Genomic DNA, 144,179 nt, shown 5'->3' with positions numbered 1-144,179 from the left:
TCTTCCAGCCTTCTGGTGATTAAGTGACACCTCCTGGCCAGGCCATCTTCCTCATGGATATTAGTGATCCCAGGTCTGTGTTCACCACTCCTGATATTAACTCATGTCTACAGAGGAGAATCTCTAATAAACATCTTAGTGATGCTAGTGTCCTTCCCAGCACTACATTGCTGATGGCCTTCATTGAATAGTGTTTTGTCTGGCCCTCTGGTGGAACATAACCCACTACAGTATCCTGGTCGCAAACAATATATTCATCCAAGCTCAGCAATCCCACCTGCTTTAGCCTCCTCAGTCCCTTCTCAGAGTCTACCAGTCACCTAGTTATTTCCATTTGACTTAGTCTTAGCCATCACATTTTCAGAGCATGCTAGCAGTGGGTAGACCTCTCCCCTTGGGGTCCTTCCTAGGATATTACATATTTTGTCCTAAGAAAGTGCCCTCAAGTCAAGAAATTCTTATTCAGTCTGAAATGTTTTGGCCACTCTGATCAAACACCTGCAAAATTTCAGACCAGATGAATTCACTTTGCTTCTGCCTGTAGGTGCTAATTCTTCCAATTCCTCTTTCCTCTCATATAAAGTGCAACATGTCCCCGGTGAGGTTACTGTGGGCTTTATTCCTTGATTAGGGCCTTATAGCTAAAAGAGTAGATAGGTGAAACTTCTGAGGAGGGTACATGTTCACTCATGGAGGAGAAACTCTGTAACATGTTCCAGCTCAGGGGATACGCACCTCTCTTTTATTTGGAAAGGGGTGGTGGTGGGCACCTTGGTAAAATCTGAGGGTACAATTGGCTTATAAAAGCTAGTATTCTTAGGAACAACCATCTACATATCAGTATTCCTGTTTCGGGGTCCCAAGTTTTTTTTACCCAACTAGCACCCTAACTTTTTGTAACAGACCTGTAGTGCTTAAGTTTTAAACATCACAAAGTTCTAGAACTATTTTTTTGTATTTGATTGCCCTGACTTGGGGCATATGAATATCTCTGAAATAATTCCTGTTAACAGGAAAACAAGATACTTCCATTGAAGAGGTCAGGGTCCTGTGCACTGGAGTCAGAGCAGGAATTAGCATCACCTGAAGCACATAAGCAGGCGTGAGGGTCAATTCCCTATTTGCAAGCAAAATCCAGGTAGTTTCCAGAAAAGGAGGTTAGGGCAAAGTGACAAACATACAAATATCAAAAGAAAACATTACCATAGGTTAATTTCTATTTATTAAATATTTATACCTTCTGAGTTATTTGGAATCAAAATGAAAATTAAAAAAAAGCTCTAATAAAACACAAATTTGGGCAGCAAAACCTCATGCCTTAGATCCAAAAATGTCCTTTCAGTTGCAGAACTTCAGCTTGTCTTCGAGAACCTGGAACATTTGACTTTTCAGGAAACTGGAGAATAGAGGAAAGCGCCTATTTTAGCGAGAGATCCCACCAGCAGTTCATCTATTCATTCAAAGAAACCATGGGCTTTGAGCATACCATGTGAGGGCGGTGCCCTGTGGAATCTATAGATCTACACTCATAATCTCAGTCTTATTCCTGGCAGAGCTCTCAGCTGGTGCAGCAGGTATGCATGAGGAAAGAAAAGGCCAGGAAGGCAGTGAAAGCAGTGGGTGGCAGTAATTAAGAACAAATTATGCCAAGGCCAAGTGACAGAGTCTCTATACTGTGTTAATAATTATCAGATGAAGCAGGGGAGTAACTGTGCCTCTTCCCACTCACTGTGCTAAGAAAATGGGAGTAGATGCCCACGTGTGACTCTAGCCAACTTTGGAAAAGCCGCCCTCCGTGGTCGCCTCGGAGACTCGCCGCCCTTTCCCTGGCGGCGAGACGCGCTCTTCCTGGGCGGTCGCCACCAACTTGCCAGCAACCTGCCTGGATCGGGCTGGCCAAAGTGGGACGCCCAGGGACCCCACGCCAAGGCCCCGGGAAGGCCAACGGGCAGGAAGGACCCGGGTGCGAGGCGGGCGGAAGGAGGCGCCTCCAATCCCCGGCTCCCTCTCCCTCCCCTTCCCCTGGGTGGGCGGGCTCGCACTGGCTGGAGCTGGAGCGGCGTGGAGGGGCGGGGCGGGGCGGCGCGGCGGGTTCCCCGGCGCGGAGCACGTCGGAGCGAACGCACGAGGCCCTGACGCCGCATGAGCTCGCTGACCAGCCGAGGCTCCCACCAACCGGGTCCGTAGGGACCCGGGGGCGGGAGGGGAAGGGCCGTCCCCTCCCGGCTTTGAGCATGGGTCGTTCCCGAGCGCCGCCCGCACGACGGCGGGGTGCCTCGAGGAGCTGCGGAGGCTGAGGACCCGGGAAGGAGTGTCCTGCGGGGGCCCGCAGCCCCAGGGAATCACCAGGGTCTTGGGACTCGTCGGATCCCGGAGACTCGAGATGCGGACTCCAAAGTGTGGCGCGCAAGGTCAGAACAAGTTTCTCGCGGTTTGAAAAGGAGTCTTGAAATTGATACTCCTTTAACCAGCTTTTCCTCCCGGTTTTAAATAAGTTTATTTAGACTAAGCGGAGATATTTCCCTGGAGTATTTTAGCTTTTGAAAACAATGTCTTAAAAGTTTTGTATGCTGAGGTTAGTCGTGTATATATATTTTTGATAACTTGATAATTAGAAACCCTTAAAATATTCTTAAAGGGACATTACAGGATCGCCGTGGCCTTAGGTATCATGTTAACAAGTTAGCGTTTCTCTTCCAGGTGTGGGATCAAAGCCGGTCCCTCGAAGATAGGGTTTTGCTTGTTACACTCCTGCCCTCTGAGCCTCACCACGTTCTTAGACTGTGCGCGGCTGATTTTAGTAACGGGTACCAACACTGCTGCTTCTTGGAAGCTTGTTTCCAAAGGGCCTAAGCAGACGTGCGTGGATAGTGCAGTTCTCTGCTCTGTCCTGAAGGGCTTAAAATTTTCTCCCAGTGCCAATAGCAACTCTTTGAAGTTTAACTTCAGGTCCAATAATAATGACTTGTGAACATTAATATTTAGGAGAAATAAAGCATCTTTGCTTCTCTTAAGCGTAGTTACTGAGACAGTTTCAGAGTGGACCAAGTGACTAAGTTAGTGCTTAGCTGAAATCATTTAAATCAAACAAATAAAACGTCACTTATCAGCGATTGGTTATTTGCAAGTTTCTCTTTTTGCAACATTGCAGCACTGAGAAGAGGGAGTATTCCCCTTTAATTATTTAATTAATTTAATTATTTAAGTTCTTCATCAAAAACTTGTAATTGTCTCTTCAATAGGTTTGTTAAACCAAATCCTCTGTTGCTTGAGGGACGAGGATTGTGTAACAGGTATCAGGGACTTCTTGAGCCATGCATTTACTATCTTTTTCAATTAGTTCCTCTTAATGGAATTCATTTGAGTATCAAATTTAGTTATAGTTTAGTTTTATAAATTTTCTATTTTTATAAACGATTGTAATATAGCAGCATATGCAATCTGGAAGGATTTCGAGAAAAGCACTTTTGGAAGATGGAAATATCTACATCAAAATGCTAATACTTAAATATTGTGACAAGTGAAACCTCTCAAACACTTAAGCATTCTTTCTTTGCCCTTAGCAAGTCATATTAGAGCAGACTACATTTTAAGAGAATGTCTCAAAAAAAAGAATTTCTACATAAAAAAATGAGTTTTTAACTTACCTGGACTTGAGATATAAAATAGAGATCCTTAAAACAGAACTGTACATACAAAGAGGCTTCTCTAACAGAGCTTGTCTCTTTTCCCCCTGTATTTACCTTCCCCATGGTAAGCTAATTATTTTTCTTTGAATTTATTTAATGGGAAAAATAGGAAGCTGTCTCCTCAAGCATGTAAAATTTTGACTTAAAACTGGTCTCATTATTTAAAATTTTTATTTGGTGCCTTTAAAAGGAAGGAATCTCAATAATGTCTTAGGATGCTTGCATCTTTGAGAAGAGATTTGTTATTAATTTTGGTTTACAGTATGACATTTTTAGCTATTTCTTGGGGAGGGAAATAATATTCTAAAAATTTTAGCAAATGTCTTAGTAATTATGATAACATTGGAAGTTATTTTTTAATGATAGTCGGGATAGGATTTTAATTTTTTTTTTCTGGGCCATGCAGTTGAAGTTTATTATAAGCTGGATTTGAAATATACAGTGGTTGATACGGGTTTAGGAAAGTTGTAATTTTAGTTTTTTTTTTTGTTTTTTTTTTTAATTAGGAGAATGTTTAACTTAATAACTTTTTGCAGCCAAGCTGGGCTTTAGCTGCCCTTTGGTTGAGGGCCACTTCACAATAACAGCTGCAACTCTTTGGACACCCACTCCACAAACTTCAGGTCTTTCTCAAGGTAAAGTACCATTTTTATTGAAATACTTCTGTTATTTGTCAACTGTTTAATGTATTTTAAATCATAATGCCACATTAATTTGGTTCCTAGCTTTATTTTTTATGTCATCAGCAAAGTTTCTGAATGATCTATGCTTAACTCCGTATTGCCCATAGGCCTTTTATTTTGCAAGATTTCTCAGTTTGGTGATTTTTATTATTTTTTTTAGCACTGCGTGTGTCACATTATAGTATTACTAACTGCACATATAGGTACTTTATCATGTATGATCTGAAATACATAACTTACAGAATAAAAATGTAATTATACTTACTGTAATGCTGAGATGTAGTATCTGTTTCAGTTATCACTGTGTATCAATCCTGGGACTTGGTAGCTCAAATTAAAAGCTCAAATGAAAAGCTCAGGAGCTTTTGATAATGCCCATGTGTCTGTGGCTTGACGAGGCTCAACTGGGCAATTCTCCTGCTGCCCTCACTTCGGGTCCCATGTGGCTATTATCAGATGGCAGCTGGGGCTAGAAGGGTCTGAGGTTAACTGGTGGTGTTAAGCACCAGGTTTCCTGGCCTTCCTTAATCAGTACAAATTGACAAGAGGCTAGACAAATTCAGGCAAGCCTTTCCTTAGGGCCCCTGCTGCAGCAGGAGAAAGCAACAAGTAACAGGTTTCCTTGCTCTGTCCCGAAGTGGGGCAAGCTAGTTCCTTATATGGGGTGAGGGTAGAGGTAGGTCCAGGGATCGGGCCAGAGGGGTATCTTCGGTGGTTTGCCCACTCTTTGGTGTATGGGCAATGCTCTGCTTTTGCTCCCTACTCTTCAGAAGTGGCAGTTGTTTTTGTGTTTTTTTTTTTTTTTAAATCTTTTTGTTTATTGTCCATAACTTGCCCCAACTGTGCATGCACGCTATTATTTTTAGTCCCATATAGTTTCTTTGTATTTTGTTGCTGGAAGAAATGTTTGTGCAGGTGCAAGCACTGCCCCAAAAGGGCCTGGGTCCCAGGTCCCAGCCTGTCTCAGTGGGTTATGATGGCAGTGCTTCCCTCTCTCTCCAAGTTGCTTAAGGGTCTCTTTTCTCCATCTGGTGTTTCCATGTGTTACCCCTAACAGACCAGCTGAATTTCTAACAAGGAAACTCAGGGCAACCAAGAAGCATAAAATTTGAAACTGCAAGGCATTCTTAAGCCTCAGACCTGGATTTGCATGGTATCACCTTTCCCACCTCCAGTAGGCTAAGCAGTTATAGGGCCAGCCCTAAATCCAGAGAGGAGAAATTTGGATAATAGCAAAGAATGGGGAAAATAGCAAAGAATCTGTGGCTGTCTTTAATCCACCACGGTATTCTTCATTAATAGTTTTGTAGATGAATATCATAAGATTATAGAGTCAGAAGAGTCTTAGCAATTGTTTAGTCTGACATCATCAATTTACATGAAAGGGTACAGGAATAAAATAATAAAAGCAGACCTGGAGCTACAACCATCTCTTCTTGTTTTAAATTTCTCATAACCCATGAAACTTCCCAGGATATAGTAGGTAATAAATATATACTTCTTGACATAGGAATTTATTAGTAAATAAAACCTAAGCTTCTAATAATATTCAATGTAAAGAAGCACCCATGTTTCTAAGTTTTAAAAAATATGCCTGCATTTTCCAAAAGGTGATAAGATTGAAAAATATTTTAAATGATAGCAGAACATGATATTTCAGTATCAAGGAAATTTTAACTGTTTGTTATTGTGTCTTCAAACACACACACACATAAACACAAAGAAATGGAATTTTGCAAGACAGTGAATTTAAGTAGATCTTTTATTTCTAAGGAATATGTGATACCCTCATGGTCTGATACCAAGTTCATTGTGCCTTAGGTGGTGTTTGAGCTCTCACATTCATTGTGAGTAAAGGAAGGCATGATTTGTAGTGTAGGGGAGGATGTGCATGAGTTATGTGCAAATACTGCACCATTGAACTAAATACACCATTGAGACTTGAGCATCTGTGGATTTTAATATACTAAGGAGGTCCTGGAAGAAGCTCCACATGGATACAGAGAGACCACTGCACTTCACCTAGCTAGTATAAGAAGGTAATGAGCCCATGGGTGGGAAAACATTTTACAAATTGGAGGTCATTATTCATCTTGTTTTCAATTCCTTTGTTTGTTTTTTTTAATGTTTTTATTGTAGTTGTTTCACAAAGTTCTGTCAGTTTTGCTGTACAGCAGAGTGACTCAGTCATACATATATAAACATTTTTTTCTCATATTCTGTCGTGTTCTGTCACAAGTGATTGGATATAGTTCCCTGTGCTATACAGCAGGACTTCATTGCTTATCCATTCTAAATGTAACAGTTTGCATCTCCTCACCCCAAACTCCCAGAACACCCCTATCCCCTTGGGAACACAAGTTTGTTCTCTTTATCTTTGAGTGTGTTTCTGTTCTGAAGATAGGTTCATTTGTGCTGTATTTTAGTTTCCACATATAAGTGATATCATATGGTATTTATCTATTTCGATTACTTCACTTTGTATGATAATCCCTGCTTGTGTCCATGTTGCTGCGAATGGCACTGTTTTGTTCTTTTTATGGCTGAGTAGTGTTTTATTGTATATATGTACCACATCTTAGTCCATTCCTCTGTAGATGAACGTTTGGAATGTTTCCATGTCTTGGCTGTTGTGACTAGTGCTGCAATGAGGATAGGGGTGCAGTGAACATAGGGGTTTTTCATACCTATTGTTCACATGAGCTATTGTTCATATGAGTTATTTGTTCATAGGGGTTAAACATAGCTATTGTGATTAGTGCTGCATATTGCTGCAGCATTGTTCATATTGTTCAATAGTGCTGCCATATTGTTCATATGAGATATTGTTCATAGCAGTTGAACATGGCTATGGTGAATAGTGCTGCAGTGAACATAAGGGTACAATGAACATAGAACATAGGTGTATCTTTTTGAACAAAAGTTTTGTCTGGATATGTGCCAGGAGTGGGACTGCTTAATCATATGATAGTTCCATATTTAGTTTTCTGAGGAACTTCCATGTTGTTTTCCATAGCAGTTTTACCAGGTTACACTGCCACCAACAGTGTAGGAGGGGTCCCTTTTCTCCATACTATCTCCAATATTTGTTATTTGTTGATTTGTCAATGATGGCCATTCTGACCAGTGTGAAGTGGTACCTCATTATAGTTTTGATTTGCATTTCTCTAATAATTAGTGATGTTGACATTTTTTCATATGCCTGCTGGCCCTCCATATGTCGTCCTTGGAAAAATTTCTCTTTAGGTCATCTGCCCAGTTTTTGTGATTGGGTTGTTTGTTTTTTTGCTGTTGAGTTGTATGAGTTGTTTGGTGTATTTTGGAGATCAAGCCCTTGTTGGTTGCATTGTTTGCATTGCATATTCTCCCATTCATTAGGTTGTCTTTTTTTTTTTTTTTTTTTTAATGGTTTCCTTTGCTGTTCAAAAGCTTATAAGTTTGATTAGGTTCTATCGGTATATGTTTGGTTTTATTTCTGGTTTTATTTCTATTACCTTGGGAGACTGGATCTAAGAAAATATTTGTATGGTTGATGTCAGAGAATGTTTTGCTTATGTTCTCTTCTAGAAGTTTTATGGTGTCTTGTTTTATGTTGAAGTCTTAGTTCTAGTTTCATTGCTTTGCGTGCAGCTGTCCAATTTTCCCAGCACCATTTGGTGAAGAGACTGTCTTTTTTTCCCATTTTGTATTCTTGCCTCCTTTGTCAAAGATTAGTTGACTATAAGAATCTGGGTTTATTTCTGGGCTGTCTCTTCAGTTCCATTGGTACATGTGTCTGTTTTTGTACCAGTACCATACTATCTTGATCATACTGTCTTGATCTCTATAGCTTTTTAATATTTTCTGAAGTCTGGGTGAATTGTATCTCCTGCTTTCCCCTCCTCCCCCCATGTTTGCTTTGGCCATTCTGGGTCTTTTATGGTTCCATATAAATTTTTGGATTGTTTGTTCATGGCTCAGTAGAAATGCATCTGACTAGCATCCGTGACACAGTTTCGATCCCTGTCCTTGCTTAGTGGGTTAAGGATCTGGCATTACCACGAGCTGTGGGGTAGGTCACAGACGTGGCTCAGATCTGGCATTTCTGTGGCTGTGGCCTAGGCCAGCAGCTGCAGCTCCGATTTAATGCCTAGCCTGGGAACCTCCACGTGCCTTGGGTGTGGCTCTAAAAAGACCAAAAAAAAAAAAAAAAAAAAAATTAATTCTTCTACTCCAGGAGCATGAGATATCTTTACATTTCTTTGAATCCCATTTAATTTCCTTATGTTTTGTAGTTCTTAGCATATTAATGTTTAACCTACTTGGTAAGGTTTTTCCTAGGCATTTAATTTTTGGGGGTGTGATTTTAAAAGTTACTGTTTTTTGTATTCCTTGTCTAATATTCCATTGCTAGTATACAGAAATACAGCCAGTTTCTGAATGTTAATCCAGTATCTTGCTACTTTGCTGAATTTGTTGATCAATTTGAGTAGTTTTTGTGTGGAGTCCTTGGTGTTTTCTACATACAGTAACGTGTCATCTGCATATAGTGACAGTTTTAGCTATTCTCTTCCAATTTGGATAACTTCCATTTCTTTTGTTTGCTCGATTGCTGTGGCTAGGACTTCCAAAATCATGTTGAATAAAAGTGGTGAGTGTGAGCATCCTTGTCCTGTTCCAGATTTTAGTAGGAAGGCTTTCAGCTTTTCTCCATTGAGGATTCTATTAACTGTGGGTTTGTCAAAAATTGCTTTGATTATGTTATGGTTTGTTCCCTATATACCCACTTTGGTAAGAGTTTTTATCATGAATGCATGTTGGATTTTGTCAGATGCTTTTTCTGCATCTGTTGAGATGATCATGTGATTTTTGACTTTTGTTAATGTGTATGATGTTGATTGATTTGCATATTTTGGACCATCCTTGTGACTTTGGGATCATTCCCACTTGGTTGTGGTGTATGATCTTTTTTATATGTTGGATTTAGTTGGCTAAATTTTTGTTGAGAATTTTTGCATCTATATTCATCAAAGATATGACCTATAATTTCCTGTTTTGATAGTATATTTGGTTTTGGTATTAGGGTGATGGTGGCTTCATAGAATGTCTCTGGGAGTACTCCTTCTTGAGTCTTTTGGAATGTTTAAGAAGAATGGGTATAAGTTCTTCTTGGTATGTTTGATAGAATTCGCCTGTGAAACCATCTGGTCCTGGACTTTTGTTTGTGGGGAGTGTTTTTATTACATGTTCAATTTCATTTCTAGTGATGAATATATTTAGATGATCTGTTTCTTGATTCAGTTTTGGTGGGCTATATGTCTCTAGAAAGTTGTCCATTTCTCCTAGGTTGTTAAATTTGTTGGCATATAATTGTTCTTAGTACTCATTAATGGTTTTTTTTTTGTTTTTCTGCAGTATCCATTGAGATTTCTCGTTTTTCCTTTCTTTTTTTGTTCACCTGAGTTTTCTCTCTTCTTCTTGGTGAGCCTGGCCAGAGGTTTGTTAATTTTGTTCACTCTTTCAAAAAGCTAGGTCCTGGTTTTATTGATTTTTTTCTATTGTTTTTTTGATCTCTGTTTTAGTGATTTCCTCTCTGATCTCTATGATTTCCTTCCTTCTGATAACTTTAGATTTTGTTTGTTCTTCCCTTTTCTAATTCTTTTAGGTGGTAGATTAGTTTTTTTATTTGAGGTTTTCTTTTTTGAGGAAGACCTGTGTTGTTATGAATGTTTTCTAGGAACTGCTTTTGCAAAAATCCAACAGGCATTCAGATTTTGGGTGGTTGTGTTTTCATTGTTGTTTTTCTTGAGGTATTTTTTAGTTTCCTTTTTGATTTCCTCATTGACCCATTGGCTTTTTAGCAGTATGTTGTTTAGTCTCCATGTAGTCGGGTTTTTTCCTCATTTCTTTTCCTGTGGTTGATTTCTAATCTCCTGTCATTGTGGTCAGAGAAGAGACTTGAAATAGTTTGTATACTCTTAAATTTGTTCAGGTTAGTTTTGGGCCCCAGTATGTGGTCAGTCCTAGAGAATGTTCCATGTGACTTGAATATATATTCTAGTTTTTTTTGATGTAATGTCCTGAAAATGTAAATTAGGTCTAACTGTTCCATAGTGTCATTTAGGATCTCTGTTGCCTTATTGATGTTCTGTCTAGAGGTTCTGTCCATTGATGTGAGTGGAATGTTGAAGTCTCCTACTATTATTATATTCCCATCAATTTCTCCTTTTATGTCTGTTAGTATTTATTGTATGTATTTGAGAGCTCTTGTATTGGGGGCATATATGTTGACAAATATGATACTCTCTTCTTGAATTGAACCTTTCATCATTAAATAGTGTACTCCTTTATCTTTCTTTATGGCCTTTGTTTTAAAGTTTATTTTGTCTGATATGAGTATTGTGACTCATGATTTCCTGTCATTTCCATTTGCATGAAATATGTTTTTCCATCTTCCCACTTTCAATTTATATGTGTCCTTTGCCCTAAGGTGAGTCTCTTGTAGGCAGCATATTGTAGGCTCTTGTCTTTTTATCCAGTCTTCCATTCTGGGTCTTTTGAGTGGAGCATTTAGTCCACTGACATTTAAGGTAATTATTGAAAAATATGTATATATTTCCATTTTAAAGCTCATCTTCTAGTTGATTCTATGTTTCTTCCTTGTTTCATTCTTTTTTTGGTTAGATGATTTATTTCATACTTGTGTCATCTTCTTTTTAGTTTTTGTGAATGTATTTTTTGATTTTGATTTGTAGTTGCCCTGTTTTTCAGTTATGTTAAAATGTGCTTCCTAAATGTGCTTGCTTTAGCCTGATAGTCATATAGGCGCAAACACATTCTAAAAAAAGAAAAAGAGTCTAGATTTTCAAAATCTCTCATTTTATGATTTTGTACATCTTCCTATTTATCCTTTTCTGCCCTTGTGTTTATTGTCATTTTTACAAATAGTTGGGTTTTTTCCCTCCCCTTTTAGATCTCTATACTGGCTTATTTAAGTGATTGCTTTCCAATTTTGATTTCCTTCATCCTGTGATTTACTTATTTCCTATTTAGAGGATATCTTTCAGTTATTTCTTTTAGAATGATTTTAGTTTGCTGTATTCTTTTAGTTTTTGTTTATTGTAGAAATTATTTATTTCTCCAACTATTTTAAATGAAAATCTTGTGAGTAGAGTATTCTAGGCTGCAATTTTTTCCCTTTTAGAACTTTGAATATATCTTTCTACTCTCTTCTGGCCTGTAGTGTTTCTGTAGAGAAATCAGCTGATAGCCTTTTAGGAGTTCTCTTATAATTAACTCATTGTTTTCCTCTTGCTGCCTTTAGAATCCTGTCCTTTTCTTTAACTTTTGCCATTTTTATTATAATGTCTTGGTGTGGGCCTATTTGGGTTCAACTTGTTTGGGGCCCTCTGTGCTTCCTGTATCTTGATATCTGTTTCCTTTGGATTTGGAAAGTGTTCAGCCATAATTTCTTCAAATATATTTTCAGTCCACTTTTCTTTTTCTTCACCTTCCGGAATCCTTATTATGTGTAGATTGTCTTGCTTTGTATTATCCCACAGATCTCTTATATTGCTTCCATTTTTTCTTTTCATTTTGGTTTTCTGTCTGCCTTTATGATTGGGTGATTTCCATTATTCTATCTTTCAAGTTACTTGTTTGTTCCTCTGTATTATTCATTCCGCTCTCCAATGCCTTTACCTGAGCTTACATCTCTTCAAATTAATTTTCTGAATTTTCCTTGGCTGCTTCTTATGGTTTCTAGTTGCTTTCTAAAGTAACCTGCATTACTGTTCATATCCACCCCTAATTCCTTCAGTGTTTTCAATACCTCCTTTTTGAACTCTGCCATCTTAATCTTGCTCAGTCCTTTGTTTACAAGATTGCGCACTATGTGAGATTCCCTAAAATATAACTTGAAGACCCAGCATAGTAATCATATGGTAATACTGAGTGAACACAACACCCTCTCTGAGAGTTAGAAGCCCCATCATCTGTCTACATGGTAAGCTTTGCCTAAATGAAGGGCGTTTTTTGATAAGGTGTTGTTGGCCTCCCTGACTTCAACCTCTTCAGGTGATGGACTTAATTCTAAGACACTCTGGTTTCCCTAAGTAACTTCTTATTTAACTGTAATATAATATTTAATATATTTCAAGATATTTATGTAATTACTCTCATATGTTGTAAGAAAGTCCGAAACTTCTGATGTGAAGTGAACTTACCAACTCCTCACCCTTAAGCTAATATGACATCATTCTGCTTGTATCCTTGTGGAACTCAATGATTTTCCTCTTGTCTTTTACATTTGAATACCACAGAACTTTTTTTTTTTTTTAATCCTTGCCTCTTTTTAAAATTATCTGTTTACCTTGTCAGATTCACAGATGGATAGATTTGAAAGGGCTTGAGGTTTTGAGTGAGAGAAACTCTTAACTGAACCGAACAGCTTCCAGTGCACGGCAAAGCCAGTCTACTGACATTGGGTTGTGGTGAAGGAAAAGAAAAGTACAGCATTTATTGCAGGGCATCAGGCAAAATAATGGACAGCTGATGTGCAAAGACCCGATCTCTCCAATGGATTTTGAGAAAGGGTTTTTTTTTTTTTTTTTTGGTCTTTTTGCCATTGGCCACTCCCACGGCATATGGAGGTTCCCAGGCTAGGGGTCGAATTGGCGCTGTAGCCACCGGCCTATGCCAGAGCCACAGCAACGCGGGATCCAAGCCGCGTCTGCAAACTACACCACAGCCCACGGCAACACCGGATCCTTAACCCGCTGAGCAAGGCCAGGGATCAGACCCGCAACCTCATAGTTCGTAGTCAGATTCGTTAACCACTGCGCCACAGTGGGAACTCCTGAGAAAGGGTTTTAAGGCAGCATCCTGGGTGACAGTTGCAGGGTGAGTGATCAGCTCACAGACAGAGGTGACACATCTTCATCATTTTTCTGGTTCCTTCTGGTCTGGGGTCTTTGTGCTGTGGTCAGCATGTAGTTGACATCCTCCACCAGTGGGTGTCTTAGTTTTTGCAGAATTCTAAGATTTTTTTTTTTTTTTTTGATATATCTCTATCAGGAGGAACCAGGAGTCTTGTACTTCTGTTGTTCAAGTTATTATTACTTGCTTGACTACTTTCCTTTGTTCCTGCATTTTCCATTTCTCTAGTCATTATGCTTTGAACTCTGGGAAGGCCTAAGAGACTGAAGATTTTTCTGCTAATAAGTGGGAACATGGAAGGGCCCCAAAGGGTCCTACTCAGTTTCAAAACTTTTATTTTTCAGCCTTTGCATTTTTTATCTGTGGTCCTGAGCAAGTTCTTTAATCTTTCCTTGTTGGCCTCAAGAGAACATGGATCATATAGGTTCTGTACATTATCTGTGAGAATTAAATGGCATATAAAATGCCTAGGACAGACCTCAATATATTTAAACTTAATCATGGTAATTAGATCATGAGTAAGGATAATTTAATTGAAAAATACTTTGGTGAAATTCCATAAGGAGTAAAATGAGTTTCCCTAAAAATACCAGAGGCACAAACTCAGAAGTGGGATCATTTTTGTCATTCATTTATTAAGAAAATATATGGATGTTTACAGTGAGCCAACTTCCAGAAGTTGACTATAGAATGATGGACAGCAGAAGCCAGTTCCTGGCCCCATGCTGATTTGCTTCTAGTGAGAAAGATAGAAAGTCATGTCATAGATAGATAGATATGGTGATTTCCCGTATGGTCAGAACTATGCAGAAAACAAAGCAAGTAATGAGATTAAGTGTGGCAAGGAATACCCGAGAGAGAGACTGCTTTGGTGCTGGTGACAAAGAGCTTCTTCTGTAACATTTGAGCTGTGACCTGTAAGATGGGGAGAGCCTGCAGTGTGAATATCCAGGCTAAGACACTCTGAAGTATTGTAAGCTTTGTATGGTCAAGGGAGAGAATGAAGGATGTAAGAAAGCCTCAAATGACATGGATTCCTGACAGGAACCCAGTTACCTGGATTCTGACCAGCCAGGGAGAGAAGTTCATATCTTATTTCAGCAGTCAGGGTCCTTGGAAATATAGTGGTATGTCCTTATTTAGGTTTTTCATTGATTACACTGTTTCACATAGGGAGAATGGGTTTTAGGAAGTGTGGAAGCGTGAGCCAGCTGTTGAGGTGAATCGGGAGCTTAAAAATGGTGGAATATAAGAGAAAAGTAGCAGTGATGATAGGGAGAAGCAGTCAGGTTTGATATGTATGGTGGAGGTAATGCTGAAAGGACCTGCTTAAACAGTGAATGTTGAGAAGAATTGAGGGAGCAAATCAAGGATAAGTCCCAGGGATAGAAGCACTAGGAAGGCCCAGAAAAGAGGGGTCATATAGTGCAGTGGGTGTGAGAGTGTGGGCACAGGAGGCAGAAAGAGTTTGTTTGCTTCCATCTTCATCACTTACTAGCCTTGGGCAAGTTTCTTAAATTCTCCTTAGTTTCCTCATGTATAAAATGAGATTATTAATACCTATCTCGTCACTTGCTTTAAAGACTGAAGGAGATGCTGCATTAAATTTTGTTTATAACAGTGCTTGATGTAGGGTGAGTTTTATCAGTAAAAGAGTAAAGAAGTTATTTTGGAGATAACCTACTGGATATCTGAACAGAGATTCGTATAGTCACAGGATAGTGGAGGTCAAGATGCAGATCCAGTTTGAGAGGTGTGATGGAGGTTGATCTGAAGAGGTGTGGCAGTAGAGGTCATGGTTGATGTGATGGGCTCTGAAGACAGACTGGATTTGCAACTTTAACACCGAATTCGTGATAGGCAGGTGCTGCAACCGGAGTGCCTCAGTTTCCTGTTACTTGAAATGAGAAGCCTAGGGGAAAGTATCTTATTGTTTTGTTCTAAGGATTAATATCTAAAATATCAAATATAGGGTTTATGCCAGTTATTAAGGGAGACTGATCAAGAGTCACATTCATACATGGTACGTATGAAAGGGGTTTTCAGCAAATACGTGAGTCCAGAGATCAGAAAGACTCAAACCTTAGGGTATAAATTGAGCATTTTTTAGCATACAGATGGTACTTAGAGCTCCAGGACTGGATGAAATCTCATATTTGCTCTAAGGATTAAAAAACTAATGCATGATATAAACTGATGATTATTAAAGAAAAAATGATCAAAGTTAAAAAAAAAAAAAGACAAGATCAGAAGCACTTCACAATGAAGATGTACTCAGGTGACTCAGAAGTAGCAGGGAATCAGAAATAATCATATCCCTACTCATTTTTAGGGAAAGTCTGAGTTTTCAAGTAACTCATGAGACAGTTTCAGGTTCTATACCAGAAACTGTCCTTCCTTATATTTTTCATGTAATGCCTCCAAAGTGTATCATTGGATTCCGTGGATCACATAATGTTGTGTATGTCTTTTAGTATGTTTTCGCCCCGGTATAATGCAATAGAAAGTGTTCATTTTAAATACTCTTATTAGTCAATCATTTAATGTGGCGACCAGTGTTATCTTTTCTTTAGTACCAGAACTAGCTCCTAGGGCCCTGAATCATTTTATCCTAAGGAGGGAATTAAAGTGAACAGCTCATTGACTTACATTGGAAAACTGATCAAAGCTCAATGGTTAAGGTTCAGAATATGCCTTAATTTATGCATGTAGAATCCAGAAATTGTCTTTTTCCTCCTACAGAAGTCTAGATGGAAAGTAAAAAGATAATGGGCTTGTGGCTTGAGTAAACCAATGCTGGAATTTCACATATACAGGAGAACATGACCTTTGCCAGTTTCTTACTTCTGAACCATAGTCTTCTCACATAGTAAGTGGAGATTATGATACCTATCATCATGCTTGAAGGTGCTGGTTGAGGTATGGTCCTCAAATGATTGTTTTATTGTCTGTCCTGCAAAATGTGCTTCATCTCAGGAAGTGTTCTGGCTATTTACAAATTCCCATTTAACTGTGTGTTCCAACCACAGGTACATTTTTCATCAATTCATTGGGTGCTTAAAAGATTCAACCTATTTTAAAGAGGATGTATGTAGCGTAAGTTGTGAGTATATGAGTGTGTATGTATGGCTATATAATTACCCAGACTTACAGAAAAGTACTGTTTACTTTTATAGATTAAGTTACTTTCCGTGTCATCTCTTAATGGTTCTTCAAATGTAACAGGGAAGATTTTTTTATAATTGTAATTTTTTTTTAACAGATTAGCAGCTTTCACAGTCAGGGGCTGTCACTGTCTCATTATTTTCTGCCCCCAGAGGAGAGCTGTGCTAATTAAGTATGTTTAATGAGGAAAATTAATGCTTCTTTGCCTAGGTTCTCCTTAAGCTACTGTTTCTCTACTTACCAGTGCTTGTTATAGCTTATTAACCATGAATTATACATCTCAGTAAGTGAAACCCTCCTTCTCTGGTCCTGCCCTCCAACACTGAAATTACCAGGTAGAAATTTGCATTAAGCTACAACGCAGTCAATTAGCTTCTTGAGACTAAAGTTGCCATTGAACCATTTGTTGTGGTGCTGGGTGTCAGAAAAACTCAACACCTTTTATAGAGCAAATGCTGATTTTTGTTTTCAAGCCAGAGGCTAGACATATAAATCATGTGCAACACGGTGTACCTGTCTTTGGAAAGCTGTTTATAGTCATGTATATTTATTAGTTTTCCCTGGTCAAGAGCTGCATGTTTTCTTTGCCTTGCCACAGATCTTTGTGTCTAGCAAATAACACACACACACACACACACACACACAGGTCCCTTTAGAAACACGGTACATTTTATGACATGATTATTTTTCCACCTTCATCTCCATACCGTTGCTTCATTGTTATTTTAAACTGAATTTTTTGCTGGATGTGACTGTTTACAAGTTGTCATTTTGTCAGTGTTTTTCTCTCTTCATACTTTGCAAAACAGATTTAATACTGTTGTCAATACATGTGAATTGACTTATTCTGTTTTTATGGATTTGTTAAAGCATTTTGTTTCTCTTTTAAGGGTTATCCCAAATTCCATGACTTTTTCTTTTTTTTTTTAATGATGAGTCATTTTTTTAAGTCTTGCCCAGTTTACTTAATCTCTGTGTGCCCTGGCTTTTTAATCTGCTAAATGGACTCTGAGTGAATTGAAAGGATAATTTGTGCATAATACTTAGCAAAAAGCCTAATTTATCTCTTGAACTGGCCATGGCAGTTACTCATGAAGAGAAGGGGTCCTTGTTATGATTTCTTGGGTCTTGATGGACTTCCCGTGATGGCTTTTACATTTTTTTTTTCTCATCTCTTTCTGCTATGTCTGTGAGCTCTGAGCTGACATGTAAATTTTCTGACTATATTTGAGACTGCAGTGCCAGAGAGGCTGTGTGTATGCTTTATGGTCCACTGATATTTTGGGGTTTTTTGGGACCACACTGGTGGCACATGAAGTTCCTGGGATGGGGCAGAATATGAACTGCAGCTGCTGGCCTACGACACAGCAACACAGGATCTGAGGCTTGTCTATGACCTATGTTGCAGCTTGGAGCAACGCCAGGTCCTTAACCCACTGAGCAAGCCAGGGATCAAACCTGCATCCTCATGGATACTAGTTGGGTTCTTAACCTTCTGAGCCACAGCAGGAACTCATCATGGTCCACTGTTTGAATTGAGCTAGGATTCCAGCCATTTCCATCAAGACAGCAGGCCTGTGACTAAATCAGTCTGGAATGTTGTAGATTAGTCCACCTACCAGCAGAATACCACAGAAATCTCTGTGTATGCTTCACACCACAGAAGAATTTCTCACCCAAGGTCTACCTGAATTCCTGACTCCCAAAATCTTGAGATTTAAGACAATGATTGTTATTGTATAAGCCATGAAGTTTTGGGACAGCATTCGATAACTGCAACACTGGTATGTAGAAGTGCAGTGGCTTTTGTATCCTGTGACTGAGTCCAAGGGATGAGGCTTAGGCAAAAAGAGCCTCAGAAGAGCCTACCTGACGTTTGCTCGTGGAGAGAATCCTTGTCACCAGTCAGAATGTGCCAGGTGCAACTTCAGGTCAGTGGAATGAGAGGCAAACCCAGACACTGGCTTTAATTAGCTTGGAGGCCCATCTGGCCTGTTGAACATGACTGGCATTGACGTTTACTCTCTGCGTCTCTTGAGTGGATGGAGCTGCTTTCAATAGACCACACACGGACCATGAGGGTATCAATAGGGCAAATATGTCTGCGGGAAGACCTCGACCTGCCAGCTGAGAGTAATTACTGGCCAAGGCAATAAAAGAGACCAGCCAGTCCCCCATGCAGGTCGCATATAGCATCCACCCTCCCTTGCTGTCCACTCACAGCTGCTGCTTAGCTTGTTGAAGTAAGTGGAAGGTCTTTCATGAACCCATTAACCCCTAGGCACCCCACCCATGAACCCATTCAAGGCAGAACCCCAGGTCCATGTTCTCTTTCTTTCTGTACCCAAGACCTTCCATGTCTGGTATACCCTCCAGGACTTTTGAGTGGTAGATGTTTTTTCAGAGTTCCCTGATGGCTGTTGCTGAGGTGTGTCTTAGAATCATGATGAGAGCCACGGGCTGATCCAGCCACAGCGACGGCTCCAAAAGAAGTGTCTGTGGGGAACTCACCACAAGTAGAAGAACCCACGTGAGAGCACAGAGGGGTACCCAGTGTTTTGTGGGTTCACTCTGCAGGCAAATATAAAATATAAGAATAGAATATAGGGTGCAGGAAAGGAAAAACGGGGTCTCTCAAGTGGTCAGTTAGCCAGGTGACCCAGAGCTTTCTAAAAGGGAACTTTGTGGGCTGGGCAGCCTGGTTCCTTATCTAGTTGTTTGAGTAGCTGTGTCTTTCCTACTCCTGGCAACATGTGGATTCCAGATGGAGGTCGTGGAAATGGATGCCTCGGTTGTCAGGCACTTGCATTACAGTCAGCAAAGCTTATTATCAGGCACTTAGACTACATTCTTCTCTGTAGTTATTTTAGATTTGCACTTATTCCTCTGAGGGCCTCTGAGGACCAATAAAATTATAGTTAATTTGAAAATGCAAACACATTTCTACACTTTGTGTCATATAGAGTTCAGACAAGATTTGAATATGAATGAGTTCTTTGTTTCTGAGACTCATTTGTCTCACCTATAAAATGGGAATAAGAGTGAATTACCATCTGGGTTATTTATGAGAATTAAATGAGATAACCTTATAAAGCACTGAGAACAGTGCTTGACACTGGTAAATTCACAATCAGGGATAGTTTTTTATATGATTGCAGCATAGGAAATACTTTAGCGATGTAAGTAAGTCATAGATATGTAATATTTGTAAGTCATAATTTACAATTCTGTGAAGAGCATAGTCTTTTAATAACTCAGGTAAAAGCATTTAAAATTGAGGGATTTGAATTCTAGCCTCTTTCTCTTCCTTCCCTTCTGATAAGTGTGGGGAAAATGGGAAAATGACCACAAGAGACCAGGATAATCCAGCCATGAACAAACACATTCCAACTGTTTTTAATCATCTATGTATAAAGCAATAAGAAACAGACATTTGTAGAGATTAAAATCAGTTCTGATGTAAATAAAAACAGCTACAAAGTCAGTTTTAAAGAGGTCGCATAAGACAGATCCATGGAGAATAAAGGAAGGCAGATATAATTAAATTATTGCATGATTCAGATGAATGGTTATTTTTGCCTCAAATTTAACTATAATATTCTAGAAAGGGAAAGAGATGCCTGAATCACTTTTTTTTCCCCCTAAAATCATCAAGACAAGATCTGTATCGTGATAAAGTTTGGGCAAAGGGCAACTGGAAAAATGAATGAAAGAGAGGTAGGAAAAATGATGGAAAAGATGGAAATTTAGTTGACAGGGAATAGAACATCAGGGAGGGTCTGTTTATAAATCTCATCGATCATACTCATAGCGAAGGGCAAACTCAGAAAAAAGTTAATGCAGTGCCTGCTTACTGTTGGACCTACACTCTGAGACTTCTGCCTGTTCACAGTTTGGGAAAGAAAAGTGGCAAGAGGTAACTGATTTTCATCTTAACTGTTCTGAGGAAATTTTTTTTTTTTTTAAAATTTCCAACAACAAGAGGATGGCATGGAAAAAGGAAAAGATAGTTAATTACCTGGAAACTAAACACCACTCTCTTGTTACCATGTTTCTAAACATCATAAACTACTTCTGGGAAACAGACACTTACCAGACCTGTCTTCCTGTATCCCCTAAAGGTGGCAAAACCTAAAGCTTTGTCTGGATCAGGCTTTACAAAGATACTGTAAATACTCTTTAGCAATTTCATTTCACTTGGCATTCCATATTGGGTAGCTTCCCTGAGCTATAAAATAAACGCAGGTCCCAGGATTGTGAGAATGGATGACTCATTAATCATGGCATTGGGGTCCTCAGAATGGTTTGGTCAGTCAGTAAACCCATTGTCCCCTTTTCCACATAACATTCAGATTACAGTGTCCTCTCTCTCTCTCTGAGGGGTAGAGGTAGTGACAAGAACCCAAGGAGATTTGGAAGAGACAGGAGGAAACAAGAATGGTGAAATTTACAAATGAGCTACCATTTTTCAATTCCCGTACTTAAACTTTTGCACTTACTGGTTAGTACTGAGAATGTCTGATGAAGAGGGAAAAGCAAGGGAGAGAATATTGTTTTGAAGATGCCCTTTTAATGTGTCTTTTTTTATAATTTTATTTTTTATTGAAATATAACTAACATCTAACGTTATATTAAAGTGTCCAATGTAATGATTCAATACTTGTATATATTGTGAAATTATCACCACAAAAAGTTTAGCTAACATGCATCACCGCAGGTACCTACAGTTTTTTTTCTTGTGATAAGAATTTTAAGATCTATCTCTTAGCAATGTTCAAATATACAATTACAGTATCATTAACTGCAGTTACTGTGCTGTACATTACATCCTGGTGACTTACTTATATAATTTTTTTAAGGAATTTTAATAAGTGCAAAATGGACAAATCATATTTTCCAGGCAAATCCTATTGAGTTAATCTAGGACTAAATGAATTAAAATATCTCTGTTGATTATTTTGGACATGACTTGGAAAAACTAAATATGAATATTTCCTTGAAAGACAGAAGACGGTGTACTTGAGATTTAAGTTCTCATACTATTCCCTTTTGCCATTTCTTTAGAAATTACTGATTGCTATCTGCTCAGCTTGATTATATGTAAAGGAAATTAGTCTCTTTTCTCTATGATATATACGCCTTTCCCCAAATATATGCTTTTACAAGTGAAGCACCCAGTTTTTTTTTTTTTGGTCTTTTTTGTCTTTTTAGGGCTGCACCCACGGCCTATAGAATTTCCCAGGCTAAGGGTCTAATCAGAGCTGTAGCCACCAGCCTGCACCAGAGTCACAGAAACGTGGGATCTGAGCCATGTCTGCGACCTACACCACAGCTCACAGCAACGCTGGATCCTTAACCCACTGAGCAAGGCCAGGGATTGAACCTGCAACCTCATGGATTCGCTAGCCCCTGAGCCATTACGGGAACTCCAGAGCACCCAAATTTTAAATGTACTGTTTCTTCATAAACCTGCAGTTAATACATTTTACTCTAAAAAATACTGAGTTTTGGCCCTGTTAACCCATGGAAATATCAGCAGTGCTTCCTTTTGCCTATGTCTGGCTACCTGGCTGTGCAGCCAATGTTTTGTGTTTTGTTGTTTTTGGCTGATCAGAACCTTGTAAAGAGCACTAATGCCCACTTAGGTGTGACGGCATTCTGTGGGAAACTGATAGAACTGAGATGTTAGAGTTTATAAGGTTTATTTTTTTCTTATATAAACAGAAATCTGATACTTTATGGGTAGCATCAGGAGCCCTACCTTCACTCTGTCCTTAAATATAGACATAGAGCTTTAAATACAACTTGGCTATGCATTGTCCATCCCTTTGAGACCAAGAAGACCTTTATTTCAAAAATAGTAGGCATGCTCTGTAAATGTCAGTTCTCTAGATAGTAAATCTGGGTAAATATTGCCAGAAATTATAATATGGAGCATTAAATTTCTACCTAGATCAGAAAAGGTCCGTACTCCACCTTCTGAGGTTTAAGATGGTTGCTATTGGTAGTGACAACCCACCTGAGAGTGTGGAAAAGAACATGAGTTTCTAGTTGATTTTCAAAACTGTGGGAAAGAAGAAAGAATTTCTGAGAAAACAAACTATTTAAATACATATACTAGAAATTGAAATGAGAAGTGAGGGATGGATTACTACCATTTGGGGAGTTTTTTGCTCCCTAGTATTTTAGTGGTTGCAATAAATGATATTCACTGCTATATCTTCACAGAGTAAAAGAAATCTTGCAGCATAGTAGGCTTTCAAATTATGTGTCAAATGAATTTACAAGTGAGTAAAATGTACCTTTTCATATTTAGAAGGATTATAAATGAAAACATGTATTGAAAAAATGTTGAGCTGGAGTTCCCGTGGTGGCGTAGTGGTTAACGAATCTGACTAGGAACCATCAGGTTGCGGGTTCAATCCCTGGCCTTGCTCAGTGGGTTGAAGATCCGGTGTTGCCATGAGCTGTGGTGTAGGTCACAGACGCAGCTTGGATCCCGTGTTGCTGTGGCTCTGGTGTGGGCTGGTGGCTACAGCTCTGATTCAACTCCTAGCCTGGAAACTTCCATATGCCGCGGGAGCAGCCCAAGAAATGGCGAAAAAGACAAAAAAAAAAAAAAAAAAAAATGTTGAGCTATAACAATTTGAGGAACTCTAACCTCTTTTATAATGTTTTTCTTCCAATTTTGAGATGTAACTGACATACAGCACTGTGCAAGATTCACGTGTACAGCCTGATGATTTATGTACATGACAAAATAATCACCATAATATGTTCAGTGAACATCCACCATCACATGTAAATATAAAATAAATTTTTCCTTGTGATGAGAACTTGAAGGGTTTACTCTCTAAACAATTTTCATATGTAACTTGGAACAATATTAATTATATTAATCATGGTGTACATTAGCTCACTTAGTACTTTTTAATCTTATAACTGATGTTTGTACCATTTGACCGCATTTATCCAATTCCCCCTTCCTTCAACCCTCGCCTCTGGTAACCACAGACCTGATCTATTTTAGTATGAGTTTGTTTGTTTTTGAGGTATAGTTGACCTGCAGTACTTTGTAACTTCTTGGTGCAGGACATAGTGATTCCATATTTCTGCACATTACAAAGTGACCACTGTTAACAAGGCTAGTTACCTTTCTGTCACCATACATAGATAGAACATTGTTACTGACTATATTTCCTGGGCTGTACATTTCATCCCCATGACTCATTTATTTTGTAACTACAAGTTTTTACTTCTTAATCTCCGTTACCCATTTCTCACCACACCCTCCACCACTAGCAACCACCTGTTCTCTGCATGTATATCTCTGTTTCTATTTTGTTATGATTGTCCTTTTTTTATTTCTTAGATTATACACATAATTGAAATCATAAATTATCTTTCTCCATATGACCTATTTCACGTAGCATAACACCCTTTGGGTCCATCCATGTCAAATGGCTAAATAGGATTCCATTTGTGTGTGCGTGTGTGTATGTTCGTGTGTATCACATCTTCTTTATCCATTCATGTGATGATGGACACTTAGGTTGTTTTTATATATTGACCAGTGTAAATGATGCCATGAAGATAGGAGTGCATGTGTCTTTTCTGATTAGTGTTTTTGTAATCTTTGGATAAATACTTAGAAGTGAGATAGCTGGAAAAGATGTTAGTTGTATTCTTTTAATATTTTTGAGGAATCTCCAGACTGTCTTCCATGATGGCCGCCCCAATTTACATTCCCACCAACACCAAGCATGAGGCTTATCTTTTCTCAAGATCCTTGTCAACACTTGTTATTGTCTTTTGATAATAGCAATTCTGACAGGTGTGAGGTGATAGCACATTGTGGTTTTGATTTGCAGTTCCCTAATGATTAGTAATACCTAATGCCCTTTCATGTGCTTTTTGGCCATCTGCCTTCTTTGGAAAATATCTATTCAGGTCCTCTGCCCATTTCTAGTCAGATTGTTTGGTTTTTCATTGTAGTTGAATTCTAGTTTCTTACTATTGTGATAAGAAAAGATGCTTGATATGCTTTCAGTCTCCTTTGATTTTTTGAAATTTATTTTGTGTCCCAACATTTGGTCTCTCCTTGAGAGGGTTCCATGTGTGCTTGAGAAGAATGCATATTGTTTCATTTGGATGGAATATTCTGTACAAATCTATCAAGTCCTCCTGGTCTGATATTTCAATTAAAGCCAGTGTTTTCTTGTTGAATTTCTGCGTGGGTGATGTGGGTGATCTATTTACTGATGCAAGTGAGGTGTTAAATCCTCTATTATTGTGTTCTTTTCAACTTGCCCTTTGAGGTCTATTAATAATTGTTTTATATATCTTGGTTTTCCTCTATATAAGGTGAATATGTATTAATCACATTTATGTCATCCTGATGAAGTCTCCCCTTTATTATAATGTCCATTTTTGTCTTTTATTACTTTTTTGTCTTGAAGTTTATTTTTGTGTAAATATGAACATGGTGACATTCCCAGCTGACATTTGCTTGGAGTATCATCTTCTGTCCCTTCACTACCTATGATTGTCTTTGGAGCTGAGTTGTAGTCAAATGCTTTACCCCTGAGCTATACCCCTGGAACTGAGTCGTTTCTCCATAGGAAGCATATAGTTGGATCTTGTTTTTCAATCCATCCGGCCCCTCATTGTCTTTTGTTTGGAGAATTCAATCCGTTTGTAGTTAGGGAGAATATTTGTAGATGAGGACTTAGTACTCTGCCATTTTTCTTTTGTTTTGTGTCTCCATTGTTTCTTTTTCCCTTTGTTTGTGTCTACCATTTTGGTTTGGTGGTTTTCTCTATTTTTCTCAGTTTTCTCTTTTTATATGTCTTGTGTCTCTGTGTGTGTTTAGTGGTTACCATGAAAGTTTGTATAGAACACTCATAGATAAAATTGTCATTTTTCTGCTGATAGTATCTTATCTTCATTTTCCTGTATTTTTTTCTTTTCCTCTTCCAATTTTATGTTTTTGTTGCCTCAAATTATTCATTTTTATGTTGTGACTTTGTTACCCAACTGAAATAACTTTATATTTTTTTATGCTTTCTTCTTTGCTCCTTTTAACCTTTATGCTTTAATAAAGTGTTTGAAAAGCTGTTCTTTTAATGAGTTTCAATTTTCTGGTTCTTTTTAGCACCTTGTTCAAAGTTTTATGTACTTTGCCTTTTATTTTTGGTAGAAGAGCTTCTTTCTTGTTAAGCAAGTCTCATGTTTATGAACTCTCCCAGCTTTTGTTTGTCTGGGAACATCTTTATTTCTCCTTCATATCTCAGTTATAACTTTCCTGGGTACAGTATTCTTAGGTGACAGTTTTTATTTTTTAGGATTTCAGGAATGTCATTTCATTCTCTCCTGCCCTGTAGGGAGAATTTCTGATAAGAAATCTGCTGATAGCCTAAGCCTTTACAATTCTTTCTTTGTCATGGACTTTTGACCTTGTTAATATAACATTTCTTGGAGAAGGTCTTTTCCATTGAGGTAATTAGATGTACTCTTATCTTCATGGATTTGTATGTTCAGTTCCTTCCACAGTTCACAGGTATTATTTCTTTAAATAAACTCTTTGTTTCCTTCTTCTCTTTGCCTTCTGTAACATCTGTTACCCTACCATTTTCTTTCATTAATGGGTTAGTTAGCGCTCATAGAATTTTCTTTTTTTCTATCTTATTTCTCTTTCCTCTTCTATTTGTATCAGTCCTAGATTTTTATCTTTAAGCTTGCTAATTCTCGTCCATATGATCTCAATTCCTACTGCTTTCTAAACTATTATTCATCTAGTTTATTGAGTTCTTCAGCTCCTAAATTTCTATTTGCTTCTCTTTTGGAGTTTCAGTCTCTTTAGTAAAGTATTACTGTGTTCATTAATTTTATTCATGAGCTCATTAAACTGTGTTTCTGAGTTTTCTTGTAGCTCCTTGAGTTTCTTAATGACAACTATTTTGAATTCTCTGTCAATTATGTTGATTTCTGGAGAATTGCCATTTTCTTTTTGTGGTGTAGTGTTACTGTGCTTCTTTGTGGTGCTTGAATTTTTCCTGTTTCTGCATTTGGAGGAAAATGACAAGTTAGGTATTAGAGTTCTTTCTTTTGTTTTCTGGTAGGTGGTGCTGTAAGACAAATTTTTGGTTTCTCTTCCCTGAGGTTTCCAGCCTCCACGGTGTCTAAGAAATATGGCCCTCTGACTTTGATATAGCATTTTTTTTTCTTTCTTTTTTTTTTTTTTTTTTTTTTTTTTGCTTGTGGGGTCTTTGCTGTCTTGTTTCTGCCAGAGTTACTGTCATCACCAGGGTGGTGGGCTCTTCCCATGTGTCCAGGATCCCCCGAGTCACACCCTAACAGGAGGAGGATGGTGGCAGGTACCCAAGTTTTTGCAGCTGCCTTTCTGTGTCTGGTGTTAAAAAGTTCACAGGATTTGTCACTGCAAATGGAGAGGGGGGTTGAGGGGTAGGGAGCGGGTGGGGGTGGGTATGGGCACTGCAGCATTGGAGGGACTGAGTCCGAGTCCCCATTTTCTCTGCTGCCCAGTTACCTGTGACTAACGGTGCCACTGTGATCCAGAGGCTGGAGTCATGTGTGCTACCTTCGCTGCTGCGATGTGTTCTCTGAGGCTGTGGACTCAGCTGCCATGGTCAGAGGGCTGGGATTACAGACACTGATCCTGCTGTTCCCTCTAATCTATCTCTAGTCCACCTACCTTTAGATGTGCATGTGTGTAGAATTCTGTAGCATCCTGTTGTATTAGGTAGAGGCACCTTTTTGAATTGTGGGTGTTTTACTAGTTGTAGATTGAAGGGGATGTGGAAGGGTAGTTTTTTACCCTGCTATGTTTCTGATGTCCCTGGAGAGAGTGGGCTTTAAGTTTTTAACTTTCATTGATTTGAAGGTATAATGCCACTCTCTTCTCATTTTGCAGTTTCTGCTGAAAAGTAAGCTGACAGTATTATAGGAGTTCCCTTATTTGTAACTTGCTGATTTTTTTCTTGCTGCCTTTAAGATTCTCTGTCATAAATTTTTGCTGTTTTAATTATAGTGTGTCTTGGTGTGGACCTCTTTAGGTTGATCTTGTTGGGACTCTCTGTGCTTCCTGAACCTGAATGTCTCTTTCTTTCTTTCTTTCTTTTTTTTTTCCCTTTCTTTTTTCCCCTCACCCTGGATTAGGGGAGTTTTCAGCTATTATTGCTTCTGATAAGTTCTCTGCCCTTCTCCCTCTCTTTTCTATTCCTAGGACCTCTATAATGTGAGTGTTAGTATGCTTCATGTTGTCCCAGAAGTCTCTTAAACTGTCCTCATTTTATTCTTTTTTTTCCCTTTTTTTCTGTTTAAACTGGGTGATATCCACTACTCTGTCTTCCAGTTTGCTGATCTGTTTCTTTGTATCTTCCAATCTGTTGTCAGTCCTTCGAGTATATTTTTTGCTTCAGTTATTATATTCTTTAGCTCTGTTTGGTTCTTCTTTGTATTTTCTAACTCTGTTAAACGTCTTACTCCATTGATTCTTTTCCCTAGTAGTTCATTGAGCATCTTTGTGTTTATTACCTTCAACTCCTTCACTTAGTTCTTCTAGAGTTTTATATAGTAGTTTCATTTGGAGCATTTCCTATTGCCTTATTTTGTGTGAGTCTCTGTTTTTATTTCTTTGTATTAGGTAGGGTGGTTATATTTTGTGATCTTGGAGATTGGGTCTTATATAGGAGATGTCCTATGGGGCCCAGCAGCACACTCCCCTCTGATCATCTAGTTATATGATCCCCCTATGTGGGGATACTGCTTGGCCTGCTGATGTCTGGGGCTGGGTCTTGGCTGAGGGTCCTAGCACACTGGTGAGTAAAACCAGGTCCTGGGCAGGTAGCTGTGGTTTCTATCCTAGTACTGGCCAACTAGTTAGTGGGGCCAGGTCCTGGGGTGGCTGGCTCTGGGACCTGGAACTGGTGGTGCCAGTCCACTGGTGCATGGAGTCATTCCAGCACAAGGGGAGTCTGGGCCAGTCCCTGATACTGGTAGGTAGTGCCAGGTCACCAAGTGTAGAGTTGGCCTCCTGGTAAGTGGGACTGGGTTCCCACTTTGCTGTCTTGTAAGGCCTACAATGTCCAGGCACTTGTGTCAACTGACTGGTGGGTGGTTAAGCCCCTGGTGCTAAACAGCTAGAAGGAGGACTCCAAAATGGTGCTAGCCAGCACCAGCATCCTTGTGGTAGAAAGAGCTCCTAAAAATGATTGCTGCCAGTGCCTGTGTCCCCAGAGAGGCTCCCAGTTGCCCTTTACGTTTCTGGAGGTTCTCTGTTTGGCACAAATTCCTTTCAGATTATTCCCTCTGTACCTCATCTTTGAGTGTGTGAAATTTTGTGTGTGCCTTTTAAGAACAGAGCCTCTATTTTCCCCAGCACTCAGGCTCTCTTGTATGTAATCCCTACTGGACTTCAAAGCCAGATTTTCAAGGAGCTCATCTTCCTGGTAGGACCCCCAGGCTGGAAAGCCCAGTGTGGGGCTTGAACCCCTCCCTTCTTGGGTTATGATTATCCTCCCATTTGGGCTCACCTTTCCTGGAAATGTGGATCTTGACTATACCATGTCCCCATGCCCCTTACTTGTCTCGTTGTGATTCCTGCTTTATATCTTTAGGTTGTGGGAAAAGTTTTCTGTTTGTATTCATGTTGTTCTCATTGATAGTTGTTTTATAAATAGTTGTAATTTTTGTGTGATTGGGGAGGAAGTGAGCTAAGGGTCTTCCAACTCCACTATCTTGGCCACTCCCCCTTAGTCCCTCAGAAGCCTAAAACCAAGGCCTTGGGACCATATTCCTGCTGGATGCTGTAGGGATGGATTCCTTTCTTATTTTGTTTTTTTTTTTTCCCCAAGAGTCTTGAGGCTGCCTACATTCCTTGGTTCATTGAAGGAATGTAAACCCTTTCTTTACATCATTTCAATCTCTTGCTTCCAGAATCCTATCTCCTACTATATTTTGTAACTTTAAATAAGAGGGAATACCATTGGGGAAATAAAATAACACTAGTTTTAGACAATAATTAATATCATCTGTAAAGTGTATTTACCATCCCCATATGTCCATGCCAGTCTTCAGATGTGCACCATTCCCAAGAGGATGACATCCAGTAATACCTGGAGAGGCAAACAGAGGTCCCATCTCTTTCCAAAGCACTAATCTAGGCAGCTGAGGCCACTTGGCTTCATTTTTAGTTTCTATCCCATCTCAATCTTTTGAGGCAGGCTGCACTGAAGGAATTTTAATTCCTTACATATAAAGCCCAGTAATGTGTCACTACTGCTTTGTGACCCATTTGGACCTTGTGCCCTGGGTCTGATAATTAAGTTTCAATGTTATCCCATTTTTCTTGAATTGTTTTGGTACCTTGTTAGAAACCTCTGCTTTGTTCTTTACATCTTTCCCTGTTTTACATCCTATGCCATGTTCCAGACCTGACTGGCATCCTGCTCTCTGCTGAAAGAATTGCATGATACTTTCTCCATTGTACACCCTCTAACATCTATTTAGTGCCAGATTTGTAACTAACCTTGTAGTTAGGTTTTGGATTTTTAAAGACTATGTCCAATAGAATTTCTCTCATTTTATTTAAGTAATTCAGCTGTTATCTTACAGTAGTAATTCTATTATTGCATTTACATACCTTATGCAAACCATTTTGTTATCAGATTTATATTATCTGTATAGATTATAAACACATTTTTCTGTTTTGTTCTGGATGAAGATTAGCATCCTTTTACATGACAGCACGTACATGTGACACCTCGCTGGGTGGTCACTGCCATTACTACACCTTCCCCAGTCATAGCCATTGCTTCAGGGCTCCTCCCTCACCCGTTACCAGAGTTAGCACATTCTCTCATAACCTGAAACGTGCATAACCAGTAGTTCTAAAACATGCTTTCATGAATTGATTTCCCTCATGTACTGTTTGCATTCACACCCACAGATGTATATATGTGTTTATGTACATCTTACAAGACTCTAATTAATTTGTCAAACATGCATTCTGCCCCTGTAGCCAACCTCTGGAAAAATGTATTTTCTTACATATGTAATTCTTAAATATGAACTATTGATTCAAGAAGAAGCCCCATGGAAATCAAAGCCCCATGGAAATCAAAGCAAAATTACATGTACCTAGATTTAACTCCAAAATATGTCACAGTATGCCAGCATTTAGAAAGTCAGTTTTTAGTTCACGTAATTGTAAATGAAAATTGACACTGTCATGAGCTTGTTAACCAAGGCATGAATTTCAGTTTCCTCTGTTCTTAGGAAATGGGGCAGTCTAACCAAAGTGACTGTTTTAGATTTGTTTTCATTTTATGTACTTCAGTGACTCTGCTAAGCTCTCTATCATTGTGGGAATTTTTAAATTGCTTTTGTTTGCAGACTTTCCTGTAGGCAAAATATTGAAATAGTCAAGAGGTGTTTTATTCATCAGGAAAAATTTAAAGGTTTTTCTTGTTCAAGAATTATGAAATAAAAAAAAATCATTAAAGTAAAATGCTAGCAGCATTACTAGCATGAATTCAAATAACCATCTCAAATTATTAAGGATGGTGACTAAATGACTTATTTAGTAATGAGGCTTAATGTGTTACTCATAAGAGATGGACATATAGGTTCTTTTTTGTTTTGTGGAATATAAATAAGCATATCAACAGAAAACAGTATCTTTTTTTTACTTCAGAAAATTATATTGGTATTATATCCTTTATTTAGAAAATATTTGATGCCTGATGAAAAGTTTTGCAGTGTTTAATTTTATACATTTAAATTTATGAATCCATAAAATTTAATTATGTGGTAAAACAAAATGGAAATTTTCAACTATATGGTCAAACATTTTCTCCACATAGTCATTATAAAAATATTAAAATTTCTCTGTGAGTTATCCAGTGTCCATTCTGCAAATTAATTGACAATTTAATTTTACTGACAACATAGAATAAAGAAGAACAGGGGATGGTGGCTATGGAATTATTTAATCCAAAAATATTACTTCTTACTTGCTCTTGACTAAGAAGTGGGGTTGTAACAACAAACAAAAGAAATGTACTGTAAGCTAACTGGTTAGTGAGAAAATCAAGTAATTATACATAGAGCCATTTACAGAGTCTACAATATACTGGAAAGGTAAGTGACAAATTACATGAGAAATTGTGAGGCATCAGGAGTTAATTTAGAATGGGGTTGGTTTTAGAGATATATGAACTTTAAAAAACTTATCACTACAGCTGCTTTCACAGAAATTTTTCAGGATTGAATCATTTAATAATAGACCTATAATTTATACTATCATAATATATTTTGTGTTCATTTTTTGTATATAATAATTTTTATATTATTCCTATTACAAAATAAACGTTCTCAAATTTGAGTCAGAAATATATTTATGCACGTACTGTATATGTGTGTGTGTGTGTGCGTGCATGTGTATGCGTCATAAAACGTAGAATGGTCAACCTTAATTGAGTTCAGGTTATCCAATAGGTGATATTTCAGGTAATTCTATTTTGTACTGTGTGCAAATTTAGACTCATTTATTCCATTATTAACAAAAATTCATGTCAAAGTGGCTGCCTCTTAACATTATATTTTGACAGGCTGGGTCCTCCTGTTACCAGTGGAGGGTTGGGGTCAGAGCGAAGAGGCCACAAACCTCAGGAAGGGCCAGAAAAATAGGAAAAGAAACACATCTTGTAAAGAGAGTGGATCAGTGATGTTGAAATAGTCTCCTCATAGTGGAATATTGACACTTTTGTGGAATATTAATGAAAAACAGGGATGGAGGATGGAAAGGACAATAATAGGCAATGGTTATTGATATTTATCATGTGAGGAGTTGCATTTAATGCTCTGTATTCTTTATGGGTCATCCTTGTAAGGTACTTTCATTTTTAGTACTTTAAAGAGAAAAACACTGAGATTTAGAAAGTTTGAGTAACTTTTCCAAAAGTAACTTAGATGGTTAGTGGATGTGGAAGCTGAAGAATGTCTCTCCAAAATATACCCCCCTCCCAATCTCTCAACTCCGTAAATGCTACTTTAAATGGCAAAAGGAGGGTCTTTGTAGATGTGTTATTAAGGACATGAATGCAAAGAGATTATTCTGGTTTATTCAGATGAAATCACATGCATCTTTATGAGAGAGAGGCAGAAGGGTATTTTGCACAGAAAGGAATGTGATGTGATGGCAGAAGCAGAGGCAGCGCCATGTGGCCACAAGTCAAGGGATGCTGGCAGCCCAGGAAGCTAGAGGATGCAAGAAGCACTTTACTCCCTAGACCCTCCGCAGGGAACACAGCCCTGTTGACACCTTGATTTTGGTCCAGTGATACTAATTGTGGGCTTTTGCTCTTCAGAGGCTTTTGAGAGAAAAAACATTCTGTTAAGTTTCTAAGGTTATGTTAATTTATTATCACAGGTATAGAAAACTAATAAGGTAGATTTATGAAATTAAGCAAATGTCTGTCTGTGGAAATAGAGCTTTCGACTGTGTTACAGATCATACATATAAAATATAAACATAAAAATTATCAGATTTTGGAGTTCTCTTCGTGGCTCAGCAGTCAACAAACCCGACTAGGAACAATGAGGATGCAGGTTCATCCCTGGCCTCGCTCAGTGGCTTAAGGATCCTGCGTTGCCATGTTACTGTGCGCATACTGTGGCATAGGTCTCAGACGTGGCTGGGATCCTGTGTGGCTGTGGCTGTGGCTGTGGCCAGCAGCTATAGGTCCGATTTGACGATTGGACCCCTAGCCTGGGAATTTCCAGATGCTGTGGGTGTGGCCCTAAAAAGAAATGGAAAAAAAAAAAAATCAGGGTTTTTTTTTTTTTTTTTTTTTTTTTTTTTTTTTTTAGCACTAAAACTAGAAGGAGAAAACTTAAGTAAATGGGATGTGTGTGTGTATATGTATATCATATGTGTATGATAGTTTAAAAACTCTCTTAAGTCTTTAAAAGTAATATCTTAATTTTATAGTTTGTATACACACACACGGTCTGTTCACAGTATTGTTTGGCTAATCCAAAGTAAGGAAAATGTTGGTACAGTTTTATTATACATTTATTTCATACTATATTCCTGAAGATAATTAACTTCTACTGATAATTAAATGAGCTTGCGTGTGCTTAGTTTATCACTACCCTAAGAGGCATACTTTCCTCCAAATTTGAACTGCTGAAATTTTGAAATATATTCTTCCCACTTTTCATTTCTCACAGACTTTTAAAAGGTTAATCTGATAACTAATGTTTTCATTAATTTTCTATGGCTTAAGTCTATTTTCTATCATTTCATTATCATTGTACCCCGGCCGTACTGTAATCATTTTAGGTGAATTCTGCACACATCTTTTTCTGAAACATATAATGTATTTGTGCAGTTCTGAACTCAGTTTATTTTTGTGTTTTTTTAGCACATCTTAGCCTAAGCTAATTCTAATAGATTTTCTCCTAGGTTTTTACCTTCCATGGTCATGTTTGCCCATGAGAGTAAAGATAATGTAAGATTTTTTTTTAAGCTAAAAATCTCCTTTTTATGTTGAGTTTTTTTCTGTTTTAGAAATTTTTAGGTAAGTGCAGGGCACTTTAAGGAGAATTTTTTTTAAGAAGTCACCTAGTGCCAATAATTCTAATCAAATATGGGAAGTTTTGCATGTTATTTTTCTTTAAGTATTGATTGTTCATGGTCTCATAATTGTAAGAAATACATATTTAAGTATAGTTCTCTTTGGCTATTGTGTTAGCCAAATAAGATGATGAGAACTATAAAGTGTAGAGAGATTGATACGACATAAAATTACTTTGCATAAATTGACATTGAAAATATGACCAATAAAACTGGAGGGATTGGTGCACATTATCTAGTTTGCCTATAATTTCTTTTCCCAGTATTTTTCTATAGTGCTGTCATATTTTCTTAAAGGTCTCTTTACAAGTAAACTCTAAAGAATATTTGTAAACCATTATGTCACTACTACAATGTTATGGAAGGCCTTTGTCCCTGGGGATTTATTTGGTGGTTTCTTTTTCTTACATTTATTGTGATTTAGATCTTTTAAGAAATGCTACCTGAATTTTCTTCCAAATTCATTTGTGGTCCTTAAATAGGTATGACAGTACATCTCACAAGATAATACACAAGTTTGTTCAATACCATTGTTTTCACTTTGATAAAAATGCTGATTTTCTTGAAATGAGCTACTTATTCCTAAAATATGGACATTTTTTAATTATCAAGTCCTATAAATATCTACATATTCCTTGTAGATAGATACCTGGTTTATTCTGTGGAAAATCTAGAAATTAATTGTTTGTGAATACCTAACAATGAAGGATGAGGCAACAAGTACATGAAGAATTTCCTCCTTCTCTGTTGTGAATGGTAAACTCACATCCATGTTTGTAGCACATTGCATTTTCCAGAGATGACTACACAACCCTTCTCTCATGCTGTGCTTAAAAAAAGAGTCTGACACTCTTCCCCCCTGGAAGATCTGTGTTCCCTCCTCTTGAATCTGGGTTGGAAGGGAATCTCCTTATCCCCAGAGAACATGGTAGAAGCAAATTCTATGTGATCTTCATGCAAAGATTGTAAAAATGTTATAGGTTCTGTCTGGCTTTCTCCCTGTCAGGGTATGGAACCTGGCTGTCACTGTCCTCTGGGGAAGCCTGGACCAGCCCATCTGAATGGACCACGTGGACAGGCACAGTGGATGGGAACTGAGGCTTTTAGATGACAGCCAGTGTCAACCAGCAGATTTGTAAGTAAATTATCCTCCAAAAGACTCTAGGCCCAAGTCTCTGGTGTTTCATGCCCAAGGCCACCAGTGTTGTGGAAAGGAGACAGTCTGTCACTGCTGTGCCCTCTCTGTAGTCCTAACCACAGAATCAGTGGCTATTTTGTGCCAGTAAGTTTTACAGTAATTTCTAGCATTGGATAACTGGAATAATATTTAGTAAAGAAGTGAGTATATCTTCAATTAATATACATAGTAGATCAGTTTTCTTTTTTTCTTTTTTAAATTCTTCGTGAGACATGGCCATACAATTAGTTTATGTCTATGTATTAATAGGCTTTGTCTCATTAAATAGAATAAAACATTTAATTCACTTTTATTAAGTTAACAGTTGTTCACAATTGGTCTTAACAGTAGAGTTACCAATGTGAAATAAATCCCACCTCTTGTAGAAATGAATTTAGGGATTGGAACCCCCAAGAATCTGCCTATACCTGATTGCAGGAGCTGATAAATGGGACCACCGACAGTTAAGGTCTTAGCCCTTGCCATAGGTTATAGTTGTTCTGGTTCTCATGTGCTTCCTATTTCAGTGTTTTACTGATACCACCAGTCCCCTTCTGCTTTGATTAGTAAGAATCAGTGGTAGTAAAATTGTAGTCTAGGAGCCTGAAATCATGACTGTCCTGGGAGAGAATGGCTGCTTTGTGAAAGCAGATCCTTGTAAGCAGAAAGCGGGACAAAAGGAATGGCAGTTTGATACTGCATTCTTATTTTGTGGGTAGACTTATTTTATCCTTAATGAACCTTGAGTGGGAAAGTGAAGATACACACAAACTAGTGTAAAAGCTATCTTGCACAAAGAGCATGGTGGAAAATGAATTTTCGAAGCCACAGAGAAACAGTCTTTTTCATGTTAAAGTTTTGTGATTCAGGGCCATTTATTGAGCACACCTGAAAGTGAATTTGCATGTTTCTTTAATGCAGTTAATAAACCATTTGTACAGAGATATTGAGTAATAAATAAATGAGATTGATACATATATAATTGAAATAGCTTCAGATGGTACCCACAGTGCAGTCATCTCTCCACTTTTTATCTTTCCCTTTCCCTGGGAGATCTCATCTGGTTCCATGTCTTCAAATATCATCTATGTGGTAAATTTATACCTGCATTTCAGAATTGCCAGGCAAAAATAAGAGAGTATGCTAGAAACAAGAGTGATATAGCTTAGCTGAATAGGAAAAGAGGTGAAGAGACAGAACCGTGGATGTAAAAATGATAGAGGACTGCATTGTCTTGCGAATGGTGCTTTGGAAAGACAGAATTGTGGACATGAAAGAGTTTAGTAAATTATGCAGCAGGAGTTTTAAAGTGCACACTCAGTGAGTTTGGGTTAGAAAAGGAAGCATTAAGCTAGGATAGGAAGGAGGAAGCAGTACACCCTAAATAGCAGAATGCAAGGGGGGAAATTCTTGGCTATGGGAAATGGTGCTAAACAGAGTAAAACCGGGAGGTGAAGCATTGAGAATTTAGTAGGGTGATCACCTGGAGATGGGTGAGCATTCATGACTCAGCAGTGCTTAGCTAAGACCTGTGCACCTCGAACGAATGTGGGCTGGTGTTCCTTTTCTCTGTGTTCATTCCGCTGGCTGCTGGAGTCTGGCCATGAGAACTTTGTGCCTTGGCACACATAAGTTTAGTGCTGGCATGCAGAAGCTGTTCTGTGTGTCACACACAGGTGAAGGGAGAATACAGTGGTCTTGCTTGAGAATCCATAGGTTGTGACAATTTAGCACAGTATTTAGCTTGAATGTATAGTGTGTTTTGCAGACAGAATAAATACAATTGTACTTTATGGTTTGATTCTTGGGCAGAACTGAAGGACAGCCATGGAAGATGGCAGAATTTGTCATCACACTCAATATAAGTGACTTCATCATCCACTGTAGAGAGTTAATGTAGAAGATGGGGCACATGATAGCTGCAATTTGAAAATGTAGTGGATGACATCACTGGTCACACTTGGTAGTGGTGATGAGGTGGAAGAAAAAGAGGTGGGTAGGGACATGAAGGTGACATTGAAATGCAGCTTTGGATCTTGCACTAGAGGGTGAGTCAAGAACTTTAAAATATCCTCACTTAAAAAAAAAATCTTAGGCTGGTGGGGAGCAGAAATATGGGTAACACCAACAAATATTCAAGTATCCAGTTTATTATTAATATTTACAACCCATCGTATAGCTTCTGCTTTTGTATTTTTTCATGCTTGTTTCTTCCCTTCCTGTAATCATTCTTTCTCCACAATAGAAAACATTTTCCTTTTGCAGCGAATGTTTTCTTCTTATCAAAAGCTTTCTTGAAATTCTCCCATTCTAATTATGTACCCAATTTGCATTTTAATGTACTTCTTTTAATTTTTCACAGCTAGTATTTTAGGTTGTTTTAAATTACTCATAAATAATTCCTACATTGTTTGTGTGTGTTTATGTTTCCTATGGAGCAGTAATTTCAACTATGGTCATATTTTGGGGGAATATCTGTGAGGTATTTAACCCCATCCTCAGATATATGATTTATTTAGGAGACCTAATTTCAGGAGTTTTTAAATCTCCAGTAAGTGGTTTTAATATGGCTTTAATGTATGGACAGGGATGAGAATCACGAATTAGACTATTTTCATTTCTGTTTTTTTGAAATTTATTGGGATATAGTTGACTCACAAAGTTGTGTTAATCTCAGGGGTACAGCAGAGTAAACTCTGTTATACTTGTCAATTTCTTTTCCCAAACAAGCTACTGCACAGTTCTGAGTAAATTGACTCTTTTCATTTCTGAGAGTTTTTACAGGCCCCTTAAATGATTTTAATGTGGCTTTAATGTATAGATAGGGGAAGAATCATTCAGTTGGACTGTTTAAATAAGAATATTTGATTAGAAATGAGGCATGATCATGGCTTACCACTCTCTTTCACTACACTTTTTATACAAATGAAAAATCCTACCCTGGGATTTGGTCAGGACTATTGCAAGTCTCATTGAGGGAGATGTCACGAGGATGCCAACACTTGGTAATGCTTGTCTGCAACACGGCATTTCATGTATAAGTCCCTGAGCAACAACATGTCAGAGCTTTATGTGTTCTCTAAAATTTCGACAACTCTTTTCTGCATCAGTCAGTTCATCCATGTGTTTTGATTGATGAGTCACAGGCAGCCTTTTCATGAGCTCTTTCATCACTAAATACAGGTTCTTTTCTCAATGAAAAGTCCCAGAAGTGAAATGAATCTCCTGTACTTGGGCACCTGGTAAGGCTGATGAAAATCTTGGTTGTTTTGTTCCTTTGTAGTTGTTAAAATGGTTTCTGTAATCAGACACAGGTGGCACATTTATTCTGTTTAAGAGCTGGAAAGATGGCTAGGAAAATTTCAGGTATAACTTTTTTTTTATTTCTGGATTTATTTTATATACCATCTGCTGATTGATAGCATTTTTCTTTATGATATTATCTTTCAGAATAATTAAATCTGTTTGTTATTCCAGCAAAGGCAATCCCGAAAAATCAAATGTTGCTGCTTTTGATTGTTGGAAAAAGTTGCAGTATCTGTTCGTTTATTCAAGATTATAATCCCTGTTTGTTCAGTCACTGCTTCGTTTCTCCCTTTAATGATCACTTGCTTAAATTACATATTCATCCAGTACTCACTGTGCAGACAGAGCTGAGCAAGGTGCTGTGAAACATGTCCCCGATAGCTCCAAGACATCAGGTCTCTTCTGCCAGTGCAGTGTTTGCAGATTCCACCCCTGTTCTCCCAGACTGGCAGACTCATTTACTGTGTAAGTTCATTTACTACAAAGAGATGACGCTGTGCTCCTAAAGCCCTGCTAGGCCTTGAGTTGATGCCCAGATACTAAAGTTATGGTTATTTACTGAGATATAGGTGGTACCCAAGGGAAGTTGTATGGAGGAAGAAGTACAGATATTGTCATCAGGTAAATGTGAAGCACAATTCTGTGGCTGACTTTAATGTGCTGAATGGCAGTAGATGTGGCATTAATTCTTCCTAACCCTAACTGGTAGAGTTGTTTTGAGGGTTAGATCTAGCAGGTTATTGAAGCTTTCTAGTACAATGCTCAAATAGCAAATGGTGTCAGCAATATCTGACAATATCACAATGGTGTCAGCAATATTATTATTGGTATTAAATATTAAGGGATAATCTAGGTACTGTTTTTCCCTTGAATGTTTCTGCTCTCAGCAAATATCCAGTCCTTTGTCTTGGTGAACTGAACTGGACATTTATTTTGTTTCCTTTTTCACCACAGAGTTGAGTAGTGTTGGCTTGCACTCCTATCTCTATCTTCATTTCTCTAGGTTTGTCATTGACTATATCTGCTTAATTTTCAGATTTTGATTCTAGATTTGGGAGAAAGAAGGAAAAGAGTTACCTCATCTCTACTAGTATTTAACTTTTTTTTTTCATTTCAACTATATTAAGATCTTTAATTCAAATTGTGTTCCTCTGTAGTTCCAAAATCAATCCTTCAATTTGTTCTTAACTCACAAAATGGAAGATGGCTTATGCCCCTACTTCTACTTTCTGGGTAAGAGATGCCAAGGAGTTCTTCACTTCCATAGTTGCCAGGACATCTGCAAACCACAAACATGGGAAAGGCATAGAAACCACACAGAAGATTGGTTCTGAAAAGCATCCATAAAATAAATAGGAGGATTAATTTAAAAAAAGACCAGTTCTCAGTTTAAGGTTTTGCCCTGATCTCTGCTCACAGGGGTGAGACATATTGTTTGGCAACAGTGTAAATTAAATCCTCTTTGGGGGTAAATAAACTTGTTTGGGGAGAAAAAAAATAGAATAGTTTATCTGAGGTTGACTCATTTTACTGAATACTGGACTATTTCTACAGGTTTCTGTGGTAACTTCTCTATAGTCAAGATGTGAAGGCTCTAGGACTCTACTGACACCTATCTCAAAGTACTCAACCTTCAGGGTAGTATTCTTGAAGAAATTTTCCCAATATAAGGTCTTACTTTTAGCATAAAAAAGTCTCAAATAAATAGACTATCTGGAAAGAAATCAGGTGGTCCTCTAAGTTTGAAGTTTGACTATTGCTTGAATAACCAAGAATTCAGGAACAATGTTAGGCATCTAAAGATAAAATTTTAATTGTGTGGGCCCTGTTCTCATAAACTTTACAGACTAATAGGAATGCTAGACATTGAGGACAAAAAAATGAATCTAAAATGTAAATATAATGTTTTAAAGTTGTGTCAAACTGATATTAAATAAAAGGCAAGGTGTTATTAAATAATAACAAATGTGTATCCAAGCTAAGCTAGGAAGCTATGTATGGAATGCTTTCCTTAGGAAATGACATGCAAAGCAATTTCTGAAAGAGCTGGTGTTTAGTAGCTCTGAAAGTACAGGGACATATTTAAGTAAATTTCAGTCTCTTGTGATAGCCTTTTTTTTTTTACTATGAAAAGCCATGTTGCAGAAAAATAATTCTTTTTCCCAGGCTTGTTGAGATATAATTTAAACTTGGAAATTCATCAGTTTAAAGCTTACATTTTGGTGAATTTTGGTAATTGTATATATACAGTGATGAAAACCCCACCATAATCAACTGTAGAACTTCATCACCTTTAAAAGATTCCGCATGCCTACTTTCTTGTTACCTTCTTTTAACAGATGGATCCAGAACCACTTACCTTTTTTCACTACAGAAATTTCTATTCCTAGGCTTTCATATAAAGGTAATTAAAACAAACAAAAAACCCATGGCCTTTCATTTCTGCTTTAACTTAGCATAAGGTTTTGAGATTCTTACATGTTGTTAATGTTTGTTATTTCATTCATTTTTATTGCTGATCAGTATTGCAAAGGAAGATATCTGTTCACCGCATTTGTTAATATCATGTTAAGATAGTGTTGTATCCACTCACATTGTTTGTTAATAGCACATCATACTTTTAAAGAATCTTTCAGTATTGGGAAACTATCAAGATACATAATATTCCAAAGTTTTAATTTTCACTTGAAATTTAGATTTTATCATGGGAACAGGTACTGTTTCTTGTTATCCTTGGAGTGACTGACTTCATTTGTTTTTGAGGAAATGTTTGCCAGATGTCCAGATCTGTTTAAGCATCATTCACCTATCAGTTGTGCTTTACTTAAAGATTGGTATTCCATGGAAAATAATTAAACTCACAACTCAAATAATTGCCCATGTGCTTTTCCTTGAGACAGCTATCTAACATGTTAAACTATGCTCTCTCAAATTGGAATTACAAAGAATTTAATCAGGTCTGAGATTTTATCGTCTTTACAAACTAAATTATTATGCTTCTGTAGTTCTGGATGATAGAAGAAGTCTTAAGACTTTTGAGTCAGAGGTAGAGGATATAACATTTTACTGACAGCAGTAAGAGTAAACAGAGTTTCAGCATATGTGCTAGGTCTCTAAACTCCAGTTCCCACAGAGAGAAGTGAATAGGTGCGGGAGATACCAGCATATGCAGTGGGCTGTGTTGCAGGAAAAGAACCCTGAGCATAGGGAACTTGAATGTTGTAAGAGGACAAAGTCTCCTTGACCTTTGCTTCAGTGACAGACCCACCTTTATTAACCTGAGGAGTGAACAAACTTCCTTTTGCTTCAGAGGAAGACATGATCTATACCAAGCCTATTTGTAAGAGAAGGACAATTAGTGTCTCATATGATAAGAAATCCGTAAGTAGGAGAAACCAATGGAGAACTGTCTCTCAAAAAAGATCCATTGCATTTCTACACGTTTTTTAGTTTCTGGTGAATATATGGCTTGGTTAGCAGCTTTGATGAATAAGCTGAGCTTGGGACCAAATCTGTTCAATTTTGTCTCATACAATTTTAAGCCTCCAAGAAGCAGGGTCAGACCAATGTATGTTATTGAACTCAACTATTCCATTAAGATCTCTTTCCCAAGGAGCTTAACAAATCTCATAAAGCATCAGGGTGAACCTTAGAAATCCAGTTAACTTTCTGCATAGCTTCAGTTGGCTTTTTCATTTAGACTAAGGCGTTGCCACAGAAACAGCAGAATGTATGTGGCATTGTACAGACCTTCTCTTCAGTAGTTGTTGTAAAGCTGGTTTGGTGGTGCTGAATTCTCTTAACTTTTGCTTCTCTGAAAAGCTTTTGACTTCTCTGTCAAATCTGAAGGAGAGCCTTGCTGGGTAGAGTATATTTTTCATTCTATGTTCCTCCCATTCAATCAGCTGATATCCTTAGGGAGTTCCTTTGTCTGTTATCTGTTGCTTTTCCCTTATTGCTCTTGATATTTTTCTTCACATTTAATTTTTGTCAGTTCGATTAGTATGTGTCTTGGCATGTTCCTCTTTTGGTTTACCCTGTATGGGGTTCTCTGTGCTTCCCCAGCTCGAGTGTTTCCTTTCCCATATTAGGGAAGGTTTTGGCTGTAATCTCTTCAAATATTTCTGCTGGTCCTTTTTCTCTCTCTTCTCCTCTGGGACCCATATGATGTGGATGTTGGTGTGTTTAATGTTGTCCCAGAGACTCATAGACTGTCCTCGATTTTTATCATTCTTTATTTTTTCCTTGTGCAGTGATTTCTACCACTCTGTCTTCTACCTCACTTATTTGCTCTTCTGCCTCTGTTATCCTCCTATTGTTTCCTTCTAGTTTATTTTTCATTTCAGGTATCGTGTTACTCATCTTTGCTTGCTTGTTCTTTAAATCTCCTGACTCTTCGTTAAATATTTCTTGTAGCTTCTTGATTGGTGTCTCCATTCCTTTTCCGAGATCTTGGATCATCCTTGCTATCATTACACTGAATTCTTTTTCAGGTAGATTGCCTCTCTCCTCTCCATTTAGTTGTTTTGGTGGGTTTTTATCTGGTTCCTTTGTCTGAAACATGTTTTTCTGTCATCTCATTTTGTCTGACTTTCTGCCTTGTGGTCTCCTTTTCACAGGCTGTAGGATTGTAGTTCCTCTTGCTTCTGGTGTCTGGAGAGTGAAGCTGATCCAGGGGCTTGTGCAGTCTTCCTGGTGGGAGGGACCAGTACTTTTCCACTGGTAGGTGGAGCTGGGCCTTGTCTATCTGATGGCTAGGGTGTTTCAGGGAGTTTGTTTAGAGGTGGCTGTCAGTTCAGGATGCCTTTAGGCTGTCTATCTGGGTGTGATTTTTTTGGTGCAAGGCTGTTTTTAATATGGAGGCCTTTTGAAAAACTTACGGTTTCCAAATGAGATAGGTTGGGGGGTGGGGGAGGCGCTGGGGTTTTGGGATGGAAATGCTATAAAATTTGGTTGTGATGATCATTGTACAACTATAAATATAATAAAATTCATTGAATAATTAAAAAAAATGAATGCCTGCCATCTGTCTCCTCAGTGTATGCTGGCTGTTATGTCCTTAATAGGAGATGCGACTGATGGTGTTGTGGCTAGGGCCTGGGTACCGAATTGGCCACCTCTTTGGAGGAGGCCTGTCACTGCCCTTTCACGGGGAGGGTCTGCTCCCTAGTTGTTGGGGGAGGAGCCACCAGATCTTTTTTGAGCTGTATTTCTGCTCTGTGGCATGAGGTAGGCAGCATTGGACCACTCCTACCATGAGAAGAGCTCTTGAGTGTTCCTCATCTAAAGCTGTTCACCTAAAGTATGCTCTATTGTGTCACTTTTCACCTGTTGTGAGGGTTCGTGAAGTTCACCATTGTTGGCATTGCTATACCGGCAGTTGGCCCTGGTGTATCTTAGGCATTGTTTAAACCATGCCATCCGCACAGATCTGATGAGGTCAGTTTGCAAGGCTGCAGTCTTCATGCCCCTGGGCCTGTTGTGGGAGCTGTCAAGACGGCTCGGACTCTAGCCTCGTCCAGTCCCCATGTGTATGTGCCCACAGAGCCCACGGATGTTAAATCCAGACTTAGCTCGGCTGCAGGAGAACTTGTTGCCTGTTGGGATGTTTTTCAAAGGCCCTGGATTTACAAAGTTGGCACTGGAGGTGTAAATCTGTGGTTCCCACAGCCGGGAGGCAAGATAGCAGCTCTTCCTCCTTAATTTCAGGACTCCTGATGCTCAGCTGTAGTTACAACATCTACCTCTGAGTGTGGGAAACCTATCAGTGTCTGCTCCTAGGTAGCAGGAAAACTCAGGAGCCTATCCAGAAGGGAGGCAGGTAGGGCAGCAGTCAGGACTCATTCTGCACTCAGTATAGTGATGGCAGAGTCTGGTGCCTGCTTGCAGTTTTAACAGGGTATCAGGGGTTCTCTGCACTCCCAGCACAGTTAGGGCAGAGGCTAGTGCCTGCTGGCAGAATTCACAGGGTATCTGTGACTCCCGGATCTGCTGGGACAGATGGAGCAAGGCCAGGTGCCCACTTGCATTTTTTTTTTTTGTGGGAATTACTGGTGCTTGAAAGCTCTTTGGACAGTGGAAGTAGGGCCTGGCCCTGGTGGCAGTTTTTGCTGGAATATCTGGTGTTCAGACATCTCAGGGATCTCAGAGGCAGGGCTTTGCACCTTCTTGCAAGTCTCCTAGCACCTCCCGGCCTCTGGATCTCACAGTGGTGCCAGAGGTCCGCATCTACCCGGTACCCTAGTAGGTGGTTTCCTGTTAGGAGAGAGTGCTCACCGAGGAGGAAGCTCTAATGACAGTCCTGCCCTTCTCCTCAAATGCCCCCTAACAGAAGTGTACTGCCTCTGTGGGGAGACCTGGTGTCTTCTCAGTACACCGTCTGGTGTGATTGTCCAGCCTCTCCAGGCTATCCTCACAGCCAACCTCATTCACCTCCCTGGGTCTGACTTCAGAATCCTGAGTTTCACCTCCCAGCCCCCACCTCCTCCTGGGTTGTGAGGAGGGGGAACGCAGTGCCGCAGTGCTGACCCTCTGCACGATTACTCTTTGTTTTGCTCCTTGCATACTGCCTGCTGCTCATTCCTCCTGGGCTCCAAAGTTCCCTCTCCATTTAGCCTGGTCGCCCTTCTGGTGAGAGGGCTTCCCAGGGTGTGGGAATGACTTTTTCTCCCTCACGGCTCCCTCCCCGGGGTGCAGGTCTCATCATGGTTCCTTTTGTTCTCTCTCCTTTTTCTATTTTTCCTTTCTTTCCCCCCTTATCTGCTCAGCCCTGTGGGGGTTTTCTTGCCTTTTCGGAAGTTGATGTCTTCTGTAGGCCTTCAATAGATGCACGTTGTGAATTTTTCTATTTGGAGATGTATTTTTAAGGTTTTAAGGGAGGAGGTATCCTAACTCCTAACTCTTTTGCCATCTTGATCCAATCCCCCTTCAGGTATTTTTTTTAATGACAACCCATAAAATGCAAGTCATAATGTTTCCCTGAGGAAGGCCCCAAAAGGCATTGCTCCCAAACAAGAATTACAATGCTTTGGGATTTGTTAGTGACCCTGGAGGAAAAATACTGTTAACCATTGTTGAGGTCCCCACATAAGATCTCTGTCACTCGGAGGCATGAGTTGATGTTGCCTCCTGCCTCCTGATTGATCTGATGCTTATCACTTCAGATAAGTGAGTGCTGTTCTTTGGAGGGAATTGTCTGGGGACGGAGCCATAGCAAACCCAAGAGTCAGTTAAATTTTGTGCTCAGAGTAGGTTTGGTGAGCTCATCAGGGCTTTTCCCCCTTTTGAAGAAGGCCCTGGAGGTTATTTTGAGAGAGATTAACAGTGTTCATCTCCTTCTTGTACCTTAACCTGTCTGAGTTGTTCCCACTTCATATGTTTGGATTACACCTGTTACTGCTATAAATCAGAGTGGTCCATTTCAGTTACTATACCTTCCCTTTCCAGTTTTTTCTGCTCTTCACCTACTTGTACCCAACTTTGTGGCACATGGGATTAGGTGCAGGAGGAACAAGGATATTATAAAACTCATAGACCCATTATGATCTCTGCTTCCACCTGAGCCACGCAGGTGAAAACAGTATTGTTCTCAAACAAGGGGTCATTTTCATTATTACCTCGAAACATACAAATCCAACGGAATAATCCAAGCAGCTGAATGAAATTAAATCTCTTGGGCTCTTGTTTGAAAAGATTGCTATTCAGAAAACATTCCAACTAGGCAATACAGTAATAGTTGAAGAATTCAATGCCTTACTTTCTATATTGATTGGAACACCTAGTCAGAAGATGAAATAGGGGAATTAAACAGTCCTAAAACCAATTGGACATACTACTATAGAACACGCCACCCATAACACAACCAACATAGAACATTGTCCCCGTAACAGCAAAATACACATACACATTCTTTTCAAGTACACGTGGAATAGTTCCAAGATAGACCATATGCTTAACTATAAAACAAACTTTTTTTTTTTTTTTTTTTTTTTTTGCCTTTTAGGACTGCATCTGCAGCATCTGGAAGTTCCCTGGCTAAGGGTCAAATTGAAGCTGCAGCTGCCAGCCTGCTTATGCCATAGCCATAGCAGTACAGGATTTGAGCCATGTCTCTGACCTACACCACAGCTCACAGCAATGCCAGATAGTAACCCACTGAGTGAGGCCACAGATCAAACCTGCATCTTCATGGATACTAGTTGGATTTCTTTACTGCTGAGCCACAATAGGAACTCTGAACCTAGTATTTTTTTAAAGCATTCTCCAACCATAATAGAAATAAAATTCATAATAACTGAAATAAATTTGGGAAACTAAAAATAGGAAATAACAAAATCCACTCCTCAATAACCAGTGCATCAAAGAACAAATCATAAGAGAATTCAAATAATACTTAGAGGTAAATGTAAATGAAATACATTATATCAGAACTTAGGAGGTGCGGCTTTAAATGCTTATGTTATTTGTAAAATCTATATTAAAGGAAAAAAATCAAATCAACTTAAGTTTCAGGAGTTTGCATTGTGGCTCAGGGGAAACGAACCCAGCTAGTATCCATGAGGATGTGGGTTAAGGATCCAACATTGCTATGAGCTGTGGTGTAGTTCACAGATATGGCTCTGTTCCACTGTGGCTGTGGAATATGACACTGGCTGCAGCTCCAATTTGACCCCTAGCCTGGAAACTTGCATATGCTGCAGGTGCGACCCTAAAAACAAAACAAAAAACCCCCAAAACAAACAACTTGAGTTTCTACCTTGAGAAACTAGGAAAAGAAAAACAAACTAACTACAGCTAAAGCCAGCAGAAGGAAGTAAATCATAAAGATTAGAACAGAAATAAACAGAAAATAGGAAAACAATAGAGAAAACCAGTTAGGTCAAAGGATGGTTCCTTGAAAAGATCAACATATTTGACAGACTTTTAACTGGACCAGCCAAGAGAAAAATTAAAGGAAAATCAAATTTCTAAAATCAAGTTTGAAAGAGAGGACATTATTAGAGATCTTACACATATATAAAAATAATTATAAGGAAATACCATGAATAAATTAATGCAAAAATTAGATAACCTTAAGGAAATGACAAATGCCTATTAAGACACAAACTACCAAGGCTGATTCAAAAATAAATTGAAAATGAGTAGACCTATAACAAAAGAGATTGAATTTTAATAACATTTTATTTTTTCAGAACTAGTAGTCCAGAACCAGATGATTCCACTGTGACTTTTACAATGTTTAAAGAACGATTAACTACAGTCTTTCATAAAACTTTCCAAAGAGTGGAGTAGGAGGAAACATGATTCAGTGAATTCTGGAAAGGCAGAATTATGCTGAAACCAAAACCAGAGACATCACAAGAAAGAGACACGTGTATGGAAAGAGAGCACATCCATCAACAAGCTGATGAAGAAATCATAAATGTTTTGTACTACAAGAATCTCACCTACTCCAATATATTAGCATTTACCTGATAGATTCATCTACTTATAACCTGGTAATACTGTATATATATTTATTACTCTATGCTATTTTCACATTCTTTACTGAATTTGGAGTTTAGAAGGGTGATAACAAAGAAATACTGACATTAAAGAAATACAGCCTATTTAAATTAAGATACCACTAGGTTTCCTGTGATTCCTTTTACTATGAATGTCTGTTCATCAGTCTATTTCTGAATATGTATACACAGTGATAGTATTTACAGTAACTTTCATTTACTGAATTTACTGTAGCCAAATTAAAACCTGAAGAATCAGAGTAAAATGTTATAGTATTTAGATGAGAAATTATCATCTTTGAAGTCAGACGAGAGTTGCATTCTGGCTTTATTCCTTAGTATTTGTGTGACTTTGGCTGGTTATTTAATCCTTTTTCACCACAGTTTCCACACCTGGAGCATAGGCAAAGAATTTCTGCATCATATGCTTGTTTTGAGCCATAAAGTAAATGAGGTTGAGAGGTGTTTGCGTACAGTGCCTGTCACATATGGTAGTACGTAGTACTTAGTAATATCAACATTAAAAAATTATTAATAAGTGCTCTATTTTAGAGAATTCCTTTAAGAACCAACCACTTATTCAGTCAACTTCTGGACTTGATTGCCAGAAGTCTACATTCCAACCCTTACCTTCTAAAATTCTGTTTCATGTAGGCAAGGAGGAGTAGAATAGAAATTTATATTTTGAACATATACTCTGAGACTGCTTTTATGTTTATGGTAACCTGACTCTTATCATTTCTTTAAACCAAAAATTTCTCTCAAGATAATTATAGAAAAACTACATTTAGCAGTGTTTGATTTTGCTGTCATATGGAAAAGGACCACTGTTTTTTTTTGTAGTATCTAATATATTTACTTAAATGATTGCATCACCAATGTATTTCTTTAGAATGATGGTTCACAAAGCCTGGAGCACCTAGCTTTTACTTAGAATTATAATGTCACCAACATGATTCTTTGAACTCTGAATTTTTAATAAACAGTCCACCAATATTTTTAACCCACCAAAGGACTTACAAACCACTTACTTAGGTATACACATCTAGACAATACTTGTAAGATGTGATCACTCCTACAATTATAGGCTGCAATGAAACATTCTACCAAAACTTACTCTTCACAAATTAAACAAAAGAATTAGTACATGTGGGAGTTACCGTTATGGCTCAGTGGAAATGAATCTCACTACAATCCATGAAGATGCAGGTATGATCCCTGGCCTTGCTCAGTGGGTAATGATCTGGTGTTGCCATGAGCTGTGGTGTAGGTCACAGATGCGGCTCGGATCTGATGTTGCTGTGGCTGTGGGGTAGGCCAGTGGCTACAGCTCTGATTTTACCCCTAGCCTGGGAACCTCCATATGCCTCAGGTGCGGCCCTAAAAAGATTAAAAAAGAAAAAAGAAAAAAAAAAAAAAAGAATTGCACATGTGCAAATCAAGACTCATCAGATTAAAAGTTATTTTGTTGCCAAGCAGTTGACCAACACAGAACCTGACATTGATATTTTAGGTCCTAAGATAGAAAAGATAGTATCTGTTTAAAATTAGCCTAAGAAATTCAGTAGTATACTACAGTTCTTTATAAGCAATTTCAAGGGGATTACTGTCAAAATTCAATTTTAAAATGATTCTCAACATATTAATGAAGGAGATTTCAATTTATTTCCCCTAACTGGGTCAGAAACACTAGTCCGATATTAAATTCAGAGTTGTAATATTTTATGATGTTTTATTTTCAAAGCTCTGTGTGCCAAATTAAACCTTGGAAGGAAGTTGATGTACCATTTGATTCTGTAATTATTGACTTGGCCATGGACAAGCTGCTCACTGTAGATAGTTATAGCTGAAAGTTGATTGCCCAGCTGTTACTGCCACATAAAGGGACTGCATAACTGAGCAGTAGTTTCAGCCCCCATCCCAGGTCTCTATTTTCAACAAATATGATGGTTTGATGATTTTTCTATTTAAACAGTCCATGAGGAAATTCTTAAATACATAGACTCCTTAAATATATATATTTTATAATTTATGTTTTAAAGTAAGCAATGTTAATTAAAAAATAATAGAATATACTACTTCAAAATGAGAAGTGCAAGATTCCTTAAGACTTCTTGCTTTAATTATATACTTAAGATACCAAAACATCAAAAATGATTGATGTATTCAGGAGCCCATAAGCAATCATGGTAAAATTAACTGAAGTAAATACATAGTATTTGAATTTCCTTTATTTTTATGGTATATTTATTTTTATTTATTTATTTATTTATTTTTTTGTCTTTTGCCATTTTTCTTGGGCCGCTCTCGTGGCATATGGAGGTTCCTAGGCTAGGGGTCGAATCGGAGCTGTAGCCGCCGGCCTACACCAGAGCCACAGCAACGTGGGATCAGAGCTGCGTCTGCAACCTACACCACAGCTCACAGCAACGCGGATTGTTAACTCACTGAGCAAGGGCAGGGATCGAACCCGCAACCTCATGGTTCCCAGTCGGATTCGTTAACCACTGTGCCACGACGGGAACTCCTTTATGGTATATTTATATGAGTGCAGTATAATATTTCTCATAATAATATGCTTCTCAAGTACAAACTGAACTTCTGTGAAATAGGAGGAGTTCCATTGTGGCTCAGCAGAAACAAATTTGACTAGTATCCATGAGGACGCAGGTTCAATCCCTGGCCTCGCTCAGTGAGTTAAGGATCCAGTGTTGTTGTGAGCTGTGGTATAGTTTGCAGATGTGGCTCGGATCTGGTGTTGCTGTGGCTTTGGTGCAGTTCAGCGGCTATAGCTCTGATTCGACCCCTAGCCTGGGAACCTCCATATGCTGTGGCTGCGGCCTAAAAAGACCAAAAAAAAAAGAGATGGAAGGAGTTAAATCTGAATTATTATCGTCTGTGTATAGCAGCTTGAGGATTGTGTTACATTAATGAATATAAAAGTCCATTTTATGTTGTGGCTTAATATTTGTGAAATGATTCATTCAGGGTACCCTTTACATTTGATTATTTGAGTTAGCTTGTGCTGTGTGGTAAACTACCTGGTAGTTTTAAACAATTTATTTAGCTTCAAATTTTGTGGCTGTAATTTGAGTTGACACATGTGGACGGTTCTCATCGCAGCTAATTCACACATGTACGTACGTGCTGTCAGCTGCCAGGCAGCCAGGAAAGGGACACTGTCTAGGAATTCAGAAATCCAGCTGGACACATAGAAGTTCTGTGTCTCTGGTGCCAAGAACATACCTTCATTAGGCCTAGATTTTGCTCCCTGGAAGTGGCTCGTCCCTCATTTTTTCTGGTGCTCTCTGGAATTCTTCCCCCTTTCAACATTCTTTTAGTCTTTTGGCTCTGCCCTGCAATTTATTTACTGTTTTCTCCACATCTTCATTTTTCATAAGAAGTGGTTCATGTTTGCAGCTTAATAGCTCTGCTAGTATGCTTTCTGCTTGTGGACTTGAGGAGGGGCACAGAGGCTCCATAGTTTAAGTAACTCATGTCCTTTAATCCAAGCCGTTGATTCTTTTCCTAGTTCAAATTTTCTTCAAATCATTGAATCAGTGCTGCGTGTTTTAAGGTTGTGTTCAGTAGTCCTTCAGTTTGAGGTGTCAAAAAAATTTTTGTTACTTTCCCTCTATGCCAAACCCCCACAAAATCATTTAAATGAGAACCATTCATCAGGGCACAACTGCTAACCTGTGGCAGAATTGGGCTCAGCTGAGTGATTCTCCTGCTCATCTCAGTGGGACTCACTCCCTTGTCTCTCATCAGTTACCCACTTGGCCACTCTTTGGTTGATTCCGTGGAGCCTCAGCTGGGATGGCCCATCTGTTCTCTGCATGTTATCTCTTTTTCCAGCAGACTAACCCAGGCTTGGTTACATGGTGGTGGGATTCTGTGTCAGGGTGGATTTTCTATGATTAAATTGGAGTTGGACAATGGGGTTCTTGATATTTATTTGTGACCAGCATCTGTAAGACGAAGTATATGTGTGGAGAGGGAGAAGATAAACTGTGAAACAGCTCCAGCGAATCCTTACTCCTGTCCCTCTGGGAGCTCTGCAGTGTGTAGTGGCTGTCAGAAAGGCTTCATCTCCGGAAACACAAATCTTTGAGGTCAACTCTGAGGGAACTGATAATTGGCGGTTATCAGCTAACCACATGCCTAAAGTTGGCCAGTAAGTCCTTCTTTAAAAAGGATCTAGGAGAAGTTTCTCTGAATCTATCTCATTTCCTGAGGCAACCAGTGTACAAGCCCCAGTGTGTCAAATTTGCTGATGTCCCAGTGGTCGAAGGAAATCATATTGCCAAGGGCTGCACTAACAAAGGATATAGGCACACAGGATGGATGGCTTTGTGGCAGATGTTGCAGTTGCCTGTATGATGGCTCTGAGGTAGTGATGACTCTACAAGTAGCAGCATAAATTAAAAACAAACTGGCAAGCATATATTTTTACCTCTTCATGCTGAAAATTAACATTATTCTCCCTTCATTAATTTAAAAGACGTTTAGAAATAGGGAACCCAGGCGGAAAAAGTGGAAGAGTAACCACAGAGAACAAAGAAACAGTTTACTCATAACACTACTTTGGTGAAGCAGGAGAGTAGTGATGATACCTTCTCACAGAATTTGTGGAGCTCAGAAGAACATGCCTCATTCATGTATGCTTTAGATAGATATTTTGGATTAAAAATTATTTTTTATGATGTTAGGCCATTTGGAGGTGAATATGACCTAAATGTTTTTGGGTTTTTTTTTTTTTTTTTTTCTTGGTAAGGATTGACATTTTCAATTTGGCTTCTATTTAATTTTGTCTTTCCAAACAAGAGAGCTTCTAAATTCTTGACAGAAGGCTCTGAAGACAGAAGCAGCCTATACTTCTGTCTGTTTATGGAACTTTCTGAAAAATATATTCACAAGTTGGCAGAGACAGAGCCCACACAGCCTGGCAGAGCTGATTATCATGTCATAGCAAATGAAGAGAGCTCTAAGGCATTAAGAATTCTCAAACATTAATAGCGGCTTTCTTACAAGGCAGTTACATGAACTGACACTTTGGCAAAGGTAGCACATCTTGTTTATCCTTCCACTGATTGACTCAGAAATTTAATTACAAGTGCAAAGAATTCTTACTACTGGATTTAAAGTTCCAGGCTTTCATTTTTATTTGTGTGTGTGTGTGTGTATATATATATATATATATATATATATGCTCATTTATGTGTGTGAGTATGTGTATATTTATATATAGTTTGAGTTAGTGATAATGTGTTTTTCATTACACCTGAAATCACAAAATGTTCTTTTCTTTGGTTTCTAGTTGTGAAAATATCATAAAATGGGTGATTTTATTTCTTGCAAGCATCAGTTATTTAGGTAACTAATTTTTCTTTTAAGAGTGTACTGTAACTAATGAAAAGGAAATTTTAACACTCATTAATACTATAAAACAGTTACTCCAGACTGCCTACAATCTCATAGTGTAGTGACTGCAAATATTTCTGAGTGATTTTGTGTGTAATTTTCACAGAAAATGACAAGATAGCATTATAGCATCACTATGATGACTCTCATAGAGGAACTGGGATTTGAGTAGTAGCTAGTGTAGGAAAACACCATTTCAGGGTTTTAATAGCATAACTTCTTTCAGTTGACTCAGACGCATTTTCAGTGGAGCTAATGTTCTTACACATTGCCTCAGACATATAAATGTATCCCAAAACATTTACCTATCATATTTTTATAAGTTCAGGCTTCTTTACAATGGTTTTGGACATGGAAACCACAGACATAACAAATCATTCCCAGAGTAAGTCTGGTAGGTGGATAACAGAATCAAGTTTCAACTCACTGTCTCTTTCTTAGGACAAAGACTGGCACAAAACATAAAATATCCGTGGACAAGATGGGAGAAGCATAGCTTGTCATAGCAGATATAAAATAGGTGCTTTTGGTATATTGAAATACTCTATATATCAACTGAAATGTGGAATAAAATGGTAAGGTGGAAACAGGAAAACTTTGCTTCCACTTTCCATTTAAGTTCTATCTGTAGATCCTTTATTTCCTTAATCCTAGATGAAAATAGAAGAACTTGCCCTAGGATTCTGTCCAGGTAATATAGTGTCCACGGCTCTCCCATGGAATACAACAATAAGATCTGGAAAGAATAAATGGGGAAGGCATTTGAGGACAGAAAAGTAAATAGGAGCTGCCTGCTCGGAATTGAAGTACCACTGAACCTGAGTGATCTTACTTTGTACTTTCCTCTTTGTTCCCTGTAGTCACCCTACATGAACTTATCCTAGTTGGAAACCTGAGCTTGATGGTGTAGACAGAGCGTGATGGAGCATGATAGTGCAGACAGAGAACTCCAGGAGAAGCTTTCTCCTTCTGGCTTAAGGAGCAGGAAACTGAATTTCTAAAGGCCACAGTATGTTGGGAAAAAACGCTATAATTTTTTTTCTTTTACTTTTTTTCTGTACCCTCATGCCACAGACCCTTCCTTGATAGACTACAGTGACAGCAGAGAGAGAAACAATGTATTAACTTTAGGGTAATAATAATTCAAATTGAGATTTCTCATCGGAAACCATGGCGTTCAAGAAGGAACTTGCACAGCATGTTTAAAGTATTGAAATAAAAGAACAGTAAATGCAAAATTCTATAGCCAGTGAAAGTATCCTTCAGAAATGAAGATAAAATAAAGACATCTTAGATGAAGAAAAACTAAGAGAATTCATAGCCAACAAATATGCTCTAAAATTGCTGCTAAAGAAATTTATTCAGCCAGAAAGGAAATGATACCATAAGGAAACCTAGAACACTGGAATATCAAGAAGGAAGGGTGTGTGACAAAAATGATAAATATTTAAGTCAGTATTTGAAAATGTTTGGCAATTACATTTTATACATATATATGTTACATGCATAGACACGTGCTTCAGTTGCTAAACATGTTTTAATAACTCTAGCAGAAAATTTACATATATATACACACCCACATATATATGTATAATTTCACTTGAAGTAGAAAAATGTTAATTTTAAATAGCCCGTGAAAAGTTAAATGTGCATTTTTTTCACTACACTCATGCATGGCATGGTGAAAGTTCCTGGGGCAGAGATTGAACCTGCACCACAGCAGTGACAATACTGGGTCCCTAAATGTCTGCAGCACAAGGGAACTCCAAGTATGCATTTTAAGTCCTAGGATAACAACTAAAAAATTATGCAAAGAGAAATTGTTAAAATTACAATGATGTTAAGCTGGAACATAATATTCAAATAATCCAAAATAAAAGAGAAAAGGGGAAACAAAGGAATAAAAAAATACAAAAAACAAAAACTAGTAGTCCAAATCTACAGTTGCATTGTGTAAATTATTTAAAAGCACCTATTAGGAGATCTCTAATGGCTGAGTTGGTTAAGTATATGGCATTGTCACTGCCGTGGCTTGGGTTGCTGCTGTGGCACAGGTTCAGTCCCTGGCTCCTAAACTTCTACCTGCCAGGGTGTGGCCAAAAAAAAAAGAATAAATAAAAACTCCTGTTAAAAGACATACATTCTCAAAATGTATTAAGTGCACATGACCCAGAGTTTTCATTGTGGCTCAATAAGTTGAGAGCCCAATAAAGTGTCTGTGAGGATGCAGATTCAATCCTGGACTTGCTCAGTAGGTTAAGGATGGAGTATTGCCACAAGCTGTAGTAGGTCACAGATAAGGCTTGCATACTGTGTGGCAATGGATTAAGCCTGCAGGTGCAGCTTTGATTCGACCCCTAGCCTGAGAACTTTGATATGCCTCAAGTCTGGCATAAAAAGAGAAAGAGAGAGGAAAAAAAAAAAGACTACATGACCCAAATATATGCTGTCCATAAGAAACTCACTTTAGATAGTCTGTTCGTGGCTCAGTGGTTACTGAACCTGACTAGGATCCATGAGGATGCGGGTTTTGATTCATGGCCTCACGCAGTGGGTTGGGCTGTGGTGTAGATCACAGATTTGGCTCAGATTCTGTGTTGCTGTGGCTGTGGCGTAGATCGGCAGCTGGACTCCTATTTGGCCCCTTGCCTGGAACTTCCATATATGCTGCAAGTACGGCCTCAAACAATGAATAAATAAGAAAGTTACTTAGAAAATAATGATAAAGGTAGATTAAGGTCAAGAAGATGGGAAAAGTTATGCCATGGGAAAGCTAATCAAAGAAAGCTTGAGTAGGTATATTATCAGAAATAGATCTCAAGGCAAAGAAAATTACCAGGGATGAAAGAAGATTATATATTCTGAAAGGGTCAGTTCACCAAGGAGAAATAACAATCTTAAATATTTATATACTTAAAACTTCAAATAACCAACAAGGACCTAGTACATGGGACAAGGAACTATACTCAATATTCTATAATAACACATAAAGGAAAAGAATCTGAAAAAAAATAGGTGTATATGTATGTGGAACTGAATCACTTTTCTGTACACCTGAAACTAAAGCAACATTGTAAATCAACCATACTTCAATTAAAAACAAATAGAACTTCAAAATATGCAAAGCGAAACCTAAAGAACTTAAAGTACCCTAGAAGCTCATCTGTTCTTAATGGCATCTGCCACCCTTCTCTTTTGCACTGTCCCATTTTTATTTATTTTTGTGTGTGAATTATTGTCATTATATGGCTGAGGGATGCATAGTAAAAGGAAAATGAGACTTCAGTGGGCCAAGTTTGATATAGGAAACTCATCTGGTATTCATGAGTTTTAAATTTCTTCCACTTGTCATGTATCTCCACCTTGTATCTCCTGACTTTTTTTTTTCGTTATTGGTTATTTTTTTAATAGTTATTTCCCAATACAATTTTTTTTGTACTGAACAGTATGGTGACCCAGTTACACATACATGTATGCATTCTGTTTTCTCACATTATCATGTTCCATCATAAGTGACTAGACATAGTTCCAAGTGCTCCACAGCAGGATTTCAGTGCTAATCCATTTCAAAGGCAATAGTTTGTATCTATTAACCCTAAGTTCCCCAACCACCCCACTCCCTCCCCCTTTGGCAACCACAAGTCTATTCACAAGTCCATGATTTTCTTTTCTGTGGAAAGGTTCATTTGTGGATTATATTAGATTCCAGATATAAGTGATAATTACATGGTATTTGTCTTTCTCTTTCTGACTTACTTCACTCAGGATTAGAGTCTCTTGTTCCATCCATGTTGCTACAAATGGCATTATTTTGTTCTTTTTTATGGCTGAGTAGTATTCCATTATATATATATACCACATCTTCCTAATCCAGTCATCCGTCGATGATATATGGGCTGTTTCCATATGTTGGCTATTGTGAATAGAGCTTCAATGAACATGTGGGTGCCTATGTCTTTTTCAAGGAAAGTTTTGTCTGGATAGATACCCAAGAGTGGGATTGCTGGATCGTATGGTAGTTGTATGTATAGATTTCTAAGGTATCTCAGTACTGGTCTGCATATCAGTTGTACCAGCTTACATTCCTACCAACAGTGCAGGAGGGTTCTGTTGTCTCCACACCCCCTCCAGCAATTGTTATTTGTGGACTTCTTAATGATGGCCATTCTGACTGGTGTGAGGTGGTACTTGTGGTAGTTTTGATGCATTTCTCTATTAATCAGTGATATTGAGCATTTTTTCATGTGCTTGTTGGCCATCTATACATCTCCTAGGAGAAATGTTTATTCAGGTCCTTTGCCCATTTTTCCATTGGGTTGTTGGCTTTTTGCTGTTGAGTGGTATAAGTTGCTTGTATGTTCTAGAGATTAAGCCCTTGTCAGTTGCATCATTTGACACTATTTTCTCCCATTCTGTAAGTTGTCTTTTTGTTTTATTTTGGTTTCCTTTGCTGTGCAAAAGTTTGTAAGTTTGATTAGGTCCCACTGGTTTATTTTTGTTCTTATTTCTGTTGCTTTGGGAGACTGACCTGAGAAAATATTGATAAGGTTGATGTCAGAGAATGTTTTGCCTATTTCTCTTCCAGGAGTTTGATGGTGTCTTGTCTTATATTTAAGTCTTTCAGCCATTTTGAGTTTATTTTTGTGCATGATGTAAGGGTGTGTTCTAGTTTCGTTGCTTTGCATGCAGCTGTCCAGGTTTCCCAGCAATACTTGCTGAAAAGACTTTCTTTTTCCCATTTTTATGTTCTTGCCTCCTTTTCAAAGATTAATTAACCATGGGTGTCTGGCTTTATTTCTGGTTCTCTATTCTGTTCCATTGGTCTGTCTGTCTTGATACCAGTACCACACTGTCTTGATGACTGTGGCTTTGTGATACAGCCTGAAGTCTGGGAGAGTTATGCCTCTTGCTTGCCTTTTGTTTCTCAGATTGCTTTGGCATTCTGGGTCTTTTGTGGTTCCATATAAATTTTTGGATTGTTCGCTCTAGTTCTGTGAAAAACGTCATGGGTAACTTGATAGGGATTGCATCAACTATAGGTTGCTTCGGGTAGTATGGCCATTTTTACAATATTAATTTTTCCAACCCAGGAGCATGGAATATCTTCTCTTTTCTTTACATCTTCTTTAATTTCCTTGATGAATGTTTTATAGTTCTTGGCATATAAGTCTTTTTCTCCTTCAGGTGTATTCCGGGTATTTGATTTTTTTGGGGGGTGCAATTTTAAAAGGTATTTTTATATTCCTTTTCTAATATTTCATTGTTAGTATAGAAAAATGCGACTGATTTCTGAATGTTAACATTATATCCTTCTACTTTGCTGAATTTGTTGATCAGTTCAAGTACTTTTTGGGTTGAGTCCTTAGGTTTTCTATATAGGAATCAGACAAACAAAAGAAAGAAAAGGCATCCAAAAAGGAAAAGAGGTAAAACTGTCACTGTATGCAGATGTCCCATCATTTTTAAAATTCTCTTTCTACTAGATGATTCCCATCATTATCCAAATAAGCTATATTATCACCATCTTAATTAAAAAAATTTTTCTGGCCTCACATCACTATTGTATTCATTGCTTTTACAGTAAAGATCTGGTAAGAGTTGTCTGTTCCCTGTCTTCAGTTGCACTCCTCTAATTGCATCTTGAACATACTAACCAGGCTTATTAAATGCCCAGTGTTTCACAAAAATTGCAGTTCTCAAGGTCTCTGCATTGCCTAATTCCATAGTCATTCTTTCCTTCTCCTCTTTCTGAACTTTACGCAGCATTTGATAGTGCTGATCATTCCCTCCTTGAAGTATTTTCTGACTCCAGCCTCATTGACTGCTTCTTAATTTCCCCTTTTCTGAATCCACCTCAAATAACTGACCTGTGATCAAGGAAAGACTGTACCCCACAAGAGCTGCTTTTTCTAAATTTGGTCAATTTGCTGCGTTTTCTAATTGCTTAAGCCAAAACAAAACAAAACAAACAAATGAAAACAAACAGAAAAAGCACAATTCCATCTTGGATGCTTCTATTTAATCTTTTACATGAAATTCATAACAATCTAGTTTGAAATACATTCCAAATCATTCCTAATCAGATAAATTTTTTTTTTTCTTTTTATGGCCGCACCTGTGGCATATGGAAGCTCCTGGGCTAGGGGTTGATCCAAGCTGCAGCTACCATCTTTGCCATGGCTACAGCAACATCAGATCTACACTGCCACCTACGCTATAGCTTGTGGCAATGCTGGATCCTTAACCCAGTGAGCAAGGCCAGGGATAGAGCCCACATCCTCATGGCCACTATGTTGGGTTCCTAACCTGCTGAACCACAACTGGAACTCCTAAGTAGATAACTTTTGGATAATTCCACTGTCTAGCTTGTGTTCATGTCACCATCATCTTCACTTTGATTTTTGCACTGGCCTTTGAAAAGTCTCCTTCTGGACTTCCTGTGTGGCTCAGTGAGCTATAGCTCATTCACTGCTGCAGCATGGGTTCAGTCCCTGGCGTGGGAACTTCCACAGCCTGTGAATGTGGCCAAGTTAAAAAAAAGCTTTTTTATCCATGTTTTCATATCTACCCACTCTGTTTTCCATGTTACCCTGAGAGTTATCTTTCTAAAATTGAAGTTAGACCTTTTCATGTCTCTGTGATTCTACTCTCACAATAAAAGCCAAAGAACGTCCATATTAAACAAGGCTCTACAGAATCTTCCCTCTCCTGAAAATCTATCCTCAGTTCCTTCTCCTGCCTCACTCACCAGTATCATTCCAGCCACGCTGGTCATATTTTTCTTTGAATATGTAGAAAGTTTTCCTGCCTCAGACCTTTGTACCCACTCCTTTTTGATCCTGCTATGCTCTTCCTTGGTTATATTAATGGCTTTTGCTTGCAACCCTGTTGAAAATACTGATCTCTTATCACTTGATGACTCCTAACCAGCTTTTTTCCACACATTCTTAGTACTTTTTGCCATTTTCCATATTATGTATTTATTTGTATTTGTGTTTTATTTCCTGTTTTCCTCCAAAAGTGATTAAGCATTGTAAAAACAGGGATTTTTTTCCCCATTTAAAAATTGTAGTTGAGATGTAATTGACATGTTATATTAGTTCAAGTCTACAACATGGTGATTCATTATTTGTATATATTGTGAAATGATCACCGCAATGTCTAGTTACACCATACATAGTTACAATTTTTTTTTCATTGTGGTGATAACTTTTAAGATCTACTCCCTTATCAACTTTCAAAGGCACAATATAGTTAACTATCATCACTGTGCTGTACATTATATCCACATGACTTATTTTTTTATAACGCAAAGTTTGTACCTTTTGACTACTTCCTATTTTTTATCAGCAGTTTTCCTGTCACTGAATGTAGAGACTGGCACACTGTTGCCCAGGAAAGATGTGACAAATAAATAGTGGGATATAAAGGTGACCTTTATGCCAGAAACTTAGAGAAAGATCCAGAAAGAGAGTGGATGATGTATGAAAGGAGAACAGAGGCAATGAGAAGCCCCTCCATGGCTTGAAGAAGAGAAGTGACAGTACCTGAGACTTTTGTGGCAAGAATGGATTTTAAGGGAACAAGATTCAAGAAAAGTTAGGAGCCTAGTGAATGAATAGTCAAGCGAAGAGAGGATTTTGGCTTAGATGTGCCCATTAGTAATGCATCTGGCACTTGCAGCAGAGCAGGTAGTGTGTGATGTGCTGAAAGCTGGGATAAGAGGTTAAGCCAGTGGTATGATAGTATAAGCTAGGAGTGAGTGAGAAGCCAGTAGAAGCCAACAGATATATAAAATGTTTCAAAAAGAAAGAATAGTTGATGGTGCCAAGTATTCTAGAGAGGGAGTGTGTAGGTTAATGATATATAGATGGCTTATTAGATAAGCAATGTGGCATTTCGTAAGGTTCATAGAATACATTAATTCAGTAACAGCAACAATGACATGATACAAAACATTGTATTACACTTTGGCATGACACTAAATTTTATCAGAGAAGACAAAGTTCCAGAGCTAATTCTGGTGGTTGACACAGGCATTAAGTAATTGATTACAAATAAATCGCTTTATAGTTTTCAGAGACACCATTCTATAATCATTCTCCCTGGTAATTTTAGTTCAGAGAGTTGATTCTACAGATGTATTTCTACATATAAAAAGTAAAATATTTGGGGTTATTTATTGCACTGTCATTGATTGCAACATTATTTCCAATGGCAGTGTTGAAACAAGATGCTTGTCTGTTTATCACTGGGTAAATAAGTTATGTCAGTAAAGCTTCTTTGTGGCTGAAATATGAATGAGGAATGGATTTATGATGTGAATTGACCACTAAGACATACAGATGTGTGTGTGTGTGTGTGTGTGTGTGGTGTGTATATATATATATATATATATATATGTAAAAGAAAGCAAATTGCTGAATATTGTCAGTGCTATTAGCGTAAAAAAAAAAGCAGAAAAAAGAATACTAGTGTTGCCTTGAATATTACAGTATTTTCAGAATTTTCTTCAAGACAGTATTTTCCATTTTAGGGCTATACCTGTGGCATATGGAAGTTTCCAGACTAAGGGTTGAATCGGAGTTGTAACTGCCACCATAGCAACACCAGATCTGAGCTGTGTCTGTGACCTGTGCTGCAACTTGCAGCAACGCCAGGTCCTTAACTCACTGAGCAAGGCCAGGGATCAAACCTGCATCTTCATGGATACTATGTCAGGTTCATAACCCACTGGGATCTCTAAGACACTATTGATTGGAAATAGGGACTATATTGTATATAAAATAAACATTTAAAAAGTATACTTTTGAGAAGGAGTATAGAGTGCCTGGTTGTTTATTTTGTTTTTAATTGTTTTATCAGTGATCTAAAGCATTGATGGCAATACATGGCAGGACACCCTAGTGGGGATGGAATAGAACCCCTTATCATGAATCCTTCTAACTACATCCTCTTTTACATCTCCTTCACCTTTGCAGATTATTTATAGTGAATCTCTGGTCACTGATATTTATACAAACGGATCATACCCTTAAATGAAAAAAAAATTGCAATATATAGGCCCAGAAACATCTTTAGAATAAAATACGAATCATTTCCTAAAGAGAAGTCAGTATCAGTAATTGTTTCAGAAATTATATATTCTGGAGGTTATTACTTTTGTATTGAACTTTATCCATGGCCAACCAAAGTATTAGAATTTGTCTCTCTTATGAATAATGTGATACCTAATATCATTTACTTCTTATTAAATATGTAGCTGGTTCAATTTGAAAGTATTTAGTTTAGCATAAACGTAGTAGCTGTACACATTTAGCAAATCTGAAATGTCACTGGCAGACATTTAAAACACATAGTTTCCTACATGAGTATCACATTTTCTCTGCTATCAATGGGGATTAATAGTTGTTCAATTCTCTTCATGGAGAGGTTGGACAAAATATAAGGTTAAGTTTTGAGATGCTGGGTGTGGAGTGGTCAATCAGAAGAAGGAGCTAAACTTAAAATAAGCATCAGGCCTTTATTCATTTATTCTAACAGTATAAGCAGAAAGACAGATGGAGAGGCAGGAATATTCCATTTCTTCCTGGACTGTTATTGGGAAGTGCAGTCTGAGAACATGTAGCACAAGTGGGGGTAATCCTCTCACTGTCGAGGAGTCTTGAGTAAAAGGCTCCAGACATTTCATAGACCCAGCGAGGTTGGGGCTGGGAAAGGAGGAAGGACTAGGAGTAGAAAATAGAATGGAGAAGTATCTTAGTCAAGGCTCTTCTATCCCAAGTTCTTGAAAAGTGGCTTCAGCCTAAACTTCCACCCCCTCCATCAGGAGGTCTTTGAATGAAGGCACCTGGCTAGGAATAGTCAGGCTTCTGAGCATGGCTGGACAGAGAGGGAGGGACCTGGAGGAGGCAAGCGGATCTGGGTCCTCATCCACATCTCTCTCCAGAAAACCGCAGGGTGCTGGGTGCACACTAAGTCTGGTGTGCAGAGGGCTGCTTTCCCTTTTGAAATTTGTCAGGTGAAGCTTTGTGATCACCTAGGGTCAGGACTGAAAAATCACTCATAGGATTTGGGCCTGAAGCCAAACTTTTTAATAAGTTATAAAGCATTATTTATGTTTAAGCCATATATATTATTAATGCAATTAAAAGCATGAGTATACAAGAAATATTTCCTTGTACAGAGGAAATCATTCTATATAGTATTTAAATTTAAGAAAAATGTCATTCTTTACCCTTGCTGTATTTAACCTCTTGTTATGGGTAACTTTGGGGAATACTTTAATAGTAACCAGAAAAGAAATTGTTAGTATGATAATGTAAAGTAGTTTGAGAAATAATAATTATGCTGACTGATGCAAAGAAATTCTTCTTTTTGGGGACAGTGGGTATTGGACTGTGAAAATATGATTTAACATCTGAATAGCCTGGAAAATTTGAAGTGATTCCACGAGCAGGTTGTACATAATGATATTGTATGAATATATTAAGATTTTAAATATTTCTAAAAGAATTTGCTTTTGATTGATTTCATGTTTACTGTATTGTGAATGTCTGAGTCTAGTTGGAAATAGTATTTGGCCTCCTTATACAGCAGCAGATGCACTATTTGCATAAGTATGATGTTGTATGTGGGCTTGCGTTTTTGGATGCCTCTAGATTTATGGCGCCAAATTTTTATGCATATTGAGAAAATCTGATGTAATGGATGTCAGTGTAAAGAAGTTAATTTAGTTCCTTTTACAAATAGTGAATATTTTTATAGCAATTCTGGTATAATTTGGGGTATATAAATCAGTTTATTCATTCATTAATGTATACGCCTTACATAGAACATTTTAAAGTTAAAAAAGGCTTTAATATTTAGAAATCATCTTCTTTATTTCTCATTATGTTCAATTTGAATAATATGAACTCTAGTTTTCACTAAGATAATGGATGTTATCTTGCAACACCATAATTGAATATCAATGTAGATAATGTAAAGTAAGCATATTGACATACTTAATAATTTTAGAACTCATAATAATTAGGATTTTTTGGTATGAAAATACAGAGAAAAAAATTGAAAAACAAGTTTTTTATTGAAAATATAGTACTGGTCTATTTGTCTTAGGACTGTTCACTTCATTTAACTCTGATAAATCAATTAGAAATATTTAGCATTGTGAGGTAAATATTGACTCACATAGCTGACTTAGGTATTTTTGAGTTCAAATCGGTGCTATTTATTATATGGCTAAACAGAGACAAATTAATGAGCTCATTTTCCTCAGTGGAATTTTTTTTTTTTTTTTTTATTTCCCACTGTACAGCAAGGGTCAGGTTATCCTTACATGTATACATTGCAATTACAGTTTTCCCCACCTTTCTTCTGTTGCAACATGAGTATCTAGACATATTCTCATGCTATTCAGCAGGATCTCTTGTAAATCTATTCTAGGTTGTGTCTGATAAGCCCAAGCTCCCGATCCCTCCCACTCCCTCCCCCTCCCATCAGGCAACCGCAAGTCTCTTCTCCAAGTCCATGATTTAAATGGGTAATTAAACCACCGTGCCTTAGTATTGAAACATTTAAAATTGTATATCCATGTAGATATGTGTATGCATTATGTGCAGTTATGTATATATGCATATACACCTTATACATGTGCATATGTATTTATAATATTGCATATACATGTGTGTATATTTGTGAATATAGATATACATTTGTATATTCAGTACCTGAAATATGCATATAAATTATCTACCCTTCTTCAAGGAGTTTATACTCTAATAATGATGGAAACATATAAATAAATATATAGAAACATGTAAAGTATTTTGGAAATCAGAAGAGAGGCAAACTGAGCTGAGTGAAGTATGATTTCGGAAAAACATGGGGATTAGATATGATTAGGCTTTCTAAAGCCAGGTGAGAACTTAATGACAAAATGAAAATTAAAAAACTGTGGGAGGAGGTCCCATGGTGGCGCAGTGGTTAATGAATCTGACTAGAAACCATGAGGTTGCAGGTTCAATACCTGGCCTTGCTCAGTGGATTGAGGATCCGGCGTTGCCATGAGCTGTGGTGTAGGTCGCAGACGCAGCTTGGATCCTGTGTTGCTGTGGCTCTGATGTAGGCCTGTGGCTACAGCTCTGATTAGACTCCTAGCCTGGGAACCTCCATATGCAGCGGGAGCAGCCCAAGAAATGGCAAAAAAGACAAAAAAAAAAAAAAAAAAAAAAAAAAGCTGTGGGAAAGAGGAATGTGGTCACACATGCAGGAAGCATAAAAAAGAAGAATAAGATAAGATTATGTAAATGAAAAATTTTTTCTTTATTGATGATTAAGCAAGAATGGAACAGGTAAGGTGAATGGCATTCTTTTATGTGATGGAAGGGACTTTGGACTTTATCTAGTGGGACAGTGATTATATTAATCAAAGAAGTACATTTTTCTTTAAAGATACACTCCTGTATACACAGGTGAATAATAGATTTGATGGGTTAAGTTTGGAAGAAGGAAGATGAATTAGGTGATTATTGCCATTTTTTACCACAGGGATGGTGTAACTCTGAACAAAATATATAATGTAGTTAGAAAAAAATAGAAAACATAAGGAATGTTTATAAACTGTCTTAAAAATTTAGAAAATGGGAGTTCCCGTTGTGGCGTGGTGGTTAACGAATCCGACTAGGAACCATGAGGTTGCGGATTCGGTCCCTGGCCTTGCTCAGTGGGTTAAGGATCTGGCATTGCCATGAGCTGTGGTGTAGGCTGCAGACGCGGCTTGGATCCAGCGTTGCTGTGGCTCTGGCGTAGGCTGGTTCCAATTAGACCCCTAGCCTGGGAACCTCCATATGCCGTGAGATAGGCCCTAGAAAAGGCAAAAAGACAAAAAAGAAAAGAAAAATTTAGAAAATGTATCAGTACATTTTAAAATCTCTCACTCTTTTATTAGATATTTCAAAATAGATATGATTGTAGTTCCCCTTGTGGCTCATGGGTTAAGAACCTGACATACTGTCCACAAGGATGCAGATTCAATCCCTGGCCTCACTTAAGGTGTTGAGGATCTGATGTTGGCAGAAGCTGTGACTTAAGTTGCAGATGCAGCTTGGATCTTCTGTGGCTGTGTGGCTGTGGCATAGCTATCTTTACTTTGGTTTCTATCGCAGTGAGTATTCCCTTAGCAGCAGCAGGAGAAACTATACCTACCAGGCCTATGTCCCCAATCCTCCTTTATTGAGACCTGTGGAATGCGGGTGAGGCTCTGGTATGTATATATATATATATATATATTTCTCCTGTGTCCCTGGGCTGGAGGATGACAGACTGCCCTATTTTAGAAAAGAAGAAGGGACACCTTTTAATCAAATTTTAGGGTTTAAAAATTGGCCAGTTTGTATTGGGAAAAGAAACCTTATGTTTAACTCCTGAGTTTCCTGGTTTTCAGGAAATTTAGATATGCCCACTAGGGAAGATTTACATTTAGTTACAGGCTGGAGTTTCGCTTACTGTCAGGTGAAACCAGTTAATAAGGGGATGCCCCACAGATCTTTATGTTCCTTAAAAAGGACAGATAGCTTCAAGAGAATAAAAAATCAAATTCGTTGGAATATGTGCAGGGCAACGGAGGGGGTCGTACTGCTTAATGGTTCCCATGGAGCTGTATGGGATTGGTCCCCTAAGGGGAAGCCTGTCTGTATGGGCCATCAACCTATGTGTTCTGTTAATGAATTACTCTCTTGGATGATCTCCAGCCAATCAGCCAACAAAAAAATAATAACTAAAGCCAAAAGCCCATCATTTGGAAAGATTCAGGCCTTGTACCTCCCTATCCTCAATTTGGTAATAGCAAGCCTCAAGTTGACTTGTGGAAAATTCCTCTTAACTTTAAAAATATTCAAATCTGGGATGGAAATTATACTTATGAAAAGTCAAAAAAGGAATATCAATTAATTTTTACTTCTTATTGTGTTACTCCCTGTGAGTACAATTCTAATGTAACATCATGGGAACAAATTAAGAGGCATTTGCAAGGTCACTCAGATGAGTTGGTTCTGGACATAAAAAAAAAAAAAAAAAACTACAGACTAGAGTCTTGAGTATTCAAAAGACCTCTCTACAAAATATACCTCATAAAGAGATACTAGATAATATTCTGGAAGATTTAAAAATAATCCTTTAAAATGGTTTAAAGATTTTGGAGGAGGAATAATCTCATCATTAATTGCGTTTCTAGGATTCTTAATTTTCTATTCAGTCTATAGATGCACGAAGCAAACAATCCAAGAAGTAATGAAGAAAGAAGTTGCAAGATCTATTTTTGTCCTCCTGCAAAAACAAAACGGGGGAGATGTCGCGAGACATGTTTCTACAATATTTTCTTAGCCTCTTTGCTGAAAACTCCATCTTGTCCTGCTTTACTTTACCCCATCTTCCTGCTTGAAAAACAGTCATGGTGATGGTAAATGACTTAAGCTTAGGTACAAAGACCTAAAGGCATAAGTTATACATAGGGTCAGCTGAATGAGGACATAATGCGTTGGTCTAGGCACACCCGGACCTGTGCAGATTGTTTGCACAAGCATGATAGGTCCTCTAAGGGATAAGAGAAAGAGGAACCTCATGGCCAAGTGGTTTATGAGCGGTCTTAGCAGAATATGCATTAGCAAAGAGAACCAAGGTGCAAACTTAGGCATTCAGGGTTGCCTCAGATAGGCATGCCATTGCGGAAGCACAGTGAGGATTCTCTGAAATGCTATGCATACATAGCTGACTCAAATGGTAATGATTGTTAAATGCCTAAAGGTCAGAGTAAAAGCTTAACCATCTACCAGCTTATGTGACTTTTAAAATAATAAAAGAACTTATAAAATAATAAAAAAAAAAAACCCTATATCCTCCACTTATAGCCCCTTCCTCACTTGACTTAATCCTAAAGAGCACAATAAAAGCAGTGTGGTTTCTTGAGGCGGTGCTCTTGGTCCCTGAGACCTTGAGTCCCCCGGTTGGTTTCTGCCTTTACTTAAGATAAATGTCTCTGTGTTTTGTTTTATGTTAACTTTTTTCCTTAAGTTTCACAGCACCCATTGTTCTTTAGCCCCATCCTGCTGAGCTGGCCTTGGCAATTCCATGGTGTCTATATAAACCTAAAGATGTGTAATTTTGAAGAGTGAAAAGTTCCTATATTACAACATTTTAGTGGGGAAAAAGTGTTTTTGTCATTAGATTGAAGGCAGAAAAGTGCAGCAGAGATGTTTAGAGTTGATAAGAGAACTAGCCAGATCTACATTTTTATTTATCTGAAAATTTATTATGAAATATTTCAAAGAAACAAAAAATTTTAAAACAAGCATCCATAAATCCAGTTCTTAGTTGTAGCCAGTTTCAATACTATATCATGTTTCATACATTTTATTAAAACATAAACAAAAGTAGGTAAGGGAAATTAAGAGGATAGAAACTTACAGTTAGAAAATAGACAGGTAAGAACTTTTCAGTGTGGGGAATATAGTCAATAATAGTATAAATTTTTGTATATTGACAGTTGGTAACTGGACCTGTCTTGTTTTTCATTTTATAATATATAGAAATATTAAATAAATCTGCTCCACATCAGGAATTAACATAATATTGTAGATCAATTATATGTGAAAAAACAAATAGTCATAAAGAGAGGCCAGATTTGTGGTTATCAGAGACAGAGGATGGGGGAAGGGGAGTTAGATGAAGGTAACCAAAAGACACAAACTTTCAGTTGTAGATAAGTACTAGGGATGTAATGTACAATACGATAAACATAATTAACATTGTGATGTATGTTAAGTTGTTAAGAGAGTAAATCCAAAGAGTTCTCATCACAAGGAAAAATTGTCTTTAGTTTTGCATCTACATGAGATGATGGGTGGTCACTAACCTTATTGTGGTAATCATTCCACGCTCTATGTAAGTCAAATAATTATGCTCTATGCTGCAAACATATAAAGTGTTGTGTGTGAATGATATCTCGTTAAAACTGGAAGGAAAGAAAATGATTTAAAAAAAACAAAACAGAAGCATTCTGTTCCCGTTTACTATTTCCTTGCTATTTTCTCTTTTGTTCAGGCTTATTTTGTCACTACTTTTTTTTTTTTCATATCTTGATTTTTTTCTTTCTTTCTTTTTTTTTTTTTTTGGTCATCTAGGGCCATACCCGCAGCATATGGAGGTTCCCAGGCTAGGAGTATAATTGGAGCTGTAGCTACGGGCCTACACCACAGCCACAGCAATGCCAGATCCAAGCCTCATCTGCGACCTACACCACAGCTCATGGCAACGCCAGATCCTTAACCCACTGAGCGAGGCCAGGGATCGAAGCCACAACCTCATGGTTCCCAGTCACATTCATTTCTGCTGTGCCACAATGGGAACTCCCTCATTTCTTGATTTTGAGATGATGCACATGTGTAATATTTTCTCTTTTTAATGTCTTTACTCAAAGCCAGAAGATTTCATTTGAGCCCTCCCTTTAGTCACAATCAGAGATCTTGACACAGCTTTGTACTGTTGTTAACACCTTTCATATTTTTCTTAAAGCACCGTATTGGCTCTAATAATGGAGTTGTAAATTTATAATAGCCAGTGGACATTTGTATTCTAAGCAAAAATTTTACCAATATGTAGTATGCTAGGAGAAAGTTTTAAAAACCAGAGCGGTGCATCTCCATTTTTACATACTGAATAAAGCCAGCACACAGATAGGGATGGAACATAAACACACCCATGAAAACCCCTTGTATTCCTCCTTCTAGCCATTGTTCCCTCCAGATATACTCTCCTGATTCCTAATAATTGACTCTTTAAATTTCGATAAAAGGTATATAGTCTATGTTCTTTTGTACCTGTCTTCTTATAATGTTGTGTTATTGATACCTTATGTACGTTGTTATGTATAGATATAATTTTCTCATTTTAATTGCTGTATATTATTAAGCTTATCTCAAGTACATTTATCCAAACACAGTCAATGGACATGTGATTTTGCTTTTGCATTTTTTTGGCAATTAGGATTAGTGCTGCTATGAATATATTCAACATGTGTTTTGGTGCACATATGAATGTATTTCCACCTTGAAGTGGAAATACTGTACCATTGGGTTGTTTGGTTTGGGTTAATTATTGCTAAATGGTTTTCTAAAGGTTCTATGTCAACCTACCCTTCCATCAGCTGTGTATATGGATTCTTTTTTCACCACTTTCTCATCAGCTTGTAGTATTGTCTCTCATTTTAACCACTCTAATGGTTAAATGGTTGAATTGAAATTTTAATTTATATTTCCATGATAATCGGTTAATTTATACAGATCTTCACATATTTATCTGTTATGTGGGAATACTTCATCAGGAAGAGCCTACCCAATTCTTAATCTCTCTTTTTTTTTCTTTTTTACTTTTTTTGTGTATATATATCCTGTACACAGGCCTTTTTCTGATGTATATATATTCGTAATATTGTCTCTTTTTCTGTGGTTTGCCTTTTCATTCTCGTTTTCTGGTTTTTTTTTTTTTTATCATGTTGAACATTCTTTCATGTTTTTATTGGTCATCTGTATATATTCTGTGGAGTATGTCTAATCCAGTTATTTTCACATTTATTCCCAGGTTATTTGTTTTTATTTTTTTATTGAGCAGTATGTGTTCTTATGTATTCTAGATTTAAAAAAATTCCTTATCTGATATGTGTTTTGCTAATATTATATTCTGTGGATTGTCTTTTCATTTCTTTTTCTCTTTTATTCTTTTTTTTTTTTTAAAGGTTAAAGGAGATTTACTCAATATACTGCGAAGGGAAGCAGTAGGCAGGAGAGCTCATCTGCCCTACAGTAGTGAATGGTTTGGGCTCTTTTTTAAGGGAACTGCAAATAAGAGAATGAAACGTGGCAGTTCTGTTTGCCTGCTGAGTTGTCATTTGAGGCAGAAATTTTTTTTTTTTTTTTTTTTTTTTGTCTTTTGTCCTTGCAGGACCACACCCATGGCATATGGAGTTTCCCAGGCTAGGAGTAAAATCAGAGCTACAGCTGCCAGCCTATACCAGAGCCACACTACCGGTTCTGAACCACATCTGCAACCTACATACACCAGAGCTCATGGCAACACTGGATCCTTAGTCCACTGAGCAAGGCCAGGGATCGAACCCGCAACCTCATGGTTCCTAGTCAGGTTTCCACTGTGCCATGTTGGGAACTCCATGGAAAAAATTTTTAATTTTGGAGAAGTCAAGTTTAGCTCTCTTTCTCTTTGGATGTTTAATGCTTTTGGTGTCATAACTAAGAAAAGGCTACCTAATACAAGGTCACGATTTATGCTTATGTTTACTTCTAACAGTGTTACAGTTTTAGCTCTTACATTTTGATCTACAATCCATTTTAAATTGATTATATAGTATGAGGTATCAGTCCAACCTCATTGTTTCCAACTGAGTGTAGAGTTTTCACAACGTCATTTATTGAAAAGAGTATTCTTTCCCTCATGGAGTTGTCTTGGCACACTAGCTGAAAATGAATTGAGTGTAAGTGAGGGTTTATTTGTGCATTCTCATTTCTGTTCCACAAATCTATATGTGTTTAACTCTCCAAGTGTAATAAATTGGTTTGCCTATTTCTCCTTGAAGTTCTGTGGGTTTTTGCCACATCTTGATGTTCTGTTGTTAGGTACATGCACATTAAGTGTATTTATGCCTTTGGATTATTGACTTCTTTTCTGGGTCTTTTATGGTTTCATATAAATTTTTGGATTGTTTGTTCAAATTCTGTGAAAAAATGTCATGGGTAATTTGATAGGAAAACTTTGGGTAGTTTGGCCATTTTAAAAATATTAATTCTTCCAATCCAGGGGCATGGGATATCTTTCTCTTTCTTTGAATCCTCTGTAATTTCCTTGATTAATGTTTTATAATAAGTTCTCAGTTTATAAGTCTTTTACGAAACTCTTTGGTCAGGATTATTCCTAGATATTTTATTTATTTATTTATTTTTGCTGTGATTGTTAAAAGGTGTTCCTTTTTTAATATTTCATTGTTAGTATACAGAAATGCAACTGATTTCTGAATGATAAACATTATATCCCATGACTTTGCTGAATTTGTTGATCAGATTGAATAGTTTTTGTGTGGAATCCTTAGGGTCTTCTATATATCATATTGTGCTGTCTGACAACTTTACCTCTTCTCTTCCAATTTGAATACCATTTCTTTGTTGTTGTGTTTTTTTGGTGTTTTTTGTTTTGTGTGTGTGTGGGGGGGGTTTGTTTGTTTGTTTGTTTTTTGTCTGATTGCTGTGGCTAGGACTTCCAATACTATGTTGAATAAAGTGGTGAGAGTGGGCATCCTGTGGTAGTCCAGATTTTAGTGGGAAGGCTTTGAGTTTTTCTCTGTTGAGTGTTATATTGGCTGTGGGTTTGTCATAAATGGCTTTTATTGGGTTGAGATGTGTTCCCTCTACACCCACTTTGGTGAGTTTTTCCATGAATGCATGTTGGATTTTATCAAATGCTTTTTCTGCATTTATTGAGGTGATCATCTGGTTTTTGATTTTTCTTTTGTTAATGTGGTGTATTACATTGATTTGCCTGTGTTGAACCACCCTTGTGAATTTGAGAGAAATCCCATTTGGTTGTGGTGTATGATCTTTTTTTATGTGTTGGAGTCAGTTTACTTAAATTTAGTTCAGATTTTTGCATCTATATTCACCAAAGTATTGGCTTTTAATTTTCTTTTTTGTAGTATCTTTGTCTGGTTTTGGTATTAGGGTGATGGTAGCTTCATAGAATATCTTGGGAAGTGTTCCTTCTTTATCTTTTGAAAGAGTTTAAGAAGGATTGATAAAAGTTTGTTCTTTGTATGTTTGGTAGAATTCACTTGTGAAGACATCTGATCCTTGAATTTTGTTTGTAAGGATTTTTTTTTTTAATGATATTTAATTTCATTGCTAGTGACCAGTCTGATGAAATGATCTATTTCTTCTTGATTAACTTTTAGCGGGTGGTAAGTTTCTAGAAAGTTATCCATTTCTTCCGGGTTGTCAAATTTGTTGGCAATAATTTTTCATAGTATTCTCTTATGACTTTTTGTATTTCTGCAGTATCAGTTGAGATTTCTCCCTTTTCATTTCTTACTTTATTTGGGTTCTCTCCTTTTCATGATGAGTCTGGCCAGAGGTTTTTTTCCCTTTTAGAATTTTGAATGTATCTTGCCACAACCTTCTGGCCTGTTCTGTTTTTGTAGGGAAATAAGACAATAGCCTTGTGTAAGTTCCCTTCTAATTTACTCTTTGTTTTTCTCTTGCTGTTTTGAGAGTCCCCTCCTTATCTTTAATTTTTGCATTTTTATTATAGTATGTCTTGTTCTAAGTCTGTTTGGGTTCATCTTGTTGGGAAACTTCTGTGCTTCCCAAATCTGGATATGTGTTTCTGTCTTTAGATTTGGGGAATTTTCAGCCATAATTTCTTCAAACACATTTTCAATCTCTTTTTCCCTTTCTTCTCCTTTTGGGATCCCTATTAGGAATAGATTGTCATGCTTTATATTATTCCATAGATCTTTTATCATTTTCATTTTTTTATTTGATTTTCTGTCTTCTGTCCTGATTTGGTGATTTCCATTATTGTGTCTTCAAAGGCACATAGCTGTTCCTCTGTAATTTTCATTTTGGTGTAAAATGCTTTAAGCTTAGCTTTGATATTGGCAAAGGAATTTTCTAATTTTTCTTGGCTTCTCCTTATAGTTTCCAGTTTCATTTTAAAGTAATCTCTGTTACTGTTGAAATCCATTTCTAATTCTTTGAGTATTTTCATTACTTCCTTTTTTGCAGTCCATGTGTGTTTAACTGAAGCACTCTGTTTTGTTGTTCACTCTTTCAGGGTAATTCTCCTGTTCTTTTAACTGGGAGTGGTTCCTGTGTTTATTCATTTTGCTTATATTTATTTTACTCTGTGAGTTTATGGAAAACAATTATCTTGTGATCTTGGAGGGATATTTATATGCAGGAGCATTCCTGGGTAGCTTGTATGGATTTACTATTGTTTTGGTGTGAAGGTTCCTTTTGATTTGGATGCTTGCTGTCTCTTTCTTCAGTGTGTTCGATCCTTATCCCCTTGATAAGGGATGTGCAGGTGCACAACCTTCTGGTGCTTCCAGGGGAGTGGGTACAAGGGTGACACCTGCAGATACTGCATGGTTGCCAGGCCCTTGGCAGTGGAAGTGACCCACAGGAGGCAGCTGCAGACTGTGCCTGCCTGCACAGCCCTTGGCAGTGGCAGGGACCTCCAGGGAGGTGGGGGTGTCCCCAGGACCCTTGGCAGAAGTATGAATTTCTGCCTTGAAACAAAATGTAATTTATATAATTGCTTTTGAAATGAAAATATTGAATATTGAATGAAATTTGAAATGTAACTATTAGGAAATACTATTAAATACTCTCATATGCTTCTGTGAGCAAAAGTTTTAGAATAGAGTTTTAAATTTTACTGCACCCCTTCGACAAAAAAGATGCAAATGTTAAAATTTCAGAGTAGAACATTTATGGTAACAGTCTGAAGTTATTAAACCAGAACACCTGAAAAGACAATGAAATGTATTCTAAATATTACTATACACATACACAAACTTAATCAGAATTAAAAAAAGCATAGTTTCTGTTTAAGCTTTGATATGCCTTAGTAATAATTCAAGTGTCACATCTTTAAACAGTCAAGTTTAATACTGAGCATGGGACAGGGTTTTATTACGTGCATTAAAAAAGTTTGTAGCCATTTAGTCTTAGCTCAGCAAACAAACAAATTTCAAATAAAAGTAAGCATCCACATGAAGTAGAAAGTAAAGCCCATGGTTAGTAGGAAGAGGCAAGGAAATAGCAAAGAGAATAGAAGAAATAAATGTAATATAGACTAAAAAAATAAAGCAAAGGATCAATGAAAGTAGATGATTCTTTGAAAAGATACACAAACTTGGTAAACTTTTAGCTATACTAATCAAGAAAAAAGAGGGCCCAACTAAATAAAATCAGAAATGAAAGGGGAAAAATTACAACCAACACTATAGAAATACAGAGTATCATATGAGAGTACTATGAACAATTACATGCAAACAATTTGACAAGCTAGAAGAAATAGATACATTCCTAGAAACATAATCTTTCAACACTGAATCACGAAATGAAAAATCTGACTGTATAGATCATTAGTAATTAAATCAGTTATCAAAATTCTCTCAACCAACAGAAGTCCAGGACAAGACAACTTCTTAGGGAAATTCTAGCATATATTTAAAGAAGAGTTAAAACCTTTTTTTAAACTAGTCTAAAAACTTAAGAAAAAAAAAAAAAACCTCCATATTTCATTCCAAGAGGACAGCATTACTCTGATACCAAAACCCAGTAAAAATTCTCTGAAAAAAATAAAATTACAGTCCAGTAATCCTGATAAATGCAAAAAAAAAAAAATCACAGGAACATTAGTAAACAAGATTCAAGAACACATTAATAGTATCATATGATGTGATCAAATGAGACTTACTTTAGGGATGCAAGGATGGTTCAGTATCTACAGATCAAACAGTGTGATAGCCCACATTATCAAAATACACAAAAGTCATGATTCTTTCAATGGATGTGATAAAAGTATTTGACAGAATTTAATAGCCATTTATGATTAAACTCTCAACAAGGTGGGTATAGATGGAACATACCTCAACATAATGAAGGCCGTATATGACAAGCCCACAGCTAATATAACGATGATGAAAAGCTAAAAGCTTCCTCTAAGATCAGGAGTGAGAAAAGGATGCCTACTATTGCCTCTTTTATTCAACAAAGTACTGAAAGTCCTGGCCACAGCAATCAGACAAGAAAAAGAGCAAAGGGGAGGTTGTGCTATCTGGCAAAAATAGGTGAAGGTGATTAAGAGGTAGAGACTACCAGTTATAAATAAGTCAGGGTGGTGTAATATAGAGCATACAGAATATAATAATTTTAATAACATTGTCTAGTGATGGATCTTATGGTGAACGATTTGTAACATTTTAATATGAAATCACTATGTTGGACATCTGAAACTACTATAGTAAATCATAATGCTTGAATTGAAAATAATCCTTTATTTCAGAGATTGGGAGGAATTCATATCAGCTCTTTAGAAATGCTAGGGCTACATGGATATCCATCAACAACACATATGGATGGACATGCAACAAACTTGAAGAAAATTGATGTCTTGTTCACAAATAAATTCATGAATAAATTCAAGACTAAAACATTACAGTGACTATAGACATGTATTATCAGAAATTGTACCTGCATTTATCTCAGACCTAGACTTTCTAGGGAATATAATTTCTCAGGCCTTATTGAAAGGTCTAATGGACTTTAGTAGGAATGGTAAAGAATAAATATTTCTTCCTAGGATAATAAACCATTTGACTGGGTTTGAATGAAATATAAACATGGAAGCTGAATCTTAATACTTTAAAAAAACTCAAAAAATATAATCCTAAATTAAGTTACTAAGATATATGATAGGTATTAAACTATACGCAAATACTGTATGGCTGAATTTGGGTCCATGAGAATGATCTCTGTTGAGCCTATATGTGACCAGCATGTCCACAGTCACCATTAGTTTGAAGAGGAAAGTTGTAAAGCCTGCATTCGGTAAACTTTTTTGGCGGCAACTTAATTTTTGTTTGGAAAGATGTGTCTTCATACAAGTTATCTTCTCCCATTTCAGGGAAGAAGGTGGGCATTGTCATTAGATAAGCCCATTGCTGAAGATACTGATGGTTGAAGAAAGGAAGACGGAAACGATGATCACCAGTGATGTGAAAAGTAGGTAGCAGTTACCGCAGAATTTCAAATTTTATGTTATTTCTCTGGCTCAGATAAAACAAGTTTATCATATATTTCTCTCTAAATTATGGAAAATGAAGGCAGTATCATATAGTGTGTCATTATTTTAAGATTGCTCTTTATATGGACTCACAATTACAGATGGATACCATTTTTTAAAATGCCTTTGAAGAAACTATTTGCCATTAAAGCATGTTACTAGTCTAATCAACTTAACTATAAAGTCAATATAATAACTACATAATTTTTGAATTAAAATTCATATATATGGCAATTTAGATTTTTTTGAAAGTCAAGTATACTATTTATTTTTGTTCCATTATTTTAGAAGTGTGAAAATTAGCTTAAGTAGGGGGAAAGAGGCACACAAAAACACTCTGAACAGGAAGATTTAAACTGACTTTCCAAATTTATGAACCCCTCAAGTACACATATGAAGACCATTGTGCCATGTTTATAGTATATCTCATTGTATAAAACTGCTGCATGTAAATACAGGAAGACAGTTATTTGACGATGTCTGATATTTTTAATTAATTGTGTTGAATGCCTTGTAGTTTATTAGTAGTAAAATACAAAATAAAAATGACCTATAGTTATTTTAGTTTTAAATCAGATCCCTGGATGACCTTATTTTTTTTACATTATATTCTTATTACTCATAAGTAAAGAGAGAGATTTGATTCCTAATCTTTATTGGTACAGTTTTGTCAGTTTTGGAGAATGTCTAGAATCAAACTGGAGAGTAAAATTATGACTTGCTAAAGATTCATTTTTTTTGTCTTTGAGTATTAATTATTTCCCAAATATTAGTGATAGAATTTCCCTTGTTAAAGAAGAATACACTAAATGCTACTAGATCAGTGTGCAAAGTCTGGAAAAAAACCACTATAGTTTGCAATATTTTAGTCTGTCTTCTTCAACATAATAGAATATAATAATCATAAAGTTATATTCAAGCTTTAGTTATTTTTGAAATTCATTATTGTATCTAAAGTCATTTAAAGGTTCAAATGCATGATGTATTGAAAAAACTGAATATACGTAATTCTAATATTTCCATTTCAAAATATTATGTTGACAACCTATAAAATTTTTGTTCACATTATTATTTACTGAAATTTTAGAATGTAATATTTTGGTCATTCGTGAGTTTTTATGCAAATGCGATTTTATTCAGAATAGATGGCACCTTTGTGTTGAAGCCCTTTCCTAAGAGAGTTATTTAGGAAAAGTCTACCAAACATATTCAGGAAGAATTAAACACAGGTAACTTACTTTATCACCTGCTTATCATTAAGTAGAAACATAGTTTCTAAATTAATGTTAACAGAAAAGTTTATACTTTATTTGCGCTTTGATCTCATTCTTTATTTTCACTCTTTTTTTATTAGAGTTGTGCCAATTTCTGCTCTCCAGCAAGGTGACCCAGTCATACATACATATACATTCTTGATGTCATTTTTATTTGAAATAATGCTGTGTTTTAATTCTAAATATCAGATTGTATCACAGAAATCTAATTCCATTGACAGGGAACCTCCAGTGATGGTTGGGATTCTCATGGTTCTGAGCCCCAGTGTATTCAGCAGTTGTTGCCATTAACATCTGCCAGACTCAGAGGTGATTAATATGCTATGGTGACTAGTAGAGATGGCTCCCATTTAAAGGGCTTATTGAAGAGGTAGATGGAGGGATGGATGAATGGATGGATGGATGGATAGATGGATAGAGACAGAAGAAAAGTAAATGGATAAAATTGCATGTACAAAGTAAAGATGTCCTTTATTTTTCTTTAAGGATAAAAGGGTTTTGAGGGAGGTTATGCTTTGTGAGAAAAGTGTAATTCTTGCCATGTTCTAGAAACTCCATGTGTGAAGGATGGAATTTGAATACAAGATTACACTAACCCCAGTGGCCAGGACTCTATCACATATATTTTGACTAAGAGGACAACGTAAAACTGAAAAACAAAGCAGTAAGAAACGAAAGAAAAACATTAAGAAAAATTTGTGTGGTACACTGGAAAAACATGATGGTGACTATGTGGAGAGGTTTGTAATAAAGAGTTAAGCTCTATATTGATGTTTGACTACAAACAGCTTTTAAGCCTCAAACCTGCCTCTTCTCATGGCTCTCACCTGAGCACAGTGATAAGGAAGCCCAGGTTTTCCCTCTTTAGCATCTTCATGGATTCAAACCACCCAATCGCATGCCTTCCTAGAGGCGTCTTCACCCTGGCCCACCCCCTAAACATAATAAAATCCCCAGCCCCGTGTGCTGTCCTTGTTCTCTCAAGCCAGTTTGGACCTGCTGGAGATGGTTCTGCTCATTTCAGAGATCTTATGTAAGTCATAAATCTTTGTACTTTGTGTGTGTGTTCATCATCTGTTGCCACATATAATGAGTTTTGGGTTGCAGTTTCTCCTGTCTTTACAAAGTGATTTGGGTAAAGCAATGTAGAAAGAAGTTTAATGGAACCGGACTTCCAGATTTTTACTACACTTTACTAGGCATTCTTTTCTTATTCTCAAAAAACAACAAAAGCAAAAAGCAGAAGAGGCTAGATCATGATGAAGTTCACTAGAGGTCATGAATTTTCACTTCTGTGCCTCTTGAATTTAAAGTTCCTGTTGAGGTAGTTGATTGTTTAGTTCATTTTTAGTTTAGGAAATCAAAAGAGACTATCTATAGAAGTCATGGTTATGTTAATATAAGGAATAGTTGAAAACATGAGAATGTTCAAGTTATCTAGGAAAGTGTTTTTGGAGTAAAAAACCAAGAACCACTATTTTTCATATAGTTTAACTTTTGGTATTAAATAATTGTTCTTATGGAAATAATGGTGAAATCTAATCACCCATTTTGACATACGACATTCACATGAAAATGCCATTTAGTATTAAAAGAAATCAGAGCAACAGGTGACTTCTCTTGATATTTATATAGCACTTTTCATGCTTTTTACGTTTTAAGATTTCAGTTTCAACTAAACCAGCAGCTTCTACAACATATGTGCTAATTATAAGTATTCTTTTTCATTTAAAATGTCGACAGGATGGGTTTTTTTGCAAAGCTATATATTAGTCTCCTCACAAATTTATGTAATGATGAACCCATTGTTAACATACAGTAGGAAAAAAATCATTGGGGATTGTTTCCTGATGCATGGTTACTGGTGTCTTACTTCACCAAACTATTAAAAGGTGGAAAAAGAGAACATGAAATAAATTTCAAGTAAAACTTTCTTGCCATATGCTGGTTTGCTATGTAAGACTTAATTCCTTAATGTTGAGTATACTTTTGTTCATCTGATTTAATTCTTATTTAATTCTTTGGGTCACTGGTTTCAGTTTCCATTTTTTTGGTTATTCTTTATCCGAGCACATTGTCTTTTAGATATTTTTATACTGAAGTAACCCAAAATTCTGTACTCTAATTAACTTATTCAGATGGATAGGTAATTAAGTTTCTTTGGACAGTAAAGTCATTTCAGTCAACCAGAGAAGCACAAACAGCAATCTAATACTAACAACTTTTAATTTTGTTACTTATTATGAATGTTTCTAAAAATCATGAATATGTAAAATGGATTTACTCTGGGGGGAAAATGTAACACTTTTTCTTTCAAACTTAATTCCTTTCATTATTGTGAAAACATTGTTTTACTGAAATTCTTTTGTCATTCAATTATAATCACTTTTCCCATCTTTAAAATATTAACATTCTTATTTCTCTACTTCTTACTTGTTTGAAATTGTCTTGACGTTCAGAAATTATACTCCTGGAATGGATTAGCAATGAGATCCTGCTGTGTAGCACTGGGAACTCTGTCTAGTCACTTATGATGGAGCATGATAATGTGAGAAAAAAGAATGTGTACACGTGTGTGTAACTGGGTCACCATGCTGTACAGTAGAAAATTGACAGAATACCATAAACCAGCTATAATGGAAAAAAAATCATTATATAAATATGAAAAAAATTTACACTACCTAGTCTTTCTTTCCCTTTAAAATCACTTTCTTAATTTTTATAAAATCCATTGCTTCTATTTTTTTAATCTGAAATATTTAGGATCAAATTTTTATAAGTTGTATATAAAAATTAAGCCAGTTGATGAGAACATTGAAGTTTGATCTAATCAAACACAGCCCTTCCCTATTTTTTCACCTGGAGTTGCACAATTTTTGTGACACTAAAACAATCTTGGTATAGGAGATGAAAGCTACTTGTTGAGTTACTAGGACAATGTATCTTTTACTCAGAATAAATGAACAGAGTTAGTATATCAGTTATCACAGGGAAGCTGGCACATGTATCTTGTCTGAATTTGGATTTTTAAAAAATTGACTTCAGAAACCATTGTGTAGTATTTTAACTAAAATCATCTAGCAGGATATTCAGGAAAAAATCATAATGAAAACGTAGTTTAATATATTTACTTTGTCCTAGTTAGGTTCTCTTGAATGCAGGCTTGTGAAAAAGAGACTAAAATGTTCTCCTGTATTTGAAAAGGGTTCTTTTTTCCCTTGTCCCCTGCTGGAGGCACAGGTGATTTTAATCTAATATTGACTGTGAGAACATGGTGGACCGCCTAGAGATAAACCTCAGAAACATGTGCAGCCTCCCTTGTGACTAGGTACCCTTAGAGTTTTTAACTGAATTGTCTTAACTGAAATAGCAATAGTTTGTAAGTTACAGTTCTGAAGTAAGAGAACTGTAGAAACAACACCCCCTGGCTGAGGAGGCAGCTATGTGCCAGCCCCTTTGCCTACCCCCTACCACTCTTCTTGTAAGCTTGTAGCAATTACATGCCTTATGTCCTTGCTAGCAGCTCTGCTAGCCATGCTCCAAGCATTGCTTATCAGTTTTGTTTTTGTAATCTTACTCAGCTTCTTGGGCAGGAACACTGTCTTCTAGGGGAAGGGGAGGGCTGTGCTGCTTGCACCAGGAAAAACAAGGCCAGGAAGTTTGTATTGTATAAAAGCTACTCAGAACAAAGCCCAGTTGCTCAGATTCTGGAGGTGACTCCCCTGAGCCTGCACCAATGCTGCATAAACCTGGCTATTCCGCATCTCCGAGTGCCGCTTGTCTCTTTCTGCTGCGACGGTTTCTGCAATGGTTCAGGTTTTCCTATCCTGGTACTGGTTTCCTCCCTGACCTCCACTAAGTTCTGAGGAAATAGGAAATATACTTTCCATGCTTCCAGCAGGGCAAGGGGAAAAGAAATAATGAAAAACAAAACAAATACTGGGAAAAAAAGAAAAGAAACGGCCTATCCAAGGATTATGGGACACTTTCAAAAAGTTCTAATATACATGTTATGTAAATACCAGAAGGCAAAGAGAAACAAATATTTGAAACAATGACTGAGAATTTGCCTAATTTAATGTCAGATACCAAACAAACTACAGGTCCAAGAGGAACAGAGAAAACCAAGCAATAGAAATGCCAATAAATCCACATCTGGAAATACCACTTTCTAACTATCGAAAATCAAAAGTAAGGATAAAAATCTTAGAAAAAAGTGAGAGTTCTGGGGAATAGAACAAAGGTAAGAATTATAATCTGGTTTCTCTTTGGAGACAGTATGAGCAAGAGAGTGAAATTAACTATTTAAAGTTGTCAGAGAAAGACCAGCAACCTGGAATTCTCTACCCTGGAAATTATCCTTCAAAGGTGAGGGGGAAAGAGACTGTCAGACAAAAAATTGGAGGAGTTTGGCATCAGTAGACCTGCCTTGGAAGAAATGTTAAAAGCGGCCCTTTAAAGAGGTCAGAAACTTGGATATCTGTAAGAAGAGATGAACATCAAAGAAGGACTAAGTGAAGGTAAAGCAGACTTTTCTTACTGATCTAACAGGTAAGTTTCTTCAAAATAATAGCAGCAATGTACTGCATTAAGTGTGTGTGTGTGTGTGTGTGTATATAATATGACATATCTTTTGTGTGTATATAGATGTGCTTGCATATGAATATATGTGAATTGAATGACAGCAACGCTACAAGGGATGGGAGGAAGGAGTTAGCTTTTTTTGTTACAAGGTACTTACACTGTTACCGAACACAAGTTCATGTGCCCAGTGCACAGTAAGATCAAGTAAATGGAAATGTCAGAGTTTGGAGCAGAGAACGGTTTATTGTAGGGTGATGCAGTGAGACAGGTGGCTCATTCCCCCCATAGTCCTCAAAACATGTCAGCAAAACTCTTAAAGGCAAGGTGAGGGAGGGGCGTGGTGGGTTGCTGCAAATTTCATGGTGTCAAAATCCTTTGTTCTTGTAGCTCTCCATATAGGTCAGTTCATAGTGTTCCTATAAATGTTAGGCCATACAAATGTTATTCTCTGTTCATCAGCTTTTTATCTCTATATGAAAATAGGCTATCTTGCATCATTTTTTTTTTTTTTTTTTTTTTTTTGTCTTTTGTTGTTGTTGTTGTTGTTGCTATTTCTTGGGCCGCTCCCGCGGCACATGGAGGTTCCCAGGCTAGGGGTTGAATCGGAGCTGTAGCCACCGGCCCACGCCAGAGCCACAGCAACGCAGGATCCGAGCCGCGTCTGCAACCCACACCACAGCTCACGGCAACGCCGGATCGTTAACCCACTGAGCAAGGGCAGGGACCGAACCCGCAACCTCATGGTTCCTAGTCGGATTCGTTAACCACTGCGCCACGACGGGAACTCCCATCATTTTTTTTTTTACGAAAGGTACAGAACCAGACTAAGCATAGGGAAAGGAACAGATCTACTATGGGGTCAAATTTGTTCTTCCTGGAGTTCCCGTTGTGGCTCAGCGGTTGACGAATCCGACTAGGAACCATGAGGTTGTGGGTTCAATCCTAACCTTGCTCAGTGGGTTAAGGATCCAGCGTTGCCATAAGCTGTGATGTACATCACAGACGTGGCTCAGATCCCGCATTGCTGTGGCTTTGTCTTGGGGCGGCGGCTACAACTCTGATCAGACCCCTAGACTGGGAACCTCCATATGCTGCGGGTGTGGCCCTGGAAAAAGAAAAAAAAAATTTGTTCTCTATTACAACATACTCATGAAGTACTCTAGTATTTTTTGAAAGTTGACTGAGATGGGCTGTAAATGTGTATTTACAAACTCCAATGCAACCACTTAGTATATATATTGGAGATAGAGATATTTTATAAAATACTTAATGAGAAAATGGGATCATATATAATATTTCTTTAAAATCACAGAAGGACAAAGAAGTAGAAAAAAATAGGAACAAAGAAAAGAAAATGGTACTGGTTGTATGATACAGCATTTTATCTGTACCAGTAAAAACATTGAATATCAGCAATCTAAATGTACAATTAAAACACAGGAATTGTCACAAACAAGACCCACTGCTGACAAGAAGCTTGTTTTACACACAGACAGACATAATTAATCTGTGAGTTATGAAATACACAATGTTTAAAGTAATTATAAAACATGAGAGTAACTATACGAATTTCAGAGAGTGAACTTCCCAGTAAGTTGTCAGCAATAAAGAAAGGCATTACATAATGATAAAGTGACCAGTTCTCCAAAAAGACATCACAATCCTTAATATGTATGCATCTAACAACTATGTCAAATTATGCGAGGGAAAAACTAACAGAGCTCCAAGGAGAAATAAATGAATCCACTGTCATAGTTAGATATTTCAATAGATTCTATACAAAATGGATATACCTGGTAGGCAGAAAGTCAGTAGGACTCGATTTCTGTCATTGAAAATAGACTCTTAAAACTCAACAATAAGAAAATAAGCAGTTACCCAAAAGATAGCCCAAAGACCTTAGCAGATACTTCACTAAAGGAACACAGATGTACCACTGTGGGGATGTTGATAATTAGGGAGGCTGTGTACATGTGGGGCTAGGTACATATGGAAGAGTCTTTGTGAATCTCTGTACTTTGTCCTCAATTCTGCTGTGAACCTAAAAGCGGCCTAAAAAGTAGTCTTTTTTTTTTTTTTTTTTTTTTTTTTTTAGGGCCACAGGTACGCATATGGAAGTCCCCAGGTTGAATTGGAGTTGCACCTGCCAGCCTATGCCACAGCAATGCCAGATCCGAGCCGCATCTGCCACCTACAGCACAGCTCATGGCAACGCTGGATACTTAACCCACTGAGTGAGGCCAGGGATCTAATCTGAGTCCTCATGTATACTAGCAGGATTTGTTACCACCGAGCTACAACAGGAACTCCTTAAAAGTAATCCTAATAGAAGAAGAAAAAAAAGTTGAAGGCCTGCTAATAGTATTTAAAAACCAACTTAAATTTTTGTGACATCAAAGTAGAAACACCGAAACAGGATATTTTCTCAAGAAATCACTGATAAAATCATGGCTTAGAAACTGCTATTTCTAAGTAGCAAGAAATTTTTTTCCAAATATTGTTGTTTGTTATTATTTGAAGAAATTTTGAGACAGGATGTTGCTAAGTTTATGGGGAAAAATCATGAGAATTTGTCCCTTTGTTGGACATGGTAAGCCTGATACCTTTGATAATTGGGCTGTCAGGAGTTATGTTGCACAGTGGGACAATGGGACAGTGTCATTAGAGACAAGAACATCTTGCCAGACAGTGTCACCATGAAGGGAAGGAACTATTTCATTGCTGAGTGGGACCTGCTCATTCCTTGTTGAATGGTTTTACATGGACTACCTTTTTTTTTTTTTTTTTTTCCCTCAAGATACGTATGTTTGGTTTTAGTGCTGCTTTAATAATACCGACACTAAAATTGAGAGTTGGCAATGGAAATTTTTGTATAAAATCTATACTGGATAAAAGTTAGAAGTAAACAGTGATCTTACTAGGGGTACAAAGAAGCAGATCCATATACTTGGCCCAACACAGTGAACTATGTGGCTGATGAACAACCTTGAACTTAAAGAGCAAAGGGGATGAAAATTTTGGAATCTTACTAAAAGAGTAGAATATTTGAGGGCCAGAAATTTGTATTTGAGACAGCCCGTATTTGGAGTTAGTAGAGAGAATTTTTCTTCTGTCTTCTGGAACTTTAATGAGTGGGGACAAATGAAAGCCCAGCACTGGAGTACAGCTGAGTGCCCTGTTTGATTACAATATTTATTAGGAATTTCACTACATTTGTATATTAATTTAGATGATTATTTTTGTGCTGTGATTATACAATTGCATAGGTTTGACCCCTAATTCTGTTTTCTCACATGTATAATTTATAGAATATTGTATACCTAATATTTAAATGCTGACTTTGAGGAGTTCCCCTGTGGCACAGTGGGTTAAGAATCCAGTTGCAGCGGCTCAGGTTGCTGCAGAGGCTTGGGTTAGATCCTCAGCCCAGCACAGTAGTTTAAAGAATCCAGCATTGTTGCAGTCGTGGCTTGGATTCAGTCTTTGGTCCAGGAACTTCCATATCCTATGGATGTAGCCATTAAAAAAAAAAAAAAAATACTAATTTTGAGAAAAGTAATTTTTTCTGCAAATATATCAACTTTTTTTTTTTTTTCCTCACCCATGGCATATGTAAGTTCCCAGGCTAGGGGTAGAATTGAAGCTGTAGTTGTCAGCCTACACCACAGCTACAGCAATGTGGGATCTGAGCCACACTTGTGACCTATACCTCGGCTCACAGCAACGGCAGATCTTTTAACCCACTGAGCAAGGCCAGGGATTGAACATATGTCCTCTTGGGTCCTAGTCGGGTTTGTTACTGCTGAGCCACCACAGGAACTCCCAAATATATCAACTTGTAAATTTACTTTATTTTTTAGGAGAGATAATTTGTGTTTTGATCTTTAACCCCTGGTACTTAATAAATGTTTGAAGCTTAAAATATATTTTGTATAATTTTATTTATGGACATCTAAAAAAGTTAAAATACATTTTTACAAATCACACATTGAGTACAAAAGAAAATTTAGAAAATGTATTAACTTTGTAACTTTTTTGTAGCAGTTGCACAGAGTTAATACATGATGTTCTATGTATCAAGAAATGAAATTTTAGTTTAAAAAAATTTTTTTTTTCTTAGGGCTGCACCCACGGCATATGGAAGTTCCCAGGCTTGGGGTTGAATCAGAGCTATACCTGCCAGCTTACGCCACAGCAACACAGGATCCGAGCCCTGTCTGCTACCTATACTCATGGAAATTCCAAATCCTTAACCCACTGAGCAGGGCCAGGGATCGAACCTGCATCCTCAAGGATACTAGTTGGATTCACTTCCACTGTGCCACGATGGGAACTCCCTTTTTTATTTTTTTAATTGAAGGGTAGTTAATTTACAATATTGTTTTAAAGATTTATTTTTTTAAGCTGTATGATTCTGTGATATTTAAGATTATGAAAGATGCAACTTTGAAATGTTAGGTGAGATGACAATACAGAATATTGTTGCCATGTCAGGGGAGGCTCACAATCCTAGTAGCTCCTCAAATATTTAAAAAAAAAAAAAAAAAAAAAAAAAAAGGAGGTGCAGTAAAAATTAACATAGAAGCCATAAATAGTAAAGGTAAAATGAAAAAGGCATTAGTTTTCATTAAAGCTTTCACAAAAGAATATTGCAAAAACAGAAAACACTGCAGCTTAGAAAGTAATTTGCCATTGTATCATTTCATTTCTAGTCGAAATAGGTTTTGTGTCCTTTCCTCTTCAGTAACATGTTCATTTCACACTCAACTTAGAGCAAACGTAGCCACAGAGTCTCTTAAAAATACAAGACAGAACTATTTTCATACGATCTTTTGAGCTACATAAGTCTGACATTAGATAGCCTAGATGATTGTAATTCAATGCTGAGATAAAAGGTAAGCAAGAATTTTTAGTTCCCATTGAAGAAAAATTATTTTTTCAATGCTCAGTGTATTTCCCAATATTTAAGGAGGACATACTTTTTTCTGTGTATATCATTCATCTAAAATGGAGAGTGATGGTAACCCTCAAGCAACCCTCACCACTAAGCAAGCCTCTTATGTCAGCGTACACTGCATCATGTGGCTGTTTGAGAAGAAGCAAAACAAGCCTATCCAGTCAACGAATCAATCAAATCTGAAATAGATAAGTGGCTTGTAATATGTGGTTAGAAAAATCTTTAAGTTTTTACTTTAAGCCAGGGAAAGGTTAAAATAGATAACACAAATGTGGTATCTTATTTAATTGGAGGACCTTGGTTTATTAACAATGGCACACATCGGCCTATTTAATGTTCATTGGTAGGAAGGAGAACGGCAGCACACCTTAATCCTGTTCATCTGGGTTATAAAGTTTATTTTATTTATTTTTGTCTATATCAAAATTTTGATTTACTCTTAATTTGATTAACTTAATAGTGCCTTTTTTGGAAGATGTAGACTCTGTTTTTAATCTCTTTATCCACAGAATGCTTTGCAAATGCAAAACCAAGCAACACAAAGGGGTACTGAATATTCATGGGATAAATAAATGGATAAAAGTACAAAATCAACAAACTAATGGTAAGTAGATTGGAATGGAAAAGAACAAATAGGATTAAATCATTTAAACTATTTCATTTGGAATGCACATATTTTTATGAGCTTTGGCTGAATCAACAAAAATAATTTTAATTGTGATAGGTGAGAGCCCGTAAAATAATGAAGAGATAAAGAACAGGCTCTTTTTTTAATGTGTTTTTTTTTTTCATTTAAAATTTCTTTATTGTTTTTATTAGAATCTTCAATGAAAAATGTCAACAGTTACTACCCTTTCTAATCTTTTTTTTTTTCCAACTGCTTTGTATTAGAAACAAGTTTCCTCCACTCCTTGCTTTCCTATGGACAGGTGATCCCTGAGGAAGTTTGTAAGACTCTTTACTCACATTTCTGGAAGTGGGGAAAAGGGACTGTTTTGCCTGATTGCTAATCTCAGAAGAACAGAATATGATTGGCTCACACCCTCAGCTCAGGAGCCAGCCTTTTCCACCCCTATAGCTGTCATTTATGCAGGAGCTCTACCTTGTCAGGGTGGGCTTCACTCGTCAGGCCTGGCCTGGACCTCACTGAGTAGGTCTGCCCCATTCTGGGCTCAGTAGCTGGACAAGCAACCCTGAAGGCCTATTCACCAGTCTGGTCTCTTAGCAATAAAGTTGAAAGGCTGGACCCATCTGCCTGTGTTGTGACTTACGTCTCCACTTGTTCAGAATCCAATGGGGACAGAATGTGTATTTGTTTTCTCAAGCTGTGTTTTTCCTTTCTATATCTAAGTGCTTATCTGAAGCTTACTCTCTTCTTTTGATTATGCTGTACACTATGCCAAGACTTGTCTCCTTTTTTCTAATCTGAATTTTAGCGTGATGACTGAGTTCGAATTTCAGTGTAATACTTTCTCATTTCTACATTTGATTTGCTGATAGTTTATTTCTAGTTGAGCAAATGAAGAACATTTTTTTAATTACATATTTCACCCTTCTAACACAGAGATCCTGAATACAAATGGCATTAAACAGCAAGCCCCACAGATCATCTATAACAAAGAATCTAAGCCACATTTTCATGTAGTCTAAGTCCCCATAATTACTAGAGACTTACTATCCATCAGCGGTGTAGCCCAACAAGTCAGTTTTGAGTGTCTGCAGTAAGGCTGGATGTGCTCTAATCTACCTGGTACTTTTGTAGCTAATACTCTGGAAAATGCTGTAACCAGTTACCACCACCCAGTTTTCTATGCATATCATCTGTGATTTCGCCAAGTCAGGGTCCTCTTTGAATGTATATCATCTCCCACACTATCATTCCATAATGGCTTGTGATTACTTTGCTCTCAACTCAAATTCTTTTAGTTTTTAAAGATTTTATTGGCGTATAATTAATTTACAATGTTGTGTTAGCTTCAGGAGTACAGCAAAGTGAATCAGTTGTACATACACATAAATCCATTCCTTTTCAGGTTCTTTTCCCATATACGTTATCATACAGTATTGAGTAGATATCCATGTACTATACAGTAGGTCCTTGTTACTTTTTATTTTATATATAATAGTGTGTATATGTTAATCCCAAACTCCTCTAATTTATCCTCCTCCCCCCCAGTGTTTCCCTTTTAGTAACCATAAGTTTCTCTTCAAAATTTTTGAGTCTGTTTCTGTTGTGTGAATAAGTTTATTTGTATCTCTTTATTATATTCCACATGATAGTGATTTCATATATTTATCTTTGACTACACTTGGTGGAATAATTTCTAATTCATGTTGCTACAAATGGCATTATTTTGTTCTTTTTTATGGCTAATACTCCATTGTGTGTGCATGTGTACATGTATGTATGTATATATATACATAATGTATGCATGCAAACCACATCTTTATCCAGTCCTCTGTGTACACTTATATTGCTTCTGTGTCTTAGCTGTTATAAATAGCGCTAAGGTGCACTTCGGGGTGCTTGTATCTTTTTGAATTATGGTTTTCTCTGGATAGATATCCAGGAGTGGTATTGCTGGATCATATGGTAGTTCTATATTTAGCTCTTTTAAGAACCTCTATACAGTGGTTGCACCAATTTATATTCCCTCCGACAGAGTAGGAGTGTTCCCTTTTCTCTACACCCTCTCTCCAGCATTTATTGTTTGTAGAGATTTTGATAATGGCCATCCTGACTAGTATGAGGTCATAGCTTTGATTTGCATTTCTCTAATAATTGGTGATGCTGAGTATCTTTTCATGTGTCTATTGGCCATCTGTCTGTTTTGGAGAAATGTCTATTTAGATCCTTTTTTTTTTTTTTTTTTTTTTTTTGTCTTTTTGTATTTTCTAGGGCCGCACCTGCAGCATATAGAAGTTCCCAGGCTAGGGGTCTAATCGGAGCTGGAGATGCCAGCTCCAGACACAGCACAGACACAGCAACACGGGATCTGAGCCGTGTCTGCAGCCTACACCAAAGCTCATGGCAATGCCGGATCCTTAACCAACTGAGCGAGGCCAGGGACCGAACCTGAAACCTCATGGTTCCTAGTCAGATTTGCTAACCACTGAGCCACAGTGGGAACTCCTAGAACCATATTTTTGATTGGGTTTTTTTTTTTTTTTTTTAATGTAAACCTGCATGAGATGTTTTGTGTATTTTGGAAATTAATCCCTTGTCAATTACTTCATTTGCAAATACTTTCTCTATATTTTGTTTATGGTTTCCTTTGCTGTGCAAAAGCTTTTAAGTTTAATTAGGTCCTATTGGTTTATTTTTGTTTTTATTTTCAGTACTCTACGAGGTAAATCCAAAAATATAATCCTGTGATATATGTCAGGGTGTTCTGCCTATGACTTCTTCTAGGAGTTTTATAGTATCTGCCCTTATGTTTAGATGTATAGTCTGAGTTTATTTTTGTGTATGGTGTTAGAGAATGTTCTAATTCCCTTCTTTTATATGTGGCAGTCCAGTTTTTCCAGCACCACTTAACTGAGGAGACAGTCTTTTCTCCATTGTATATTCTTGACTCCTTTGTCATAGAGTAATTCACCATAAGTGTGTGGATTTATTTCTGGGCTTTCTACCCTGTTCCACTGATTCATATTTCCATTTTTATGCCAGTATCATACTATTTAAATGACTGTAGCTTTGTAGTATAGTCTGAAGTTAAGGAACCGGATTCCTCCAGCTCCTTTTTTCTTTCTCAAGATTGCTTTGGCTATTCAGGGTCTTTTGTGTTTCCACATAAATTTTAAAAATTTCTGTTCTAGTTCTGTGGAAAATGTCATTGGTAATTTGATAAGGATTGCACTGAATCTTCAGATTGCCTTGGGTAGTATAATCATTTTGATAATATTGATTCTTCCACACCAAGAGCATGCCAAACCCTCTTTTATTCCCAGATCATTATACCAGATACTCTGGAACCTCTCTCTCTATTTTTTTTTTTTTGAAAATAAATTCTCATCCTAATTTCCCTCTTCCGCATTCACTTTGTGGTCTTAACATGGAAACTTTCTAAAAATGACAAAATTCACAACTAAAGGCTGAACATTCTTCACCCAAATTGACTGGAAACCTTAAAAAAGATATTCTACTCCAGAAGAAAAAGAGGACGCATCAAGAGGTAGGAGGGGCGATTTCACAGTATAAACCACCCCATACCTCCCAGGTGGGAAGCCCCACAGACTGGAAAGTAACTGGTTCACAGAGACTCACCTACAGGAGTGAGAGTTCTGAACCCCACATCAAACCCTCACGTGCGGGGATCCAGCACTGGGAGAAGGAGCCCCTGGAGCATCTGGCATTGAAGGCCAGTGGGGCTTGTGTGCAGGAGCTCCACGGGACTGAGGGAAACAGAGACACCATTCTTAAAAGGTGCACACAGACGTGCACTGGGTCCCAGGGCAGAGCAAGTTCTCCATAGGAATCTGGGTCCAACCTGACTACAGTTCTTGGAGGACATCCTGGGAAAACAGGGGTGAATGTGGCTTGTTGTGAGGGAAGGACATTGAAAGCAAAGCTCTCAGGAATATTCAGTCCCTTTCTCTGGAGGTGGCCATTTTGGGAAAATCTGGCCCCACCCGTCAGCCAGCACTAAAATGCCCCAGGGCAAACAACAATCCAGGTGGGATCACAGCCCTGCCCCTCAGTAAACAGGCTACCTAAAGACCCCCCCAGGCACACAGCTGCCTCTAATCCCATCCAGAGACCAAGCCCCACCCACCAGAGGGATTAGAATCAGCTCCACCTACCAGTGGGCAGGCATCAGCCCCTCCCATCAGGAAGCCTACAGGAAGCCCCCCATACCGACTTCAGCCACAGGGGGGCAGACATCAGAAGTAAGAGAGGCTACAACTCTATTATCTGCAAAAAGGTCACCACACCAAACACCTATAAAAATGAAAAGACAGAGAACTGTAACTCAGATGAGGGAGAAAGGAAAAACCCCAGAAAATCAGCTAAGCGATGAGGAGATTCTCAGCCTCCAGGAAAAAGCCTTGAGACTGTTGAAACTGAAGATGATTCAAGACATTGGAAAGAAATTGGAGATAAAGATGGATAACTTTCAAGAAACACTGATCAAAGAGATACAAGATATAAAACTTAAGAGATGCAAAATACAATAACTGAAATTAAAGTGGAAACTTTTTGTTACCCTCTCAGTTAAATAGTGGTCATTCTTGGAAATGCATGAGTCTAAAACAAGAAGGTGCAAGCAGAGATCTAAGTGATGTTATTTGCTGCTGTTTCTACAAACACCATCCCCACCTTTTATAAAAGAGTCTTCTTCCTCTCAGCTTAAAAACAGAAACTATAACACTCACTCTCATTTTCCCCCAAATTTATGTTCCTTTTCTGTTGATTTTGGAGTCTAAATCAAACTCTTCTATCCTTTTGAAGATTTTGGCTGAATTCTTCTGTTTTTATCTGAAATAGCCATCATCATCTAGTCTTCCTTGCCTGGTAACCTCATATCCATTGAACTTCTTTTAATGACTGCTTTAAGAAGATCTTTTAAATAATGTTGACTTGCTACATCATTGAAATCAAGTTCAAATCCTGTATTTAAGTAAAGTTTCTCATTACCCTCCTGTCAGCTCTCCAGTAAGGCATATTATTTCAACTCAGCTTCCCTAGTGTTTTTTACTTATCTGCTATAACTATAGTCTGAGAAACTCAAATTGTAATACAGTTCATTCTCCATGTCACATCTGAGGCAGCTGAATATTCCTGTGTGAAATCATCTAATCTTAAAGCATTCCTACTACTAATTCAGAATGTTCACCTCAATTGTGCATTCAGTGTCATGGGACAGAATTTTCTCTCATTTTTCACATCAGCTACTTAAATAATCTTCTAATCTCCTTGATTATTTGGGCATCAACCTCTCAGCATAAAAGCTTATAATTTCTTCTCAGAAAAAAAAAATAGAAGTCAACATCTTACAGTGATACTTTGATTTTTTAAATATTTATTTAATTTATTTTGCTTTCCAGGGCCACATCCACAGCATATGGAGGTTCCCAGGCTCGGGGTCAAGTTGGAGCTACAGCCGCTAGCCTCCGCCACAGCAGTACAGGATCCGAGCTGTGTGTGCGACCTATACCACAGCACATGGCAATGCCAGATCCTTAACCCACTGAGTGAGGCCAGGGATCAAACCCGCAACCTCATGGTTCCTAGTTGAATTCATTCCCGATGTGCCATTACGGAAACTCCTACATTGATACTTTGAATGTGATATGATACTATCATGGTAATGAACTGAGTTTTTAAAAATTGCAAATTTTCATATGTGTTTAAGATCACTTTCTAACTTAGCAACACGTAAAAGAGAAACATATCACATTAAAGTAAAAGGATTTTGATAGGTAAAGTGCTTCACATAATTACCAGAGTATAAGTTTTTACCCTAGTCTTCCATTTTACACCAGTGATCATTTCAAGTAATGATCTTAACTGCAGATAAAATCATCAAATCATTTATTTTCTTTCTAATCATTGTCAACCAAAATTCACTTTGCATGTGGAATTCTGCTGATTCTATGAAGATATTTAAATAACCCGCTCTCTAATCAATGTGAACTAATAGTTAAAAAATTTTTAGCATCAGTAACTTCCTCTGAGGTTAGATATTTAAATCCTTCGGGGTGGTAGTTACCTTCTTTTGTTGTAGTTCTGTGTGTACCTCTGACTAGAACAAATGAGAAGAAAGTACTGGCTTTTAATTAAATTGGAATATAGAATTACTTTAAGTGCCTTTGCTTATAGATTTAATGTCTAACTTGAATTGTGGGAAAATACCACTTTTTAAAAACCTCTAGCTTTGCTATTAATGTCCTTTTAATTATTTTAAGTTCATCAGTTCAGATAAAAGCTGAAATGACTTGTGCAATTAATAAGAGCACTTAACGGGTCTTTTTAGGAAATATTCTAGGCATCTGTGTGCTCAAGGGGAATTTTTTAAAAGTCTGTTCTTAATGCTTTATAGTCAAAAGTGATGAAATACCCCTAGAGTTGTTAGCCAAATCCATAAAAAGACCAATGGATCACTTCCAGGTAGGTTTCTCTAGTGTTTAATTTGCAAGTACAGTTATCCATCATTTGATCATGCTGTAAATTTATTGATTGCTATTTAACACAAATGTGTCAGAAAAGTATTATTTATTTTGTGAATGTACTTTTTTCCTAAATCATTTATATTGTTCAATTATTGAAATATACATGCTTGGTGTTTTGTTATAAGCAGTTTAAAACTTTTTGCTCTGGATTTGATCATTGGGCCAGTGATATGAAAATCATGGGCTTGGCTATTCTTGCTTTATTTTCCCATCACCCATTGGACCTGAGATTGGGAAGGGTTGGTACTACAAACAACTCTCCCAGGCAAGACCAGGAAACTCTTCCTCGTCTTTGGGACACGTGATAAATGACCGGAATTTTATTACTTTCCTTTAGGTTTGCCTCAGGTCTCATAGGTAAAGGGCTACAACTTTACTGTTGAAGCTTTTTTCCATATTCCTGACTTCTACTTCATTTCCCTCTTTTAATAAAAAAGGAGAAAATTTAACTGAGGGGAGCAATCACTGTTTTAAAGAAAGATTGTTTATCAGAATATTATGGCCATTTCTGAACAAGTGTCTCTTACCTCTTTGTTGGATTTTAGTTTGCAAAGAGGCTAATATTGGCCCTTATAAGATACTGTTTTAGTTAGAATTTTATTTTATTTTTGTATTTTTAGGGCTGTACTTGCAGAATATGGAGGTTCCCAGACTAGGGGTGGAATCAGAGCTGTAGCTGCTAGCCTACGCCACAGCAACTGCCAGATCCAAGTTGCATCTGTGACCTACACCACAGCTCATGGCAGCATCTCATCTTTAATCCACTGAGCAAGGCCAGGGATCAAACCCGAGTCCTCATGGATGCTAGCCAGGTTTGTTAACCACTGAGCCATGACAGGAACTCCGGAATTTTAAATATTAACTTTCTATAGAATAAAATAACAAAAACTGTGAATTCAATTTTAAAATTTGAGTTTTGTTAAAGAAATCAATATGTGATCTAGTTTAGTTTAATTGCAGATTTCTTTCTTTTATAATCCTTTATTTCTACCTCCGATACAGTACCATTTAAAAAATAACCAGCCTATTGGTTGTTACTTAGTAAATACTATATTATGAAAAAAGTGCCTTCTTTCTCTAATATTGTTAATTTAGGTAGATCTGTGCAAGGTGTTGCTGCCTATACTTTGAGGTATTTATTAACCTTAATGAGCCCTGTCATTCAGAATATTAAGTTTTGCCCCTTACTGGACTTAATTCATTAATCAAATACATGTTGAATAACAGGTATAGCTAAGTATCTACCGTGGTATCTGCTAGACATGAAATTTTGTAAAATAGCCACAGGACAAAGTCAAAGTGAATAATCTTCAAGGACACATGTCTCTTACATTTTTTTCTCCATTTTTTTTTTTCACCCTTTAAAGGAAACCTTTTTCTAAAGGTTCCTAGAGCACTTAAAGTTCAATTTCATAAGGATATGTACTAAAAGTCATTACATTCAGTAAGTTTAGAATAAGCTACTCATTCAGCAATTCTAGGTCCAGAGCCCTTCTGCTAGGGATTCGTTAAAAATAGTTAAAACATCTTTTAAATTAAACCTGGTAATTACCTTTTAATATCCAGTGCTAATTGAATGATTTATTTACTGAACATTTAATATATGTGAGATTGCTATTCTTGCTTGCAAAATTTGAAAATCATCATGGCCACTGCCCTTACGGGTTACTCAGTCTTTGGAAAGTAGGTGTGTGCACATGTATGTGTGTGTCAGTGACCAAGGGTATTTTTTCTCTGTACTGCAATGAATTATCTCTTGTACATGTTTGCCCTATGTGTGCACACTGAAATGATTACCACTATAGTAATTAGGTAATTATGAAAAAAATGTGTTTCTCTTTTGCCTTTGGACTAGTAGAAGGGGTGAGAAGATAGGAAAATGATTTTGTCATCAGCGATGGTTCTCCACCTCATGGGAACACAATGAGAGTGTTTTCTCAACACCTTCAGCTAGTTCTCTTCACCTCTAGTTCTACCAATTGATACCAGAAAAGATGATCTTTAAAGCCTCTACAATCTTGCTATGGTTACCAAATTGTTGGATATAGTTGTGAGGGGAGATGATAATCCACTGGGAAGAAACACTCTTAGGTCTATAGGCAGTGAATATGTAAAATGAACAGGAACGCCAATTGATCAGGGTACTCTAAGAACCTGAAAAGATAAATCTTTATGTTAAGAAGCTAAGGAACTTCTGGAGTTCCCGTCGTGGCGCAGTGGTTAAGAATCCGACTAGGAACCATGAGGTTTCGGGTTCGGTCCCTGCCCTTGCTCGGTGGGTTGACGATCCGGCGTTGCCGTGAGCTGTGGTGTAGGTTGCAGACGCGGCTCGGATCCCGCGTTGCTGTGGCTCTGGTGTAGGCCGGTGGCTACAGCTCCGATTCAGCCCCTAGCCTGGGAACCTCCATATGCCGCGGGATCGGCCCAAGAAATAGCAACAACAACAACAACAAAAGACAAAAAGACCAAAAAAAAAAAAAAAAAAAAAAGAAGCTAAGGAGTTCCCGTCGTGGCTCAGTGGAAAACAAATCTGACTAGGAACCATGAGGTTACAGGTTTGATCCCTGGCTTTGCTCAGTGGGTTAAGGATCCCTTGTTGCTGTGGCTGTGGTGTAGGCCAGCGGCTACCGCTCCAATTCAACTCCTAGCCTGGGAACTTCCATATGCCACGAGAGCAGCCCAAGAAATTGCAAAAAGACAACAACAACAACAACAACAAAAGCTAAAAGCCTTCCTAAGGACCTAAATGCTATTTGTCTCTTATGTGGGAATATTGATTTTTCAGTGATTTCCTCGCCCCTCAGTATATACAGGAGGCAGTCTTTTTGAATCAGCTATTAGCCTGTCCTGGGCAGGCCCTTGAATATTCAAAAAAATAGTTTAACTTTTCAATGGGGTCAGAAAGAAAAACGAGACTTGAAAAAATAATGCATGAAAATACTACATGTGAGAAAAGAAAAGGATTTTATAAAAAGTCAAAGAATGAATGCTTCCAAGTATTTGTATTCATTTCATGAATATCTCCATTTGTGAAGGTAGTTTTTTTTTCCCTTTTTTTTTTTTTTTTTTTTTTTTTTTCTCCCGTCTTTTTGCCATTTCTTGGGCTGCTCCCGCAGCATATAGAGGTTCCCAGGCTAGGGGTCTAATCGGAGCTGTAGCCACTGGCCTACACCAGAGCCACAGCAATGCGGGATCTGAGCCATGTCTGTGACCTACACCACAGCTCATGGCAACAACGCCGGATCCTTAAGCCCCTGAGCAAGGCCAGGGATCGAACCCGCAACCTCATGGTTCCTAGTCAGATTTGTTAACCATTGAGGCACCACGGGAACTCCTATGAATGTATTTTAAAAAGACAATGGATAGGCATTTTTGAAGTATTTTCATTTTATAGTTTTTGCTTCAAGATGATAGTCTTAAATGTATATATAATAACTATAGATATTTAAATATATGTGTTACATGTATATAGAATAACAAAACACAAAATAAACTAAATGGAAAATGAAAACTAGTTATTTGGGGAGTTCCTGCTATGGTGTAGTGGGTTAAGAATCCAACTGCAGTGGCTTTGGTCATTGCTGAGGTCTGGGTTTGATCCCCTGTGCAATGGGTTAAGAGTATTCTCCTTTGCCACAGCTGTAGTGTAGGAATGTCCATATGCTGTGGGTGTGCCGTGAATTTAAAACAACTATTTATTTGGCATCAATCATCCTATTTTTGTGTCTAAACTTTATATTTTTCAATACTTTGAGTACTAAGTACAAAAATCTCCCTCTGCTGGATTTACCCAAATGTTGAATTTTCTTCCCTCTGAAAAATAAACTAGGAACTTTCTTTTCTCCTAAGGTAACTTAAAATTGGAGAACTTATTAATGAGGACCATGAGAGACTTGGCATTATTGTGAATGAACCTATCCATGCCAAATAAAATCCAATGGTATTAAAAAACACTAACATTTCTTTTGAATTTAGAAGTCAGTTCCCTTCCAAATGATAAACCTACTCCACAGCTCATGGCAACGCTGCATCCTTAACCTGCTGAGCAAGGCCAGGGATCGAACCTACAACCCTCCTGGTTCCTAGTCAGATTCGTTAACTACTGAGCTACGACAGGAACTCCCCACAAGTATATATATTTTTAAGTTATTTCCAATATATTTGAATTTCTTGACCCTTGAGTTGGAATTTATTCCCCATGTTCCTGTGTGTGTGTGTTTTCTTATATTCTGATTGACACAGGGAAGTGCTCCCCTACTGAGTTTACTTAAACCTCTCTTAGGAATCAGGTATTTTATGCCACTTTTTCAGATTGATGCCATATGTAATGGACTTGAATATTGAACAGCGTGAATACCTTTGTGTTTGGCCCTACTCTTTGTACCCCAAGGCAGAGTAGAGTGTTCCTTGTGAGCAGAAAATGGAAAGGCACCAAAAACAGAACTTGGTTGGTATGAGTGCCCTGGGAAATGTGGTGGAATAAATGACTGCCAGGTATGGACTCTGATTAGTTCCCCACTTGATACTAAGGAACACGCACTCACCCCAGTCCTTTAAGTGAGATCTGGATTATCCTTACAAATGCAAACTGGGAATTCCCCTTTGTCCTTTTCCACTGAAATACTGAATAATGTACATGAATATTTACAATATAGAAGGTTTATTTTGACTCTTTTCTAAGATAATTTCCTTTATATAATGCAAACATTTTTATCAAATTTTTTTTTTCCTCACCCTGGGCCAGATGAATTCAGTTAATTGAAAAGTGATTTTTCTCAATTTTTAGACTAAACAATTTACTCTTTGGTGTTAATGCATTTTTAAACCAAGAAATTACTTTAAAAAGTTTTGAAATATTGTCTATTAAAATTAGCAGATAACAAGCCAATTTATTATATGCAGATTAAATTGAAGGATACACACACTCAGGAAAGTCAAAACTGCTTGTAATTAATTACTGAGTATGATGATGACTTTGTGATTCTGCCTTTTTAATTTAAACTACTGTGATAAGAAAAATCTATATTGAATATTTCTGTGGTTACTGAGACTGCCCATAAGTACCCCATACTGTGAGGACTGGAATTCATAACAAGGCAACAACTGCTTTAAAAGCTATACATCAAAGGTGTAAATAGCAAGTGCCATAACAGGCTGAAGAACTTCAGAATTTTTTTTTCCACTCCATTAAACTAGATACTCAAAATCTGGGTAAAGAAATATTTTTGCTTTATTACCTTTGAATTATGTTCTACCTTGCAATTTATAAACCCATTAATGATACAGAAATTAAACTTGTTTTACCTAGGTTTTCCTTATATGCAGAATTCCACAACTATTTAGCACTCAATAGAGTAAGGAATGGTAAACTGACTATACAATTGCTTTATAACTTCTAGTATTGATAGTGATTTCTTGTTTTGCAAGTTGGAAATTACTGAATGCAAATGTAGAATATTTGCCCCAAAGTTGGAAGATATGAAGAAGAATACATAAAATGTTGATGTATGCATTTCCATTAATTTTTTAAATGTAGGGCTGTTAATTGTATATCCTCTTAAAATTATCATTTAATTAATGTTAATAGAAATACATACAAACATACATATACGGATAATTCAAAAAAAGATCATGAGTCTACCACGTGTCCAAGATCCTGACACACTAATGATGAGCTTAGATTACAATCCAAATATTATAAATACATATATAATACACATGTTCTTTGCATTTGACTCATTTTCATATCTGGAGGCTATAACTTAATCCATTGTTATATAGGGTAATATGTTATTTTTCAGGTAGTTAAAACCTTTTTTTTTTTTTTTTTTTTTTTTTTTTTTTTTAGGGCTGCAGATACAGTATATGGAAGTAGCAAGGTTAGGAGTCGAATAGGAGCTGCAGCTGCTGGCCTACACCACAGCCCCAGCAATGCTAGGTCCGAGCCATGGCTGCTATGTACACCACACGTCATGCAATGCCAGATGCTTAACCAACCGAGCAGGGCCAGGGATCAAACCCGCATCCTCATGGATAATGGTTGGGTTTGTTTCCACTGAGCCACAGTGGAAACTCCATCAGATAGTTAAACATTTTTCCTTACCTTATATTATCATTAGAATGATTTATGCTAAAATTTCCACTATAATCATAAGGTAAGAAAACCTTGTGTCTTGAAGTAAGGTTGACCTTATCTTGCTTTCCTAAGTGATTAATAGTCTGCAGGGTCAGGTGTCTGAGCACCAGAGGGGCAGCAGCAGTCTCTTCTTCACTCCAGCCATCCTTATCCAGGCCATACAGTGGCCTTTACCTTGGATACCTGACTATCTTTTCATTTTCCTAACTGAAAATTTAGGCTCAGTCCTGAATCTCAGTCTCCTTTTCTCAGTCCTCAAAACTTTGGGGACTTAACCTTGCCTGTATCCTCTCCAAGAGACTGTAATGCAAGTCCTCAATCCATCAACTCTATATCTGATGATGAATTCAATCTAAATTAAGCCTTCAGTAGGCCTGCTCTTATCCAACCTCACTAACCTGATGAAAAGATCATTATCTGCTCTGTCTTCATCATGTCTTTCCAAACACATGCCTTTTAACTGTCACTTGATCAGAGAATTACCATCTTAGAGTTCCTGCCTCCTTGACCTAATTCATCTACTCTTCCTTAACTTTTTCAGTAACAGTATTTTGGATGCTTCCAATTTTTAGATTTATGTTGAAAAAGATTTTCTGTGAAAAGTAAAAATGAACAATTTCTCAAATTGGAAAGAATGCTTAGGTTTGTGTTACCTAAACAATGTTAAAGAATTCTATTCCAAACACATAGAACCAATCTAATTCATGATTTGCATATATGTACTTTTTATTGAGCACCTACCATATGTTATGTCCTAGTCACTGAAGTTACATCTGCCCTCATGATTTTCACTTATGATATTCCACTAATCATGTGGGAGTGGAAGACATAGACATGTAAATAGATAAATGACATAATTTCAGACAGTGATAAGTGCCACGAGAAGAGGAAAAGTGACAGAGTGATGACTGAGATCACGTGACCTAATCAAGGATAGTCTCCTCAAAGAAGAGCTAGAAGAGCTGGTACTTGACTGAAAAAGAAGCCAAACATACATAGATAGGAGAACAAAGAATTCTACAAAGAAAAAAAAATATCTCAGTTAAAAAAAAAAAAAAAAAAGCATATTGCATGTGAGGGGGGAAAAAAAAAAAATGAAGGCCAAGGGCTGGAATTTAGAAGTGGGAGAAAGAGGTAGGCCTGCCCCTGTCAGAAAGAACACTTAGGGCAGCAAGTTTCAATGTTTTTGTAATGCTAACAGGTACTCTTTAGTTAATAGGTATCTGAGTCTTTTAATTGACATTTATATCTAAAACAGCTTTATTTGGAGAAATAGAGTAATATCACATGATTTTTTTCCATAATATGCTGAAGATGCTATTTTTGAACAAAAAAGTCTTTTTATTGTAAACATCAATTGTGTATTGGGAGTAAAATACAACATTGGGGGAGGCGACTGTCTTACAGCATTGCCAAATGAAAGTACTAGCTCCTGTCGTGGAGCAGGTTGTGTAAAAAGAGCAAAATACGCCATTTGATGTGATACCTATAACTGGTTTTAAAAGTTGAGATAGCTCAAATATATTCATATAGTGTATCATAAGCCTACCAGTAGGCTGTAAAATTAGTCAAAATGAACTCACTATGTGGAATTTTGTTCCTCTGTTACACACTAGCTAGAAAAAGCGGACAAGCCTGTTTTATGACAAATTTTCTGACAGATGTGGTTTCCTGTTACCTGTGAATAGGAATCAATCTCCTGTATAATATAAGTCAGAGAAAATACTTCACAATATTAAGATCTATTTGGAAATACTGAATGTACTTTGACCTATATCAACATATGTATTTAATATTCTCTTTTAGACAGACTCTGTTGTATATAACATAGTATGTCATATCACTGAAACAAGTAAACAAAATATAGATTTGGAAAAAACATGTATACTGACTTGTTGTTTTTAAAGACTAGAAAGGACATGTCCTTTTTTTTTTTTTTTTTTTTTTTTTTTTTTTTTTTTTTTGTCTTTTTGTTTTTGTTGTTGCTATTTCTTGGGCCGCTCCCGCGGCATATGGAGGTTCCCAGGCTAGGGGTTGAATCGGAGCCGGAGCCACCGGCCTACGCCAGAGCCACAGCAACGCGGGATCCGAGCCGCATCTGCGACCTACACCACAGCTCACGGCAACGCCGGATCGTTAACCCACTGAGCAAGGGCAGGGACCGAACCCGCAACCTCATGGTTCCTAGTCAGATTCGTTAACCACTGCGCCACGACGGGAACTCCAATGTCCTAATAAAATTTTATAGGTTAGTTTATAATTTAATACAAGGCCCTATAATCAGTATTCATCCAGAAAAGTTTAGCTTGTTGCACAGATGCATGACTCATAGCTGTGTATAGCCAGCTATGTGGTTGAAAACTTTCTTAAATTAATAAATTAAAAATAGAGGCAGAGGTAATACTTAAACATAATATTATAGTTAGGGAGCATATATCAATTAGCTGAAGTAATTGTTTAGAATTTAGTTGAGGGTTAAATAAAAAATTACCCCAAACCTATTTTTTTCCTATATATAGGACATACATATATATCCTTTAAAAACTGAGATACAATTATCATAAGACACTGTATTAGTTTCAAGCATACAACATAATGATTTTATGTTTGTATATGTTGTAAAATCAAAACCACAATAAGTCTAGATAATATTCACTATCATATATATGTAAAACATTTTTTGAATGTTCATTGTTCAATTTATTTCTTCACTCCTTTACTCAAAATTATTTTTTTAAATTTTATTGGAATACTATTGACTTAGAAGGTTGTGCTAGTTCAGGTATATAGCAAAGTGAATCAGTTATGCATATATATATGCATATATATATATGGATATTGGATATTTTCAGATTATTTTCCCATATAGGACACTGCAGAGTATTGAGTAGATTTCCCAGTGCTATACAGTAGGTCCTTTTTACTCATCCATTCCATATATAGTAGTATGTATATGTAAATCCTAATCTCCCATTTTATCCCTCTCCCAACACTTTCCCTTTGGTAAGCATAAGTGTGGTTCCAAAATCTTTAAGCCTGTTTTCTTTATTGAGAACAAGTTTCATTGTATCATTCTTTATTAGATTCCACATATTGGTGATCTCATATGCTATTTGTCTTTCTCTTTCTGAATTCACGTAGTATGATAATTTCTAGTTCTATCCATGTTGCTGCAAATGGCATTATATCATTCTTTATTATGGCCTAGTAATATTCTGTTGTATATATGTACCACTTTTTAATCCATTCCTCTGTCGATGGACATTTAGGTTGCTTCCATGTCTTGGCTATTAGAAATAGTGCTGCAGTGAATATTGGGATATATGTATCTTTTTGAATCATTGTTTCCTTTGGATATATGCCCAAGAGTGGAGATGCTGGATCATGTGTTTGTTCTATACAAAGTTTTTAAAGGAATCTCCATACTGTTCTCCATAGTGGCCAACAAATTTTCATTCCCACCAAGCATGCAGGAGGGCTCACTTTTCTCCATACCCTCTCCAGAATTTGTTTGAAGACTTTTTAATGATGACCATTCTAACTGGTGGGAGGTGATAAGCTTATTGTAGTTTCGATGTGCATTTCTTTAATAATTAGTGATGTTGAGCATCTTTTCATGTGCTTTTTGACAGTCTGTATGTCATCTTTGGAGAAATGTTTATTTAGATTTTCTGACTTTTTGATTGAGTGGTTCTTTTTTTTGATATAAAGTTGCATCAGATATTTGTATATTTTGGAGATTAATCCCTTATCTGTTGCTTCATTTACAAAGATTGTGTCCCATTCTGTGGGTTGTGTTTTCAGTTTTTTAATGGTTTCCTCTGCTGTGCAAAAGCTTTTAATTAGGTCAAATATGCTTATTTTTGGTTTTATTTTTATTACTCTAGGAGATAGAGCCAAAAAGATATTGCTGCAATTTATGTCAAAGTGTTCTGTCTATATTTTCCTCTAAGAGTTCTATAGTATCCTAGTATCCTGACTTAAGTTTTTAGCCCATTTTGTGTTTATTTTTGTGTGTGGTGTAAGAGAATGTCCTAATTTCCTTCTTTTAAATGTGGCAGTCCAGTTTTCCCAGCAGGACATATTGAAGTTTGTCTTGTCTTCATGGTATATTCTTTCCTCCTTTATCATAGATTAGCTGACCATATGTGTGTGGAGGGGTTATTTCTATGCTTTCTATCCTGTTCAACTAATCCATCTACATTCCTGTTTTTGTGCCAGTACTATACTCTTTTGATGAATGAATCTTTGTAGTATAGTCTGAAGTTGGGGAGCCTGATTCCTCTAGTTCCATTTTTCTTTCTCAGGATTACTTTGGCTATTGAGGTCTTTTGTGTTTCCATACGGATTAATTTTTTTTGTTCTAGTTCTGTGAAAAACCCATTGGCAATTTAATAGGGATTGCACTGAATCTGTAGATGCCTTGAGCAGTGTAGTCATTTTGACAGTATTGATTCTTCCAAAACAAGAGTGTGGTATATCTTTCCATCTGTTTGTCATCTTTGATTTTCTTCATCAGTGTCTTACAGTTTTCAGAGTACAGGTCTTCTGCCTCTTTAGGCAGGTTTATTCCTAGGTATTTTATTCTTTTTAATGCAGTGTTAAATGGGATTGTTTCCCTAATTTCTCTTTCTAATCTTTCATTTTTAGTGTAAAGAAATGCAAGAGACTTTTGTGCATTAATTTTGTATTCTGCAACTTGACCAAACTGATGGATGGGCACTACTAGTTTTCTGGTATCATCTTGATGATTTTCTATGTATAATATGTTGTCTGCAAAAAGTGACATTTATACTTCTTTTCCAATTTGAATTCCTTTTATTTCTTTTTCCTCCTTGATTACTGTAGCTAGCACTTCCAAACCTATGTTGAATAAAAGTGATTTGAGTGGTCATCCTTGTATTGTTCCTGATCTTAGGGAAATGCATTCCCAATAGCTTTTTACTATTGAAAATGTTGTTAGCTGTGGATTTGTCATATGTGCCCTTTATTATATAGAGGTAGCTTCCCTCTATGCCCACTTTCTGAGGAATTTTTAAATCAGGAATGGGTGTTGAATTTTGTCAGAAGCTTTTTCTGCATCTATTGAGATGACCATATGGCTTTCATTCTTCAGTTTGTTAATATTGTGTGTCACATTGATTTGTATTTATTGAAGAATCCTTGCATCCCTGGATCCCACTTGATCATGCTGCATGATCCTTTTAATGTATTTTTGGATTCTATTTGCTAATAGTGACCTAAGGATATTTGCATCTGTGTCTATCAAAAGATATTGGCATGTAATTTTCTTTTTTGTGATATTTTTGTCTGGTTTGGTATCAGGGTGATGGTCACCTCAGAATGAGCTTGGGACTGTTCCTTCCCTTGAAGTTTTTTAAAAGAGTTTCAGAAGAGTAGGTGTTAACTCTTCTAATCATGATTATAATTTTAATATTTTGATTGGTCCATTTATCTTTTCTATTTCTTCCTGGTTTAACCTTGAAAGATTGTACCTAAGAATTTGTCCATTTCTTCTAAGTTGTCCATTTTATTAGCATATAGTAACTGGTAGTAATCTCTTAGTATCCTTTGTATTTCTTTTTTTTTTTTTCTTTTTTTTCTGTGTTTTGTCTTTTTAGGGCTACACCTGTGGCACATGGAGGTTCCCAGGCTAAGGGTCCAACTGGAGCTGTAGCTGTCAGCCACAGCAATTCCAGATCTGAGCCCTGTCTGTTACCTACACCACAGCTCACGGCAATGCCAGATCCTTAATCCACTGAGTGAGGCCAGGGATCGAACCCACAGCCTTATGGTTCCTAGTCGGATTTGTTTCTGCTGCTCCAGGGTAGGAACTCCTCCTTTGTATTTATTTGATGTCTGTTCTCATTTGTCTTTTTTCATTTTTAATTTTATTTAATTGAGCCCTTTTTTTCTTGGTAAGTTTGATTAAATGTTCATCAATTTTGTTGATATTTTCAAAGAACCACAGTTTTATTGATCTTTTTTATTGTTTTCTTCATCAGTCATTTATTTCTGCTCTGATCTTTATGATTTCTTTCCATCTACTCACTTTGGGTTTTGTTTAATGTTTTTATGACTGCTTCCAAGTGTATGGATAGGTTGTTTCTTCAGAGTTTTTCTTGTTTTCCAGTTGTGGCTTTTTTTTTTTTTTTTTTTTTCCAACCTAGAGAAGTTACCTTAGCATTTGTCTTAAAGGTGGTGTGGTGGTGCTGAATTCTTTTAGCTTATGCTTGTTTGTAAAGCTTTCAAGTTCTCTTTCAAATCTGAATGAGAGCCTTGCTGAGTAGAGTATTTTTGGTTGAAGTTTTTTCCCTTTCCTCATTTAAATATATTGTACCACTCCTTTCTGCATGTAGTTTCTGCTGAAAAATCAGCTGATAACCTTCTGGGGATTCACTTCTATGTTATTTCTTTCTTTTCCCTTGTTGCTTTTATTTATTATTATTTTTTGTCTTTTTGCCTTTTCTAGGACCACTCCTGCAGCATATGGAGATTTCCAGGCTAGGGGTCTCATTGGAGCCATAGCCACCGGCCTATGCCAGAGCCACAGCAACACAGGATCCAAGCCGTGTCTGTGACATACACCACAGCTCCCAGCAGTACCCAATCATCAACCGACTGAGCAAGGCCAGGGATTGAACCTGCAACCTCATGGTTCCTAGTCAGATTCATTAACCACTGTGCCACGACAGGAACTCTTCTTGCTGCTTTTAATATTATTTTTTTGTATTTAAATTTTGTCAGTTTGATTAATATGTGTCTAAGTGTGTTCCTCCTTTGGATTATCCTGTAAGGGATTCTCTGGGCTTATCTATTTGAGTGAATGTTTCCTCTCCCATCTTAGGAAAGTTTATGGCTACAATCTGTTCAAATATTTTCTCAGGTTTGTTCTATCTCTCTTCCCTTCTGGGACCCCTAATTTGTGAATGTTGGTATGTTTGTTGTTCCAAGGTCTCCTAGATTGTTCTCTTTTCTTTTCATTCTTTGCTGTTTATTCTTTTCCATGGGAGTGATTTCCACTACTCTTTATTCCACCTCACCTATTCATCCCTCTGCCTCAGTTATTCTGCTGTTGATTCCGTCTAGTGCATTTTTCTTTTCAGGTATATGGTTCGCCTTGGTTTGCTTGCTCTTTATACATTCTACCTCTTTGTTAAACATTTCTTGTACCTTCTCAATCTGTGTATCCATTCTTTTTTCTGAGATCTTGGATCATCCTTACTATCATTACTCTGAATTACTTTTTAGGTAGATTGCCTATCTCCTCTTCATTTAGTTGTTTTTGTGGTTTTCATTGTGTTCCTTTTTCTGAAAGATACTTCTCAGTTGTCTCATTTGTCTGTCTAGGTTTGTGATTTCCTTTCTGTTAGATGCAGGGTTTCAGTTCATTTTCCTTCTAGTGTCTGCCCTCTGGTGGGTCAGTTTGGTCCAGGGTTTGAGCAGGATTCCTGGTTGGAGGGACAGGTGTCTTCCCACTGATTGGTGGAGCTGGTCGTGGCCCTCTGGTGGTTAGGGCCATGTCAGTTGGTGTGTTTAGAGGTGCTGTCAGCTCATTATGACTTTAGGCAGCGTGTCTACATTTGATACTTTTTTTAATGCAAGGGCTATTTTTAATTTGGATGTCTGCCACCTATTTCCTCAGTGGGTGCCAGCAGTTATCTTCTTGATAGAAGATGTGACTGATGTAGTTGTGACCAGAGCTTGTTCTAGATATTGAGCAGGGCCTCCTATTTGCTCTATGGTTGTCTCAGCCCTGTAAGAGGAGGAGTCTGCTCCCTAGTTGTTAGGGTCGAAGCCAGCAGATCTGTTTCTGAGCTATTTCTGATCTGCAGTGCAAGTAGGAGGGATTTTAATACTCCCACTGGGAGAGGTGCCACTGAGTATTCCTCTGCTAGAGCTGTTCACGTGTGTGTGTGTGTGTGTGTGTGCGTGCCACTTTTTATTGTGCAGGCTCACAAACAACACCATCTTTGATACTACTCTTGGTTAATCCCCATCTTAATCACAGGTACGTCAGTAACTGGCCCTGGTGTCTCTCAGGCATTATTCTCATCTGACCACTGATGCAGAGCCACTGAGGTCAGGACCCAGGCCTGCTATGGATTCAGCTCAGTCTCTGGCCTGGTCCAACCCCTGTGTGTATGTACCCACAAAACCCATGGCTGCTAAACCAGACCCCTTTCAGCTGCAAGAGCACTTATTGTCTGTTTGGATCTTCTACTAGTACTGAACTTAGAGGGCTGGCAGTGGAAGTGGGAAACTGGGTTTTTGCGGCCAGGAGGAGAGGTTTTGGATCTTTCTCCTTAGTTACAGGACTGCTGGGGCTCAGCTACGGTTTTAGTTTCACCTCTATGTTGGAGAAAACCACTGATGATTACTCCTGAATCAATAGGTATACAGGGTGGCTGAGTGGTCAGCTACTGCTTTGGAGGCAACAGGTACATAGGGTTGGGGGCAGAAATTGATGTGTGAAGTGAGGCGGGGTGAGGCCATAATTGGGATATCCAACAGCCTTTTCCAGCAGGAGAGTGTCAGGCTGCGATAGGAGGTGCAGTCCAGCTCAGGCAGGAGCCTCCAGCAGAGCTCACAGAGGCAGAGGCCTGTGTTAGGAAGGGGGCTGTAATGATGTCTTTGTCCCTCGCCTGCTACCTGCCAGTGACACTTACCCTCCCTGGTGGTCCTGGCCTCTTTTCTAAATTTTCCTATTTGCAGCACTCTGCCCTTCCATGGCTCCATGCTGTTCCACACAGCTAATAGCTATCCTATCCCCAGGTCTCTTCTCCAAACCCTACACTTTAGCACTCAGCTTCCACCTGTATCTTAGAAATCTTATCTCAGACTTAGGTGTGCAGGGTGGTTGCATGAACCATATGTGTATGTCTCATTCTGTCCTGCCTGCTAAAGACTGGCTGTTGTGCTATCCTCTGAGGTTCTGGAGCTCCTTTCCTGTCCTGCTGGTCTCCACTGTGAGGGGTTTCCCCCAGGAGCCACAGCCTCCCCTTTACTTTAGCTCCCTCCCTGGGACACAGGTGCTGACCTGCTTCTACCTCTTTTTTTTTTCTTTTTCATCTTACCTGGTTATGTGGAAATCCCTCTTGTCCTTTCAGGTGTTGGAGTTCTTCTGTCAGTGTTCAGTAGACATCCTGTGAGGATTGCTCCATTTGTAGATGATTTCTGGTGTATTTGTGGGAAGAGGTGAGCTCCACATCCTCTTCCACCGTCTTGATCTGTCTAAGCATAAACTTTAAAGAAACTTATAACAGCAAGGTGATTCATAACTTAAAGCTTATAAAAAAGAAGAATCAAACATAGGAAAAAACCTTCTTTGTTGAAAAAAAAAAAAAAAAAAAAGCTACACGTTAATTTATTGTGGTTTGCCTTGTTGTCCAAAAGTAGATCGTTTCTTTGAAACCTATCATAAGCCAAAATGGAGTGCACCAAAGAAATGATTACTTTAGGACATGTCTTGGTAATGGATGCAAAAATAAATTGTGATAAAGCATACATGTTCACAGATACCGTTGAAAGCTATGATGGCCTGATACTGAGGTGCTCAGTGTATTTGCCAGGGAAGGAGCTTGGTGGTACCACTTTAGCTGCCCCCTCCATAACAGCATGCTGCAAAACAAATGCTGAATGCTATTTTTACTTTTTGCAAAAGTGAAAATTCTCTTCAGGTTCTTTTTAGTTAGCAAAAGCTGAGGATACCTGTATAAATAGGGAGCTCTTAGCTTTTTATTTTTTAGGACTGCAGCATCAATGGAATGAATAGCTTTTTATTTTTTAGGACTGCAGCATCAGTGGAATGAGTAGAATGATGATACTCATTTATGTGTGTATGTACGTATCTGCATAAAGATGCAAACACACTGAAATGAACATAGATGAATGAATACGTTTGTGGATGTATGTGTCCACTCGAAGTTCCCAAGCTTGATGATCAAAATCTGTAAGGTTTACCCAGCTGTTAGCATTCTTCATGCCACATATCTAAAGCAGGTAGTAAATACAGTTAAGGGAGGATTTAAATAACAATTCTTGATGAGTGTAATCAGGTTATCCCAACTCTTGGTTGGTAACGTATATTGGAAAATTTAGAAACTATGCCTCTTTTGGCAATGGCAGGGGAAAAAAAAAATTATACAAATTGTGGTTTAAAGCTGGTCCAGTCATCTTCTGTTTAAAAACAAATAACTCATTCAACCCCTATTTTTAACATTATGGTAGATACTGAGACTGACAAGACAGTCTTTGCCCTTAAGAAACTCATAATCCCTAATCAAGTTTAAAAATGGTGAAATTTCCTGGAATAATAGTTTACCTGCCTACTTCCACAAAATGAGGTCTAAAATTGTCCTTGGGAATCTACTCTTTTCATTAGTATCACATTTCGCTTGAGGAAAATTGACCTCCTCATTTTACATTTCTAAGAATAGCTCTTATTTCTGGCAAATATATTGCATTCACTGAGCCACAATGGGTGAATAAAAGATTCTTTTGTGAACTAAGCTGACTGAAGATGAAGATCATTCCTTATAGGAGGTACAAATTTTCTCTCCCCTTCTGGGCTTGTTGGCTTAAAGCTGTGAAATTCAAACTCTCATGCCTGTGAAAAGAGAGCTTGAACCCACAGAGAAGTCAGAAAGGAGCCGGTTTCAAGGTTGGAGAGCTGATTGTGGTTTTGGTTTTAAAGTGAGTCCTATTGCTATTTCTGCTAAAGATCAAACTTCTCTTGGAATATTCATTTATTTCAAGGAGAAGGGTTTTTTTTTTTACTGAATTTATGTAAATAATTATGCCACCGTGAAAATTAGAATGCTCAAATTTAGAATGCTCACTAAATATCTTGAGTTCTGGAGGGATGAAATGGGAAAGAAAAGTAATTTTTCCATCTTTGTCAACAAAAAAAATATACTTCGAGTTGCTGTAGGTCCAAGAGAGCTTAAGAGAAAAGATTTTTTTTTTTTAATCTGGAAAAATAAAACATTGGAAAACCAGCAATGTTTTGCACAAAGTGTCATAAAAATTATAATCATCATCAGTTCACTAGTCCCATGCAACTAATTCTTGTTAATCTTATTTGATAGCAGTTTTCTTTTCCATACTACTTATTTTTTTTAATTTTTGTAAATGATTTTTATTTTTTCCATTATAGCTGGTTTACAGTGTTATGTCAGTTTTCTATAGTACAGCAAAGGGACCCAATCACAGATTGATACATACATTCTTTTTCTCACATGTTAGCAGTTTTATGAAGCCATGTTTCTCTGTTAGAGTTAAATTCTTACCCAGTTCAGTGGTTTGATATGAATATTATCAGAAACCTATTCTTGTCCATCCTTTCTAGCAATTCCTTTAAAGATGAAGAACTTTTGGAGAAGCATCAGAGTAAAACAATAACTGTTCTAGAAATGACAAGGCTTAAAAAATGATCATGGTAAAAGATTTGATAAAAGTTCATTATAGTGTAATTGAAAAGGTAATTTGGTTATTTCTGTGGCATGTATTTTAAGATAACTAGAATTACAACTGAATTTTTATTAAATTTCTAGATTAATAACATATCCATGCAAATACAGGAAAGGTTAGCATTACTTCCTATTTGACAATGTTTGTCATGTATTTATGGCATTAAATAAATTTAACTAGTTTACCATCTCTTTTTATAAGGAGAGAGAACCAATTCTTTTGATTTTTTTTTTTTTTTTTTTTTTTTTTGTCTTTTCTAGGGCCACTCCTATGGCATATGAAGATTCCCAGGCTAGGGGTCCAATCAGAGCTGCAGCCAACGGTCTACGCCAGAGCCACAGCAATGCGGGATCCAAGCCGCGTCTGCGGCCTACACCACAGCTCATGGCAACGCCGGATCCTTAAACCCACTGAGCAAGGCCAGGGATCGAATCCGCAACCTCATGGTTCCTAGTCAGATTCGTTAACCACTGAGCCACGACGGGAACTCCCCAATTCTTTTGAGATGTTACAGCAAAACTCTGAAAAATCTCAAAGTTAGTTCAAGGTCAAAAAGTCTTAATTTAGAATTTGTTTTTGGAAAGTTCATCAATTATTGAAATATTTTGTATATGTCACTAAATATCACAGATCATTTTGAATGATAATTATCTTAAATCAATAATTTGGTTAAATACTAAAATGACAGTTAGATTTCAAAAACAATTACACAAGGTTACATTGTTGTGAGCAAAACTTAGCTCTGTTAATACCGAAAACAAGGCGTTTTCTTAAGTGTTAAAAACAACAGACTCAGAATAAAGTTGCTTCTGCTAAGACCCATCTCACCAAAGCCCGACTCAGTTACAGTTTTGTTTCTTGCACAACTGCAATCTTAAATCAATCAGATGTTGCCTGATCAGCAGTAGTTAGATAATCTGCATGATAGACCCCTGCCCTGACCTACAGGAAGGTAACCTTAAATAACCAACACACTTTTTTGCTTAGTATAACTTTCTTATTCCTGTTCCTTTCTGAGTATAAAGTCTTCTATTTTGTATAGCTCCTTGGGGCTCCTTTCTATCTGCTGGTTTGCCCATTTGAATCAATTTTGTTTAAATAAACTTGTAAAATGTTTATTTACACCTCAGTTTATAGTTTTACATAAGCAATCAAACCTGATAAAGACAATATGAAGCAAAGATAATTATTTTTTAATTAAAAAGATTTAATATGTATATATTGTTTTTCGTATTTTTGTTTCCAAGACAGTTTATTACAGGATATTGAATATAATAGGACCTCATTTTTTTAATATATTTTATGTATAGTAGTTTATATCTGCTAATCCCAAACTCTTGCTTTATCCCTTCTTTACCTCCATTCTCCTTTGGTGAGTATTTCTTTTTCACAAAAAGGTTCATTAGTATCATATTTTAGATTCCACATATAAGTGATATCATATTGTACTTGTCTTTCTCTGACTTATTTCACTTAGTATCATAGGTCCATCCATGTTGCTGCAAATGACATTATTCCATTATTTTTTATGGCTGAGTAGAATTTCATTGTGTATATATATCACATCTTTTTAATCTGTCAAATATTTAGGTTGCTTCCATGTCTTGGCTATTATGAACAGTACTGCTGAGAACACTGGGGTACACATATTTTTGCAAATTAGAGTTTTCTTCTTTTTCAGATATATGGCCAGGATTGGGATAGCAGGATAATATGGCAGCTGTATTTTTAGTCATTTAAGAAATGTCCATATGTTGTCCACAGTGACTGCACCAATTTATAGAGCAAATTATTTTGATAAAACACACAATCTTTCTTTTCTAGGAGGATTATCAACATGTAAAGAAAAACCTTTTACAATCTTATCAAGTAGAGAAAAACAGTCTAAGCAAAATTTGTCCCTTTAGCGGATGAAAGAAAATTGTGTTAGTTCATTATTGATATTAAAACTTACTTTAAAAAAACTTAGAGTAAATTTATTCCATTTTAGCCAGTTGGACTACACAAGGTAAATTTCTTTCTCTCTCTGGCTCCCAACTTTCTATATCTGTTTAGTTTGTCCTTTATTTTTCCATTCCCATTCTGAATTAATCAAGACAAAATTAATCTTTTGTTAACAAAAACACATCTCTGTGTCTCATGCATTTTCGTATACAAAAATATATCCTACTTTCCTTGCACACTAAGGTGTATCACTTCTAGTAGTTTAAAATACATATAAGAATTATAATTCTTAACCATTACAAACCTTAATTTCTAGTGAAAATGAAAAAGCAATTGCAAACTGTCTGTCAGCATTCTTTAGGTTGGAAAATTTGTGAATACATTTTGTAATTTCTCAAAGCGTATACTTTTTCATAGTACAGTATATTCCTAATATATAGGAATATATCCAAATATGTCTGGTTTCTTTATAACAAGAAGCCAAAAGTAGCTAAAACTATGTTCAGCAATTAATTTTTCAGTATTTGGAAATGATTTAAACATCTAATAAATTTTTACCATTTAACTTAGTAAAACTCTAATAGTTGGAAGTGCCAAAGTGATTTAGAAAAACTATTTTAAGTGCTCATACTGTAAACCATAATTATTGTTGAAAGTTTTATTCTGTAATTATCTCACATTTATTTCATTTATTTTAAATAGTTATGTTAAGATGAGTCATGAAAAATTCCTGAGACAGACAAGCTTAACCATCACCTTAAATTACTTTTCTTACTGACAGTTTTGTAACAGAGGTAACATAAACTAACTAGCAACCCAGATAGAATAAAAGTTGCATATGTGCATCATATTTAATCCTGATAACTCTGAAGACATTTTTATTTTTATTGAACCAGCAAACTTTAACTGCCTTTTTTTTTTTTTTTCTGCCATTTCTTGGGCCACTCCTGCGGCACATGGAGGTTCCCAGGCTAGGGGTCGAATCAGAGCTGTAGCCTTGCCAGAGCCATAGCAACACGGGATTTGAGCCACGTCTGCAACCTACAACACAGCTCAGGGCAACGCCAGATCCTTAATCCACAGAGCAAGGCCAGGGCTGCAACCTCATAGTTCCTAGTCGGATTCGTTAACCACTGAGCCACAATGGGAACTCCTTAACTGCCTTTTTATTTACCAAAGATTCTCCAAAATCATATGAACTTGAAAAATATTTGGGTTAGTTTCCATTGAAATAAAACAGGACACTGTGGGATCTTCCCAAGTTTAAGTTCTTTCTGTGTCCCCCATTTCTAATGAAATAAGCTTAATTTAGCTTCTTTGACCTTCCCTGATTTCCAAAGGGCAAATTCAAACGGATGCTAAATAGAAAGGAATGCTGAAATAAAGGAGGAATAGTCAAGAAATAACAGTACAGCCTTGGGGCAGGGTCCTGTTTCCTGCTCAGGGAATATATATAACAATATCTTTGAGTTCTGCTATAATTAAGGCCCCCAGCCACGTGGAGGTTGGTAACCTCAGCTTGAGCACAGGATTCCTGGAAGAAGTCTTGTTACCTCACTGCCGAAGACAAACACACCCTGGAGCCCTCACCCTAATGTTGCCTATAAAAGCTTCTCCCTGAAAACCATCAAGGAGTTAGGGGGTTTTGAGCACAAGCCACCCATTCTTTTTACTTGGCCCTACAATAGATCTTTCTTTGTTCTAAACGCCAATGTTTCAAGAATTTTTTGTCTTCACTCTAGGTCAGATACACAGTCTTGTGTTCAGTCAACAATATTTCCGAAAGTTTTGAAATATTTAGTCCATACCACACTTATTTTAGGTCAATTAAATAGAGTTCTTTTATAAATTAGGTGATACCATCCAGAGGCATTTTTTTCCTAAAAGCCACACATTTATAATATACATATATAGATGCATGAAAAGATACACATGTCTTATATCTTAACATTTAAAATCTTTAGTAATGAGACAAGCAGTATAATACAAAACTCACTAGTTGATAAAAGTCAAATGCAAATTTTGTTTCTAGCTGTTAGAAAAGTTTAAGTTTGTCTGCTCAGATGGCTAAAGGTTTTCCTAGAGTTTGTGGAGAAGACTTGTAAGATTTTTTTCATTTGCACCATTTACAAATAGATTTTTTTTTTTTTTTTTCTGTCCTGATGAGACTCATTTCCCTAAAGTGTTTATTTCAAAAAAGAGATTTCTCAGATCAGATTCTAGAGAAAACAGGGTAGGAAATTTACATCTCAAAGCCACTGGGAAAATATTCACATTTTCTCTAAGGAGTATTGGAGCAAATTTGCCTGTTCGCAGAGGTCTAGATTAATTACTGGCTAAATTTTCATTTTTCTTAAGTGAGGAGAGTTTGGGGTCCAGTATCCTTATCTTAATGTCTGCAAGTATTTTGAAATGAATAGGGGAGGTTTGGGGCTTGGCAGAAAGGATATTCAGGCTTTGAATATCTTCTACAGCCGAGTTTCCCTTTTTGTAAAAACTTGATTGGTAAGACAAAGACGGTTGCTTTTTCTTTTTTTATTACTCAATGAATTTATTACATTTATAGTTGTGCAATGGTCATCACGATCCAGTTGACTTTTAATTCTTCAGAGAATAGTATTGCAGCTTGAACGATACCAAAGAGCTTATCTGCCCACCCAACTGTATTTTCTTCAGTTGCTTCTTCATATTGGGAGATGATTTTAAACTAAGAGAAATCAAAAGATCCCTATGCTCTGGAGCTTCAGGGTTTAATGCAGCATTTCTTTAAAAGTCCACATAAGTGTTGTAAGTATACACTTTTTTTTTTTCTTGCATGTACAGTTCAAATTTGGACAAATTCACCTTAGAGAAAAAGCCTATGCTGTTGCTTCTATCAGCTGCAAAATATTGTTCTCCAGTTGATTAATGTAATGATTGTTTGTAAGAGGGCCTGGGAAGAATTCTGGTCCTCTTTGAGGGGAATTTTCCTTAGGTAACATTCTAGCTTGTCTGATAAATATTGTATAACTATGGGTGAGAGGAACATCTCTTGGCAGCTGTTGACTAAGAAAAATATGCACAAACCTAAAAGTTGAGAGTTCTGTTTTATTTGGTAGACAAAACTGAGGACTTAAACTCAGGGTGCAGCATCTCAAGTAACCCTGAGAAAACTGCTCTGAGAAGCCGAGGGGGATCTAGGATCTATAGGAGTTTTGCAGCAAGGGGCAGGTGGTAAACAAAAGATTACTGTTAATAACAGAAAACTAGATATCTCAAGTGAAGGAATTTAGTAAGTATGGAAGCTATCCATACAGAGCTTTTCTTTGTAGGAAAGACACAAAGGTCTGGGCACACTGAAATTGTTCCTTTGATTTGTACCTCACCTGTCTGGGGCCATTGTCCTGTTTTCCCATCCTTGGTTTCCTGAGGGCTCCCTGCAGGGCCTGGCTGCAGTCTGATGGCTGCGCAAGGGCAAGTATTCTTTGTTTCTTTCCTGAGTTCCCTCAGGGCTCACCAGCTCACCCTTGAAGGTGGTTGCAGTTGCTGATGGCTGTGACATTATTTTTTTTACTGATAATGGCAGACAGCATTTTGTTTCTCACAGCCAATTAAGCTTCCTGAAAGTGGGATTATTAATGTCTTTTTTTTTCCCCTGTTTCTGTGGTGTATTATATTTATTGATTTTGACATGTTAAATAACCTTGAATTCAAGGCATAAATCCTTTTTGGTCATGGTGTATAATTCTTTTAATGTGCTGTTGAATTTTACTTGCAAGTGTTTTATTGAGGATTTTTGCATCAATACTTGTCAAGGATATTGGTCTATAATCTTATACTATCTCTATCTGGTTTTTTTATCAGGGTGGGTAAAACCAGAATTATTAAAAAGAGTTTGAGAAATGTTCCCTTATTTTCAATTTTTTTGAAAGAATTTGAGAAGGATTGGGATTATTCTTCTTTATGCTTTACAGAATTCTTCACTAATTTCATCTTTTTTGCCCTGAGCTTTTCTTTCTTGGGAGGTTTTTGATGATTGATTCACAATCTCCTTAATTATATTTTCTTTTTCTTTTTCATTATCCAATCTTAGTAGGTTGCATATTTCTAGGAATTTATCAATTTCTTTGGGTTATCAAGTTTGATGGCATATAATAGTTCATAGTACTCTCAGATCTTTATTTCTGAGGCATCCATTGTAATGCCTCCTCTTTCATTTCTGATTTCAGTTACTTGAGTCTTTACTAGTTGGTGTAGCTAAAGGTTGGTTTTTGTTTTTGTTTTTGTTTTTTCCAAAGAATCAAGTCTAAATTTTATTGATTTTTTTCCCCCGTCTTTTCCTATTCTCTAGTTCATTTATTTCTGCTCTAATCTGTGTTCCTTCGTTCTGATAAATTCTGGTTTAGTTTGTTCTGTTTTTACTTTTTTGAGGTGTAAATTTAGGTTATTTGAGCTACTTCCTTTTTTAAAAAGCAGACATTTACCACTCTGTTTCATTCTTATTATTGCTTGTACTACATCCCGTTGAAATTTTGGTATGCTGTGTTTTCATTTTGTCTTAAGATATTTTCTAGTTGCCCTTTTGATTTCTTATTTGACCCAATGGTTGTTCGATTTGTGGTGTTCAATTTCCATCTCCTTTTGGAGTTTAGTGTTTTTCTTTTGCTATTGATAGCATTTCATTCCATTGTGGTTGGAGAAGATACTTTGTATAATCAATTTTCTTAAACTTGCTAAGATTTTTTGTGGTCTAACATGCAGTCTGTCTTGGAAAATGTTCTGTATCCACTTAAGAATAGGTATTCTGTTGCTGTGAGTATTCTGAGTATGTCCATTAGATCCAATTGGTATAATATTGTTCAAATTGTTTCTTTCCTTGATACTTCTACCTGGTTGTACTATTGTGCAAAGTAACATATGTCTTTTCTATCAAAGGAAATCTTGGTTAGTCCATTTTGTTCCTTTTTCAGCTGAAGCACCCTCCTGCGACCCCCTCCTCTTTACCTCTTCTCTCAGCAAGGGTTTGTATCAATTAGCTAACCGAGAAAAATGTGCACCCTGACTTGACCAATTGGAAGGGGACAGGTATACCACCTGCCCCCTTAGGGATAAATAGGGAGGGTCTTTTCTTCTTCACTTGCACTTTTTGAGTACCCGCACCCTTCTGCGGAAGTGAAGAGCCTTGTCGAGATCTCCCCATGTTCATGTCTCTCATTTTCTGACACTGACGATCTGAGCCAGAGTTGTTTTAATTCTCCAATACTATTTATCTTTAAAGATGGGATATTGAAATCTCCTAGTAGTATTACTGTCTGTGGCTGATTTCAGTTCCATCAATATTTGTTTCATATCTGAGTGCACTGATAAATGAATATATATTTAAAATCATCTTATTTTCTTGTTGGTTTTCCCCTTTAACATTAAATAATATGGTCTCTTGTGTTAGTTTTTGAAGTTAAATCTATTTTGTCTTATAAAAATACAGCCACTCTCCTCTCTTTCAGTTATGATTTGCCTAAAATCTTTTTCCATCCTTTCACTTTTAGCCTATGTAAGTCTTTGCATCTAAGATGAGTTTCTTGTAGATAACATTTAGTTATATCTTTTTTTAGGGCTGCATCTGCATCTGCAGAACCATAGAAGTTCCCAGGCTAGGGGTTAAATCCAGGCTAGAACTGCCTGCCTACACCCCAGCCACAGCAATGTGGGATTCAAGCTGCATCTGTGACCTATGTCACAGCTTGCAGCAATGCTGGATTCTTAACCCACTAAGCAAGGTCAGGGATTGAACCTGCATCTTCAGAGACACTATGTCGGGTTCTTAACCTGAGCCACAATGGGAAGGAACCCCACATCTTTCATTTATTTATTTATTTTTAATCCATTCAGCCACTCTGTGTCTTTTGCAAAATTTCTGTGTCTGTCAAGTACTGTACACCTTTTGATCCCAAGCTGTCCCTGCTCTCCTATATGTATGTTTTTTATACATATTATATATATGCACTACATTGTTTTCTCTTTATTTATGTTCTCTCATAAATAACTGCTTGGCATGCCATTATATAAACTTTAACAGAGTATCAGGGACATTATTGATGTTAAACAAACCACGCATCAACAAAATGGATGAAATAGAGCTGCTTCAGAGGACACTTGTTAGTCAAAATACAGCTCTCTGATCTTGATTCAGTACTGAGTTAAACAATGAAGATTGTGAATGTAAAGATGCTGATAACATCTTATTAACAAAATACCATTTTGTAGATGAGATATGAGAAATGTCAAAAGCCAGAGGAATAATATAATACTTTGTGAAGAACATGTTTTATTGACACTGATAATACCAGTATATTTCTGTGATTGCATGTGCTTGCTCAAGTGTCATATCTCAGGGATATAGCAAGTATTTAAATACCCTGAACTTATAACTTTGGGACTAAAATATATTTTTAGAGGACATAATTATAATTGAGGACAAAATAGTTGCTTAAAAAATAACTGTAGTGTAAATAGTTCAAGTACTAAGAATTCAAAATATGGTTCCCAATATTTGATGATTTTTTTTCAATCCATGAGGAAGGTAAAATGATGATTGGGATTGTTTTAAAAAACTTTCAAATATTCCAATGGGTATGAAGAAATAAATAACAGAACTCAATTTAAGAAAAGATTTTAAACAGAATCCATTTGCCACTGACTCTGAAGATAAAAAATGCAATATTTCCACTTGAGAATGCTAGTCTTGTTAATTTAGCTTCTAAGATGCTGAAAGTAATCATCAGTGAAAAATGTCTATAATTTCTGGATTTGTATTCAACCTACATAAATAGAATTTATGAGTTTTGAAGCATTTGTCAGCATTCTTATGGCATATATTTGTAAGTTAGGATATTCTGAATAGGTCAGAATATTAAATATTTTCAGTGGAGTATTGCAATAGAGCAAAGGAATAATTGTCATATCATTTTTAATTAAGTTATTTTATAAATACAATAAAATGAATATAGCAATATAAAATATAATGTGCAAAAATTAGAAGTAGTACCATTTCCTTAGTACCATGAATGGTACTAAATTCTGAAATAATGGTACTATTATTCTAAAATAATAACATGATCAGTACCCCAAAAAAAAAAAAAGACAAAAGTGGATGAAGATGTGCCCTTGAACTTAAACAACATGGGATTAAATGGGTATAGGTCCATTTATATGTGGATTTTTTTTTTTAATAAATATGCCCCTTGTAGTACATGACCCATGGTTGGTTGTATGTGCAGATGTGGATTTTGAGGGTTGACTGTAAAATTATGGATGGACTTTTGCCTGTGTGGAAGGTTGGTATCCCTAACTCCAGAGTTGTTCAAAGGTCAACTGTAATATCCACTCATCCGGTGTGCAGCTCATTCTAGCCACCCACTCCTACATATCAAACAAATTTTCAAGAAAGTAAATTCACAAAATGATAAAACTGGGGCAAAAAGAAAGTAAAAGGAATTTGCCTAACATCATGCAGTTAGCAGAACTGGGGTGTGAATCTGGGCAGTTTGTCTCCATAATGCATGTTCCTCATGTAAGCCTAACTGCTCGGTTTAGCTGAACAGTATTTCTGACTCTGGTATTTATTGTTTAACAAATATTAGAGATGTATAATCACACCAAAAGTACCACACCTCACCTCTCTGCATCCCTTGATGCTATTAAAAATCTCAAATAAGAAGACTAACCTTTACTATATGCAATTTTTGCATTTACAATTCATAGAATTTAAGACAGCGCAATGGAATAAGAAACAAAAAAAGTTAGGAAAGGATGATTCTCACACACAAATCTACATGGCTCAAGCACGTAAGAAAAGATAATCTGATAAGTCCTATCTGGGTTTCAATTTTTTTCTATTGGCTTAGTAAAGATGAAAAGATGTTAGGTTGTTGTCTATGGAACTATATACTCACATATGTCTGAATACTTGATATTTCTTCTAGAATTTGAAACAGACTTTTCAGATTTATGGCATCCAAAATTAAACCTGTGGTTTCTCCCCACCACATATTCTGAAAAAAACAAAATACAGAAAAATTTCTTTTCATCCTACAATTTTATAACTGTATATCCTCTTTTCTAGTGGTACAGTAAGATATAATTGCTTGTGCACTTGGAGCTAAGCCCTCTTCCTTCCCTCTCAGCTGAGATTCTGTAACTTTATTTCCTTCACCCTGGTTTTCTCTGTTTAAATCATTTAACTCTTCACATCTAACACAAAGTAGGTTCTTTAGGAGACTTGGAAAAGAGGCTGAGTTACAGTGGGGTGATAAAGGTAGGTGAAGTTGTAGAGAAAGTGGGTGCACATAGAATTTCTTTGTAAGGTGGGAAAAGGTTGTTAGCTATGACTCTTCAGAGATAAGTGCTTGTGTATATTCCATTATTCCTAAGACAATTTTAGCCTCATCACTGCAATATTTAACAACTACTTTTCTTATATCAAAGTAGCTGACATGAAGTTAACAGTATCTAAATCTCACGTGTTATTTAAGAGAGAAGCTTTGCCACGGATTCGGCGAGGGATACAAATGAAAAAAGAAGCATGGGCAGAACTGAGTGTGTTTAAATAGATAAAAGGTAAAATAAAAATTTTATTAAATGCTAGTGACTAAGGATTTGAATCTCTATCAAGCAGTACTCAACAGTGAAGGATTATAGTATTTTAGCAAAATTTTGGATTGTCATATGTATTTTTATATTTTACATTTTCTTGGTATGTAGAGAGATGAGCTCATTTCATATTTAGCTAATGAAACTATAAACTATCATCAGTGACTCTGGTATTTATTGTTTAAATACCAGATCTGTATTAGATATCTGTACTATTGTTTAGTACAGGACTCAAATTTTATTATTTAAACTTTTAATTATTTTATTCACAATGCATGTAACTGGAAATATTTCCCTTTTATCACATATGTGCTTAAAAGAAGAAACAGATTAAGTTGTGCTATGTAAATGTTATTTTGTATGGCTGTTACATGACCACAGAGTAGAATGTGGTCATATACTCTCTCTATATATCATATTTTATACATATACCAATTTCTTTGATGTGAAGCTTTGAATAGCTTTATGAGACATGTAGTGATGTTTCATATACACATTTTAAGAAATATAAACTGTATGGCATCACAATCTGTGGTAATGACTATTTCCCCCCAATGTAATGAAGACTTATCCTTTGTAAGATAAAAATAATTAGAAAAATTAAAGGAGGCATAAAAATGCCAGTCTCTTATTAATAGAAATGATTCACATGAAAATAAATTTTAGTAAATCTGTTAAGGCAAATATAGCATAAGGAAAAGAGAATTTTAAGGTTGTGTACGTCATGTATTAAAAGTGAAATTGTAAGTGAATATTAGCTTCCCATATTATATGCCTCCATGGACACTTTGGGTACTATAAAGATCAGTTTCCTGTCATTTTCTTCCATTTTCTCATGTCTGTTATTAAATCTGTTTTTTTTTTTTTTTTTTTTTTTTGGCTTTTTTAGGGCTGCACCCATGGCATGTGGAGGTTCCCAGGATAGGGGTCTAATCAGAGCTGTAGCTGCCAGCCTACACCAGAGCCACAGCAATGTGGTATCCGAGTTGCATCTGCGACCTACACCACAGCTCACGGCAACGCCGGATCCTCAACCCACTGAGCAAGGCCAGGGCAGATTCGTTAACCAATGAGCCACGACAGGAACTCCTTTTTTTTTTTTTTTTTTTTTTAATCACCAAATTTGGGAAAAACTAGATCCACTTCTCGTTTGTTCCTTTTCAAGTTTAAGAAGTATTGTTCCAGATGTTTTCATCAACTGAAATGTTATGAATTACATTTCCGTTTTTCTTCTTAAGGAGGTAAGTATGGAGTTTGTTTTTTTCTGTTACTGTGTCTTTTGAAAACATTCTTTCATGTTCATGAGTATCTTCTTTGGTCTGTAGTGCAGTACAGTTTCTTTATGGAACAAAGTTAGTGGTGGTTGTTGAAAGGATGGCTTGGTCAGTGTTGTTTCCTTTATATTCTGCAGGATGCTTTGATTTCCTGCATACTTCCATGTTATTCCTTTTCTGTTTATGTGATCACTCCCCAGGATCAGTGTTTCTATCTGGCTGCCACCTTCATTTCAATACTTTCAAGTGCATTTCCTGTACTACCAAGCCACAGTCTTCATTTGATACTTAGTCCTGGATCTTGTTTTTCCTGGGGGGTAGGTTTTTCTGCCGTTTGAATTTATGCTTTTACTTCAATCTTCCCTTTTTAAAAATACGAGCCTCTTCAGACTTCCCTTCTCCATCAGCCTTTTAGTGAGAGCAGGAGCCTAGACGGAACTTGGGGTAATTTTTTCACAGAGTTGACTTGAAGTTTTGGTATTCTGTCCTCTAGTAATGTTGAAGTCTTGAGTCATGTGTGAACTTACTTGTATTACCCGCAAATTTAGAAATTTTGAAGGATGGATGAGTAGGTTTTGATTTAAGAATCTATCATGAATTTCCAGAATTATTTTCAGCACCACATATGTCATTATCTGTCCAGGACTGGATGATGGCAACATGACTCAGAGAGGATGATACACATCTGTTAGGGATTGAATGTTTGTGTTTCTCCAAATTTGCATATATTGAAGCCCTACCTGCCAATGTGGCTGTACTTGGAGATGGGGCCTCTAAGGAAATAATTAAGAGTAAATGAGGTTATAAGGGTGGAGGCCTGACCTGATAGGATTAATAACCTCATTGTAAGGAAAGAACAGAGCTTGCACACTCTCAGTCTCTCTCTCCATGCACTTGAATCAACAAAAGGACATGTGAGGACATAGTAAGGGGGCAGCCACCTATAAGTGAGGAAGTGTTCTCACCAGAAACCTAACTGGCTGGAACACTGATCTGGCACTGCTAAAGTTTCTGCAGCTTAAGCAACAGAATTTTGTTACAGAAGTCCTGGCAACTGATACAAAATTAGTTTTCTGTTTGACTTTAATACCAATTTTGAGAAAACGATTTTCAAAGAGGTATATTCAAAGAAAAGATTTTAAAGAAAGATCAAGGGAATTCCCATCATGGCACAGTGGAAACTAATCCAACTAGGAACCATGAGGTTCAATCCCTGGCCTTGCTCAGGGGGTTAAGGATCTGGTGTTGCCCTGAGCTGTGGTGTAGGTCACAGACATGGCTCAGATCTTGCATTGCTGTGGCTCTGGCATTGCTGTGGTTCTGGCGTAGGCCGGCTGCTGTAGCTTTGATTCAACCCCTAGCCTGGGAACATCCATATACCACAGGTGCAGCCCTAAAAAGGACAAAAGACAAAAAATAATAATAATAAATGAAAAAATAAAGATCAGGATATTTAAATTATCCAGGAGTTCCTTACTCAGTGGGTTAAGGATCTGGCATTGCTGTGAGCTGTGGTGTAGGTCGCAGACATGGCTCGGATCCCGCGTTGCTCTGGCTGTGGTGTAGGCTGGCAGCTACAGCTCTGATTAGACCACTAGCCTGGGAACCTCCATATGCCAAGGGAGTGGCCCAAGAAATGGCAAAAAAGACAAAAAAAAATTATTATCCAAAATAAAATGTGATGCCACATTTTCTTCTTTGTTTTATATCTTTTGCAAATCTTTTTTGTTTTTAGGGCTGAACCTGCAGCATATGGAAGTTCCCAGGCTAGGGGTCAAATTGGAGCTGCAGCTGCCAGCCTGATCCACAGCAACACTGGATTCAAGCCATGTCTGTGACTTGCACCACAGCTCATGGCAACACTGGATCCTTAACCCCCTAAGCTAGGCTAGGGGTCAAACCTGTATCCTCATGGATACCAGTCAGGTCCTTTACTGCTGAGCCAATATGGGAACGCCTTTGGAAATCTTTATATATCTTTAAATATCTTTTTATATATCCCAAACTCCTAATTAATTCCTCCCTGCACTTTTCCCCTTTGGTTACCATAAGTTTGTTTTCAAAGTATGTGATTCTGTTTCTCTTTTGTAAATTCATTCATTTTGTATCAACTTTTTAGATTCTATATATAAGTGATACCATGTGATATTCTTTGACTGTCTAACTTCACTTACTATGATAATCTCTAGGTCTATCCATGTTGCTGTATGTGGCATTATTTCATTCTTTTTTATGGGTAATATTCCATTGTGTATGTATACCATTTCTTCCTTATCCATTTATCTGCTGATGGACATTTAGGTTGCTTCCTTGTCTTGGCTATTGTAAACAGTGCTGCAGTGGATATTAGGGTGCATGTATTTTTTAGAATTATGATTTTCTCCAGATAGATGTCCAGTAGTTCTATATCTAGTTTGTTAATGAACCTCCATACTGTTTGAATAGTGGTTGTACTAACGTACATTCCCACCAACAGTATCGGAGGGTTCCCTTTTCTACACACCCTCTCCAGCATTTATTGTGTATAGACTTTTCGATGGCTGTTCTGACTGGTGGGAGGTGATACCTCATGTTTTGATTTGCATCTCTCTAATGAGTGATGTTGAGAATCTTTTCATATGCCTATTGGCCATCTTTATGTCTTCTCTGGAGAAATTTCTATTTAGGTCTTCTGCCAGTTTGATTGTATACCAGTAAAACAAGCAAACTATCTCATGCAGCTTTATATTTTGGAGATGAATGCCTTGTCACTTTGCAAATATTTGCTTCCATTCTGTGGTTCGCATTTTTGTTTTGTTTGTGGCTTCCTTTGCTGTGCAAAAGCTTTTAAGTTTAATTAGGTTCTGTTTGTTATTTTTTTCATTACTCTAGGAGGTGGATCCAAAAAGTAATTGCTATTATTTATATCCACAAGTATTCTGCCTATGTTTTCCTCTTAAGAGTTTTATAGTGTCCTACCTTACAGTTAAGTATTTAGCCATTTTGAGTTTATTTTTGTGTATGGTGGTAGAGTGTTCTAAGTTTATTCTTTCCCATGTAGCTGTCAGTTTTCCAAGCACCACTTATTGAAGAGACTTATTGGAGAAAGAGTGTCTTTTCTCCACTGTATATTCTTGCCTCCTTTGTCATAGATTAATTGATCATATAAGTGTGGGTTTATTTCTGGGCTGTGCTGTCTCACTGATTTATATTTGTTTTTGTGCTAGGACCATATACATTTTGTTTGCTTTTTTTTTTTTTTTTTTTTTTTTTTTTTTTTTTTTTTTTTTTTTGGCCTCTCTGTGGCACTTGCAGTGCCCAGGCCAAGATCAACTTTGAGCTTCAGCTGTAATGTATGCTTCAGCAGTGCTGGATCCTTTAACCCAGTGTGCCAGGCCAGGGATGGAATTTGTGTCCTAATGCTCCAGTGATGCCGCAGATCCCATTGTACCACAGCAGAACCAAGACCATACTGTTTTGGGGATTGTAGCTGTGTAGTAAAGTCTGAAGTCAGAGAGCCTGAGTATTCCTCTGGCTCTGTTTTTCTTTGTCAGGATTGCTTTGGCTAGTTGTGGTCTCTTGCTGTTTTCTTTATACAAGTTTGAAAGTATTTTGTTATAGTTCTGTAAAAAACGCCATTGGTAATTTGATAGGGACTGCATTGTATCTATAGATTCCCTTGGCTAGGATAGTCATTTTGACAAATTGATTCTTCCAGTTCAGAAACATGGTATATCTTTCCATCCTTGTAATTTTTCTTTCTTTCATTAGCCGCTTGTAGTTTCAGAATACAGATCTTTTGCCTCTTTAATCTTAGGTATTTTATTCTTTTTGATGTGATGGTAAATGAGATTGTTTCCTTATTTTCTCCTTCTGATATTACATTGTTTGTATATTAATTTTATATCCTGCAACTTTACTGAATTCATTGATGAGGTCTCATAGTATTCCAGTAACATATTTAGGATTTTCTATATATGGTATCATGTCATCTGCAAACAGTGACAATTTTATTACTTTTCCAGTTAGGATTCCTTTTTATTTATTTTTCTTGTCTGATTGCCATGGCTAGGACTTCCCAAACTATGCTGAATGAAAAAGTGATGCTAGGTTTTCAATAATCATCTGCAATACCTTATTACTTGCTACTTCTAAAGATATAGCTAAAAGTAAATGACAATTTGCTGAAACAGATTCCAAATTATAAAATTTTTAATGCATAATTTTCAGATAAATTTTTATTCATGTCAGTAATTTTCACTTAATCTTGATATTGCTAACCTACAAAATTATCAACCTATCACTCTGATAAATGTCACTAAATTATAGAACATGTTATATAACATCAATTGCAGCTAGAAGTATTTGTTTCAGGCCCTGTTTCCTGCAAAATTACCTGCCGTTGAAAAAAAAACTATGTAGTTTTAACACTAATTATTTCAAATCTGGCTGCCCATATTACACTTTTTAAAAGTTGGCACCAAACTGGTTTCACATCCAAACTGAAATGGGATTTATAATGCTGAGAAAAATAAAACCAATTATCTCTTAGCTGATTATAAAGGATACAACATTTACTTATAAATTACAATCATGTGACACAGTTCATGCTGACCAATATAAAAAACTGAAGGCTATGAAGTTTAGTGCACAGTACATCAGTGCTTAATAATTTCTAAGTCAAATGTAAATTTCAGCTATTGCAGGTTTCAAGAATAATCCAATATCATTTGAAATACAAAGTTTAAAAGTCTATTCATTATAATTTATGTATTCTTACTTGATTGTGTATATACTTTTGTACATTCTTGTTCTTTGCATTTAATCCATTCCATAACATATTTTCATGTAATATTTACTTTTTTTGAATTTTCAGTATATTATTTTTAATATGTTCTCAGAAATCAGAAATCCCTTAAAGTAAATAGGGCATTTACTCATTTTCAAGAGTTGGCATTTTGAATAACATTTTTTTTCTTTCTGAACTCTGGAAGAATATTAAAATATTCACAGTATTTATACCTGAAAGTGAATTAATGAATTCAAAATTATTTTTAAAAATCCAAAATTGGTAAAATCAGTGCCTTGAAGAAATGTTGTTACAGAAGTAATTTTATTTTAAAAGAAATCTTTGAAATTAAACCTACACAGTGCTGTATGTATCAATTTATTTATTTTTTGTCTTTTTGCCATTTCTTGGGCTGCTCCCACGGCATATGGAGGTTCCCGGGCTAGGGGTCTAATCGGAGCCGTAGCTGCCAGCCTATGCCAGAGCCACAGCAATGTGGGATCTGAGCCGCTTCTGTGACCTACACCACAGCTAACGGCAACGCTGGATCATTAACCCGCTGAGCAAGGCCAGGGATGGTTCCTAGTCGGATTCATTAACCACTGCGCCACGATGGGAACTCCTATGTATCAATTTAAACAGTACTCTATGTCAACTATATTATAATCAAAATGGAAGAAAAGAATATTTGAATAATACCATCAAAGAAAGGTTTAGCTCTAATCCTTCACTTTCCAGCTCTTTTCTGTAAGGCGGTCAACCTATCACAAAACAAACCAGAAAGCTTGCAATCTTTTATTTCCTTACAACATCTCTCCCCTTATTCCTGTTTGCCCAAGTGACATATTTACTTTATGAATAATTGATATTTCTTTCAAATCACCTTGTATAAATTAAATGAGTAGAAGGTATAAGTAAGATTTAGCATTACTTGCTCGCCTTCAGGTCTTTTATTAATCCAGTTTCAAAGTACAATTCTTTATCACTGAGTTTTCTTTTATATACAGAAACTGTTAGGTTGTATTGCTTTATAACTGTGGGGAGAAGTATTTTGAAATGTATAAAGATCGATAGAAACACTGCCTAGGAAAAATATCCAGAGAAAGCAGTTATCCACTAGTGTAATTTAATGTGTCAGGTCAAAGTGTTATTTAAGTTATTTTACTCTCTCAGATAATATGAAATATAAGACTTGAGAATAAAAAGTATCTAATAAAACTTGAAGGTTCTGGTTGGATTCTTGAAGGTTTTTGTGAAGAATATGTTCTAAGTTCTCTGTATTTTCCTACAATAAGTATACTATTTCTTGATGGATTAGAGAAAAATGTTTATCACTAAGGATATATATATATATATATATAATAAAGTTATAAAATATATTGACTTTAAAAGGCAAATTTTAAGACAAACTGAAAAAATCCAGGTAGGATTTATATTCTTTTTTATCATGTTTGAGAAAATATGAGGCCCTCACTGTTCTTTAAGGTGCAACTTTGGGTTTGATATATAATACAGTTCAAATGTCACATTCTCAAAATGGCTTTCGTCAACCATTAGTTACTTAAAACATCACCTCACTAACTCCTCTTCAGGAACTGTCCAAGACATTTTAGTTTCTTTATAGTCCTCAACAGGAGCAGAAATGATTATGTTTACCCCTTTGTTTCTCTTTACTAGATTTTAAAGCCCTTATTTATCTTGCAAAGACTCTCTCAACTCTAGTGAAGCTTCTCAAAGCCCTCTTTTTGAGAAAACCTCATCTCTGGACCTTGTCTTTCCCTGCTTCCTCCAGCTGTAGCAAGAATTCTGCTCAATTTAGCTAGAATCCCTCGCCTCATTATCTGATCATATTCTTGAGCAAGAATTCTAAGTCAGTTAAGCAAAAATCCCCCTACCCTTGACATCTCCTCTCAGTAATTTTTCATTCAGCAACTCTCTATAGTTGGCTGTGAATCCCCCACTGCCTTTGCTATATTCAGAGATGAGCCTGATCTCTTGAACAAAGATTTTCTTATTGTTTTATAACCAACTATCAGAATAATTTTTTTTTCTGTTAGCAATCTTATCCATCACTTTATGCTCATCATAACAGTACCTAACATGTCAGAGTTCCCACCTAGCTCAGCGGAAACTAATCTGACTAGCATCCATGAGGACACAGGTTCCATCCCTGGCCTTGCTCAATGGGTTAAGGATCCAGCGTTGCCATGAGCTGTGGTGTAGGTCTCAGATGTGGCTCGGATCTGGAGTGGCTATGGCTATGTGGCTTAGGCTGGCAGCTACAGCTCCAACTGGATCCCTAGACTGGGAACCTCCGTATGCCGCAGGTGTGGACCTTTATAAAAAAAAAAAAAAAAAAAAAAAAAGAGTTCTTGTTGTGGTACAGCAGAAATGAATCTGACTAGGAACCATGAGGTTGTGGGTTCAATCCCTGGCCTTGCTCAGTGGGTTAAGGATCTGGCGCTGCTGTGAGCTGTGGTGTAGGTTGCAGATGTGGCTTGAATCTGGCATTGCTATGGCTGTGGTGTGGACTGGTAGCTGTAGCTCTGATTTGACCCCTAGCCTGGGAACCTCTATATGCTGTGGGTGTGGCCCTGAAAAGACAAAAGAGAAAAATAATGGTAAATGGCATGTGGAAAAATAATGTGCATTTCCCAGAGGTATGGATGAATACCATGTAATAGTGATATAAAGTACACAAGAGTTAAATTTTATACATATCTGTGCACATGTAACATACTGGGATGTACACATTAAGTGGTGTAACAAATACTTCAGGGCCTGGAGCTGGACTGCCAGAGTTTAAACCCTGCAGTGCCTCTGATTAGTTGTGTGACTTTGGGTTGAGTTATCAATCTCTTCAAGCTTCAGTTTGCTCATTTGTATAATATGGTTAATAAAAGTACCTAAATTATGGGGTTATTAAGGCAAAAAATAGAGGTTAATATATTTGAATTCTTGAAAAATAAGATCAAATATGAGGTCAATATAGAGTAGCTATTAACAATATGTGTATTAGCATTAGTAATACTGCTTATCTGACAATAATGCATGCAGTAAAGGGACCGTTCCATCGTGTGTGTAAATATATGTGTGTATATTTTTAGAGCTGCACCTGTCGTGGCATATGGAGGTTCCCAGGCTAGGGGTCGAGTCAGAGTTGTTGCTGCCGGCCTACACCACAGCCACAGCAATGCCAGATCCCAGCCACATCTGCGACCTACACCACAGCTCATGGCAATGGTGGATCCTTAATCCACTGAGCGAGGCCAGGATCAAACCTGCAACCTCATGGTTCCTAGCCAGATTTGTTTCCACTGCGCCATGACGGGAACTCCCATCATATATATTTTAAGAGATTTAGCTAATCTGAAAAAAATGTGGTCTACCTCTTTGAAATTAAATGTTGGTACACTACAAGTTTCCACCTTCTCTTTTTTCTCTTGCTATACCTTCTTGCTTATATTTTAACCCAAATTTGTAGACATCACTATTCTGTGACTGTGAAACAAACTTCAACAAACACAGTAATCCATCTGCCTTCTCCATGCTGAGTCACATTTGACATTGTGGTCATCAGTTACAAATTTCTTTTTGTATAGTGCTTTGGCAGTGGAGCTTAAATGTATTTTAATATTCTAGGAAATATTTCTGATATAGTGAATGTTTTCATAAATAGTACAAAAAAATAATTTTGGTAACTCATCTCAATTCCCATATTGTGAGGCATACTACATGTCTGTCAGTGAGGAAATATGTGCCATGGATTACTCTCTGTGAGGGGACACAGCAGTGAATAAGTCTCCATTTAAATGCAAGTCATCTTTACTGACCGAAGTCCTTAAGACAGCATCATTTCCCAACCATTCACTAATTTTTCATTTTTCATTATTTATGTTCACCGATGCTATAACTAACAAAGTATAAAATATATTTAACTGACTCTCACACCAGACTCTACAAAAGCAGGAATTTGGGTTGTTTTACTGAATTTTATCTCCCTAAAGCTTAAAGGCAATCGTAGGATGAATTAAAAATGGTACTTTACTCATTACCAGGTACTGTTGATTGGGATGGAAAGTCACTTCATTAGTGATTTAGTTATAAAATATTACAAAATGAAGGATATCTTTTAGAAATGACAGTAGTTGCAAACTTAATTAAAATACTAAATAATTGTAGAAATAAGACAAATGAAATTTAATTGAAGAAACTGATTCAGACTAATATATTTTTACTTCTGATTTTATAGTGCATATCTGATATTTAAGCAGATATTACTTCATTTGTAAACTGCATAATGATCCGCATTCTAGTTAATGTAGTACCTTTTAGGATTTTTGAGCAAATTCAGTGTTCATGTCTGATATTTTAATATTATCAACTGTTCCTTTTTTATCACTCATCTGTAACTTAGTTTTTTAGGATCTTATTACATTTTGGATCATGTATACAAACAGGTACAATACTTACTGAAAATTAGAAGATGCAAAATGTTGCTTAATATTTTGAGGAATAGAGTTCTGTGTAGAACATGCATTTGAGAGTTGAGTCCAGGATCTCCAGTGCTACTCCTGCTATCCATCTCTGGAATAAGGAGGGAAATACAATTAGAGGAAAAAATGTTTCATTGAGAAACTCAACTATGCTGTTAGCTGTGTGTTCCTTGAAAGAAGTCAGCACACCTCTCTCAGCTATGACTTTTACAGTGACTAAGGACTAATGGTCTTTACGAACTTTTAATTTTTTTTTTTCCTGAGGAATTGTGAAATTACCTTTACTTCCTTTGTGTTCTGGCATTGAATAAAATATTTTTTCCATAATTTGCTGCTATTCATGTATTTAACTCATGCAGGAGAATGTCCTGTATTTGAGAACAGATGCCTAAACACTTCCTAGAGATAAATTAGGAGTAGCTTTGAGCATGTACTACATTTTGTAACTTGAAGATTTAGAAGGGAAATTCTGAAATGGGATTAGAATTCATGATAATAGTAATACTACATGAAATCTGAAAATTATTAACATGTCCATGTCCATTTGAATATATCCGCTGGGTATATCAATTAAAATTTTTAAAAATATTTTGACGGTTTGCAATTGTTGTAAATACTGAGATGACTATTCATCTTAAAATGCTTTCAGCGTTCTGTGCTGTGCAGTAATTGAACTGCTAGTCCCTTCTTTACAACAAATCTCTAATTTTAAATATGTCTGAAATTCAAACATTTTCTGGGTACAGCATTTTTTGTTGCTATTTCAGATGATAATAACTAACCTCTCTTGTTAATCACATAGATGAGAGAGAAAGGTGGGGGGAATCTTTAAGTCCAAATCATTTATTTCAGTTCATTTTTGATGCTAAAATAAAATATAGATATATATGTACCATATTCATGAATGGTTTACAGTATTGTATATATATTCTGTACGTAACTATTGTGAATAAGTCAGAGACTTTCAATTACAAAGCTTATTATTTACTGCTCATAGTTTTCCTTATGCTAAAATATATGGCATTTTAAATGCTTCATATAGTCTTTTCAAGCAACATTTTTTAAAAAATTGTTAAACTCAATTTGTGGGTAATTGTGCCTGTTATAGAAAGATCTTTAAATTATAAAGTGCCAGTCTCACATTTTTCAGAAATAAGTCATGTTAAATAGAATCCTTTAGTACATTCTGGGACAGTAGCTGCTGAAAATGTGCCGCACAAAACGCAGAATGATATTTAACACTGAAGATATATTCCTATTAAACCTCGGAATAATTTATTCCTTATCCTACTCATTTGCTCTTTTCCCACTTGTGCTTAGGCAGGAGTCCCATTCCTTTTCAGACAATACTTTAATTCTCAGGGAGAATTTTCTTCTGAAGAAAATGCAGCGTAAGCCCAGTTACTCTTTGAAATGCATATGATTCTTCTTATGGAATCATACCTACATTCACAGTGTGATCCTTTAAGACTACCTGGAGGTTGCACTCCCTCATTTCTGCAGAGTAGTAATGAGCTTTTAGAGCAATTTAGTTCTTTCATAGTTTTATATATTCAAACCTGGAAGAAAAAACAAAAAGCATCAGAAATGTAAAAATGAATGATTTTAATTAAAAAATTTTACAATCCTTATACATAATCCTAGTATTATGATTATTCTTACATCTACAAATGAATTCTCCCTATCTTTTAAAGAGTTGTTGCTACTTCAGAAACCACTTTTTGAAGACTGGATTATATTCTTCACATTAGAAAGAGATAATGTTTAAATAAGACATAAAGAAACAAATGTATGGATATTGCATGCCTAAGTTGATGGGAAGTTAGTAAAGCAGAAATACTAGAATTATATTTCATATGACAAAGTCTATGAAAACACAAAGGAACCTATCCCCTATTTGAACATTAACTCTGAAAGCAGATGTAGGTTATGTCAGAAGAAAAACAGCCTTGAAATTTGAAACTTAGATAATATATATATATATATATTTTTTTTTTTTTTGTCTTTTTGCCATTTCTTGGGCTGCTCCCACGGCATGTGGAGGTTCCCAGGCTAGGGGTCTAATCGGAACTGTAGCTGCCAACCTACGCCAGAGCCACAGCAACTTGGGATCCGAGCCGCGTCTGCAACCTACACCACAGTTCACGGCAACGCCGGATCGTTAACCCACTGAGCAAGGGCAGGGACCGAACCCGCAACCTCATGGTTCCTAGTTGGATTCGTTAACCACTGCGCCACGACGGGAACTCCATTAGATAATATTTTTACATATAAAACCTTATGGCTATGGGATACCAGTCTTGGCTAATAACTGACAGATGCTTGTGTTCTCAACTTATAATTATGAGTCACATGTGGGTATCTCTACATTTTCTCACATAAACTACTGGCTGGCTAACAGCAAATATACACAGACAGATATTGTTCATTTGTAAAAGAAAATGTTGATTATATCTTATGTCCAATGAATGTTTTCTCAAGAAAAACTATTTATTATGTGGTATTTATAATTCTCTAAAACAACCAATCCTATTTCTATTCTCTTTCATTTTCTAAACCTAGGCAGGCATCAAAAAACTTCCTCAGAACACTATGAAGAATGCAGAAATAAGGATAAGTTGTCATGGATAATCAACTCTATTATTCTGCTGATTCACTAAAGATTGAACTAATTTTTTTTTTTTTTTTTTTTTTTTTTTGTCTTTTGTCCTTTTAGGGCCGCAGCCGCAGCATGTGGAGGTTTCCAGGCTAGGGGTCTAATCAGAGCTGCCCGAGCCACAGCCACAGCAACACCAGATCCAAGCCGCGTCTGCAACCTACACCATAGCTCACGGCAACGCCGGATCCTTAACTCACTGAGCAAGGCCAGGGATCGAACCTGCAATCTTATGGCTCCTAGTTGGATTCGTTTCCACTGTGCCATGACGGAAATTCCTGAACTAAATTTTGAATACATGTGTATCTTGATGTCATGACAGTCATATTTTAAATGTATTATTTTTGGCAGTTTTGGAGATTTTATCAGTAAACCTCAGTGTACCAACTTCCAGAGTCAACAAAATCATAGCATATTCCCCAAGAAATGCATTGCATCAGTTGCTTATTCCACAGATATGCCTATTTTCATTTCTGAAATAATAGAAATTTACTGTACGTTCTCATTGTCTTATTCCCATGCCTATAATGCTCAACCTACATGTTTCTTCATGAATATCACTTATCTCTGATAACTCCCCTAAAACCTCCCTCCTTTGAAAAGACTTCTCCCCATTTTCTTCAAAAAGTAGGATTTCCTGCCTCTGAGCCACCATATTACTTTGGACTTCCACTTTTCCTTAATAAATTGTTTTATATTTAACCACTACTACACCTCAAATTGTATCTCTTAATAAACAGACCTCATTTATACTACTTTTTCTTTATGTGCAGAATATTATTTAAGGTAATAATCTGTATATACTAGATATGTATCTATTTAAAATGATAAATTATAAAGTGTTAATCAGTTTTCAAATTTAGGCATATTCACAATATTCTAATACTATAAAACCATCCCACAAAGAGTATGTACTATCGGTGCATTTATATTTTCTAGCTACCATAATAAATTACTGCAGACTTGGTATCTTAATTCCAATTTATTATCTTACAGTTATGTAGATCAGAAGTCCAACATGGGTCTCACTGGGCCAAAAACAAGGTACTGGCAGGACTGCATTCCTTTCTAGAAGCTCTAGGAGAGAGATGTGTTTCACTGCTGGCTCCAGCTTTTCCAGGTTGCTGATGTTCCTCAGTCCTAAAGGTATCAATGTAACATCTTTGTAACTATTTTTACATAGTCCTCTCTCCCTCTACTGCAGTTTGGGACATTTCTTTCATTTTAATTATTCATGTAGTTAAAGTGGGCTCAACTGGGTAATCCAGCATAATTCCCATATCCTATGATCCTTAATATTAAACACATCTGCCATCCATGCAAGGAAGGATATTTGCAGGTCCCTGGCATTGGGGAGTAGATAGCTTTAGGAGGCTATTATTTTGCCAATCATGATTAGATTTATTCACAGTATAGCAATTGATAAAAAGTCAACAAAGTTATGCTTGTAAAAAAAAATGAAGAGTGTTTTTAAAAGAATGAAGGAATTCATAAAAAATTTTCAGAAGCACCTACATGTGCCTATATTGTTATGGTACGGAGATTATGGCACTAAATAAATAGACTGTCTTCATCAAGTTTTATTTTAGTGTAGTAGATTGTGAACCATAAACCAAATAATGTGTACTATAATTCCAAGTAGTGAGAAGTGCTGTGAAAGACACACAAGTTGTGCGAGGGCATAGAGGTTGTGTCGAAGGGGGCACTAATTTAAACAGGGCACATAGATAAGTCCTTTATAAGAAACTGAAAGAAAAAAATAAAGTCATCACATGAGCCTTGACGCTCTAAGTAAAAATATTCTGCGAGTTGAAATGAAGAAAAAAACAATTGTTAAAGGAAGTGCGAAAAGAGGGTGCATGAAAAGAAGCAAGGAGATCATTTTCAATTTAAGATCTGTGTTATATATGCAAATAAAGATGTCAGATCAGAATTTGATATAACCTCAGTCTGGACTTTGAGAGACAGGCAGAGATAGAGACAGGCTCCAGCAAAATGTTAATGGTACAAACCCTGGGGCCTTTGTATGGAGGAGCCAGTGAGATAAATTAAGAAACAGGAGAAGATTGAGGCTGGAAGCAAAGTGCAAATGTGTTTCAAGAAGTGATCACCAGTATTTATGTAGGTGATTAACCAAAAACTTAACTAAAGGGGATTCTAAAACTTGATATGAGCATATTTTAAACTTACGTATTTATCATCCATTCTTTGATGTGGTAGGTAAGAATCTTTATTTCTGTTTGGTTAATCAATGGAAGTAAATGATTCATGATTTTTTAAAGAGCCTTTCACACTAATGCTGTAATGTGCATTTTCAAGTAGTTTTTCCAAACCAACTCAATGCAAAACCTTTTTCTTTTCACATTCATATTTTAATATTTTATGTAATTTTTAATTAGGTACTGTATTTGTAAGTATAACTGGCACAAATAAGTTTAGAAATCAACATAACTTGGTACTAAGTGGAAGCAGATATGCTAAATGTCCATCCACCATTGGTAGATGTCTTTTTGTTTTTTTACAGCAAGAATGAAGAGCTTCAGTTAATGAAGTGAGTGGGTAAGTGAAAGGTAAAAAGACTTCCAATACATACTGGGAAACCTGGAAAGCTGCATGTAAATCAGTGAAGTTAGAACACTCCCTCACACCGTAAACAATAATAAACTCAAAATGGCTTAAAGGCTTAAATGTAAGATGTGACACCATAAAACTCCTAGAAGAGAACATAAGCAAAACATTCTTGGATATCAGTTGTACCAGTGTTTTCCTAGGTCTGTGTCCCAAGGCAAAGAAATAAAAGAAAATATAAACAAACGGGACCTAATCAAATTTATAAGTTTTTACACAGCAGGGGAAACCACACATAAAATGGAAAGACTAAAAAACTGTGGATGGAGAGAAAACATTTGCAAGTGATGCAGTCAGCAAGGGTTTCATTTATAAAATACGCAAGCAGTTCGTACAGCTCAATAACAATACAACCCAATCAAAACATTGGCAGAAGACCTAAATAGACATTTCTCCAAAGAAGATAATATGTATGGGCAGTAGGCACATGAAAAGATGCTCAACAGTACTAATTATTAGAGGAATGCAAATCTAAACCACAATGAGGTACCACTTCACACTGGTCAGAATGGCCATCATCAAAAAGTCTATGAGTAACAAATGCTGGAGAGGAAGTCCAGAAAACTGAACCCTCCTACACTGTTCGTGGAATATAAATTGGTACAAGCCACTATGAAAAACAGTATGGAGGTTCCTTAAAAGCTAAAAATAGAGTTTCTTTATTGCCCAACAACCCCATTCCTGGGCATATATCCATATAAAATTATAATATGAAAAGATACATGCACCCAAGTGATCATAGCAGGACAATTTACAATAGCCAAGACATGGAAGCGATCTAAATGTCAATCAGCAGAGGAATGGATAAAGATGATGGGGTATATATTCACAGTGGAATACTACACAGCCATAAAAAAACAATGAAATAATGCCATTTGCAACAACATGGAAGGAACTAAAGATTATTATACCAAGTGAAATATGTCAGAGAAAGACATGATATCACCAAAGTGGAATCTAAAATATGAACAAATGAACTTATTTTTGAACATAAACTCCCAAACAGAAAATAAACTTAGGATTACCATAGAGGAAAGGGGGTGAGGAAGAAATAAATACACAAAATAGGTAAACACCCAAAGCAACAGAAATAAAAGGAAAAATAAACCAGTGGGACCTAATCAAACTGACAAGCTTTTGCACAGCAAAGGAAACCAAAAAGAAAACAAAAAGACAGCTTGCAGAATGGGAGAAAATAGTGTCAAATGATGCAACTGACAAGGACTTAATCTCTAAAATATACAAACAATTGATACAACTCAACAGGAAAAAAGCCAACAACCCAATGGAAAAATGGGCAAAAGACCTGAATAGAAATTTCTCCAAGGAAGATGTACAGATGGCCAACAAGCACATGAAGAAATGCTCAACATCACTGATTATTAGAGAAATGCAAATCAAAACTACCATGAGATACCACTTCATACCACTCAGAATGGCCATCATTAAGAAGTCCACATATAACAAATGCTGGAGAGAAAGGGGAACCCTCCTGTACTTTTGGTGGGAATGTAAGCTGGTACAACTGCTATGGAGATCAGTATGGAGATACCTTAGAAATCTATACATAGAACTATCATATGACCCCGCAATCCCACTCTTGGGCATCCATGTGAACATAACTTTCCTTAAAAAAGACACATGCAGGAGTTTCCGTCGTGGCTCAGTGGTTAACGAATCTGACTAGGAACCATGAGGTTGCAGGTTTGATCCCTGGCCCTGCTCAGTGGTTTAAGGATCCGGCATTGCTGTGAGCTGTGGTGTAGGTTGCAGATGCGGCTCAGATCCTGCATTGCTGTGGCTCTGGTGTAGGCCAGTGGCTACACCTCTGATTCGACCCCTAGCCTGGGAACCTCCATATGCCACGGGAGCGGCCCAAAGAAATAGCAACCATATGATATCACTTATATCTGGAATCTAATTTCCAGCACAAATGAACCTTTCCACAGAAAACAAATTCATGGACTTGGAGAAGAGACTTGTGGTTGCCAAGGATTAGGGGGAGGGAGTGGGATGGATTAGGAGCTTGGGGTCAATAGATGCAGATTATTGCCTTTGGAATGGATTAGCACTGAGATCCTGCTGTGTAGCACTGGGAACTAAGTCTAGTCACTTATGATGGAGCATGATAATGTGAGAAAATAGAATGTGTATATGTATGTGTAACTGCGTCACCATGCTGTACAGTAGAAAAAGAAAATAATGTATTGGGGAAATAGAAAAAAAAAAAAAAAAAAACCCAAATAGGTAAACAAGATCCTACTGTGTAGCACAGAGAACTATATTTAATATCCTATAATGAAACAAAGGAAAATATGAAAAAGAATATATGTATGTATAACTCAGTCATTTTGCTATACACCAGAAACATTGTAAATCAGCTGTACTTAAAAAACAATGTGTTCAACAGAAGTATTAAGTAAATTACCAAATTCAGATTTGGCACAGTACTGACATGGCCAGTATTTGAGACGTGGACCTCAAATTCCAACATTTTCCCTACCTAATGTCTCTATATAAAATATAAGCTTTACTTTAGCTTGAAGACAATTTTTATGATTTGAAGATCTTAAAATCTTAAATCAAGTTTAACAAATATTAAAGAATGTATTAAGTTACACAGTATTTTTTAATGCATTGCCTCTATAGATTACAGTATTCAATAGGCAACAAAGTCAGGTATTTGGCCTGCCTTATTAATGACTTCTAATATCTATTTCCATTAAATTAATTCCTGACATAATTTAATACTTTACATTTATAAAAATGTACCTTAATGAATTTTTTAGTTGGTACTTTTTTATTAAATTGCTGTGCCACCATCATTTGATAAAGTTTTAAATGCCAACTAAAATGAATTGATAGCAGTTTTCAAGGAGAAAAACCAATGAGGTAGAAAAATAGGAAGAATTTTAATCACAGGCAAACACATTTTTATTAAAGCCATTATATTTTAAGGAATCCTTTTTAATTTTCCTCTGCAAGCTTTGCAAAGAACATGGCAGGTCATATAAATGTGTAGGCTGTATTCTTGTATCATTTCTAATAAAAATTCCAAACCACTTCAGAAAACACATTTCCCACCATTCTCTTTTCTATGTTCTAATACTCTGCCATATTCTTTTGATTTGACTACTGTGAACTAGTGCTAAGGTACAGATGCAATTCAGCAAAATTTATACTATTTAAAAATTTGTTTTGAATCTGCTGTAATTAGAGATTTCTTTATAGTTTCACTGATGTAACTGATAAAACATAAACTGCGTATGTTTAAAGTATATATTTTGATAACCTTGACTGTGATAATGGCTTCATGGATATATAACTATATCAAACCTTATTAGCATATCCTGTACTCTCAAATGTACTGGTGCTGCAGAGACATTGCTGATCCCAGTGCACCACAGCAGAGAGCACATTTTTAATCCCTCCTACTACTTACTACTTACCTCCAAAAACAGATTATACACTCTATTTTTCTATCTTATCTAGCTTATTTCCTCCAGCATAATAATTTTGAGAGTCATCCATGTCCTAGCACATATCAAGAGTTCATTCTTTTTTGAGTAATAACTCATGGTATGGCTATATCACAATTTGTTAATTCATTCCCATACCATTGAACATGTAAGGTATTTATACTTTCTGGTAGAAAAATATATTATGAAAATTTATATATGAGTTGAATGGACATTTACTTTCAACTTTCTTAGTTAAATACCTAGGACTGAATGGTTCAGTCATAGGATAGGCATATATTTAAAGAAAATGATACCCTCTTTTCTATAGTCGTTATACTGTTTCCTATTTTCATCAGCAGTGTGTAACGGTATTGGTTGTTCCATATCCTCATCAACAGTTAGTATAACCAGTGTTTCTAACTTGATACATTCTAATACATGTAGTAGTATTTCATTGTGGTTTGTGGTTGCATTTCCCCCATGACTAATGATACTGAACATTTTTTTCTTGTGCTTATGTCATGTGAATATATTACTTATTGAAGGGTAAAAAAGGTGAATTCACTTTTTTTTCCTTATATATATAAAATACTGATATATATCTAAGTATATTTTAAATATGGCATTTTACTGGCCTCTGGCATAATTCAGTTGTCTTCTTATCTCATAGGAGTTGACTTATTTAACACATTCACAAGTGGATGAACAAAAAAGATTTTCTATTAATTATTTTGGTAGTAGTTTTTAAAATTTAATGTTTGCATATTTCCTACATACTTATTATTTGAATTTGCTCACATTTATTAGCTCTTGAATTTATTAGTATCTAATTGGGTTCGAAAGTATGTAAAAAATGATTTATGGAGTTAAAGTTTTTTAATTTTAATGTGATCCCATGCGTAGCACAGTGGGTTAAGTATCCAGAATTGCTACAGCTGCAGTGTAGGTCAGAAGTGTGGTTTGGATTTGATCCCTGCCCTGAGAACTCCATATACCACAGGGTGGTGGTAAAGAAAAGAAAACAAATTAGACACCAATAAAATGGACAAACTGGAGAAAATGAATAATTTCTGAGTAACATAAATATCCCAAGATTGAATTGGGAAGAAATACAAAAGATGAACCAACCAATGACCAGTTATATAACTGAATCAGTAATCACCAATAAAGTCCAGGACAAGACTGCTTCGTGGGTAGATTCTACCAACCATTTAAAGAAGAGGTATCTTATATTCTTAAACTGTTTCAAAAAGTTGAAGAGGAAGGAATGCCAACAAAGTTATTCTGCATTTT

General features: G+C 36.8%; 1 long non-coding RNA gene across 2 annotated transcripts; it reads left to right on the top strand.

Moving 5' to 3' along the window:
• Positions 53,326 to 139,898, top strand: LOC106507797. Of its 2 annotated transcripts, XR_002346824.1 has the most exons (8): positions 53,326 to 54,534; positions 77,277 to 77,374; positions 82,988 to 83,260; positions 88,760 to 88,854; positions 123,486 to 123,570; positions 124,769 to 124,844; positions 137,794 to 137,943; positions 139,322 to 139,898. It is a non-coding gene; the product is annotated as an uncharacterized LOC106507797 (long non-coding RNA). The 2 variants fall into 2 exon arrangements; XR_001304061.2 differs by lacking the exons at positions 53,326 to 54,534; positions 77,277 to 77,374 and having other exon boundaries at positions 81,369 to 83,260.

This window comes from Sus scrofa, chromosome 8, assembly GCF_000003025.6.
Source record: "Sus scrofa isolate TJ Tabasco breed Duroc chromosome 8, Sscrofa11.1, whole genome shotgun sequence".
NCBI classification, from domain to species: Eukaryota; Metazoa; Chordata; class Mammalia; order Artiodactyla; family Suidae; genus Sus; species Sus scrofa.
Note: the sequence above shows the minus strand (reverse complement) of the source record. Positions and strands in the feature narration are given on the sequence as shown.